Source organism: Dermochelys coriacea, chromosome 1 (genome assembly GCF_009764565.3).
Source record: "Dermochelys coriacea isolate rDerCor1 chromosome 1, rDerCor1.pri.v4, whole genome shotgun sequence".
Classification (NCBI taxonomy): Eukaryota; Metazoa; Chordata; order Testudines; family Dermochelyidae; genus Dermochelys; species Dermochelys coriacea.
In genome coordinates this window covers 150102229-150246407 of record NC_050068.2, presented here as the reverse complement: position 1 = coordinate 150246407, position 144179 = coordinate 150102229, and positions in this window count along the sequence as shown.

Here is a 144179-nt window from a genome sequence, read left to right as displayed (position 1 = left end):
ATATTGCTGTGCTGGGATTCTGTCACACATCGAAGAGCTACACAGAATGTAAATGCAATGTCAGAGATTACAGAAAACCACAGGGGAAATTAAGAACAGTTTCTTATATGGTGTTATAGGATTTAAACCATTGTGTTCTGGGTTTTAAGTCATTATTGTTTTATATTTAGGTCTTTGATAGTGATGAAAGATATATTCTGAAGGTAGGAATCACTTTTGTGCAATCCCATCAGGACACACAAGATTTTGTCCTTTTTCTAGAAACCTGCAAAACTGTGGAGTAGTAATTATGGAGCAGTTCTTGGCTTTTTAAATTTGTGTGTGACTGCATCATATTATGAAGATGAACCTTCTCCTGTTGAAGTCAAAGGCAAATTCTTCATTGAGTTCAATGGAAATAGAACTGTGCTCTGTGTGTGCTTTTGTGAGAGTACATCATCACTACAGCTGCATGTTTGTCATAGTCATGCTTTCTGTGACGGGAGACATGTCAGGAGCTTTCATGTTGGTGTTCTCTGTTAACCACTCAGGATGGAAGAGGCGAATCCAGATAACTTGGCCATCCACACTTTAACAATCTTACAGCTGAACATGGAGGGGATCGCCACCACTACGTGTGATATTCTTCAGCAGATAGCTGCTTCTATGTTCATGTACATTTTAATGCTTCAAGAAAAACATTCCATCAAGGACTTTCAATTACAAGCTACTGAGTCATCACCAGTTCTTGTTTTCCTCTCTTTGGATGCTTCATTTTCCATGTCTGAGTATACTTGAAACTTCATACATATTTTAATGGTGATAGGAGAGCTAGAGCTCAGACTGGCTGAAGTGAACACATGCAAGAGATGGAACATCCAGCATGCCAAATGAGACCACTTCAGAGAAGAAACAGAGAGACTCCTTATAGTTCTAAGAACATAAGAACGGCCATACTGGGTCAGACCAAAGGTCCATCTAGCCCAGTATCCTGTCTTCCAACAGTGGCCAATGCCAGGTGTCCCAGAGAGAATGAACAGAACAGGTAATTATCAAGTGATCCATTCCCTGTCGCCCATTCCCAGCTTCTGGCAGACGCAGGCTAGGGACACCATTCCTGCCCAGGGTGTTATGGCATGTGGCTTATAATGTGAACCTGGCTTACAAGATCTTCTGTGAGAGTTTGCTAAGTGCAGCTAGAAAGTCGATTTCATGTAATTTCACAGGGCATATATCCCCTATTGGGATGATGTATGTGACAACCTCTATCAAAAAGTCTGAAAGTCTGCTTTGCCTGAGGGGACAAAAAAGTCATTAATATGTTAATGGAACATCTTAGTGTTAGGAGACAGGAAAGGCACAAATGTGTTGAAACTCTGAACTTCATGTACTCAAGCTGTAGGATCTGTGGTCTTCTTTGTTGCCTTCAAGCAGAGGAGACCCCTGAATGTCCCAAACTTGTCTCCACAAATGCTGTGGCAGCTCACCTGATGGCCAGCAGCCAACCAGCATTTACAGAGATCATGATCAGAAGGTATTATCTGCTCTCAGAAATATTTGGTCAACCACCTCAACTGACTTCAACTTATCCCAGTTGTTCAATAGGGAGGAACTGGAATCAGCAATTTCTTTCTCAAAACCTTACAAGGCTCCTGGGCATGACAACATCCATGGGGAGTTCCTGCATCACATGAGCTAATACTGTTGTGACTTTCTGCAAAGATTCTACAATTCTTGTCTGGAATGCTGAACAGTTCCAAAGGTCTGGTGAAGGTCACATGTAGAGGCCCTCATCAAGCTTGGAAGGCAGGTGGATGACCGAAAGAACTATGATGCAAACGCTCTGATCAGCATCACTTTTAAGCTGCTCAAGAGACAGGTACATAAGCAACTGTTGCCTTTTAATCAACCCACAGTTACTTCATTATCAGGCAGGATTCTTACTGGTCCATAGTGCTGAGGATTAAGTGATTAGACTGATATCTTTTATTGAGGATACCTTTGAGGCAGGACAGAAAGTTTGCACTGTTTGAGTTGAACTTTAGTCAGATATGATACAGTTTGGCAATGTGGATTAGCCCTAAAATTATACTGCTTGGTCCCAGACAAGAAACTTGTAGATTTTATTATGCATATGATCTCTATCAGAACAGTGATCATCAGGTGTGGAGATGGTTCAAGTTGCCCACTTCATGTGAACAACGGACTTCCCCAGGGATCTGTACTCGCTCAGATGCTCTTTAATATATATATGACTGACCTACTTCCCATCACAGCAACTAAGTTTGTGTATGTTGATGACATCTGCCTCGCAATAACCAGAAGAAGCTTTGAGGAGTTGGAGTCCTGCCTGTTACCTTAACTTGGCCAAGTATTATTTTTTGAAGTGGCAACTTAAACTAAGTGCACTAAAGACAGTGTCATCTTGCTTCCATTTTGCCAGCTTGTTAGCTCTTTGACAGCTATAGGTCCTTCTGAACAATCAGCCAATTGTTTTTGAACTATACACTACTTATCTGGGGATAAAGCTCAAACGTTCACTGTCCTTTCGACAACACATTGAGAAGACATGTATCAAAATCCGGTTGAGAGTTGCACTCCTCTGAGGGCTTGCATGATGTACTAGCATTGCAATGTTATGGATGTACCAATGCCTAATTTTTGCATCTGCTGAATACTGGGGCTTCAGTCACCATTGTGTTGAGTTGGACTCAACAATCAACTCTGCCTTTTGTATCATCACTGTTGCATCCAGGACAGCTGAGGAACAAGGAGCATGCCATTTTTTATGTGACTGCCCTCTTTATCATCTTGATGGTGAATGGATGCACCTAACACCTCCAGATGCTGCTGCTGTGATAGAGTAGCTACATTCACTTACCTGATATCTATTTCATTATTTGTGCCACCTGAAGCCATGCGCCAGAATATTTCTATGACAAAAACTGACTTTGAAGGATTTTTTTCCATAAAAGTTGGGTTTGGGGATTTTTCACCCCATTCTCCCCACTATTGAGCTTGACTCTTCCATGAATTTGATATATTTGATCCCTTTTCTTGAGGCAAGGGGCTTTGCACGTTTATCTGGTTTTAAACTATTGATGAGAGCCATTTCACACCTTTCTAATGGAAAATTAACTATTAAAATATTTTGGGCTATTATCTTTTCCTCTTATTCCCCGCACCCCATTCCACCTTCCCTTTGGGGAGGGGGAGAAGTGAATGTAACTTAAGACCTCTAGGTTCTATGTTGTTAGCTCCAACTGCACATGAGACTATTAGGAGAGTGGGAAGAGATGTGGGCTTAGATGTTCCAGTCTGCTGATCTCCATCTTAATTATAGGCCTGTCAACCTGACATCTATCCAGGCAAGATAATGGAGCAGCTGATAAGGAACTTGATTAATAAAGAATTAAAGGAGGGTAATGTAATTAATGCAAATCAGCATGGGTTTACGGAAAATAAATCCTGTCAGACTAACTTGATATCTCTTTTTTTATGAGATTATGAATTTGGTTGATAAAGGTACTGGTGTTGATGGAATATACTTAGACTTCTCTAAGGCATTTGACTTGTTATCACATAATATTTTGATTCAGCAACTAGAACAATGGAAAATTAACAAGGTACACTTTAAATCAATTAAAAACTGGCTAACTGATATATCTCAAAAAAAGTAATTGTAAACGGCAATTGTCATCACGTGGGTGTATTTCCAGTAATGTCCCACAGGGGTTTGTTCTTGGCCCTATGTTATTTAATGTTTTTTATCAATGACCTGAAACAAAACATAAAATCATCACTGATAAAGTTTGCAGATGACACAAAAATTGGGGGAGTAGTAAATAATGAAGAGGGTAGGTCACTGATACAGTGTGATCCGGGTCACTTGGAATGGTGAGTGCAAAGAAACAGTAGCATTTTAATACAGCCAAATCTAGATGTATACTGTGACGGGTTGGATCACAGAAACCCCTTGGGCACTGCCAACTGATGTGCTGAGACTACCTCTGAGCCCATTTTCCCTGGCAGCTCAGGACTTCAGAACCTTGCTTTGTTTGAGCCAGACATGCTAGCCTGCTACAAACACAGACCCAGGTCTGAACCATGTCCCCTGAAAGTTGCAGGTTTAACTGAAAACAGCTTAAGAAGTCCATTTTACCTTGTATAAAGTTTATACAGGATAAATTCATAAATTGTTTGCCCTCTATAACACTGATAGAGAGATATGCACAGCTATTTGCCCCCCCCCCATATTAATACATACTCTGGGTTAATTAATAAATAAAAGTGATTTTATTAAATACAAAAAGTAGGATTTAAGTGGTTCCAAGTAATAACAGACAGAACAAAGTGAATTACCAATCAAAACAAAATAAAACACAAGAGTCTAAACCTAATACAGTAAGAAAGTGATTACAGATGAAACCTCACCCTCAGAGATGTTCCAGTAAGCATCTTTTACAGACTAGCTTCCTTCTAGTCTGGGTCTAGCAATCACTCACACCCCCTGTGGTTACTGTCCTTTGTGCCAGTTTCTTTCAGGTATCATTTAGGAGTGGAGAGGCTACCTTTTGAGCCAGCTGAAGACAAAATGGAGGGGTCTCCGAGGGGCTTAAATAGACTTTCTCTTGTGGGTAGAGACCCTCTGCTCTCTCCTATGCAGAATCCAGCTCCAAGATGGAGTTTTGGAGTCACATGGGCAAGTCATGTGCACGCATGACTGAGTTCCTCACCAGCCAGACCACATTCCTGGGAAAGCTCAGATGTGGATTGGCATCTCCAAGTTCATTGTTAGCTTAAGTGTTTCTTGATTGGGCACTTACTGAGAATAATCTTTTCTCAGGAAGCTGACCAACTGCTTCACTGAGACTACTTAAAATTAAACAAGTACATAGCCAATATTCATAACTTCAAATACAAAAAGAATACATGCATACAAATAGGATGAATATATCCAGTAGATCATTACCTTTGCAAAAATATGTTACATGGCATATCTAGCATAAAACATATTCCAGTTATGTCATATTTACTTTTATAAGCATATTTCCATAAAGCATTATGAGCACAACATCACATATACATTTATGAACATAGAATGTAGGCCATACTTACAGGATGGGGAACTCTATCCTGGGAAACAGTAACTCTGTGAATTTGAGCTTCCTGTGAAACACTGTTACCAAAAGGATTAATGCAATCCTTGGATGCATAAACAAAGGAGTCTTGAATAGGAAGATGGAGGATATAGTACCTCTGTATTTGGTACTAGTGAAGCTGCTGCTGGAAGACTGTCTCAAGGATTTAGAGTAGCAGCCATGTTAGTCTGTATTTGCAAAAAGAAAAGGAGTACTTGTGGCACCTTAGAGACTAACAAATTTATTAGAGCATAAGCTTTCGTGAGCTACAGCTCACTTCATCGGATGCATTTGGTGGAAAAAACAGAGGAGAGATTTATATACACACACACAGAGAACATGAAACAATGGGTTTATCATACACACTGTAAGGAGAGTGATCACTTAAGATAAGCCATCACCAGCAGCGGGGGGGGGGGGGAAAGGAGGAAAACCTTTCATGATGACAAGCAAGGTAGGCTAATTCCAGCAGTTAACAAGAATATCAGAGGAACAGTGGGGGGTGGGGTGGGAGGGAGAAATACCATGGGGAAATAGTTTTACTTTGTGTAATGACTCATCCATTCCCAGTCTCTATTCAAGCCTAAGTTAATTGTATCCAGTTTGCAAATTAATTCCAATTCAGCAGTCTCTCCTTGGAGTCTGTTTTTGAAGCTTTTTTGTTGAAGTATAGCCACTCTTAGGTCTATGATCTAAACCCATTGTTTCATGTTCTCTGTGTGTGTGTATATAAATCTCTCCTCTGTTTTTTCCACCAAATGCATCCGATGAAGTGAGCTGTAGCTCACGAAAGCTTATGCTCTAATAAATTTGTTAGTCTCTAAGGTGCCACAAGTACTCCTTTTCTTTTTGTCTCAAGGATGTTGATAAATTGGAGAGGGTTCAAAGAAGAGCCATGAAATTTATTAAAGGATTGGAAAACATACTTTATATGTTTATAGTATTTACAATCACAGAGCTCAATCTATCTAACTTAACAAAGAGAAGGTTACAGGGTGACTTGATCAGTCTATAAGTACCTACAGGGAGGAAATATTTGATAATGGGCTCTTCAATCTAGCAGAGAAAGGTATAACAGTATCCAATGGTTGAAAGTTGAATCTAAGCAAATTCAGACAGGAAATTAGCCATAAATTTTTGACAGTGAGGGTAACTAACCATTGGAACAATTTACCAAGTCATGGTGGATTCTCCATCACTGACAATTTTTAAATGAAGATATTATTATTTATTTTTATTTTTATTATTATTTTATTTTGGGGAAGTTCTATGGCCTGTGTTATATGGGAGGTCTGACTAGATGACACAATGATCTTGGAATCTATGAATCCTCTCCATGCAGGTGGTAGAGTATCTTCCTGACCATTACTTTTTTTACAAAACTTTGCATTTTGGAGGGGCTTGTTAGATTCCCAAATGCTTTTAAATGACCAAGGGGTATCAGTGACTAATCCAGCTATTTCTCATCAAAGTGTGGATAGAAGGTTCTTTCCTTTTTCTCAGATGTGGAGCTCTCTTCTGTGATTCACTCCTTTTGTCACCTCTATATTAGACAATTAGACAACCTTTGGAACTTGTTGCCAGTGGATATTGTGAAGGTCAAATGGGGTTCAACAAAGACCTAGCTAAGTTAATAGAAGATAGGTCCAATAATGGCTATTAGCCAACATGATCAGATGCAACCCCATGCTCTGGGTGTCCCTAGTGTTTGATTGCCAGAAGCTGGGAGCAGATGACAGTGGATAGATCACACGATGATTTCCTGTTCTATTTGTTCCTTCTGAAGTACCTGGCATTGGCCACTGTTGGAAGACAGGATACTGGGCTACCTGGACCATTGGTCTGACTCAGTATGGTTGTTCTTATGTTCTTAATGGCACACGCTATATGAGGCTACACCTTAAATCAATTCAGAAGCTGCATCTAGGACACTGCATTTGTCATGCAGCATATCTCATTGCAAGCACATGATACCAGTCTAATAACTTTAAGAGGTTATTTTTTACCTTTATAGGTGGGGGATCCAACCTAAAAGAGTGCCTCTCTCACTGTGTGCTGAAGTTGATTTCCCTGACCACATATTCTCTGTGAGGGTACCTAATTTAGGAACTTGGTCCCAAATAGCCCCAATTTGCTGACCTTCAAAGCATGCAGCAAGACACATCTGTGTGAATACTGGTCATGGTTAAAAAGTTGTTACTACCCAGGGATATCTGAGCTGCAGCAGTATTTCCCTGTACTTAGAATATGGAACAGCTGCAGTATCTTTCACATTCACTGTGTGATAACGCTTGGTTAATATTTACCTTTTTAATGGTGAGCACTTAATATACAGCACAATCCTGCTCTGACCAAGGTCATTAGGAATTTGACTAGTAACTTCATTTAGCGAAGGTTTGATTCATTGGTTCATAAAACAGTGTGCAACTCACTTTGGGATTGTTCTTGATGTTATGTGCCATGTAATTACAAATCACTTTAATTATTAGCATTAGTTGCTCATCAATCCATTAGTCACTGATCTTTGTCATTCTACATTATGATAGAATCATAGAATATTAGGGTTGGAAGAAACCTCAGGAGGTCATCTAGTTCAATCCCCTGCTCAAAGCAGGACCAACACCCACTAAATTATCCTAGCCAGGGTTTTGTCAAGCCAGGCCTTAAACACCCCTAAGAATGGAGATTCCACCACTTCCCTAGGTAAGCCATTCCAGTGCTCCTATTGAAATAGTGTTTCTTAATATCCAACCTAGACCTCCCACACTACAACTTGAGGCCATTGCTCCTTGTTCGGTCATCTGTTCCCACTGAGGACAGCTGAGCTCCATCCTCTTTGGAACCCCCCTTCAGGTAGTTGAAGGCTGCTATCAAATCTCCCCACACTCTTCTCTTCTGTAGACTAAATAAGCCCAGTTCCCTCAGCCTCTCCTCCTAAGTCATGTGCCCCAGCCCCCTAATCATTTTTGTTGCCCTCCGCTGGACTCCCTCCAATTTATCCACATCCCTTCTGTAGTGGGGGGACCAAAACTGGACACAATACTCCAGGTTGGCCTCACCAGTGCCGAGTAAAGGGGAATAATCACTTCTCTTGATCTGCAGGCAATGCTCCTATTAATACAGCACAATATGCCGTTGGCCTTCTTGGCAATAAGGGCACACTGCTGACTCATATCCAGCTTCTGGTCCACTGTAATCCCCAGGTCCTTTTCTGCAGAACTGCTGCTTAACCAGTCAGTTCCTTGTCTGTAGCAGTGCATGGAATTCTTCCTTCCTAAGTGCAGGACTCTGCACTTGTCCTTGTTGAACTTCATCAGATTGCTTTTGGCCCAATCCCGTATGGCTGAGGGGAGGGAGACATGAGTAGCCCACCCCCACAACTCTTACAAGTCTTACAATTGTGCTACAACCCTGCATAGCATATTTGCTCTAAAGTTGTGATGAAAAAATATGTCACTACTCACAGAAGTTATTTTTCTAAGGGTAGTAATGTAGCCACAGAATTTAAGTATACACAAATGTACATATTTGTTTATACTATTGATAAACAACTTACAAAAGCTAATTCAGGCAAACTCAGAAGCCATTTGCTTTCTGGTAAACTAACTAAAGACAAAAAAATAAACTAAAATTCAGTAACACCCATCACCATGAAAAAATTTGATGCACAAAATTTTAGCCCAGAACAAACTTTTGAAATATTAATGTATTACCATCTGTAAAAACATAGTGGGCTTATCACAGGAATGCTGACAAGAGGTAACTCTAGCAATATGAGAGGGAGCCGCTATAATTAAACTTTACAAAACAGCACACTGTACAGGAATCCTCTGAGAAGGACTTCAGTTTCAGTAGGCAAGATGATTCCTGCATTGGATCTTAACACAATAGGCATGTGTATAGTTCAGAGTGAATTGTTGTGCCCTTTTATTAAAGTCTATCCAGTCAATAAACACAAATGTGGCACACTTCTATGAGTCAGGCATAATATTTCTGGAGTTAGGTAGGAAAACTGACCATAGAAGTACAGCTTATTTGGATTTGATATTGTTTGCTGCAAATATGTTGTTGTAGTAGTATGGCAATTTGTTTCTTCCAGTGGGTTTGTCAATGGATGATAAGAACAGTTATGTGAAAATCATCCAGACAATGTAACAAATGGAAACAATTATTCTTCTGAACTAGATCTTCGAAATTAACATTCCCCTCAAAAGGACTGTGTGACTCAAATTAAAGTTTTTTTCTTGTTTGCTTTGTAAGTTCACAATACACACAGTTTTGCATTTGCCACAGCTGCTAAATTGTGTCTATATTTTACTTGAAGATAATTATTTGAAATACAGTATAGCTCAGAATGGTCAAAAAGTACAGAACCACTAAAATACTTTATTGGCTTTGCTTGTCCCGGTGCTGCTACCATTTCTTATCTGTTGGGCACATATGCATGTAGCTTTGCTTCTGGTAGTGGTGGCTACTTAAAAGATGGCCTCTTTTCTATGTTTGTCTGTAACTGTTGATATCAATGGTCAGACATTTGCTTATAGTGGCTAAAAGTGCCTGGAAATGGATGTCCGGGGAATATTAGCAGGGCAATTTTGACAGAACCTTTGGCTGTAGATTTTCTTGGTTGTAAGTGATCTCAGAGTGGCATTTTCTGGCCTTAGTTATATAATCCCATAGTAGTTCTCAGATAATACAACATGTGTTTAAGAGTGTCTTGCCCAGATAGTTTTTAATGCAGAATTTATATATCTAAAAGAGCTAGTTCTGAAAAATATTAAGCTGGGAGTGTTTCAAAGGAGCCTAAATTAGTCAGGTACCCAAACCCATTGAATTACGGTTGAAATTGGGCACCTGACTCCCTTAGGAACCTTTGAAAATCTCCCCCCCTCCCCCACAGATGTAAATTACTTGATTCTTTGATTCCATGTGAGATGATTACTTTAGCTTGCAGTGGTGCTGCTTGTTATTTAAAGTTAGCTTTGCAAGATTTGTTTTTCTCTTCAAAGTTGACTTCGTTGGGGCTACTCCCACGTATAATGTAAAGCATGTGCTCATGTGATTTGCTGGGACAGGGCCGACCTGCTCAGAACCTTGCATGATTGAAATCAGAATGCTAATGCAGGATTGAGAACCGGAAACAGAAGTCTTCTATCCACACAACAGTCACGGCCACAGGCAGCACCAATAAAAACATCTCCACCATCATTCCCCATTGAAGTTAGAGCATAGTATAGTCTCCCTGACCATTTAATTCTTGGCCTCTCTTCTGAGACCATCAGCAAGGGTGCATATTACTGCTTGCTGTGATGGTGCTTTTAGTAATGCTACCTGTTTCTTACACACTGATCACAAAAGTGGTTTCAGACAGTATTTCAGCAACTACTGAGATGGCTTCATTTGAACTTGAGATCTAAAGATGAAAGGACCCATTATTAATTTCCCTGTTGATTATTTTCTATTTATAAATTATTTGAAAACATGGTGGGAATGAAAATTTGCCCCCTGCTTTAAGTGTGATGCTGGTGAGTGAAAATACACTGTATTTACCCTGCTTAACAAGACCTCAAGTACATACATACCATGAAAATGTACAGTCTGGTTTCTCTGTAATACTTTTCCCAGGAGCCAGTGAAATGTGTGGATAATGAGTGTTAGTTTTATAACAAAGAAAGGTAGCGAGGCACTACTGTTATATAGTAATATCATATAACAGGTCTACTACACTGTACAGAGCAATCTTGCTTTAAGACTGGACTTCTGCATCGGTGTAAGATGAACAATGAGACTTGACCTGAATTCTATATGAGACAAAACATAAGGACTGCTATGTAGGATTATCAAAGTAAATATTTTTTTTTATCTGCACAATCTCTTACAGTCTGCATGATTCCCAGAATACAGAGTGCATAAGAATCAATACACCCACCAAACTGGAGGTTTTTCTGGACAGTAGCAGGTCCTTTAAAAATATTTATACTGTTTACATTGCAGTAGCAGCCAAAATATGTAAAGTGCTGTACAGACACATAAAGGACTTGTGGTTCCTGCCTCAAAAAGTTTAAAGTATAAATTGACAAAAAACAGATGAAAGAGATACAGTGTACAAGCAAAGTGGTCAGGGGGATGACCGATATGTGTTTTTCTAGTTCTATGGCTTGTTTGGCTTTACTTGTTTTATTTATTATACAGTTTCCTTTCTGTTGCCTGTTTTGGCCCATTTATGATAACTAGCCAGTACATTTTTGGTTACTGAGTTCATGGCCCTTTGCCCTTTGATTACTGGTTAGGTTGTGGTATTTATCCAAAGTCTTTATTTCAATTTAAAACCAAATGTAAATAGACTATTTTAAAAATGGGACAAACCATTTAGGAAAAAAACACTGAAAAAAGAAGAGTGACAGGGAGAGTGGTGATGAAAAATATTTTAACTTTTAACTATTTATAGTCCTATCTCACTTGAACATATATTTGATGGTGTTTTATTACTCTATTACCTTATTTTGGTGTATTGATTTGCATATTATTTTATTCTCATTTATTTTATTAAATATTCAGTCAGTTCTGCAGTCATTGTCTTTCTTTTCTGTCCATTCCTGCCCAGAGATGCAATCAGTAGTCATGTGCCCTTTAAGAAAAACAAAAACCAACTGGCCAATTAAAATACCTCACACAGACAGTTTATGATAGACGTGAAACGCCTGAGGTAATGAAATCCCTTTGTGTCACCTTCTTCTCCACTCTTGCTCTGCCCTGTTCCCCCACAGTCTCTGACAAAGAGAGGTTGGTTTAACTAGCACATTAGTTCCACCTGTGATTTGCTGCCTAATCTTGATCAAGGCATTTAAGCTACATTTTTCAAAAGTGGCTTCTGAGTTCGGGGACCTGAGTTTTTGAATGTTCAGCTTGTGATAGCAGGGGCCTGCTTTTCAGATGTACTGAGCTCCTGCAACTCGCATTGACTTCTTTTGTTTTAGTGGGTGCTCAGCCCTCTGGAAAATTGGGCGAAAGGTGTTTTAGATGGGCATCGAAAATCAATCGAACTTTGAAAATGTTGCCTTTCATTTTCCTGGGTCTCATCGAAGTCTGTCTCTTTAAAATTGGGATGATAATACTTATACACCTTGGTAAAACCTTCAGAGGCCTATGAATGAAAAGTATCTTATAAGTACTAAGTCTGCCAGCCATTGCAACAGTTACTTGGAGTGCTGGAGAGGTTAAGCCTGCTGTACTTTCTAGACCTTGAAAGTGAATGCATATCATATTACTGATCCAGACCCCAGTGGATCCATTTTTTCAGTAATTGCATATTTGGTTTTCTGTTGGTTGTTTCATATGGCTTGGCTTATATGTTTGCTTCACTCACTGAGTATATTGTCTTTTTCGTGGTTAGTGATTAAATTTGTGGTTCGTAAATGTTTTAGTTACATGGTTAAATCAGAATTGAATGAAAAATCAAGCAAAGGTTGCTGTGAACACAGTTTTAAAGGATGACCTCGGGCTGGAATTTGCTAAGCCTTGCTTTTTGTGTGGACACACTCTGGGTTTCGTTTATGACAAGTATTGCTTAATGGAAATTTGATATGAATCTTGACCTGCAGAGAATATGAAGAATTATGTAGAAGATGATATAGAGATGGGATAGATTGATCTGAAATTTCTTTTGGAAAAATCTTACCTATTTTCCCCCAACTCTTTATGAAAGATGCTGGATTGATAGTATGGGAGAATGACATTTTATTTATCTGTAGAAACTGTCTAGCACAAGCAGCTATAGCAGGGACTTTCTTCCATGTTGCTCACCTATGTACATCAACCCTGGAAATACCACTTCTAGAAGAGAGTGTTATTGCTCATTCAAGCCATGGCCTCTCTGCTGAGACTTCCAAAAAGGGGACCAACTGGTAGTATTTTTTTAACAGTGTGATCATTTCACTGTTGTGAAATGGACTGAAACCACCAACTCATTTCACTAAGAGCATAAAGAGCCATCAAATTCTAATAATTTCCAGTCATCTGTTTTGGATGGTTTAGACACAACAAATCCTGCATTTTGGCAAGGGCTTAGACTAGATAACCCTTACAGTCCTTTCTAACCTTATGGTTCTATGACTATTGATCTGAGCTGCATTTAAATCAGTGACTTACAGGAGAAAATCTCTGTATGTCCTTACCATTTTCTTGACTCATTCACCCAAATTAATTTTCTTCATCTTGGCAAAGTTTGTTCTGCCACTGAGTAACCAGGAATCTGAAGTACAGAGTTACATATAACAAGAGTTACTATGCAGAAAGTAGAAACTGATCAAGCAAGGGGCTGAACATCTCCTGAGAGATGTGGACATCCTCAATTCCCATATTAGGCCTTAATTTAGCAAAGCACTTAAGTACAGGCTTAACTTCAGGTATGTGCTGACGTCTGTTGCTATTCACCATAGCACTGAACAATTTATTTAAATCCCATTGAAATCAGTGTGAATGCTCATGTCCTTAAAGTTAGACGCATGCTTATGTATCTTACTAGGTTGAGGCCTTACAAAAGAATTTATCAGGCAGGATATCAGGATTTCCATGTTTGGTTTTGAAGTTTGAAAATTTACCCCCACAAGAGAGTGGAATGGGAGGAAACATAACCAAGTAAACCTTGGCTTGTGAATTTGTTTAACTGCTTGAAGGTTACGTCAAGGAATAATCACCATCTGCTTGGTGGTCTAGATGATTTGATTTCTTATTATCAGGGAGGCAGTGGAGTGTGAAATGAAAACCCACTGTGGAGGCAAAAGAGAAAAGCTTAGCTTGGGGGAAAGAGTGCCAAGCTCTTGAGTTTATTTGTAATGGTTCCCAGGGAAGAGCTGGCCAAAGCACTAACACTGGGACAGGAGCATAGGATGCTTGTTTTAGCAAGGCTATAGCTCAGACAGTGACTCCACAACCATTATCGGCACCAGCACTGATCTGCTGTTGCGTCTGGCAACATAACAGGGTGACTTGGGGGTTCTCATTAAAGTGAATATTCCACCCATTTCCAAACTTTGTAAATATTGTATCACTCTTTCCAGAAATGTGCTGAATCTGAAGTGTCCATGTGAGTGTGAGTAGAAACAAGATCTGTGGCTTCATAGTTATTTATTTCTAAAATCATATGTAATCTCTTTATTGCTGACAATATCTAAGTCGAATAGGCTGCCCCACAGGCTGCTGTAGTTGGCCAGCTGACATTACCCCTAGCAGGAAGCTCTGAACTGGTGTAAAGCTGGCATAGCCAACTGCTGTGCTAATGTGTCCTGCCCTTTCATTCCGACATAGTGGGTGTATTGAGGGCAGGGCATAGAGGGGTGTGGCAGAACACAGCTGCACTCAAATAATTCTTACCTGGCATATGATCCCTAAATTGGAGAAACACCTAGGCATAGATTGGCCCACAGGAAGCCATAGTTTCATTGGTTTCCTCATTCCTCCTCCTGTTCCTACGTCAAGTGCCCAGGACGGATTCTGCCCTGCATGCTCTGAATTGGAAAGGGAACTCTATGTTGGCTTTCTTGAACATTGTAACAACTTGAACATTGTAACAACTAACCGTATCTAAAATATAAATGTTTATAAATATTAATCTAAATCCTGCTCTCACTTGTATTGCAACTCCATTGACTTCAGATGAGGGAGTTAATCCAAATTAACCTGGCACGTAATTCTGAGCAGAATTTGCTCCTATCATTTTATGACTGAACTGACTTTTTTAAACTTTGCTTTTTTTTAAACATATAAAATGTTCTGGGTCAGATTTTATTAGATGTATACATAACTGGGAGATATCATTCAGACTGTCAGCTCTTTGGAGCAAGGACTTTCTTTTTATTCTCTGTGTGAACAGCATCTTGCACAATGGGGTCCTAGTCTGTAACTGGGGCTCCTAAAAGCTACAGTAATACAAATGCTAAATAATAATCACTTTTCAAAGGTTCATATGAATATTTACTTTAGATTCACTCTTTGTGGGCAAAAAACCCTGGAAAATGTATGGTAGGAACAACAATCCTCCTCCACTGAAATGGCAACAGACTAGATGGTGTAATAAGTATTTCTTCCCTTTTATTTTTTGCCATCCTGTTCTTATTTCTGACCACCTGAGGGAGTTGATATTGTTTGATGAATCTGTTAGAAACGCATTGATAATTACACAGAATGATTATTTAAAAATTAAATATATTGGGTACAGAGTCTCAACAAAGCACAGGGATTTATTGTATTAGATGCAAATAAACATTTGACTATATGAACAATTGTGAGTTAGGGTAAAATTTTCAAAAGCACCTCAGTGACTTAGGTTCTCCAGCCCTATTTTCAAAAGGGATTTAATTCTTTGGCCCAGTTTTTTAAGGTATTTTTTAAGGTCTAATTCTGATTGATTTCAATTGGAATTAGCTGTCTAAATACCTTTACAAATCTGGGCCTTAGACACTTGAAATTCAATAAGACATGGTCTTCTAAGTCATTTAGGTGCTTGTGAAAATGTAACCCTTAATTACTGATTTTATTAATAGAAAAAAATATTACTGGAAAAATGTCTGTTATAAATAACAGAAATCCTTTAACAATCTTAGCATATAACACAAGAGCAGCAGGCATAAGAAACTCAGGCATCATTTGTGTGATTTCATATTTTCACATTTCATCCCCCACTTCTTGCTTGATGATAAGTTAGCAACCAAAACTGTTATTTTATTGGTACCATCATGATGGGAGTCTATTTTTGGAAGACTAACTCCAGGTAGGAATTTTATTTATATAGACACTTATGATTTTTGTAGCATTGCTGATTCTCAGAGCAGTGTATATGAAGACACAGTGTGGGCCAAACAAATGTAAAAGGTAGTTGCAAATCAATGCCCTGGTCTGGCTGTTTCTAAAAAATAAAAACAGCCAAATTCTCCTCTCTTGTACACCACTGCAACCTCAGGCAGGAGAATTTGGCTCTGTGTGTCAATATGTAAATGTATAATCAGTAAAAATCTTTATTTATCATGCTGAGCAGACATGTATTTATATGACTTTTCTTTGAGTGCTAGTGACCATCTTCCCTTTAACTGTAAAGAGATGGAAATCACCACTGTTATAGCTGTTTGCTAAATAGGATGCTCTCAGGTGCATGTATGAAATAGTCTGTTCTAATCTTGTATCTGATGTAGGAATCTTTATTTATTTATTTATTATAATTATTTAGTGTTAGTGTTACAGTAGGGCCTACAGGCCCCAAATGAGAGGAGGGCCTCATTGTGCTAGGTGCCGTACATACACATAAAATAAACAGTCCCTGTCCTGAAGAATTTACTATCCAAATAATCAAGACAGTCAAAAGGTGAGAGGGAAAATAATGTGAAAGAGAGATGAAATAACTTGCCTACAGTCAAATAGCAGGTCAGCAGTAGACACAGGAAGAGAACCCAGGTTTCCTTATCCTAGACCAATGTTCTGTGCACCTGAATTTGCAGCCTCTATAATAGTGAAAGCCCAGGGCATTTGGAAGACAAAGACATTAACTAAAACCCCAATAATGTCTTATTTATTATGGATGATATTCATCTCAGTCCCTTTACCCTGAATTGAATTTTACCCTTTATGTATGATGGATAGTTCATATAAATCAGTGGGATGATTAAATACTCAGAAGCATCATTTGTTATTCCCTGTCTACTTCCTGCAGAAATTTTTGACATTTTGGGGGTGGGGGGCAATTGTTTTCAGCCAGATAGTTTTGTTTTTTTCTAAACTCATTATCTGACCAGCTCTAATCTGCCTCAAGAAGGGTGACAACGGGGTCAGTTATTTTCCATCAGAATCCAGTGCTGGTGGTTTTACAGTGCTCCTTACCCAACACAACTTCTCTGTCCCTGATGACATTAAGAAAATTCATAGTGGTGTAGCTACAGCTATGTAACACACTGAGGTAAGATGTACAGCATGTGAGCTAATTCTCCATAATTGAGAGGAAGGAGGGTGGTGGTGTTAAAGCATAGGACAGGGACTCAGGATATCTGAGGTCAATTCCCTGCTCTGCAACTAACTTCTTGTTTGACATTGGACACATCAGTCATTCTCTCTGAGCCTCAGGTCCCCATCTGTAAAAGGGAGGTAATCATACTGTCTTTGTTTTAGACTGTAATCTCTTTGGGGCAGGTAATGTTTTTTATAATATGTGTGTGCAATGCCTTGTACAGTGTGGTCATGATCTTAGATATGCCTCTGGATCCTACTCTCATCAGATATTAATAATCCCTACTTCACCATGGAGACTGGAGCTGGCCAGAACAGCTTCAGGGAGCTGTTACCTAGGAAGAGGGCATAGCCAAAGTGCCAGAGAGGTGCACTCATTTGGAAGCTCTGGTCAGACACTGCTGCCCTCTCCCCAGGCTGCATCTCCCCTTTGGAGCGTAGCTGCCACTGCTTCTGCAGGGAGAGAAAATTGCAATCACCTTTTACTGGCAAGGTGAGAATTGATCTCAAAAGTTTTTTAAGATGATCACAGAAAGATTTTGATACCCTAAAATAACTCTCTGGTTAGGGTTATGGAACAGCTTCGATATGAGAAGAGATTAATAAGACTGGGACTTTTCAGGTTGGAATAGAGACAACTAAGGGGGGAATATGATAGAGTCTATACAGTCATGACTGGTATGAAGAAAGTAAACAAGGAAGTGTTATTTGCTCCATCTCATAACACAAGAACTAGGGGTCATCAAATGAAATTAATAGGCAGCAGGTTTAAAACAAATAAAAGGAAGTATTTCTTCACACAATGCACAGTCAATCTGTAGAGCTCCTTGCCACAGGATGTTGTGAAGGCCAAAGGGTTCACAAAAGAACTAGATAAGTTAATGGAGGATAGGTCCATCAGTAGCTGTTAGGGTGTTCCTAGCTTGTATTTGCCAGAAGCTGGGAATGGGCGACGGGATGGATCACTTGATGATTACCAGTTCTGTTCATTCCCTCTGGAGCATCTGACATTGGCCACTGTTGGAAGACAGGATACTGGGCTAGATGGACCTTTGGTCTAACCCTGTATGGCAGTTTTTATGTTCATTTGTAGCTCACATGCTGACATTCTGCTATTCTTTTTATTAATCCCCAAAATGATATAAAAATAGAACTATTCGATCAGACTGGCAGCTATCAACCTACATGGTTACTAACTTGAGGGCAATTTTTCATGTTCTTTCTCTTTAAAGTCCATCTGCCTCCCCTTTGAGCCCACTTAGTTATCCCTGATGCAGGCAAAACTCCCATAAAACTCTCATTGACTTCAGTATCTTTTGCCTGCCTTAGGAGTACAGGCTATGGCTCTCAGTCTGTACATCTGTTGAGAGAGGGTTTCCATGTATCCACCCACTCTTGTAAGAATATGGCAGTACTGAAACAGGATGACACATCAAAATAGGTGAATTATTTTAGGCTGTGTAAAGCTAATTCACAGTCAGATATGGCCTTAGGGACTATCAAACCTGTATTCAAGGTTTGCTAAGTTAAGAGGAGCTCCAAAATATGATGAATGTACATTTTTGTGTTTCAGATTTTAGATATATAAAGCAATCCAGGAGGAAACAATTCTGACAAGTTTGCAGTAGAGGATGCTTACAAAACCATTTTCTCCCAAGATAAGATGTCAATATAATCAAGCTAGCAACATCATAATGCTGTGCATTCTTGGATCAAGAGTCTCATGGGGCCTTCCTCATCTAAATCTGTCTCTGTACATAATGCATTAGTAAAATGAGGTATGACAATGACTATAGAGATCATATTTGCAAAGAAGTGACTAAATTGTTCTTGCAAAACAGGTGCCCATGGGCACAACAAGTAAACGCAGGATAAAATATGCAGTTCTTCAGAAAACATTTAATTGCACATACAATCACCTGTTTGCAAACACAACTACCTGTGTGGCATGTACTATCATACATTTTGCATGTGCATCTTCTTGCTGGCACCTGTGTTGTGTATATTTTTGCTGGTGAATGTCTCTTTAAAAATATGTTCTTATATGAAGCCCACATAGTTAATCTACAATGCAACAACACCATAGCAGTAAATATCACAGTGCATAGAAAGTTTCCAGACCTCTAAATCCCACAAAACAAATTCTTTTTCTGCCAAAGTGGAATTTATATAACCAAGATTGTTATCTGATGGGATGTTCATTTCTTTAATTGGGTTTATAAGTGTTACATGGTGTTATAAATTTTCTTTCCCACTCCTATCACCTTCATCTTTACCATCTAAAATCTAATCAGCTCCCTAACTGTAATGTTTATGCTTTCTCCTATAAATGGAATTTCTCCATTAATAGAAGCCCCTTTTGTTCTTTGAGTTATAGAGCCACATGACAATTGAACCTTATCTTAAAGCCTTAATTGTTGGGTTCTTACAGGTATCTTATACTATCCTTAAATCAGGTATTCATCTGCTGTATTAACATGCAAATACCAGACTCTATTGACCTAAGGCAGAATGTGTAAGAATGAGATTTCAAGGTGACTTAAACTATAGTCCCTTCTATATTAACAAAAAAAAATCTAATCAACCAAACAAAAAAGCTGAGCATAACTCTCAAGACTTAACTCACCCAAGCAATTTGACATTGTCTTTGCCCTCAACCTCCCTTGCACCAAAATTCTTAAAATGGTTTTCATTGTGACATACCCAGGCACAATCCAGACTAGTGTGTGGCAGGAGGGGAGGCGGGGAGCTGAGTCACCCCTATCCTGCAAGCTTGGGTGCCTTACAATTCCTTGATGAAGTAGGTTCCAACTTGACCGTTCACAAGCAACCTTCCAGCATGCAAGCCACCCCCTGAGTGTCTGTGTGTAACTGCAGCCTGCTAGTTACACCCTGGCTCTCACTAGCCTTGGTTATCCTGAAAGGTGACCCCAACAGATCCCCAGTCCTGGATTTCCCCCCCAGAAGTCTATGTCCTGTTCTGCGCAGCCCTCTCCTGAACAGTACAAATTCCTCCAAGAGAACAACATGCCAATTTATTTTCTTAACTAGAGCTACCCAGACACTTAAACTTAAACACACTGAATGAGATAAAACAATAAAACAAGTTTATTAACTACAAAGAGAGAGATTATAAGTGAGTATAAATAATGAGGCATAAAAGTCAGAAATAGTTATACTGGAAAAATAAAGATAAAATGCTTACTAATATCAACCTAAGAAAAAATTTTAGTTGAAAGCAGACTTTCTCATCACGTTTCCAGCAAGGTTACTGACCAAACCTGCAGATCAGGACCCCTTCCCCAGAGTCCATTGGCTGTTTCCTTTTGTTTTCTCAGGGGCGGAGAATGAAGTGTGCAAAGGGGTGGGGTTGTCTTGGGGTGTTTGCCTCTGTTTTTAATAGTTCCAATCTCCCTTTTGAAAAACATTTCCCACTGAGAACCAAGATACAAAAAGTCTTCATGGAAGGATGTTCCCTGCTGTTTTTCTTCATCTGTTTTTCTTGTTTCCCTTCCTGCTTCATGACTCTGTTTACTGCTTAAATGCAAATTAAGGCAAGTACACATTTATTTGTTTAGGACAGACCTATTTGCCAGTTACTGTTTGGGCAGGATTGTGGGGTTTGGAACATGTGTTAATAGCGTCATAGAAGAAAATGATATCACTTCACATACAATGTTGCCGTGCATATTTTATGAGGACAATATTGACCAGCAAATTATGTGTTTTCAAATGATACCTTAAAGGGCATACCTTATACAAAGATTATTACTACAGTGAATAGGGTGTGAATACAGGGGTGTATTCTGTCACAAAGACATCCCTTGTTTTTATCCTAACATAGGCCCTGATCCCGCACAGTGAGACCCTGAGCCCTCTGTGGAGCCCCAGTGCGGACACTGATACCTATGCAGATTCATTTGGAGAACTGGGAGTTTGGACCTACTCCAGCTCCAATAGAAGTCCATGGCAGGACTCCAGTGGAGTTGAATCAGGTCCTTTGATTGAAGCAGGGACTTGTTAAATGCCATGTACATTTATGGAGCAATAGAAGTGATAAATAATTATCATGAACAAGAGCGGATCAGGAAAAAAACCCATAAAACCTTATGAAAACAAAAATTAACAACAAATTGTAAGGGGATGGCGGGCGGGGGGCAGACACAGCATCAGCATCCCAGTAAGGAATTTAATGAGATGTTGCAACAAATTAAAGGAGGACTTGTGGCATCTTAGAGACTAACAAATTTATTTGAGCATAAGCTTTCGTGAGCTAAACAGCTCGCTTCATCGGCATCAAAGTCCTCCTTTTCTTTTTGCAGATACAGACTAACATGGCTGCTATTCTGAAACCTGCAGCAAATTAGTTCATTATGATTAAGATGATAAAGTAGTAGATTTGGCCTCAGAATATGCAAGTTGTCTGTGAATATATATGCAGGCCTGAGGGATAGAGTTCATTATCTTTCTGGATTAAGCACTGTTTATGTGCATTCTGAAAGAAGCACAGTGACATCTGTGTATATTTAGTTTGTTTATTTTTAGGAACTCTGGTACAGTTATTCCTCTCACATATACATCAATGGGAATAACAAAAATATTTGTGCATATCTGCAGCCTATTGACATAATTTTTTTTAATGTGATGTCTCCATTTTAGGATGTCATGGACTGCAGTTTGTGTTGCAGAGAACTGACTTTTATAGTGTGTAAGGCATACACTTCATTAGACCAAACGGGCTATTGCCAAATTATAGTTGTCTTAATGAAACTGACAGAGCTTTGTGTCAGCCTTGCAGGCTGTTTCCTAGACAACAACAAAAGTCAGGACATTTTCACCTACTTGCCATATGTAATGTTTGCAAATAAATATGTTGGAACAATTTTTTCCTTTCTGCCATTAAGTAAGCACCACACTGCTTAGTTTCAAAAGAATCAGTACTTCATATCTGTTAAAAATAGGCGGAGAAGTTTATTCCTATCCTAACATTAAAAATTAAGACCAGGGGTTGTTAAAAGTACTATGTTACAAATAGACTACATAAAGAGTTTATGATCACGGCTGTTTTGACTCTTTGCCCCTCTTATTGCAGAAACATCTTAACTTTTTATGCTTGTTGCATGGTAAAAACAAATGGACCAAATTCTGCTGTCAGTTATGTCAGAGTAAATTCGAGTTACTAATTTAGCTTCAGTGGAATTATTGAGTGGCTTGACTGACATTAGTGAGACTAGACTTTGGCCTTATGAGTACAGAATGCATCTTTGTAATGATACAATATTAAAGTCAGCTCAAACTATCAATTTTGCTATGCTGTTTTACTATGTAAAGATAAGTATTCAGATTTATTAAGTTAAAAACAAAGATTATTTTTCCAGTAAGTTTTCCCTCTATTTCTAAGAATACATCTGCACAGTGATTAAAGGTTCATCTTCGTCAAATGTTTTCCTTTCCCGTTTACTCAGAATTATCCAATGTTCTTTATAACTGTTTTCATAGCAGAATATTTTAATGTTACGGACTATTCTGACCTTACTTTACAAAGAGTTAAGAGAAGAAATGGAAAGGATCTTAAGAAAGTATCTTCTGAACATCCCTGGTAACACGTAGGTTTAATAAATTCGGCAGGGTTAAAGTTCAGTGGCATAATGCTGCTAAGGGATATGAATTGTGACAGAGGAGCTTATATTATCCTAAGAATCCAAGGGCTGAATTAATTAATTTATGGGCATCTGCCTATGCATTGTTAATATCTCAGTGAAAACTAATGAAGGGAAACATTAAAATAAGATTTTGTTATTTATAAACACACACGGCCAGAAATGCCAACATCATTTTGTATTGAGGACCAAATTATATATTCAGTTAAGTTTCACATATAGTATAGTAAGCACCCATCTTGTATTTTGAGAACTGTCTCCTATTTGGTGCTTTATTATTTATTTAACATATTTTCATCACCTGCATTGGGCTACGTGCTTCATTATGTCAGAAATTCACTCCACCTGCGGACAGCCTGAGTATTCAGGCTTTATGTGTAAGGAAGCTGGGAAGATAGCATTCATTCCCCCACAACCCAGGGCTAGGGTGTGGATCTGCCATGCAACACCCCACTCCAAGCCCTGAGGCTGATAGTTCAGTTCATGAGCATCTGTAACAGGCATGCTATTAGTGGGGCATAGTGTATAGGAATAGGGTAGTATCCCTTCAAATAGTCTGAGAGTCCTATAGTGGCACTCATTATGTTCTGTGTTTTAGAAGCTGACAGAAACCAGTCAGAATAGCAGTGTGTACATAGCTAGGTGTTGCATGATTGTGTATATTTACTAAACATGGTTATTTAGGACTCACTTGTTTCTTCACGTTGTTATTGTTGTGTAAAGAGCAAAAGACACAATACGGTGGACAATAGATGTGTAAACTTAAAAGATACCACATGGAGGGATTTATAATAGTTCTGTTACAGCAGACTACATTTAAGCACAAAGGAAAAGAGAGAAGCTGAGAGTATACAAATCCAGAATAAAAGCTGAGGACAGTATCAACTCGGAGGCAGGGAAATGCCAAAAATGTTTGTGGGGAAAAAAAGGGGTGGGTTGATTGAAATGTTTCATTTTGATATTTTAAAAACATTTCATTTCAGTGTTGATGTTTTTTATTTTTAAAAAATACTATGAGCTAATTTAAATTTTGAAACAAAAAGTCTTTTCAAACCCAGAAACAAAACTTTTCATGCTGAAAATGACCAAACGTCTTCTTTCAAAACTTTCAGAACTTTTTTCCAACTTTTTTTTCAAAATGGCAAGTTTGTTGAAACTGACCATTTCATACAAATATTTTGATTTTGGCAAATTGATATTTTTCTATGGGAAAATGTTGTGTCAAAATGCTCCCAACCAGTTCTAGTAGGTATTTCTAAATAAAAAAAACTAACATTGGATTAAGGAGAAGCCAATAAATTTGTTTCTTGAAGAACTGAGTTTGCCTGTCCTAAGCTTGCACAACTCTACAAAGGTATTACCCTGCCTTTTCTTTTTCTTCTCCTTTCAGGCTACGAGTAATGCTGCCTTCCTGTTCTGTTGTCCCTTCCCTTTTCCAAACCTCCTTCTTCTTTGTCCATCCAGACTCACTTTGTCCTCCCACCTACCCCCTTAGTATAGTATGCTTGCTTATCTGCCTCCCTTTTGATTCTCCTCTCCCTGCTCTGTTACCTTTCCCCCCTTTTCTGTGCGCTTCTCTCTCTGTTCTCTCCTGTTTTTCCACTCCTTTGCAATGTCCAATGGAATGTACAGTAAAGAGTTCTTTGTCAGGTTTGTATTTGATTCATCCAATTATGGATATTTTATGTTTCTATAGACATATATTTGATTAGGTATATTTTATAGGTTTTTTTAAAGTCACTTGGTAGAATACAGTGCAAGCACAGTACAAAGGGACAATTGCAAAGAGAAATGTACCAAAGACTCTTCATAAGCTCCATTTAAATGTCTGCTTTCAGCCAGCCCAGCTGGATGTCTAGGCTACATCAAAACATCTGTCAGGCTACTTGTTTGACACCTCAGCACTAAAAAGAGCTTACCTTACTTTTAACATGCACAAAATGGATTATGTCATGTTTCCTATGAAATATGGTGCTGAGTAAAGGTGCTATTATAAGCCTGATAGTACACCGACTTTCAAAAGCCAGTGTTATGACTGGTGCATTAGCACTTCTTATTTCATAGATATAGGTCCATTAATGTAAAAAGAGAGTCATTCTTAACTGATTTTATACCATAGGGATGAGGCTGTAGGAAAATAGGTGTCTTTTTGGATATAATTAACTTATCCTCAATTGAGCACCAATACAAGTATTTATAGGAAGGCAACAAAACCTTTCATACCAAACCATTGCAGTTGGAGGAACACCAGTTCAGTTAAAACTTTTAAGAAAATGGTATTTTACATCCCTTTGTAATTTAAAAGGTTTTAGTGAGCATCTGGTTTCTAATTGATAGACAAAACTGGACTGTATGACTTTTGTATAAAACGTTATATAGTAAATTATGTCCTCCTTTACAGTATGTAGAAATGGCTAGCCACATCAGTGCTACTCTGTTGCACCAAGTATAGGAAACCTCCAGAGCTACCATATGTACCCAGCACATCCTTTTATGTTCTACTGGACCTACTAGAAAGAAAGCTGCTCCCTTCCACAAAGTTTTCAAGGGACCCCAGCAGCAGAGAGGCTAACAAATCTGGGATCACCCTGCAAATCCTTACTCATTTAAGCAGTCCCATTGATCAGTCTCCGGTGCAGCAATGGTGAACTTAGGTCCTACACAAGAGGACAATCGTAATGGCACCCAAGATTCTTTATGCAATTTTTTTTTTTGCCTGGCTGATGTCCTTTCTAAAGCTCACCCCTCTAGGAGGGAGAATGATAGATTGCACCAAACCAAAATGTGTGCTGCATCTTCAGAAGAGCTTTATGACTAGTGTGTGTGTAGCAGAAACTACCAGAGCTTGTTATGTCAATGATCAGTGGGCCAAAATGGAAATTATGGAACCAGAGACTGTGAAGAGGACAGAAGCAAAGCAGAGCAACACTCGAAGAGTCTGAAGGAAGAGAGAAGAACTGAAGGTGAGGAAGTATCTGGCATCAAGGCAAAAATGAGACAGACAAGGTAGGGAGCGTGACCGCTTCTTTTATATTTAAGACAGTTGTTCTCAATGTTTTTCTACATTATTTTAATTTTTAAAAGTATGGAATTTACAACGATGTTTAGCACTTCAGCCAGGAAATGGGTTATCTCAAAACTGAAGTCCTGAATGTGTCTTCTCCCAGGGTTTTTACATCTTTGTCTTGCACAGCTAGTACCCAGAACCTGTTCCCAGGCTTTTCCCTTCCACCTCTCCATGCTGCTTCCCCATCCTTACCAGGAGGAACATACACATGTACTACTGTCTGTGGACAGGAGCAGGACATAGTCAGTCATCACTGGGAGTGGCTGCGCTGAAAATGAGAAATTTCAGTCTGGAGAAGAGGAGCACATTTCATTTTCCTGCCAAGACATAGAGTGCTCAGCAAAATGAGGACCATTTAAAAGATTTGCATACCATGCTGTAGACACCTTAATAATGTACAGCATTTAGCACATCGTCTGTTGTGGCTCAGGCAGATCATAGCTTTTTTTGTACAAAATAAGTTTTGAGACACATAAGCTATTCAAAAATCTTAAAGATGACAACTTAGGCTAGATATTAGATTCAACTCAACTATGAACTAAAGGCAAAAATATCACTAGTAATTTTTCTAGTGGATGCTTAAAGTATGTAACACTTAATTAGGTAGTTCTCTTAGAAACATGTTTTCCTGTATAAATAATGCTAATTTATGATTATATTTACTTCAAGTGACAGTTATTTGATTCATCATTTCATCCTAAATAGGAGCTGCTAAATCGGCCTAATACAATGGTTTGGAAGCGCTGTGCAATTTACACAAAAATTTCTGATGGAAAGCTTTCTGTACAGTTTTATTAACATTTAATTTGAAATGTGCAGAATGCAATCTAAAGGACTTTAAGGCATTTAAAGGAATATAAAGTTGGCTAGATTATTATCTCACTTATACAAGTTCTTATTCATATAAAACCAGGACCAAATTTTAGCTTTCTGAGGTGTGTAAAGCTCAGAATGTTGCATTTTCAAGCAGTTCAGGATGGTTCCAACAGGCAAGTCTCGTGTTCATGTGGAGTCCCCTTAATAACAATACCAGGCCCCTACCATCCTCCACAAGATCATGAAAATGGCCTCCTCTTAAACTTCTTTTTGTATAGAGTAGCTCCATAGCATTTGAGGCCATTGGCAGTTATTTTGGTAGCCCCGTTGACATGACAGTTTTGGCCATTAGCTGCTTGATTTTGATTAAAGCTTTCTTGATGTTCTACATGTAGCAGATCTTTGAACTGTGATTTGAACCCTATGAAATCACCTGCGATTGTTGGCTTTGAGCCTAATTCAGCGAAGCAGTTGAACACGTAGTTAATTTTAAGCCAGTCAGTAGTCCTATTGACTTCAACCAGAGTGACTGCTCATGTGTGTAATTGTAAGTCTGACCTTAGGTATAGAGCTGGTAAATATTTTTTTTTGGAAATTTGGTATTTTAAAAAAACAAATTTGAAAATTGCATTTAAATAATTAACAATGTTCAGGTGATTCAAAGAGTTCTATTTAAGTGCTATTCTTCATGGAGGGGAAATTTATGTCAGAGAGGTGCTCTGGCCACTGATGTTCTGATACAATACTTGGCACATTCGTGATGTCCTGTCCCTGCCTTTAGTGTGAGGACCATTCCCCCAGCTTCCTTGAGGATAGTAAAAGGAGCTCTTAGGAACAGCTCTTGTCAGTAACATGAGCTCTTCCGTTAAACCCTGGCTATTTATCTACAGTAGGATGGTCTCAGAGCATAAATGCCCCAGAGCATAAATGCACCTTTGTATAAGTGTTCTGAGGACTGGAGGTCACTGAAATTACTGTTTTTTCTTTGTCAGGCTTTGCATAAATAAGTTGGCTTTCTGGCATTCTGTGATGGGATCCCCAGGATGCAACCTAGAACTGCGGTACTGCTGTGTTCCCTTAACTCTCCAGCCTGGGCTGTCTCACACAATGCTTTACTAGTGACAAGCAGCAAACCCCTCCAGGCACTGTTATCACTTAGCACAACAACATGTGCAGCCCCCCATGCTAAATTGCATGAATGCTTCCTGAGCCACTCAAAAATCACACACAGAGAAAAGCCCCCAGCCTTGCACCACAGAATTGTACCATTTTGCCCTAGTCAGAAGCCTGACCACTATAAGATCATTACTTAGTCTGCCCCTCCCTCAATGTGGAGAGGGCACACATTAGCCTTTGTAGCATGAGCTGAGATTTCCTAAGCACTTCAACTAAAACACACTGTTTTCAATAAAATATAAAACAGCTTTATTAACTACAGAAAGAAAGATTTTAAGTGATTATAAGTGGTAGGCACAAAAGGTCAGAGATATTTTCCAAAGAAAATAAAAGCGCATAGTCTAAATCTTAAATCTTATTACACTAGGCAGTATTTGGATCAAGCAGTTTTCTCACCGCACTGGATGTTGCAGGTAGGTTAGAGTCCTTAATACACTGACTTTTCCTATAAGCCTGGGACTAGTCTCTTCATTTCAGGTCTTTGTCTTCCTAGCATTGTTGTTGCTTCCAGCGTAGGTGGGGGATGAGAAAGGCAATCACATGATGTCACTGTCCCTTGTTTTATACTCTCAGCCCATGTGCCTGGAATATGGAAAATACTAGTCCAGACATGTCCTGGTTGGCTTTGCTGAGTCACAGAGTTGAGCAATTCCCCATTGTATGATGCTTGTGCAATTCTCTTACAGAATTATAAATCCATTGTTTACAACTCTCCTGCTGATTAGTGGTCATCATGATCCTTCAGCTCCCGTCGAGGTGTTGGTCACCTCCTTTGTTGTCACTGGAGAACTGGCAGTGGACAACTCCCCAATTTACAACATAATTCAATAACAATTGTACAGCAAAATCTCATAACTTCATACACACTACTGTTACACATATTTTGACAGAACACTGGGTTTCAGCAGATCATGACCTTTTCTGGGATCTTACATGGCATGTTTTCATACATCATAACCATATATAATGATGAATATGGGGGTTACAGGGTACTACTTGAGGTACGGTGTGTCACACATTCAAATACAGATACAATCCCCTGTCAAACTTACCCTAAAAGCAAACTGATTTTTAAAAAATATGCATGAACACATCTTTTTCTGGTTGTGGAACAGAAGAATGGTGGGTGGAGGTCTGTAGGAGCTTGGAGAACATATATAATTATTATTCAATACATGGTGCAGCAAGGAATAGACACTGAGTGTCATCTACATCACCCAAGGAGACCAGATTATTGAGGTCCCAGATGATTATCTCATACCATGACTGCAGCTAAGTGGTAGAAAGGCCTTTCCATGAGGATAATGTGGACAGCCCACCACTCGTGATAACATAACAGTCAGAGAGGCTAGAAGGTACATGAAGGTCAATGGAACCAGACATATTACAGAAATAAACCCAAGTTGAGTTCCATCTAGCCATGCACAACAGTAAAACAAAAAGGAATTTGTTTGCCCCCTGCTATGGGGGCTCATAAAAAATTGTTTCTATATTAGAGACACAAGCCTGAGATGAAGTACATTATTGTGATTGGGAACATATTTGGCCATATTAATTCAAAGAGAGAGAAAGCATAAATATGTCCCAGTGGGCTTAAAGAAAATCATTGTAATTAGAGAACCATGTCAGATGCTGCTAACTGCTTCCTAGACTCCTAGAAAAGAATGATATGGCTAAATTTTCACAATGTGTACCTAAGCTGCAGGTATTAAACATTTGAATAACTTAGTGACCAATTGCATGTGAAATAATGGAGAATTGTAAACAGTATAACTTTGATGCCCATTTTTTAAAAAAACACCCTTAATCTTTACTATTTGAACACTTTATTGTTCAGAGAGTACACGTTTTTGATGCTGAAATAATACTAAAGCAACATGGGAACTATTTCAGCCGTGATCCATGGCATCATCAAAGATTTCACAGGAGACTAGCACTGCTCACATTAGGCTCAGAAGTACTAGTTTTATGATTTTAAAAAAATAAATTTCCAATACATTCCAAACTTTATGTGCATGGAAAAGTAGATTTCTAGGTGAACTTTCAGACTGTTGGGCTATTCAGAATGGATGCAGTTTTCTTCTGAGCTGCACTTATTACAATGAAAGTTAATTTTATACAGCCCCAGTCAAACTTGATAATAATAATCATGTCCATTTCAATCTAGGATTCCAAAGAAGACAAAAAATGTGATTTTAAAACAAAACAATTCAGTTTAAGTTAAAGGGACTAAATGCTGTTCACATTTTATGTGTATGTAAGTATATGCAGTTTGGAGCTAAATCTAGTCAAGACTTTGTCCTAATCTCTACTCCTTTTCTCTCCCCTCCCATCCCTGCAATGTTTTTCCCATTGTTTACTACATGAACATAAACTTTATACCCATGCCATAAACTTTGCAGCAGTTAAACTGTGAAATATGCCATACCCCCAGGAAAATCAATGCCTCCTCTCCCCTCTTGTGAGCTCACATCAGGAAGAGAGGCCAATGGAACTGGGGGAAAAGATGCACTGTTACTTGGCCCTGGGTAGGAAATGGATCTTCAAAGGAGGCTTTATTCTGGGTTGGAGGGGGCAGAACAGGAGCAGCTGGAACCTGTCAGAAAGTGAACTCCTGTATTGGGAGCAGTCCTGACCCTGTAGAAATGGGAGCACCAGGGATTGGTGGCAATCACGGGGGCAATCATGGTAGATGACAACATTCTGAGGTGAGCGAGAGTCTATGCAGGGCTATTGTGCCTGATAGCTGTTTATCTGGATAGGGTGGGGTTGTTGGTAACCTCTGAGAGCAACGTTGGGAAGTTAGACAGTACTGAGGTAAGGAAGCTGTGGGCAGGGCTTCAGCCAGTGGCTAGACTGGTGGTGTGGTATGGGACAGCAGGCTCGTGGATGAGCCTGCTCTTTAAGAGACACAGACAGAAAAAACATTCCTTTAGAAGTGCATTCCCCCAGTTTAATAAAGCAAGGCCCCAGGAGAACAGAGTAGGAAGTTAGGGCAGAAGGCACTAGTCCAGGGATCTGCAGATAAGATAGAACTCCATCTCTGATGTGGGTCCGTTGCATGTTTGCTGCAGCCGCACTCACACAAGAGGGCAGCAAGAGGCTTTTGGAAGAGGGAGATTGGGCTATTGCTCTGCATGAAAACTCAGGGCAATTATCCATCTCCTCTCTCCTGCAGCCGGAGCTGGACCAGACTCCAGAAGAGACCAGGTCCCTATGAAACAAGAACACAAAAGGGGAAGTCACTGGGCAGCTCACTTAAAGGAAGACAAGATCTGGACCAGAGACCAAGATAAGTGACAGGTTTCAGAGTAGCAGCCGTGTTAGTCTGTATTCTCAAAAAGAAAAGGAGTACCTGTGGCACTTTAGAGACTAACAAATTTATTTGAGCATAAGCTTTCGTGAGCTACAGCTCACTTCATCGGATGCATTCGGTGGAAAATACAGTGGGGAGATTGATATACACACACAGAGAACATGAAACAATGGATTTTATCATACACACTGTAAGGAGAGTGATCACTTAAGATGAGCCATCACCAGCAGGAGTGGGGGGAAGGAGGAAAACCTTTCATGGTGACAAGCAAGGTGGGCCATTTCCAGCAGTTAACAAGAATGTCTGAGGAACAGTGGGCGGTGGGGTGGGGGGGAGAAATAACATGGGGAAATAGTTTTACTTTGTGTAATGACCCATCCACTCCCAGTCTCTATTCAAGCCTAAGTTAATTGTATCCAGTTTGCAAATTAATTCCAATTCAGCAGTCTCTCACTGGAGTCTGTTTTTGAAGTTTTTTTGTTGAAGGATAGCCACTCTCAGGTCTGTAATCGAGTGACCGGAGAGATGGAAGTGTTCTCCGACTGGTTTTTGAATGTTATAATTCTTGATGTCTGATTTGTGTCCATTTATTCTTTTACGTAGAGACTGTCCAGTTTGACCAATGTACATGGCAGAGGGGCATTGCTGGCACATGATGGCATATATCACATTGGTAGATGCACAGGTGAACGAGCCTTTGATAGTGTGGCTGATGTGATTAGGCCCTATGATGGTGTACCCTGAGTAGATATGTGGACAACGGGCTTTGTTGCAAGGATAGGTTCCTGGGTTAGTGGTTCTGTTGTGTGGTGTCACAAGTACTCCTTTTCTTTTTGCAAGATAAGTGAGTCAGACAACTGGGGAAGACAAGGAGGGTCTAATGTTTGGAAGGTCTGAACAAAGGCTTGAGTCAGTCTTGTCTTCTGAAACTTAACGAATGGGCTTTACAGTATTTGTAACATCACCTTTTAGTGATCAGCTACATGGGGGAAAGAATGGTGTAGTAAGGATATATGTATATTATCTCACGAGGGGCCTGGTCCTGAAGTCCTTGCTCATTTTCTACTCTGGCAAAATTCCCAATGAAAACAATAGCATGTGACTCAGAGTTATTAAATAACTGCGTGGTTCTTTCCAGTTTCTAAATCAGAATGCATTTTACATGGTAATTATTTTTTGAACCTTTGTCAGTGTAATTGCTAATTATTAATAATCTTTAGTCTATTGTATCTGCAAAAGACAAGGTAAATGCTCTGTGGGTTTTTAACTATTTACTCCAGCTTGCTCTAGTTCTGTCAAAGAGCCTTAGCTACAGTGCATTCTTCTGTTATACTTCACGCTGAGCAGTGGATGGCCTATAGAACTAGGAACCAGCAAATTCTGAGTGTGCTAATCCCAGCTCTGACTCTGTTTTGCTGTGTGATTTTGGGCAAATTATTCAATCCCTCTATTTGTTTGTTTTTCCCATCTGTGCAATGAAAACAACAGTACTTACTGCCTGGTCTCACAAAGGTGTTATGAGGTACAAGTGGCTAACTCTTTTAGCACATTGAAGGTGATAAACACAACAGGGCTGATTGTGCCACTCTGACACCCATTGAGTCACTTCTTACTAAGCAAGTAGTCCCATTAGAATGAAAGGGACTGCTTGCATGGTAAGGTGCTGCTCCATGTGAATAATGGTAGCAGCATGTGACCCTTTATAAGTGCTATGTGTTGTCAATAAATATCATTACCTTTCTTCATCTTGCTGAAAGAAAGGAAGCTGTAGCTGTGATGGCTTGAGTCACATAATGTCTTGATAATTGTGAACTAGGCATCTAACTGAATCAGAAGCTTTTCTCAGTAAAAATAGTCTTAGAAATACCCAGAACATGGAGGTACCCCAAATAATCAGTGTGAGTACTCTAGACCAGGGAGTTCAACCAAGTCATTGCCACAATTCATTCCTCCATAAGTGGTACTTCTGGGAATGGCATAGAGCACTAGCAAATCAGCATCTTCCAAAGCTCTAATTGCATCTCCAGAAGTATTGCCTCTTGAGCAGAGATTGTAGGAGAATCACCCAGCACATCCAGAGACCACCTGGGTAACCAAAATAGTACCTTTTGCATTATACATTGTCTTGCTTGGCAATCTCTCCAATCATTCATTCTATAGTTTCTCTTTACCAGTGGATGAAAATACATGAACTACACTTTCTGAATCTATCCTGGCCTGAAATTTGTGCATTGTAACATCTTTTTGCGACAATGCAGCTGTTGTTTGATCTAAGGTGCTCTGTCAGCAGCCAGCATATGATATGTGTATTCTATGATTCAGCTAGTCAAATAGAAACTTTGATCGCCTTCCCAGCTGTTGTATAAATTGGCTGCTCCTTGAATACAATGGGACTGGTTTATGTTTCATAGCATTTAATATACTGGAATTACTAGAAATAACTTATCATAATATACTTGAAACTAATGACAGTCATTCTTCTCATTGTGAAAAAGGACCACTGATCACTTGTATATAATTTCTGTTTCATTCCTTGGGCTTAGCAATAGTCCTGGAATACAACAGCTGCAGACTACCTTTAGTTCCTAGCTAATCTCAGGTGGAAATTCAGGCTTTGGATAGATATTTGTTCTAATTCTTGGATTTTTCATTAAATAAGTGCAATTTTTGGTGCTGTAAACTCCTCTTTCACAATGGGGAAACCATGATACTGGTACATTCTTACATACTCCATAGAACCTGGTGGTGCATTATACAATATTTTTGCAACTGCTTTTTTCCAACCCTCAGATTACAGAGCACCACAGATAGCATTTTACAAGTTTGGCTTCCAGACTGACAGGTAGCCTGTTTAACAATATACTGTACAAGATTTGGGTATGAGCTAGTCAAATTATTCACTGTAAATAAGTTCTTAGACAAATTTAGCTCTTTCTTACCTGCGAGCAAATTGTTCACACTCAGAGTGAATTTCACAAATGTATTTGCCATTTATAATTATTCAAACAGATTACACATACACATTTCAGCCTATGTTTCATGTATTGTGTGCTGGTTAATAAAATGAAAGGGCTCTATTCATATTAAACTAAACTGGCTCTTTATTAATGTGACTGTTTACAGAGCTGCTCCAACTGCAGGTTATCATTCTAGCCATGCGCACACAGACTGACTGTGGCTCTCCAAACTTTCCTCTCCTACAACTTGTGCTCCTCCCTCCAAGTTCCATGCAGGTTGCTACATCATAAGGGCAAACTATTGATGTTTTGTAAAGGGACTACTCAGTTCACAAGTAACACACTCTGCTTACAGTCATGCAGACTGGAAATGTGCTGCTTTATTCAGCTGCATAACAGAGTGTGGGAAAACACCCACTAACTAAAGAGAAAGAAAGGGAGGGGTGGAGCATGACTCCAACCCATAATACTTTCAATAATCAAGTTAACCCTTGGTGACCACTTTACTGTAACTTGAATATTTGCTGTTTGTATGATTGGTTGCTTAAGACACGTGACTGGATTTTTCTCTCTCATATTGGATATTAATCTCTCTGTTAATAGAAGAATGAAAATTAATGAATCCTGAACACTCATATTTGTCAGTATTTTTGTATGAATATCCATATTTGCATATGGAATAGTCAATTCCCAAAACATTTATGGAAACAGAACTTATTTGGGTGAACATTTGCAAATAGTGATTAAACAAGGGCACAAACATGGGTGGACCAAATGGACACTGCAAATTGAAGTGAATGGTTGCTTGTCAATATACTAGTGGATAAAGAAGAGCTAATTTGATATAATTTATTTAGACTTTCAAAAGTTCTTTGACAAGGTCCCACACAAGAGGCTACTAAAGAAATGAAGTAGTAATTGAATGAGAAGCAAAGAATGATAATGGGTCAAAAACTGTCTAGGAAACCGAAAATACAGAGTCTGATTAAATGGTCAATTTATATCATGGCACAAATTAATAGCTGAGAGCCTCAATATTCCACATTAGACCCAGTGTTTAATGTATGTATTAATGATCTCGAAGAGGATGAGACAATGAGCAAAATTTGCTGATGGCACAAAGTTATTGATGTTGGTAAGAGACAGCTGACTGCACATAACTATTTTATTAAACTTATAAATAAGTTGTTTCAGGTCTTCTGTTAATACTGCCCAGTCAACCTGACACCTCTTAATGTGAATTGTTATTATTCTAGTCTTCTGTTTCTTTCATCAAGAAAAGGTATAATCTGAGCCTGTCTTCAGTTAGGGATCTGAGCAGAGAGAGATCCACAAACTCATGACACTTGGTCTTTCATAACTATCTTGACTCAGTCATTTAAACTGAGCTGAGTTCTGTTTCCAACTATGAATTAAAATTGTTAAATCAGGCTATCACTTCAAAGTTTCAAGGAGAGCAAATGTTACACTCAATTGTCATTGAGATACAATTTCTTTTTTGAAAAGATTTTTTTTAAAAGGAAACTGACCTTATTTTTTGTATTGGAAATAAAATATTCTCAGTACATAGATGTACACATATTGCTTTACTAGCATAATGCTGTTGCATTTAGTTCTTGGATACAATGGTCTAGATCTTGAGCTGTTGCAGATTGGCATAGCTCCACTGAAATAGATTTATAACTTTCTGTCCCAATAATTTGATTCTGGTCAGCTTTGCACTGTAAAAGTCTTTCTAAACAAAGGAAAATTAAGCCAGCCTCCTATTTACTTAGGGGCTTTTTTGTCATGCGTGTCATATGAATACAAAATTATCCATGGTGTCTCCCCTCCCCCTGACTTTCCCATTTTACCTCTGTATTAGCATAGGTTTTCACCAATGTTCTACAAGTAGCAGAAACAAGATGGAAAGTGCCATTGCAGTAACAGAAATCATGCTTCAGAATGACCAATCATATACCTATTTCATCATCTTTCTGTGATGCAGTCTTGTAGCCCGCTCTCAGATGAGTAATTGATGGTCTTTCTTTTAAACTTTGGTTCATATATTTTGTTCTGAGATTCTGAAATCATAGTGATGTTAGTTCACTATAGATAAACAGCTTCATTATAAAAGGTGCGTATTTTAGGGAGAATGTGAACAATTGTTAGCGTGATATCCTAGCACTATCACAACCTACCAGCCAAATTCTTCTCTCAGGGTGAAATTGAGCTGTAAGCTGAGGGACTACATAATGCCTCTGCGCCACTGAAATCCCAGTTAAACCCAGGACACAAGATATAATGGTATGGCTATAAGTCTTGTCCTGGACCACTGTACAAAGCCAAATTTCACTGTGTTACCTGAATTCACTGCCACCCCCAATTGAAAGGCAGCAGTTCTGACTCTAAGGGAGTGTCTGCACTGCCACTGGGAATGAGCCTTTCAGCCCAAGTAGACAGACTCATGCTAGCTACACTTAAAATAGCAGTCTGAATGTTGTGGCAGGGGTAGTAGTTCAAGCCAGCTACCCGAGTGCAAGCCTGGCCCGACCTCCTGGCTCCAATCTTGGGTTGCTAGCTCAAGCTGCTACACCAGCCACAACGTCCACTCTAGCTCAAGCAAAATTAGTGCAAGTGTGTCTCCCTGGGCCGGCAGGCATGTTCCCAGTTGCAATGTAGACATACCCTGGGAGATTAGGACAAATACTGGGGGAGGCGGGGGGAACTCTGCAGGGCTGGGACTGCCTCTTATTATGTGTTTGTACAGCAGCTAGAATCAGAATCATAGACGATTAGGATTGGAAGAGACCTCAGTAGGTCATCTAGTCCAATTCCTTGCTCAAAGCAGGCCCAACCCCAGCTAAATCATCCCAGCCAGGGCTTTGTTAAGTTGGGCCTTAAAAACTTCCAAAGATGGAGATTCCACCACCTCCTTAGGTAACCCATTCCAGTGCTTCACCACCCTCCTAGTGAAATAGTGTTTCCTAATATCCAAGTTAGACCTCCCACACTGCAACTTGAGACCATTGCTCCTTGTTCTATCATCTGTCACCACTGAGAACAGCCAAGCTCTTTGGAGCCCCCCTCCAGGTAGTTGAAAGCTGCTGTCAAATCCCCCCTCATTCTTCTCTTCTGAAGAATAAATAAGCCCAGTTCCCTCAGCCTCTCCTCGTAAATCACGTGACCCAGCCCCCTAATAATTTTCGTTGCCCTCCGCTGGACTCTCTCCAATTTGTCCCCATCCTTTCTCTAGCGGGGCGCCCAAAACTGGATGCAATGTGGCCTCACCAGTGCTGAATAGAGGGGAATAATCTCTTCCCTCCATCCGCTGGCAATGCTCCTACTAATGCAGCCCAATATGCCTTTTGCCTTCTGGGCAACAAGGGCACATTGTTGACTCATATCCAGTTTCTCGTCCACTGTAATCCCCAGATCCTTTTCTGCAGAACTCTCACTTAGCCAGTCAATCCTCAGCCTGTGGCAGTGCATGGGATTCTTCCATCCTAAGTGCAGGACACTGCACTTGTCCTTGTTGAACCCCATCAGATTTCTTTTGGCCCAATCCTCCAATTTGTCTAGGACACTCTGGACCCTATCCTTACCCTCCAGCATATCTACCTCTCCCCCCAGCTTAGTGTCATCTGTGAACTTGCTGCAATCTATCCCATCATCCAGATCATTAATGAAGATGTTGAACAAAACCAGCCCCAAGACCGACCCCTGGGGCACTCCGCTTGATACCGGCTGCCAACTAGACATTGAGCCGTTGATCACTACCCACTGAGCCTGATGATCTAGCTAGCTTTTTATCCATCTTAGAGGCCATTCATCCAATCCATACTTTTTTAACTTGCTGGCAAGAATACTGTGGGAGATGGTATCAAAAACTTTGCTAAAGTCAAGGTATATCATGTTCATTGCTTTCCCCATATCCACAGAGCCAGTTATCTCATCATAGAAGGCAATCAGGTTGGTCAGACATGAATTGCCCTTGGTGAATCTATGCTGACTGTTCCTGATCCCCTTCAACTCCTCCAAGTGCTTCAAAATGGATTCCTTGAGGACCTGCTCCATGATTTTTCCAGGGACTGAGGCGAGGCTGACCGGTCTGGAGTTCCCTGGATTCTCCTTCTTCTCTTTTTTAAAGATGGGCATTATATTTGCCTTTTTCCAATTGCCCGGGACTTCCCCCAATCACCACCAGTGGGGCCCGATCCATGATTGGCTGTGCCTACAATATAGATGATAAACAGGAAGAAGAAAAGTATGGGAGAGTTTTCTTTCTAATGTTCTCTACTAATCATTATTGGGGTGTGAATACTATTATATTTGCTATCTTTAATAATGTAGCTTCTTTAATTTCTTAGTGTAGTTTTTCTTCTCTTTTTGTGCTTCCTAGTCTGTCCCATTTCTGTATGTCAGTTTGAAGAATACCTTGAGCTATGAATGAAGCTCATTCTGTGCCTTCAGGGCCTGTTCACACTCTTAATGAAATAAAAGGGCTGATGTTGGGACCTGTGAAATGGATTGGGAGAATGTAATCTCCCTGATATATTTTGTTTGTTAACAGTTTAAATTCCCCCTAAAAGGCAGTCGAGATGTTTATCAATAGGACTTGCACTGGAAAGAGCACATCCCCAGGAAGGCTGCCAGTAACAACATTTTGGCAAGCACGTATTACACAAAAGTTATGTTTTTACTGAATGACTTTTCTGTTATTAAATCTGCTGCAAAGGGGTAATAAAACATAGCTCCTTAGGCAGTATCTTTTACCTTGGCACTCCATTTCCTTGGTCTCTGGATTCTTAGGTCCTCCTCCACTGGGGCTCGTCACCTTGTAAATGTAGTAGAGATAATAAAAGGCAAGGCTTTTTCCCCCTTGAAATGTTCAGAGCAGAGAGCAGCTATTGCTCCTCCTTGGATCTTTATATAACATTGTGCCCTATGGTTTCAGAGTAGCAGCCGTGTTGGTCTGTATTCGCAAAAAGAAAAGGAATACTTGTGACACCTTAGAGACTAACAAATTTATTTGAGCATAAGCTTTCGTGAGCTACAGCTCACTTCATCGGATGCATTTGGTGGAAAATACAGAGGGGAGATTTATATACACACACAGAGAACATGAAACAATGGGTTTTATCATACACACTGTAAGGAGAGTGATCACTTAAGATGAGCCATCACCAGCAGCGGGGGGGGGGAAGGAGGAAAACCTTTCATGGTGACAAGCAAGGTAGGCTATTTCCAGCAGTTAACAAGAATATCTGAGGAACAGTGTGTGGGGGGGGGGAGAAATAACATGGGGAAATAGTTTTACTTTGTGTAATGACTCATCCATTCCCAGTCTCTATTCATGCCTAAGTTAATTGTATCCAGTTTGCAAATTAATTCCAATTCAGCAGTCTCTCATTGGAGTCTGTTTTTGAAGTTTTTTTTGTTGAAGGATACCCACCCTCAGGTCTGTAATCGAGTGATCGGAGAGATTGAAGTGTTCTCCAACTGGTTTTTGAATGTTATAATTCTTGATGTCTGAATTGTGTCCATTTATTCTTTTACGTAGACTGTCCAGTTTGACCAATGTATATGGCAGAGGGGCATTGCTGGCACATGATGGCATATATCACATTGGTAGATGCGCAGGTGAATGAGCCTCTGATAGTGTGGCTGATGTGATTAGGCCCTGAATAGATATGTGGACAGAGTTGGCAACGGGCTTTGTTGCAAGGATAGGTTCCTGGGTTAGTGGTTCTGCTGTGTGGTGTGTGGTTGCTGGTGAGTATTTGCTTCAGATTGGGGGGCTGTCTGTAAGCAAGGACTGGCCTGTCTCCCAAGATCTGTGAGAGTGATGGGTCGTCCTTCAGGATAGGTTGTAGATCCTTGATGATGCGTTGGAGAGGTTTTAGTTGGGGGCTGAAAGTGATGGCTAGTGGCATTCTGTTATTTTCTTTGTTGGGCCTGTCCTGTAGTAGGTGACTTCTGGGTACTCTTCTTGCTCTGTCAATCTGTTTCTTCACTTCAGCAGGTGGGTATTGTAGTTGAAAAAATGCATGATAGAGATCTTGTAGGTGTTTGTCTCTGTCTGAGGGGTTGGAGCAAATGCGGTTATATTGTAGAGCTTAGCTGTAGACAGTGGATCATGTGGTATGATCTGGATGAAAGCTAGAGGCATGTAGGTAGGAATAGCGGTCAGTAGGTTTCCGATATAGGGTGGTGTTTATGTGACCATCGCTTATTAGCACCGTAGTGTCCAGGAAGTGGATGTCTTGTGTGGACTGGTCCAGGCCGAGATTGATGGTGGGATGGAAATTGTTGAAATCATGGTGGAATTCCTCAAGGGCTTCTTTTCCATGGGTCCGGATGATGAAGATGTCATCAACGTAGCACAAGTAGAGTAGAGTGCCCTATCTGTCTCGCATGTCTTTTGGCACAGCAGGTGAGTGGAGGACAGGCCCGCCAACGGGGGGGGAGGGCAAAGGGGGCGATTGCCCAGGGTCCCGAGTGATTTTAAAGGGCTCTGGGGTCCCTGGCTGCTGCCACTGCCATGATAGCAGCGGCCGGGAGCCCCTGGCCCTTTTAAATCGCCCAGGCGGGCCTCAGGGCTCCTTGGCGCACGCTCCCGAGGCCCAGCGCCTGCCGGGGGCTGCTGAGCAGCTCCACCGGGCCGGCCCGCAAGGCTCTGCGCGCCCCGCCGGATAGCGCTGGGGCAGGAGGGGCCCTGGGCAGCTGGCGGGTGAGTCGGGGCAGCAGCAGCAGCCCCCCCAGCTCTTCCGGGGGAGGAGGAGCCAGCCTGGCTTCGGCGACAATTGCTGCAACTTTGTGTCCAGGAGGGCATCTTTCTACGTCCATGTGGAGGAGCCGGGCTGGGACGGGAAAAGGGACGGGGGGGGCACAGAGGTAGGCAGGGACGGCTGGGGGGAGAGCTGGGCACAGGACGGCTGGGGGGCAGACTTGAGAGCTGACACGGGATCCAGCAACGTCTGCAGCAAAGGCACGGGTAGCTCCCTGCTGAGCACCGCTGGACTTTGTCTGGGGTCTGCCGCGGAGGAGAAAGGCATGGTGGGTCTGTGAAGGGGGAGGGTGTTTCGGTGGCAGCGCTGGGGCGGGGGGAGGTGTTTCAGGCTATTTTGATTTGGGGCTGGTGGCTGTTCTTTGGGGGTCATGTGGCTGACTTCATTAGGCTGACTTCATCATCTCTGGTATTTGGAGATTATTTGGGGGTGATGGGATGATTGGGGTGTGGATGTGTTGCTGTTGGGACTGTTGTAAAGGGAACAATGATGGTGTCTCACCAGAAGATTTATTTATGTTCACTGATGATAATCCTGGTGCATGCTCCATCACTGACCATTTTTAAATCAAGATCTAAAAGATCTGCTGTGGGAATTATTTTGGGGTAGTTCTGTGGCCTGTGTTATGCAGGAGGTCAGACTCACTAGATGCTATGAATAAGAATGTATGGCTCCAAAAAGAGCTTCAACTAATACATAAGTAACATGTCAAAGAGGGACATACAAGCCCTGGGGGATTATTGTGAGAATTTTTATACAGCCCCATGAGTGCACAGTAAATGCATCCGATGAAGTGAGCTGTAGCTCACGAAAGCTTATGTATGCTCAAATAAATTTGTTAGTCTCTAAGGTGCCACAAGTCCTCCTTTTCTTTTTGCGAATAGAGACTAATACGGCTGCTACTCTGAAACTAGTAAATAAATGTAATCATTATTTAGGTCACTGGTTAATGTTGGGACCCTCCCTCTCCCATATGTTAGTACTCTCTTTCAGCCAGACTTTTAGTTGAGATTTTCCTTCATGTTCTGGGTGGGAAATTGGCAGAGGGATGGGAATTAGTTGGAACACAATGAATTTGGCTCAGGGAGATTAAATGACTTGCCAAAGGAAACTCAAGGAATCAGTGGCACAGACAGAGATAGAACCCAGTGTGCTGCTCTAGCCTTTAGGAAACATATTAAGTGTTCCCTAAATTTAGACATAAAGCGCCATAATTTTAAAGGAACCTCAGTTTGGCCTCCTTTTCAGATTGCTGCATATGCAAATGATTATGTGTGCAGAATTGTGTGCCACAAATGTAGAGTGTTGCAGTTCTTTTAGCTGTAGGTTTTAGGAATGGGTTAAACAGCCTGACTGCCTTTCAGTGTATTTATTGTCATGTCTTGGAAGTCCATACTTATTTCCGGAAAGAGTTTTTGCACAGAGATGAAAGATGGTCCTGGGGTACTGCAGTAGGAGCTCCGTGTTCAATTCTGTGCCCTAGGCTACCTGCCTCCCACGGCTGGAGTGTGCAGTAGGGGCAGTGTAGGGCTATCTGTAATGGCAGAATACAGTACCCATGGCAGGAAATTCTCTGGCTGCTTGTGGGCTGGTACTGGGGGACGGGACAGAATGCCACCTTGGGTAAATCACTTAATCTCTCTGGGCCTCAATTTCCTATCTGTAAAATGGTGATAGAAATTGTTCCTTTGTTTGTCTCGTCTGTTTATATTGTAGTCTCTGTAGGGCAGGGAACTCCATGAGTGTGTACAGCATCCTGCACAAAAGGGCCCTGATCTCAGTTGGGACCCAGAGGTGCTGCTGTAATACAAATGCATAAATAATAACAGCTGTAATAGTTCCCCACTGGGACCTGAGTTATGATGTTTGCATGCTCAAGTACCTTTGGATACATTCCTAGTTTTTTGACAGGTTGTCTGGAAATACCTTTTTTTTTTTAAAAAAAAAAGCAGATCTCAGCTGGTTACTAGGGCATCAGGTTACCCCTGGCCTGGGGGAGGAAGGGGAGAGGGAGTTCTTCAGTGTTCAGACATTGCACTGCAGGTTCCAGACACAGAGCCTTCAGGTAATGACACAGTTAGAGAAACTACCGTTTATTCTGCCTCATTCTCCCAAAGGCCAATGAGAAGAAACTCCTTTGGTGATATAATGGGGAAGGGGCTGGGTGGTATCTGAAAAACAAATATGTTCTGAAGCAGCTCTGGAGCTTGCACCAGTCCCAGATGGCTGGGAAAGGCAGCTGGATGGAGACCCGTGGGGAAGAGCTGAAAGTTAGGATCTCCTATAGTTGGTAAATGTGTATTAGAGTAAATGATCCACAGAAACACAGACAGTAGGAAACTGGAAAGAAGTGAAGGTTCCCCTGGGCCCAACTGTAAGAGATGCCATGCCCATTCTTTTGAGGGGGTCCATTGACTGTTCTGCCCTAGGGCCCAGAATTGCTGTTGACAGGCCTGGCTGAGGGACCCTGGAATGGGCATTAATAAGCATTTAATTGATCAGTGACATAATTAGGCCATTTAATTCTAACAAGAGTCTGCAAGAGCAAACAGCAAAACCTTAATAATGAGGTTCACAAAATGATCTCATGTGTATTGTAAACTCTTTCAATACAAATAAATGCTCTGATCATCCTGACATGGAAACACAAGTGAATGTTCCAGTGTGTTCTAAGAAAGGGGTTACAACTTTTTCTTTCTTTTGACAAGGTCTTTTGAGACATAAAATGTGGCATATGAAAAATGACATTCATATGTGTGAGATCATGGTAGTACCTGTCAATTAAAATCTTTTTGTCAAGCATGTCTAAAGGAGGCTGCCATTTTGGTTAAGGCGTTGAACTGAGACTCAAGCAATCTGGCTTCAGTTCCCAGATCAGCCAAAGACTTGCTGTGTAACCTGGGAGAAGTCGTTTAACCTCTCTGTGCCTTAATTCTCCATCTATCAAATGGGGATAATGTTTCCTTTCTCCTACCATTTATCTATCATGTCCTTTTTTAGATTATAATCTCTTTGTGGCTAAAACTGACTCTTACTAAGTGTATGTATGCACTTAAAACAATGGAGCCCTGATCTTGAGTGGTGGCTCTGTGCTACTATAATACAAATAATAAATACTTAACATTACAGAAAAGCAAATAAATGGTTGTTCTAAAATACAGAACGGATTAGGAAGAAGTGTGGGAATGTTTTTGTAATGAGATGTACTGGCCCTTTCCGATGAAGAAGGGCAGTTTTGGGGGCTATACTATCCCAATTCCAGGGGCTTATTACCTGCACATAGCTGCTGACAGATAGGAATCAGTTATTCAGCAGCTGTTTGAAATTTGAATAGAACCCATGTTACTAACGCTGTCTTGAGCCTGGAACCAAAGCAATGCAGGGGAGGCAGAGCAAATGTCCTTGTCTCTGTCAGCCAGAAGGATTCCTGGGAAGGAGAGTCCCAGGCCTTCCCAGTTGTGGCATTCTGGGAAGAAGAGGCAAGATATAAACAGTCTCTCCTCAGAAGAGGAGAGATTGGAGGGAGTGAGAGTTGTTGGGTGCCAGTCCCAAAGATAAGGAAAATCAGTTCAGTGGTTTGACCCCTGCGGAGGGGCTGTTTTCTGTATTTTGGACTTTAATATAATGGTTTTCAGTTACCTAGATTTCAGGAAAGTGTCTAAGTTCCCAACAGGGACACTAGAGAGGAAGAAAACCCAGGCCTTCAGTCGTCTGTTTATTTTGAACTTGGGTCAAAGACTTTTTCAGTTTGCTCTCTGGGGGCACAGATACACTAGGGAGTTTACAGCTCTCCTGTCAGCTTAACTACTCCAGCCCCTGTGAATGGCAGTATCCATGTCAGTGGGAGAAGCTCTCCTGCCAATGTAGTACTGTTCACACTGGTGCTTATGTCAGTGTAACTTATGTTAGTCGGGAAGGGTGGTTTATTCACACCCCTGAACAAAATCAGTTATGGCAATGTAAGCTGTAGTGTAGACGCAGCCTGGGACTTTCCTATCCGATATCTGGAGAAGTGACTGGGAGAGAGAACTCCCTCCCTCTCCCACTCCATGCAAACACACCCTCATGAGGGGAGAGACTTTATTAGTGTGTGTGTTTGTTTTATTTTATTTTTTTAGGAACTTCATTGGTGAGGCGTGCTCTGAGCAGCAGCCTGCTACAGATTTGTTCAGGTTAGCAGTGTCAAACAGTGACAGGACTATACAATAAAGCAATAACAGAATGTACACTTGCCCCTGCTTCTGGCACCAGCAGCCAATTTTGAGACCACTGTTGCTCCTCTGCCAAATGGTAGCACACGTCCAGGGTCTTGCAGGTCAGCTTCCCAGTGGAGGAGAAATCATTGTGGAAACTGGGTATATTCTAAATGTAACTTGCTTTATTTATATGCATATGAGGCCTGAAATGAGATGGTCAAGCAGCACATGCAGGGCAACCCTTTCTTCCAGGAATCTCAGCTCAACCCCTGTGCTCAGATCCCAGGGAGCATTTCTGACTTGATTGCAATCGGAGACCAAGGCCAAGAGCAAATTCTCCTGTAGCTTGCACAGTTGTCTCTACATAAAGTAGCAACAACATAGCAAATCTTCCCAAGAGTCAAAACTTGCTCATTTGCTGAATGAAAGAACTTTAACAAGAAGTTTAACAGCATCACCTGGTAATTTCTGCTGTAACAGTACCATGCACAGCTCATCTTTCAGGTCCAGTTCAAAATTCCCAGTTCCAGCTGCCCGATTACCTGAAAAATCGGAAATTGTACTGCATGGACACTTTTGTCTCTAGATGTTGCTGACACAGTTTGGAATTCCCACAGTGAGACTCTTTTTAAATGAAAAGGAGTACTTGTGGCACCTTAGAGACTAACAAATTTATTAGAGCATAAGCTTTCGTGAGCTACAGCTCACTTCATCGGATGCATTTGGTGGAAAAAACAGAGTAGAGATTTATATACACACACACAGAGAACATGAAACAATGGGTTTATCATACACACTGTAAGGAGAGTGATCACTTAAGATAAGCCATCACCAACAGCAGGGGGGGGAAGGAGGAAAACCTTTCATGGTGACAAGCAGGTAGGCTAATTCCAGCAGTTAACAAGAATATCAGAGGAACAGTGGGGGGTGGGGTGGGAGGGAGAAATACCATGGGGAAATAGTTTTACTTTGTGTAATGACTCATCCATTCCCAGTCTCTATTCAAGCCTAAGTTAATTGTATCCAGTTTGCAAATTAATTCCAATTCAGCAGTCTCTCGTTGGAGTCTGTTTTTGAAGCTTTTTTGTTGAAGTATAGCCACTCTTAGGTCTGTGATCGAGTGACCAGAGAGATTGAAGTGTTCTCCAACTGGTTTTTGAATGTTATAATTCTTGACGTCTGATTTGTGTCCATTCATTCTTTTACGTAGAGACTGTCCAGTTTGGCCAATGTACATGGCAGAGGGGCATTGCTGGCACATGATGGCATATATCACATTGGTAGATGCGCAGGTGAAGGAGCCTCTGATAGTGTGGCTGATGTGATTAGGCCCTATGATGGTATCCCCTGAATAGATATGTGGACAGAGTTGGCAACGGGCTTTGTTGCAAGGATAGGTTCCTGGGTTAGTGGTTCTGTTGTGTGGTGTGTGGTTGCTGGTGAGTATTTGCTTCAGATTGGGGGGCTGTCTGTAAGCAAGGACTGGTCTATCTCCCAAGATCTGAGAGAGCGATGGCTCGTCCTTCAGGATAGGTTGTAGATCCTTGATGATGCGTTGGAGGGGTTTTAGTTGGGGGCTGAAGGTGATGGCTAGTGGCGTTCTGTTGTTTTCTTTGTTGGGCCTGTCCTGTAGTAGGTGACTTCTGGGTACTCTTCTGGCTCTGTCAATCTGTTTCTTCACTTCAGCAGGTGGGTACTGTAGTTGTAGGAATGCATGATAGAGATCTTGTAGGTGTTTGTCTCTGTCTGAGGGGTTGGAGCAAATGCGGTTATATCGTAGCGCTTGGCTGTAGACAATGGATCGAGTGGTATGATCTGGATGAAAGCTAGAGGCATGTAGGTAGGAATAGCGGTCAGTAGGTTTCCGATATAGGGTGGTGTTTATGTGACCATCGCTTATTAGCACCGTAGTGTCCAGGAAGTGGATCTCTTGTGTGGACTGGTCCAGGCTGAGGTTGATGGTGGGATGGAAATTGTCCAGCGGAAGAATCTGTCCTATCTCGGGGCCTCTCCTTTTGCCCCTCCACCCCCACGAACATGATACAGTTCTGTGGTGACCTAGAATCCTATTTTCGACGTCTCAGACTCAAGGAATATTTCCAACACACCTCTGACCAACATATTAACCCACAGAGACCTTCCTGCCAACACTACAAAAAGAAGGATTCTAGGTGGACTCCTCCTGAAGGTCGAAACAGCAGCCTGGATTTCTACATAGACTGCTTCCGCCGACGTGCACGAGCTGAAATTGTGGAAAAGCAGCATCGCTTACCCCATAACCTCAGCCATGCAGAACACAGTGCCATCCACAGCCTCAGAAACAACTCTGACATCATAATCAAAAAGGCTGACAAAGGAGGTGCTGTCGTCATCATGAATAGGTCAGAGTATGAACAAGAGGCTACTAGGCAGCTCTCCAACACCACTTTCTACAAGCCATTACCCTCTGATCCCAGTGAGAGTTACCAAAAGAAACTACAGCATTTGCTCAAAAAACTCCCTGAAAAAGCACAAGAACAAATCCGCACAGACACACCCCTGGAGCCAGGACCTGGGGTATTCTATCTGCTACCCAAGATCCATAAACCTGGAAATCCTGGACGCCCCATCATCTCAGGCATTGGCACCCTGACAGCAGGATTGTCTGGCTATGTAGACTCCCTCCTCAGGCCCTTCGTTACCAGCACTCCCAGCTATCTTCGAGACACCACCGATTTCCTGAGGAAACTACAGTCCATTGGTGATCTTCCTAAAAACACCATCCTAGCCACTATGGATGTAGAAGCCCTCTACACCAATATTCCACACAAAGATGGACTACAAGCCGTCAGGAACAGTATCCCCGATACTGTCACGGCTAACCTGGTGGCAGAACTTTGTGACTTTGTCCTGACCCATAACTATTTCACATTTGGTGACAATGTATACCTTCAAATCAGCGGCACTGCGATGGGTACCCGCATGGCCCCACAGTATGCCAACATTTTTATGGCTGACTTAGAACAACGCTTCCTCAGCTCTCGTTCCCTAATGCCCCTACTCTACTTGCGCTACATTGATGACATCTTCATCATCTGGACCCATGGAAAAGAAGCTCTTGAGGAATTCCACCATGATTTCAACAATTTCCATCCCACCATCAACCTCAGCCTGGACCAGTCCACACAAGAGATCCACTTCCTGGACACTACGGTGCTAATAAGCGATGGTCACATAAACACCACCCTATATCGGAAACCTACTGACCGCTATTCCTACCTACATGCCTCTAGCTTTCATCCAGATCATACCACTCGATCCATTGTCTACAGCCAAGCGCTACGATATAACCGCATTTGCTCCAACCCCTCAGACAGAGACAAACACCTACAAGATCTCTATCATGCATTCCTACAACTACAGTACCCACCTGCTGAAGTGAAGAAACAGATTGACAGAGCCAGAAGAGTACCCAGAAGTCACCTACTACAGGACAGGCCCAACAAAGAAAACAACAGAACGCCACTAGCCATCACCTTCAGCCCCCAACTAAAACCCCTCCAACGCATCATCAAGGATCTACAACCTATCCTGAAGGACGAGCCATCGCTCTCTCAGATCTTGGGAGATAGACCAGTCCTTGCTTACAGACAGCCCCCCAATCTGAAGCAAATACTCACCAGCAACCACACACCACACAACAGAACCACTAACCCAGGAACCTATCCTTGCAACAAAGCCCGTTGCCAACTCTGTCCACATATCTATTCAGGGGATACCATCATAGGGCCTAATCACATCAGCCACACTATCAGAGGCTCCTTCACCTGCGCATCTACCAATGTGATATATGCCATCATGTGCCAGCAATGCCCCTCTGCCATGTACATTGGCCAAACTGGACAGTCCTCTACGTAAAAGAATGAATGGACACAAATCAGACGTCAAGAATTATAACATTCAAAAACCAGTTGGAGAACACTTCAATCTCTCTGGTCACTCGATCACAGACCTAAGAGTGGCTATACTTCAACAAAAAAGCTTCAAAAACAGACTCCAACGAGAGACTGCTGAATTGGAATTAATTTGCAAACTGGATACAATTAACTTAGGCTTGAATAGAGACTGGGAATGGATGAGTCATTACACAAAGTAAAACTATTTCCCCATGGTATTTCTCCCTCCCACCCCACCCCCCACTGTTCCTCTGATATTCTTGTTAACTGCTGGAATTAGCCTACCTGCTTGTCACCATGAAAGGTTTTCCTCCTTCCCCCCCCTGCTGTTGGTGATGGCTTATCTTAAGTGATCACTCTCCTTACAGTGTGTATGATAAACCCATTGTTTCATGTTCTCTGTGTGTGTGTATATAAATCTCTACTCTGTTTTTTCCACCAAATGCATCCGATGAAGTGAGCTGTAGCTCACGAAAGCTTATGCTCTAATAAATTTGTTAGTCTCTAAGGTGCCACAAGTACTCCTTTTCTTTTTGAGAATACAGACTAACACGGCTGCTACTCTGAAACCTATCTTTTTAAATGCTAATCTAGTCTTTTAAAAAGCACACACTGAAGCAAAGGCAAAGGCACTTAGTACACAAACAAGGACAATATCAGATAATAATCACTTTTAATGATCTAAGAGGGCCAGATAATGGTTTTGACTATTAGGTGCTAAGACATCAAATGCTTGCTTACCTGCTTTGCTTCTAGCCTTTGGAGTTTTAAAAACCAAGGAGAAGAACAAAGGATAAAAGGTGGATCAAGCTGCTGGAAATATGAAAAAAAGTAACTTGGCGCATTACCAAGTGTAAACATATACAGCAATGCAAGCCGATGGGAATGCCTACATGTGGAATAGCTCTGCCAATTATACATTACAATGCGGTATTTTATAATCACAAGAAGATTCATCTTCTTGTATTTACCTAAAATTCAGATTGTGAAGGACAGTTTCTGTACAAAGTATTACATCTCCATAGTTAATAACAGGAGGAAGAAGAAGCGGGACACCCTACCTCCTATTATGTAAACTTAGTTAATATGTAGCAGAAGAAAGAATGTTAAAGGGACACAGCAAACTTGAAATCTAGTCAATTTCAAAACACAAGTTAATCGTAGTTTCAGCTACTATACTGTTTCCTGAGTCCACCTGCCAATTTTTATGGTTTTACAATCACATTCTCAGATGTTTTTAAAAATGTTTTCTCTCTCCAGTTACTACCTGAAATACTCTTCCAAACAGGAGAGACTTCTGATTGACTACACATTGAGGCTATGGCTACAATTAACAGATGTAGCCTTTTGTAGAAAGGCTGGAATGAACTGTTTGAAAACTAGACTGCCTTAGGTAATAAAACAACTCAATAGGTTAGATAACTTCTTATCTGGCAGCATATAATTTTCTTCTGGGATTTAGGAATCACAGGAAGAAGTGACCTAGACCTGTATTGTATCAAGTTTGATTTCCTTCCAGTTTGATACAAAGGTGTGTCCAGTTCAGTTCATCAGTCTCGAGAGAGGTTAAATAAAGTGGAAATAACTTTGGCAATAGATCTGGCAGCTAAACCAAGGAGTTTAGGTTTTAGATTGAGAGCTCCTGCACGTTTAATAAGATTAATATGCAGGAGCATCACACAAGTCATTTCCCAAGAGACAGGGGGAGGAGGGGGAGTAAAATCATTTGGGCCATCATGAACAAAAGACAAGTGGTCTAAGTATTTGTAAGGATGGACTCATTAAAATATTCAACCCAGTGAAATGACTATCACATTCATTAGCAATGTCTGAAAGTTCATTGAGAGGTTGCCAAAAAAGAAATTCATTTGTGTGCTACTTAACAAATGTGTTTTAAATTCCTGACCAAATCTTCCAAACTAAGGTTTAGCTCCTTAAAGAGAATTAGCCATCTAGCTCCCATTTTAATGGGACTTATGAGATTAAAGACCTTTTGAGGAGCTGGACCTAAGTGTTTATGTACTCTCCTTCTCCCCCTAATTAAGAGGTAGATTTGTAACTTAGTACTTCTTGCAGCTCACTTGGTTTGATTTCAAAGCAATCTATAGTAATGGGCCACTCTCAGGGAAAAACAAGCAAACAACAATAAAAAGCTCCTTTTATATACCTGTCCCAGACAGTGTCTCACAAAGTGGAAACTCAGCAAGTTGTTGCAATTATTATGAATTGATTAAGCACTCTTTGTGTATGTCAGGATGCTTGCACTGGGTCAACATCAAACAGGACAAACAACATGAAATAAAAAACAATAGACAAAAATATCTTTTAAGTTGCATTCTAAAAACACTAAGAAAAGCAGTGGTACAAATATTAAATAGAAGGGAATCCCACTAGTTCTGAGGCAAATGCCATTAATTCAACACCAAATGGCCCTGTTCCTGAAAGTTATACTGGTGGGGTAAAAAGCAAAGACTCAGACTCAGAATGTGAGGGATGAGTAGATGCATAAAGTTTCATGATGTTACACTGGTAAGAGAGTCAAAACCATTTGTAATTCAAGGTTAAGACAAACCCTTATCCTGCAGTGTTTTAGGTGTAGCAGTCAGAAGGACTAAATTCATATGTGATCTACATGGTGGTGTAAATTGCATTTTAAATGTGAGATTGTAAGTGCTAAAAAGTAGCCTAAATTTAATCAATTTGGAATTCAATGTTTGTGGCAAAAAGAGTTCTATTCCACTTAATTGCCATAGGGTAAGGTGTACAATTGAAAAGAAGCTGTGCTCAGTCTGAGAGGGGACATCCTGGGAATACATTGGAGAAATTCCCACAAAGGCAACTGAATGATGGTGGACGCATCTGAAAAGTGACTGTAGGAGATCAACAGCATCCATTTTTAAAAAATCTATTTGCAAGAGTGATAAAGTTTAACCAAGGGTAAGGGCAACAAATCCACAGCTTTATACAAACAATAGACACTACCTTAAATAAACTACACATACGTTGCAATGAGACTCAAACTCAGGACCTTAAATTTGAAAAACATGGCCAACAATCAGGAGAAAATACTTGAGGAGCTCTGCATTCTGTCATAAAGAGGGCAGTACTAAATATATCCACTTAGTCAATACATTGCACAAGCATGCATCCAGGTTAGATTTTAATGTGATATCCTTCTGAGATGACCGTGATATCAGGCTGGTAAGAATATATGTGAAGGGAAATGGCTGCTGTAACTTTGGAAAAAGGCCAAGCTTGTTAATATATTCTAATATATATATTCTAATATAATATAAATTCAGCCTCCATGTAAGCAACAGACTAGTGCTGACTTACATCAGGATTGAACTTGGCCCTTTTTCTTGAATAGCTTATTTTGCTTATACAGTAACAACTTCCAGCTATCAACATTTTTGTGCACCTGTACTATTGTACTATTTAACCAAGCTAGGAGGTTAGCTGAATTAGCTGATGTGCAACACCAGATGCACCGATGTCAATGATGGTTGTAGTAGATCAGAAATTAGATAAAACATCGAGCACTTTGCTGGACACTAAGGGTATGTCTACACTACGAAATTAGGTTGAATTTATAGAAGTCGGTTTTGTAGAAAGCATTTTTATACAGTCAAGTGTGTGTGTCCCCACACATATGTTCTAAGTGCATGTAGTCGGCGGACTGTGTCCACAGTACCGAGGCAACCGTTGACTTCTGGAGCTTTGCTCTGTGGGTAGCTATCCCACAATTCCCACAGTCTCTACTGCCCATTTGAATTCTGAGTAGAAATCCCAGTGCCTGATGGGGCTAAAACATTGTCGCAGGTGGTTCTGGGTACATATCGTCAGGCCCCCTTCCCTCCCTCCCTCCCTCCCTCCGTAAAAGCAAGGGCAGACAATCGTTTTGCGCCTTTTTTCTTGTTACCTGTGCAGACACCATATCACAGCAAGCATGGAGCCCGCTCAGCTAACCGTCACTGTATGTCTCCTGGGTGCTGGCAGACGTAGTACTGCATTGCTATACAGCAGCAGTTTATTGCCTTTTGGCAGCAGACAGTGCAGTATGACTGGTAGCTGTCATCGACATAGTCCTGGGTGCTCTTTTAACCGGGCACCTGGGCAAACATGGGAGTGACTCAGCCAGGTCATTTCCCTTGTTTTGTCTCATGGCGATTGAGTCCTACCGGTAGTGCAGTGTCTTTTAATTTGCAGCCAGCAGAAGATGATGGCCAGTAGTCATACTGCACCGTCTTCTGCCGAGCACCCAGGAGGTGAAGATGGCTAGCGGTTGTACTGCACAGTCTGCTGCCAGCATGATGTATAAAGGTAGATGAAGTGGCTCAAAACCAGAAATAGACAAGATTTGTTTTGTATTCATTTTCTCCTCCCACCCTCTGTGAAATCGACGGCCTGCTAAACCCAGTTTTGAGTTCTATCCTTGAGGTTTATAGTTCTATCCTTGAGGCGGCCATTCAGTTTCTCGCAAAGCCACTCCCTTTGTTGATTTTAATTCCCTGTAAGCCAACCCTGTAAGCCATGTTGTCAGTCACCCTTCCCTCGGTCAGGGCAACAGCAGACAATCTTTCCACGCCTTTTTTCTGTGCAGATGCCATACTACGGCAAGCATGGAGCCCGCTCAGATCACTTTGGCAATTAGGAGCACATTAAACACCACACGCATTATCCAGCAGTATATGCAGCACCAGAACCTGACAAAGCGAAACCGGGTGAGTAGGCGACATCAGCGTGGTGACGAGAGTGATGAGTACACGGACACAGACTTCTCTCAAAGCACGGGCCCTGCCAATGTGGGCATCATGGTGCTAATGGGGCAGGTTCATGCGGTGGAATGCCGATTCTGGGCTCGGGAAACAAGCACAGACTGGTGGGACCGCATAGTGTTGCAGGTCTGGGATGATTCCCAGTGGCTGCGAAACTTTCGCATGCGTAAGGGCACTTTCATGGAACTCTGTGACTTGCTTTCCCCTGCCCTGAAGCGCAAGAATACCAAGATGAGAGCAGCCCTCGCAGTTGAGAAGTGAGTGGCAATAGCCCCATGGAAGCTTGCAACGCCAGACAGCTACCGGTCAATCGGGAATCAGTTTGGAGTGGGCAAATCTACTATGGGGGCTGCTGTGATGCAAGTAGCCAACGCAATCAAAGATCTGCTGATATCAAGGGTAGTGACCCTGGGAAATGTGCAGGTCATAGTAGATGGCTTTGCTGCAATGGGCTTCCCTAACTGTGGTGGGCCATAGACGGAACGCATATCCCTATCTTGGCACCGGAGCACCAAGCCAGTGAGTACATAAACCGCAAGGGGTACTTTTCAGTAGTGCTGCGAGCACTGGTGGATCACAAGGGACGTTTCACCAACATCAATGTGGGATGGCCGGAAAAGGTACATGACGCTCGCATCTTCAGGAACTCTGGTCTGTTTCAAAAGCTGCAGGAAGGGACTTTCTTTCCAGACGAGAAGATAACCGTTGGGGATATTGAAATGCCTATAGTTATCCTTGGGGACCCAGCCTACCCCTTAATGCCATGGCTCATGAAGCCATACATAGGCAGCCTGGAGAGTAGTCAGGAGCTGTTCAACTACAGGCTGAGCAAGTGCAGAATGGTGGTAGAATGTGCATTTGGAAGTTTAAAAGCACGCTGGCGCAATTTACTGACTCGGTTAGACCTCAGCGAAACCAATATTCCCACTGTTATTACAGCTTGCTGTGCGCTCCACAATATCTGTGAGAGTAAGGGGGAGATGTTTATGGTGGGATGGGAGGTTGAGGCAAATCACCTGGCTGCTGGTTACGCACAGCCAGACACCAGGGCGGTTAGAAGAGCACAGGAGGGTGCGGTGCGCATCAGAGAAGCTTTGAAAACCAGTTTCATGACTGGCCAGGCTACGGTGTGAAAGTTCTGTTTGTTTTTCCTTGATGAACCCCCCCACCCCTTGGTTCACTCTACTTCCCTGTAAGCTAACCACCCTCATCTCCCTTCGATCACCGCTTGCAGAGGCAATAAAGTCATTGTTGCTTCACGTTCATGCATTCTTTATTAATTCATCACACAAATAGGGGGATAATTACCAAGGTAGCCCAGGAGGGGTGGTGGAGGAGGGAAGGACAAGGCCATACAGCACTTTAAAAGTTTAAAACTTATTGAATGCCAGCCTTCTGTTACTTGGGCAATCCTCTGGGGTGGAATGTCTGGGTGGCCGGAGGCCCCCCCAACGCGTTCTTGGGCATCTGGGTGAGGAGGCTATGGAACTTGGGGAGGAGGACGGTTGGTTACACAGGGGCTGTAGCGGCGGTCTGTGCTCCTGCTGCCTTTCCTGCAGCTCAACCATACGCTGGAGCATATTGGTTTGATCCTCCAGCAGCTTCAGCATTGAATCCTGCCTCCTCTCATCATGCTGCCGCCACCTTTCAGCTTCAGCCCTCTCTTCAGCCCGCCACCTCTCCTCCCAGTCATTTTGTGCTTTCCTGCACTCTGACATTGTCTGCCTCCATGCATTCATCTGTGTTCTGTCCGTGTGGGAGGACAGCATGAGCTCAGAGAACATTTCATTGTGAGTTTGTTTTTTTCGCCTTCTAATCTTCGCTAGCCTCTGAGAAGGAGAAGATCCTGTGATCCTTGAAACACATGCAGCTGGTGGAGAAAAAAAAAGGGACAGTGGTATTTGAAAAGACACATTTTATAGAACAATGGGTACATTCTTTCATGGTAAACCTTGCTGTTAACATTACATACATAGCACATGTGCTTTTGTTATAAGGTTGCATTTTGCCTCACCCCCTCCCACCGCGTGGCTAACAGCGGGGAACATTTCTGTTCAGCCATAGGCAAATAACCCAGCAGAAACGGGGACCTCTGAATGTCCCCTTAAGAAAAGCATCCTATTTCAACCAGGTGACCATGAATGATATCACTCTCCTGAGGATAACACAGAGACATAAAGAATGGATGTTGTTTGAATGCCAGCAAACAAACACTGCAATGCTTTGTTCTACAATGATTCCTGAGTACGTGCTACTGGCCTGGAGTGGTAAAGTGTCCTACCATGGTGGATGGAATAAGGCTGCCCTCCCCAGAAACCTTTTGCAAAGGCTTTGGGAGTATAGCCAGGAGAGCCATGAATGCCAGGGCAAATAAATCATTAAACATGCTGGCTTTTAAACCTTCTATAGTATTTTAAAAGGTACACTCACCAGAGGTCCCTTCTCTGCCTGGTGGGTCCGGGAGGCAGCCTTGGATGGGTTTGGGGGGTACTGGCTCCAGGTCCAGGGTGAGAAACAGTTCCTGGCTGTCGGGAAGACTGGTTTCTCCGCTTGTTTGCTGTGAGCTATCTACAGCCTCCTCATCATAGTCTTCCTCGTCCCCAAAACCTGCTTCCGTGTTGCCTTCATCTCCATTGAAGGAGTCAAACAACACAGCTGGGGTAGTGGTGGCTGAACCCCCTAAAATGGCATGCAGCTCATCATAGAAGCGGCATGTTTGGGGCTCTGACCTGGAGCGGCTGTTCGCCTCGCTGGTTTTCTGGTAGGCTTGCCTCAGCTCCTTAAGTTTCACGTGGCACTGCTTCGGGTCCCTGTTATGGCCTCTGTCCTTCATGCCCTGGGAGATTTTCATAAAATTTTTGGCATTTCGAAAACTGGAACGTAGTTCTGATAGCACATATTCCTCTCCCCATACAGCGATCAGATCCCGTACCTCCTGTTCGGTCCATGCTGGAGCTCTTTTGCAATTCTGGGACTCCATCATGGCCACCTCTGCTGATGAGCTCTGCATGGTCACCTGCAGCTTGCCACACTGGCCAAACAGGAAATTGAAATTCAAAAGTTCGCGGGCCTTTTCCTGACTACCTGGTCAGTGCATCTGAGTTGAGAGTGCTGTCCAGAGCGGTCACAATGGAGCACTCTGGGATAGCTCCCGGAGGCCAATACCATCTAATTGCGTCCACAGTACCCCAAATTCGACCCAGCAAAACCGATTTCAGCACTAATCCCCTTGTCGGGGGTGGAGTAAGGAAATCGATTTTAAGAGCCCTTTAAGTCGAAAAAAAGGGCGTCGTCATGTGGATGGGTGCAGGGTTACATCGATTTAACGCTGCTAAATTCGATCTCAATGCCTAGTGTAGACCAGGGCTAAGGCTTTGACTAGAATTGTGTTCCAGAGTCTAACCGTGAGATCAGGCTGTTGCCCATCTCAAACTTTATTGCAGATCTTAATGTAAACAGATGAATTGGAGGTGGGCAACGGCAGAGGACTGAGTCTGAATGAACTGGGAAGTGGAGCAGATTAGTATATCATTTACAAAACCCTGCAGCACTGACACACATTATAGCCCCAATCCTGTAAACAGTTACAAAGAGCTGGTATTTATTTTATTGCAGCAAGGTCAGCTTACCAGAAAATCAAATTGCAGGAACACATGCATTTCTCACCCTAAAGCAATATGGTAGCTATATCTGTAAATTAATAAACTTTAGCTTTAGCAGTATCAGTACAAGAATCACTGCCTTTCAGTGCTGGAAATCACTGGCCATGTTTTTAATATTAAGTAGGCAAAACGGTCTTCTTTAATCTCTTTTCTTCTTGTTTAACCCTTAATAACCACCAATCATTCTTTTCAAATCAAGCGGATGCCAAATTAAGGTAAAAGATTTATAGTCTGGTTAGCAGGAAAGTCTGAGCAAAGTCCCATCTGTTTTATGTTTTAGAGATTAATTTCCCATAACTATTGCTGATCCAGTTATGTAACTCCCACACACAGCCAGGAATGACACTGCTTTACAGCAAAGGATCTGATTCATCACTGTATTGCTTCCCCTATATCCCAGTGTTACTTCAGCTGGTTGATATCAGTGGATATGCACCAATGTAAAACTGGAATAACAGAACAGGGAGTGAATTAGACTAAAACAGGCACAGATGTTTTAGGCAGAAACATAAAATGAACAAATCTAATCGTTAGAAACTGTGACAAAGGCATAGCCACAAATAGAAAAGGAGTACTTGTGGCACCTTAGAGACTAACAAATTTATTAGAGCATAAGCTTTCGTGAGCTACAGCTCACTTCATCGGATGCATTTGGTGGAAAAAACAGAGGAGAGATTTATATACACACACACAGAGAACATGAAACAATGGGTTTATCATACACACTGTAAGGAGAGTGATCACTTAAGATAAGCCATCACCAACAGCAGGGGGGGGAAGGAGGAAAACCTTTCATGGTGACAAGCAGGTAGGCTAATTCCAGCAGTTAACAAGAATATCAGAGGAACAGTGGGGGGTGGGGTGGGAGGGAGAAATACCATGGGGAAATAGTTTTACTTTGTGTAATGACTCATCCATTCCCAGTCTCTATTCAAGCCTAAGTTAATTGTATCCAGTTTGCAAATTAATTCCAATTCAGCAGTCTCTCGTTGGAGTCTGTTTTTGAAGCTTTTTTGTTGAAGTATAGCCACTCTTAGGTCTGTGATCGAGTGACCAGAGAGATTGAAGTGTTCTCCAACTGGTTTTTGAATGTTATAATTCTTGACGTCTGATTTGTGTCCATTCATTCTTTTACGTAGAGACTGTCCAGTTTGGCCAATGTACATGGCAGAGGGGCATTGCTGGCACATGATGGCATATATCACATTGGTAGATGCGCAGGTGAACGAGCCTCTGATAGTGTGGCTGATGTGATTAGGCCCTATGATGGTATCCCCTGAATAGATATGTGGACAGAGTTGACAACGGGCTTTGTTGCAAGGATAGGTTCCTGGGTTAGTGGTTCTGTTGTGTGGTGTGTGGTTGCTGGTGAGTATTTGCTTCAGATTGGGGGGCTGTCTGTAAGCAAGGACTGGTCTGTCTCCCAAGATCTGAGAGAGCGATGGCTCGTCCTTCAGGATAGGTTGTAGATCCTTGATGATGCGTTGGAGGGGTTTTAGTTGGGGGCTGAAGGTGATGGCTAATGGCGTTCTGTTGTTTTCTTTGTTGGGCCTGTCCTGTAGTAGGTGACTTCTGGGTACTCTTCTGGCTCTGTCAATCTGTTTCTTCACTTCAGCAGGTGGGTACTGTAGTTGTAGGAATGCATGATAGAGATCTTGTAGGTGTTTGTCTCTGTCTGAGGGGTTGGAGCAAATGCGGTTATATCGTAGCGCTTGGCTGTAGACAATGGATCGAGTGGTATGATCTGGATGAAAGCTAGAGGCATGTAGGTAGGAATAGCGGTCAGTAGGTTTCCGATATAGGGTGGTGTTTATGTGACCATCGCTTATTAGCACCGTAGTGTCCAGGAAGTGGATCTCTTGTGTGGACTGGTCCAGGCTGAGGTTGATGGTGGGATGGAAATTGTTGAAATCATGGTGGAATTCCTCAAGAGCTTCTTTTCCATGGGTCCAGATGATGAAGATGTCATCAATGTAGCGCAAGTAGAGTAGGGGCATTAGGGGACGAGAGCTGAGGAAGCGTTGTTCTAAGTCAGCCATAAAAATGTTGGCATACTGTGGGGCCATGCGGGTACCCATCGCAGTGCCGCTGATTTGAAGGTATACATTGTCACCAAATGTGAAATAGTTATGGGTCAGGACAAAGTCACAAAGTTCTGCCACCAGGTTAGCCGTGACAGTATCGGGGATACTGTTCCTGACGGCTTGTAGTCCATCTTTGTGTGGAATGTTGGTGTAGAGGGCTTCTACATCCATAGTGGCTAGGATGGTGTTTTTAGGAAGATCACCAATGGACTGTAGTTTCCTCAGGAAATCGGTGGTGTCTCGAAGATAGCTGGGAGTGCTGGTAACGAAGGGCCTGAGGAGGGAGTCTACATAGCCAGACAATCCTGCTGTCAGGGTGCCAATGCCTGAGATGATGGGGCGTCCAGGATTTCCAGGTTTATGGATCTTGGGTAGCAGATAGAATACCCCAGGTCCTGGCTCCAGGGGTGTGTCCTGGACACTACGGTGCTAATAAGCGATGGTCACATAAACACCACCCTATATCGGAAACCTACTGACCGCTATTCCTACCTACATGCCTCTAGCTTTCATCCAGATCATACCACTCGATCCATTGTCTACAGCCAAGCGCTACGATATAACCGCATTTGCTCCAACCCCTCAGACAGAGACAAACACCTACAAGATCTCTATCATGCATTCCTACAACTACAGTACCCACCTGCTGAAGTGAAGAAACAGATTGACAGAGCCAGAAGAGTACCCAGAAGTCACCTACTACAGGACAGGCCCAACAAAGAAAACAACAGAACGCCATTAGCCATCACCTTCAGCCCCCAACTAAAACCCCTCCAACGCATCATCAAGGATCTACAACCTATCCTGAAGGACGAGCCATCGCTCTCTCAGATCTTGGGAGACAGACCAGTCCTTGCTTACAGACAGCCCCCCAATCTGAAGCAAATACTCACCAGCAACCACACACCACACAACAGAACCACTAACCCAGGAACCTATCCTTGCAACAAAGCCCGTTGTCAACTCTGTCCACATATCTATTCAGGGGATACCATCATAGGGCCTAATCACATCAGCCACACTATCAGAGGCTCGTTCACCTGCGCATCTACCAATGTGATATATGCCATCATGTGCCAGCAATGCCCCTCTGCCATGTACATTGGCCAAACTGGACAGTCTCTACGTAAAAGAATGAATGGACACAAATCAGACGTCAAGAATTATAACATTCAAAAACCAGTTGGAGAACACTTCAATCTCTCTGGTCACTCGATCACAGACCTAAGAGTGGCTATACTTCAACAAAAAAGCTTCAAAAACAGACTCCAACGAGAGACTGCTGAATTGGAATTAATTTGCAAACTGGATACAATTAACTTAGGCTTGAATAGAGACTGGGAATGGATGAGTCATTACACAAAGTAAAACTATTTCCCCATGGTATTTCTCCCTCCCACCCCACCCCCCACTGTTCCTCTGATATTCTTGTTAACTGCTGGAATTAGCCTACCTGCTTGTCACCATGAAAGGTTTTCCTCCTTCCCCCCCCTGCTGTTGGTGATGGCTTATCTTAAGTGATCACTCTCCTTACAGTGTGTATGATAAACCCATTGTTTCATGTTCTCTGTGTGTGTGTATATAAATCTCTCCTCTGTTTTTTCCACCAAATGCATCCGATGAAGTGAGCTGTAGCTCACGAAAGCTTATGCTCTAATAAATTTGTTAGTCTCTAAGGTGCCACAAGTACTCCTTTTCTTTTTGCGAATACAGACTAACACGGCTGCTACTCTGAAACCTATAGCCACAAATGTTATCTCAAGATGAGTGAAAAGAGCCATGTTTGAAATATTCAGGTACTGATATCTCTCAGCATCAGAAGTTACAGCAGCAACTCTGGGAATGGGTTACAGGGGATGGATCACTTGATAATTACCTGTTGTGTTCATTCCCTCTGAAGCACCTGGCATTGACCGCTGTTGGAAGACAGGCTACTGGGCTAGATGGACCATTTGTCTAACCCAGTATGGCTGTTCTTATTTTCTAACTCCTAGCACAGGAGACTGTCTCAGCTAGAACCTCCCAGATAAATTTCTCTCGGCACCAAACTGTTGCTATTAAGTGCTTTTTCTGTATGTGGGGACAGATCCTCAATGTAAATGGCATAGTTCCATTGATGTCAGTGGAGCTATGCCAACTTACATCAACTGAGGATCTGGTCCTCAATATTAGTGCCCAGAGACTCTAATCAGGATCAAGGCCCCATTGTGGTAGGTGCTGTACAAATGTATATGAAGACATACACAGAGGTTACAGTCTAAGAATGTCTCACATACGAAAGGTGAAAGGGTAGGAATATATAAATACATACCTTTGCAATGGATTAAAAAAAACTTAATTTAAAATTAAGTGTCAGCTCCTCCTCATCTACCCCTCAAGATAGTTTTCAGTAATTGTCTGGGCTTTTCAGAGGCATTGCAAAAGAAAAGCCTCAAGCAGCGTTGTTAGTCAACATCTTTGTTCACCAACTTGTTTATCAGCATTTTTCCAGATGTATTTTAAAAGCTGGGAAGTTGGGATTGGTCAGTTGTTGGGGTGAGGGTTGCATGTGGGTCCCTCCAGTAGGAGATGGAGGGTTGAAACATAGTACTTGGGATTGGGGCGAAAATAGCAGGAGGATTCTGCAACGGAGGGCAGTGTAGTAGCACCAGTCAGGAATGTTGGGGCTTTTACCTAGAGGGTTCAACAGCTTCAGGAGATAGGACTATGTAGCTTCTCCTACCACATGGGGGAAGAAGATATCCAAACTTGCTCCCTGCTCAGCTACCCTAAAAGACTGGCATTGTATATTCCAGAAAATAACTGTGGAATCTTTGCCATTTTTCACTTCTCATAAGAATTGTTGTGACTGATAGGCTGTAGGCTTCTAGGTCCTGATCCTTCAGATTTCTCAGTCCCTGGGCATTGTGCAGGCATATGGGTCCATCCACCCAGAGCTTGTTGCAAGATCAGGACCTTAGAGTTTACTTTTACTAATTTTGTATGGTAGCACATTGAAGTCCCAGTTGGTGATCAGAACCCCATGGTGTACTGTATACACATTATGAGAAGATGTTCCCTGCACTAAAGAACTTGCAATCTAAATAGGAAGGAATTCAGAGGACTAACTGTGGATTCCACTCTGGTGAGGCTCAGATAACTTCTTAAATGAGTTTAGATCTCCTAACATTCCCTCTGCTTTGCCAGACTCTGCTGTAGAGAACTGGATGTGGGACACACACATAATTATGCTAGCATGAGCAGACTTTGCACTTTTTGCAAGTTGATAGGATTGCAATCACCAGCAGAGGCAGGAATCATATTTGTCTCAACCAGAAGACAGCTATTATGATCATGTATGTGTTTCCTTGATGGTTATATTGCAAGATTTTGCAGCTGAAGGTTTGTCTCCTTCTCTATTCAAAGGAATAGGATTCCACTACCATTGTACCAACTTTTCTATTTCTGGCACAAAGGATTAATAGCTGTTTTTCCAGTCTGGGTCAAAGAGATCTATTTAAAGTATTTTCCACTTAAGGAGAAATCCAGTTTGCTGCTATGTGCCTTAAAGAAATGTATAATGCAGACATGAGAGTCAGCATTTTGTTCTGTCTCCTTGATTGTCCTCCTTTTCAACGAAGCAGGGGAGAATCTTGTGTTCCAAGACTTGCTGATTACTTTCAGCTGGTGAACTTGGAGATGGTGAGAACTTTTGTTGCCTTTTCTCCATTTATGAGATGCAAGGGGTGATGATCAGCAGCTAATGACACAAGTCTTCTGTGCAAAAAGAACAACCATTATTTATCCAAGGGCAAGTTGCCTGAACAAAGAGGAATTCACAGGAAAGCAACACTGTGGCATGATGGCTATTAAATAAAATAATTTTACTTGTGAAAATATTTATCATCTTTTGATTTGATCATAGTCTATAGGTTGTTTTTCCTCCTCTGGTTTGCTCCTCCCTTCCTTCCATTCATGATTTGTTTTAACCTAGCCTAGTTCAGTGTGAAAGAAGTGAAATCAAAGGTTTCCTTTAGTAGTGAATAATGCTTGTATAAATCTTATCCCAGCCACTCCCCATTTGGTTACTTCACCCTCTTGTTAAACCTTGTCTTCAGTGAAGGCCCCGATACTGCAAACTGCTCCACTTGCTTCTATTCTATAGCAATAATATTTTAGGAAGTGGCTGATGGCTACTCTTGACTCTCCAGCAGGCTGCATGTGGGTGCAGGGTGCCGTCTGCCGAAAGCAGCTTATAAAATCAAGTCCTAAGACTGTGTCAGGCCCCATGGGTCTCAAATGCAGGTCTGGGGGAGTTCCTCGGAGTTGTCACATTGCAATCCTCCACCTGGCAGCTCATAGGCAGCGACTGGGACTAGGATCCATGAAGCCCAACTGGGGCACAAACCCTGCCCCTACACTCTGATTGGGAGAGTTCCAAGGCTGCTGATTGGGCTGCAGTCCCTATTTAAGCCAGAGGAGGAAACAAGGAATTGTCTGTGCAGCTAGGCTTTATCCTGCCATGGACTGACGCTGTGGCGTTTACCTGTTCCTATGTCCTTCTCCTGGTATCATGACTTTTGGTAATGGCCCTTGATCCCTCTCATCTGGTTTGTGTCTTTACTCTGATCTCCTGGTGTTCCAACCTGGACTGATTTCTGGGGGGGCTCCTGGACCCTTGGCCTCTGCCTGATGCTAATCCCAATCCTTAGGCCAGGCTGCCCATGCGCTGGCCCTGACAGCCTGTAAGCCTCCCTGTCCCAGATCCACAGTGATACTTAAGCACTTAACGCTCATTGATTTCAATGGGAATTAGGTGCCTTAATATCTTTGAGGATTTTGGGCCTTGGACTGGAGTTTGTCTGTACAGCTCATAGTGTAACTGGGCCCCAACCTATTTGGGACCTCTAGGGGGTATGGCTACAACATAGGAGCCTCCCCGTCTGGGTAGGCAGGCTAGGAAGCTAGCAGGCTAAAAATAACAGTGTGGATGTTGCAGCTCTAGAGGGGACTTGAACCAGCTAGCTGAGTTCGGAGCCAGGAGTTCAGGTGGACTTGAGAATCCCAAACTGCAGCAGTGAGACTATTATTTTTAGCACACTATCTTGAGTCAAGCTACCACGAGTCTGTCTAGCTGGCCTGGGAGGCTCACTCCTAGCTCCTTGTCAAGGTTTCTTCCCCACTCTGAACTCTAGGGTACAGATGTGGGGACCTGCATGAAAACCCCCTAGGCTTATTTTTACCAGTTTAAGTTAAAACTTCCCCAAGGTACAAACTATTTTATCTTTTGCCCTTGGACTTTATTGCTGCCACCACCAAGCATCTAACAAATATATGACAGGGAAAGAGCCCGCTTGGAAACGTCTTTCCCCCCCAAATCCTCCCCAAACCGTACACCCCCTTTCCTGGGGAAGGCTTGATAAATATCCTCACCAATTTGCATGGTGAACACAGACCCAAACCCTTGGATCTTAAGAACAATGAAAAAAGCAATCCGGTTCTTAAAAGAAGAATTTTAATAGAAGTAAAATAATCCCCTCTGTAAATTCAGGATAGTAAATACCTTACAGGTAATCAGTTTCAAAACATAGAGAATCCCTCTAGGCAAAACCTTAAGTTACAAAAAGACACAAAACCAGGAATATACATTCCATTCAGCACAGCTATTTTATCAGCCATTTAAAAAAACAGAATCTAACTCATATCTAGCTAGATTGCTTATTAAGTTCTAAGACTCCATTCCTTTTCTTTTCCTGGCAAAAGCATCACACAGATAGAGAGAGCCTTTGTTTCTTCCCCCACTCCACCCTCCAGCTTTTTAAGTATCTTGTCTCCTCATTGGTTATTTTGGTCAGGTGCCAGCGAGGTTATCCGAGCTTCTTAACCCTTTACAGGTGAAAGGGTTTTTCCTCTAGCAGGAGTAATTTTAAAGGTGTTTACCCTTCCCTTTATATTTATGACACTCCTGTATAACCATACCTCAGGTGTTAGTACAGCACAAATAACAGATAATGAGAATAGTCTCAATGGCATTTTTTGGCTGAAAGGCTGCAGGGCTGTCTTCTAAAATGACCGTGCCCCTCTCCCTCTTATGGAGCACTAATTTCTAGGAAGTGGCTTTGAAATGTGAGGCAAAGGAAGAAAATTTACTTAACCCTTATGTTGTCTCTCCATGTCTGTCACACAACATATTTGCAAGTTCTGTTGCCATAAATAATCTATGTAACTGTATGTAGAAATTCCTCTGGAAACAAAGAAATTCATTGTTGTGTAGCATTTCTTCAGATGCTTAAATCTTCCCCAATTGTCCATACCTTACCTGTGTCACAGGATTTCTCATACTTCAAGTTTGGTCTCCCCACAGAAGTTCCAATCTCATCCATGGAGATTCAATCTAACACCGGGGAAATGAAAGAGAAAAATAATCTTTTGTTGCACAGTCATTTCTAGTGAGGCAAAGTGGCACCTTCTGTTGCACACTGAATATTGAATAGTCAGCTCTGGGTTTTTTTTGTTTTTTTTGTGTGTGTGGAATCACAAGTGGAACTAAATCCAAAGGAAAATTAAAAGTATCAGGATGCCTCTGTCCACCTGTTTAAAATAATGGGCACTATTAAAATGTGCCATGTTTTCAAAGGAAGATTCCCCTTCACATCTGCTTTTAAAAATAAGTTTGGGGGAAAGGGGGAAGAGGAGAGTGAGATGACAAAAACCTAAACCCTGTGATCCTATGTAATATGTTCGTAGCAGAGTGTCATTGTACAAAACCTCACTTTTATGGTGATTCATAAAATGAATTAATTTTGATAAGAAATTAAAAAAATTCTCACTTTAAATTTAGGCCCTCCTATATCTTCTTTAATCTCCTTGCTTCATGCACTAAAACTGTTGGAGGTTTACTGTTAACTCATGTTCCTTTTAGAGAAAGAGAAGTATTCTAGTGCTGGTGCATTCTGCTGCTTGTTAAACCCAATTCAATAAGCTAGGATCAGGGGATTGAGGATGAGCTTCAAGGAATCCACTGGCTATGCTATTGAGCTGGTCACCGTTCCTTGTGTGATTAAAAAGCTGCACTAAGGAAAACGGGTATAATTTAAAGATGACTTACAACTTTCATAGAAAAAGGGCTAACGCCCTGGTTCAGCAAAGCTATCTAGGCACATAAATAGTTTCCATTTAAGTCAATCAAACTACTCAAGCACATGCTTAACTTTAAGTACCTAAGTGCTATGTTGAATCAGGACTTAAACATAACCAAGACTAAACTCAAACATGTAGGGTTTTTTACAGCAGTCTTTACAACAGCTCTGATTTGAGTAGCATAATCATCTCACTTTTCCCTTGTGCTTGCTCTGTCCACTATATTTGTTGTCTATTTATTATACTTAGACTAAGCTCTTCAGGGCAGGGACTGTTTGTGTTTGTATGGTGCCTATCACAGTGGGACTGGGATCTCCAGGTACTACCCCTATATAAAGACCGATACTTCTGAAAACTCTAGACTGAGAAATCTTGGCTAAACAAGGAATACAGGAACAGGCCGTGGTTTGTCAGAATCAGATTCCTAGGCGAGTTATTGTACTCTCAGCTTCTGCAAGCAGATGCTACTGAAATCAAATTGATCCCAGCCCTGTGAGTGCAGAAGTCAGAATGGGGAATGCAGCGCCATTCTCTTCCTTCCCACAGCTTCCTGGAATTGTGCTGTGGGAGTTACATGACAACTAGAATCTGCAAACTTCACATGTTCTCCAGCTGGAAGAAACAAGAGTTCAGCCTCCCAAACCCGCAGATTGAATAACCTCTACAGAAGAAACTAACTAGAGGGCTAACTCTATGCAGTCTCTGTACCTCTTCTTGGGCTCCTGGTCCTTCTGTACTCCCTCTAGGCCACCTGTCAACACAGCTCCTACAGGAATCCATCAGCCACTCCACTCAGTGAATCCCAAAGGGGGACCATAATGTAGAGGGGAAATGTGAACAAGGGGGCTATATCCAAACAAATCAATGGCAAAGCTCCCAGTGACTACAATGGGGAAGATCAGTCAGCAGTGGCCAGTTTGTCTCGTTATGGCATAATGCAGCCATGGCTGGTCCCACCTCATTCCTCCTAGATCTAGACAGAGCATTTGGACCAAACAGTTACCTCCTTCTGAGCCCAATAAAAATATCCTGGTCACAGTTATTCCTTTATTGGTGCTTCAGCTACAGCAATGACCGTGGGGCTGCCTTACTAAAAGAAATAAAGAGTAAGGTGAGAACTGTGAGCCAACGTGCAGTATATGCCATTCACCGATCCCTGCAGCTGATCTTGTTACAGGGTGAGCTATGAGAGAGAGAATGCCACAGTGCTTCCCAGCTGAACCTCTTCATCATGCATGATGGACCCAGGTGCCTAGGGACAGAGTCATTTTCATTATTTATTTTATACATGTAGTGCCAAGTGGTCCCAATTGGGAATTGGGACTCCATGGTGTTGGGCACTCTGCACACATTTGACAAAAAGATGGCCCCTGCTCCAAAGAGTATTGGGACACCTTCCTGAGCCAACTATGCTGACTTCCCAAATTCGTTCTCCTGTCTATATTTACAGGGGGTAAACTTCAAATGCTATAAAAGGCATTTTACTGAATGTGAATTGTGAACGTAACCAGAGAGGGCTCTAGCAATGGAGGGTGGCAGTCCTACTGCCTCCTGTCCTGTGCATCAGGGAAAAGTCCTTTTCCTGCCTGGTTACAGACGCTCAAGGAAAGTCACTAGCAAAGGGAAGGCATTACAAGAGACTTACTCCTGCTGTATGTAGAAACAGTACACTGATAGTCTCTAAGGTGACACAAGTACTCCTTTTCTTTTTGTGAATACAGACTAACACGGCTGCTACTCTGAAACCTGAAACTATTTTAACTCCTAAACATGCCTAGGAAGGCTAAAAGGAGTAGGTTGGGAATGGGTCATCAGCCAAATTGTGCAATCACCCATAGTAATAGCCTTGACTGAAAGCAATGCTATTAATGTAAGTTCATTCTGTTACAGAATATAAATAGATACGTGCATATGCTAACACAGCTAAAGCATTTAGCAACTTGGTGGAGAGGAAAATAGGGATGAGGAACATGAAATTTCTTCATTCTTTATGTTCTTAGAATTCTCAAACCAATGGTTAGAAGTTTTAGTTGCAGTTACTTGGTTTTCCTAAACACTAGTATTAGAAATTATTTAAAAAGCCATTCATTTTAAACAAGAAGACACCCACTGCAGCTGTGACACAAAGGAAAATATGCCTCTGAAAAGCTTATTGTGTAAATACTAGCAGTTCTGTCCAATGATTGCAATAAGAACATACTGTATTGCCCATAATTACATCCATATTAGGCGAAAAAAATTAGCTATGCTTTTCTGTTTCTTGCCAAAAATGACTTCCTGAGGAATATTTATTTTGACTAATGCTAGGGTAAAAAATGTAACAAATCTGGCCTCATTTGAAGCTTCTGATTTTTCTTTTATGTTTGCTGGAAAGTAACAAAGCAAAACCAAAGAATGGTATAAAGCCATCGCCAGGTTTTAGGAGTGTTTTGAGTTCCTCCCCCTTGGCATAGACCAAGAATTCATAAATGCAGAAGGAGGTCAGCTTACAGTTTTAAGAGGCTTCCCCCGCCCCCTTCTACTGCAGCAGTGTTCTGCGGTTTGACACAATGCCAGCATCCTATTCCTTATTTACCAACTGCTGTTTAGTTCTGGGTTTTTGGAAATATGTTCTTGTTGCTACAGCGATCTCAATATAAAAATCAGTTTTCTTATCCTCTCTCCATTTCTTTTTTTCTCTCTTTTTAATGCAGCCTAAAATAAAACAAAACAAAACAAATTACTTTTACCTGAAAAGGAAACAAGTCATAACTAGACATCCTTATGACAGAGGCACATGTCTACTAACAAACTGTGATGGTTGATTGTATCCCATATTGCTGCAATATCTTAAAATCTTTGTCATCAAGTTTCACTATGCATTAGCGTGAGAGGCTTACACGGAGCTATGAGTAGGAGTACTTGTGGCACCTTACTGCTGCTCTGAAACCTGAGCTATGAGTGTTGGTAAGAATCACCATATTGGCAGATTATGGTTTAGGCTTAGTTCTAGCAGTCACCTTCACTGGATGCTTAACTCTGCCTGACACTTTCTTTCCTGAAATATGATCTTGAAAAAAAACAACCCACAAACCCTTATTCTGTCAAATGTGAAATCAGGGATTTAAATGTTTTTAATTGTTTTTTACCAGTCCTATTGCAATTATGCAGACATATGGTTTGTAATCTGGCCTGTAACTGCAGAGTAGTAGAATAGTTTGGGAATGCAGTTTGGTAAAACGATGAGAGAGAATTAATTAAAATTTGGGAGATGAGTTTGTACAAAAAACAGGCCCATTACATCACAGTACAGAAAGCAGGTGTTCAAATGCCCACACTTAGATGACTTATTTTCTATTTTCTGATAATGAAGTCCACTCTCACTACAACATACCTCATTATATGTATCACTTCCTTCATCTAAATGCAGTAGTGTCATGATTCTCTCCCTCTCTTTATCCCCCCTCTGGCAAAGAATTTGAACAGCTTGTGGTTAGGGTGACATTCAGAAAAAGATGTAGGTTAGAGAAAAGTATTCAAACTGCTTTTTTTTTAATATTGTGATTTAACTGTTTCTTTGGGGAAATGAAACTGCCTTTCACTCAGGTCAGAGCATTCAAAGTAAGGAAGGGCCAGCTTGTTGGGTTAAAATACAAACCACCTCCTTCTGCAATATTTGTCCCAATACTTATCAAGTATTTCAGAAGTCTTGAAAATGTGTTTATGGGTGCCCCTCCTCACTCCCAGAAAGAAGACATTGAGCCATCTGATACTTTGTAGAATTATAGGACTGGGAGGGACCTTGACAGGTCATCCAATCCAGCCTCCTGTGCTGAGGCAGGGCCAAGTAAACCTAGATCATCCCTGACGGGTGTTTGTCCTACCTGTTCTGAAAAACCTCCAGTGCTGGGAATTCCACAGCCTCTCTTAGAAGCCTGTTCCAGAGCTTAACTACCGCTTCAATCACAATGTTTTCCCCTCTAATATCTAACCTAAATCGCCCTTAGACTCATAGACTTTAAGGTCAGAAGGGACCATTGTGATCATCTAATCTGACCTCCTGCACATTGCAGGCCACAGAATCTCACCCACTCACTGCTGTAGTACTCCTTTAACCTCTGGCTGAGTTATTGAAGTCCTCAAAGTCTTGATTTAAAGGATTTAAGTTATAGAGAATCCACCATTTACACTAGTTTAAATGTGCAAGTGACTCATGCCCCATGCTGCAGAGGATGGCGAACCCCCTCCCCCCCTCTGCAGGGTCTCTGCCAATCTGACCCAGGGGAAATTCCTTCCCAGCCCCACACAGGGCAACCAGTTACGCTCTGAGCATGTTGGCAAGACCCACCAGCCAGCCACCTGGAAAATAATTCTCTGTAGCAACTCAGAGCCCTCCCCATCTAGTGTCCCATCATCAGCCATTGGGGATATTTGCTGCTAGCAGTTGCAGATTGGCCAAATGCATCATGCCATGCCATCCCCTCCATAAAATTATCAAGCTCAGTCTTGAAGCTGATTAGATTTTTTTTTTTTGCCCCCTACTGCTGCAGTTTAAGACCATTACTTCTTGTTCTACCTTCAGTGGACATGGAGAGCAACTGACCACTGTCCTTTCATAACAGCCCGTAAAATATTTGGATACTGTCATCAGATCCCCTCCCAGTCTTCTTTTCTCAACACTAAATATGTCCAATTTTTAACCTTTTATCATTTTTGTTGCCCCCCTCTGGACTCTCTCCAAGTTCTCTACATCTTTCCTAAAGTGTGGTGCCCAGAATTGGACATAGGACTCCAGCTGAGGCCTCAGCATTGTGGAGTAGAGCAGGTGAATTATCTTACATAACACACACCTGTTAATACATCCCCAAATGATATTAACCTTTTTTGCAACTGTATTAGATTGGTGACTCATATTCAGTTGGTTACCCCCTCTAGCTCCCAGATCCTTTTCAGCAATACTACCACCTACTCAGCTTTTCCCCATTTTGTAGCTGAGAATTTGATTTTTTTCTTCAAGTATAGTACTTTGCACCTGTCTTTACTGAATTCCATTTTGTTGATTTCAGAGCAATTATCCAATTTGTCAAGGTCCTTTAGAATTCTAATCCTGTCCTCCAAAGTGCTTGCAACACCTACCATTTTAGTTTCAGAGTAGCAGTCGTGTTAGTCTGTATTCGCAAAAAGAAAAGGAGTACTTGTGGCACCTTAGAGACTAACAAATTTATTAGAGCATAAATGCATCCGATGAAGTGAGCTGTAGCTCACGAAAGCTTATGCTCTAATAAATTTGTTAGTCTCTAAGGTGCCACAAGTACTCCTTTTCTTTTTACCATTTTAGTGTGATTCACAGATTTTATAAACCTAATCTCCACTCCATTGTTCAAGTCATTTAATGAAAATATGGAACAGTAGCAGACCCAGGACTAACCTCTATGGGACCCTACCAGATATGTCTTTCCAGTTTGACAGTGAACCACTGATAACTATTCTTTGAGTATGGTCTTTCAATGAGTTGTACACCCATCTTATAGTAGAATCATTTAGACTGTATTTCTCTAATTTGCTTGTGAGAATGTCATGTGGGACTATGTCAAAATCAAGCTATACACATGGACTGCTCTGGGGAATAAATTCTTGAGTGCCTTTTAATTCTACAGTGGCAGAGGAACTGAACGCAGCATGGGATTATTAGATTCTGCTGTGCGTGCTCCCCTGGCCCAGTACAGAAGAAAAGACTAGTTGGCCTGCTGAAGATGCAGATTTCTCAGTGATCCCTGTGGAGGTCAAATATTGTCATTCCAAGAGGTAAGAGGCTGCCCACATCCTCAGAAGAAAACAGAATGAACAGAGTGAACATCATTCTGCTGTGGAAGTGGAGGCTTTGTGGGGGTCAAAGAGGGTTTCACGGCCTGATGGCAGAGTGTGGTGAGAGGAGAGGAGCTCTCGGTGTTCTGGATAATTTGGATAAGATTCAGGTAGGTATGGAAACCTTGCCTGAATAGAACCCATACTTATCTCCCTGACATTGGCCCATCACTAATTGTTGGGGCTTAGACCTCCCTGGGGAGAGGAGCTTTGTGTTCTATTAGGGGTTGAGTTCTGCTGGCTGTCAAGATGTAATCTTCTATATTTAATTTTATTTTTGCGTTTGTAATTTGCAGCAGAGGCACATACATCCAAATAAAGAAAGACATACATGTCAGAATGCACAAACTCTGATCTGAAGGATCTGTTATATTATTGTCTGCAGCCATTCTCAGCCTGGGCAAAAGCCTCTAACATGGATTGACTGCTTTCTTTCTCGTGCTGCATGGGTGTGGCCAGAATCTTACCACTCTTGGCCAATGTTCCTTGCTTGGCAAGGCTGAGACACTATTTTCCAAGTTTATACCACTCTATTGGCTTTCCCACCTGTGAAGGAACCTGGTCTGCTTGGAATGAAAATATTATCTCTAAATTACACCAATTTTCAGAGAAAATGATTTGCTTTTGGGACATGCAAACATAATCGCTCCCCCACCACCATAACAAATAAACATAAGTTCAACAATACAGGATGACCCATAGCCTGACCAGTTTTGATACTAACCTTATAGCAGCAACACTTGAAATCTCCAGAAGAATTAACTCTCCAAAGGATTGATTTTTTTATTAAAGCAGTGGACTGGAACTCAGGAGATCTGAGGTCAGTTTCTAGTTCTTCCATAGCCTTCCTGCATGACCATGAGCAAGTTGCTTATGTGTCCTAATTCTCCATCTGTAAAATGGGTATAATACTTCCCTACCTCACTGGGGTGTTGGAAGGATAAACGTATCAATATTGCAGTGTTTAGACACTACAGTGATGGGGAATGTATGAGTAATAGACCGACCCTTCTTGCAACACCTTTTACTCCCATAACTCAAATTAATACAGGATTTTCAATTCTCTGTCAAGCTACTCCTCCCAAGATGAAACCAAACAATGTGTTAATTAACTCATTGGATTGTTTTTTGCTCTTGCTTCACCTTTCTTGCCTGTATGAGTTCCCTCTCCCATCTCAATTTTTTTCTTCAATATCTGTCTGCCACTACCACTTATTTCTCTCTACTTCCTTATTGTCTCTTTCTGCTTCTTATTCCCCTCCTGTCTTTTCTCCTTCCTAAATATAAATGCTAGGTGGGTGACACTTTCTTTCTAAACCAACTTAGCATGAAGGAACCAGAGATCTTTCTAATTGTCTGGTGTCAGTTGGTTCCACATGCAATAAACAGAAATTATGTTGACCTGCTTGGGTTCACTGTATTACAATAATAGCCAGTCTACCAAGGCAATGGCAGTGATGTCATTCAGCATGGCTGTACATATATACTCTGAATATTCCAAATACCAGACCTAAACTTGGGCCACATTGGCGGCAGCTTCTTTGGAAGTTCTATATCTAAGAGTCAGAAAAGATGTTTGGCCTTGAACACCACCAAACTAAAATGCATTGGTAAAGCTCAATTAGAGGATTATAAAAGGTAGCTAGTATATTGCTCTCTTCTGGGTTGATCCCTTTGGTAGGTGTAACCCAATAGGGGACTTTCGGCCATCTGTCACATTTTATTTAATTTATTTACATATCTATTTATTATAAATATCTTCATTTGATTGCCCAAGATTTCTTAAGCAAGGATAAAAATTACCTCAAGCTACTTCAGCTGTTCTTTTCCTGCTTATCACATCTTACAAGAGGCGCCAATATAGAAAAGCCTGCCCAGATGGAATTCCACCCTCTCAATAACTGTTCAAAGCCACTGCTGACTCCACAGCACTGCTCCAAGGATGATAGTACGTGTGGAAAGTGGAGGATGGGGAGAAACCATCTATGTTCCAAGACTGAGTGGAATTTTGTAGAGAGCATGTAAACAATCATTTCATCATTAATGAGCTGCCATGATGTTTGCCTCAACAGCTTTATTCATCCCAGTTGCTTGCCAAATAAATAAATGCCAAATAAAATGCATGCAAGGATATTTTAAGTAGCATTTGATGGACTTTCAGGGTTGAAAATAACCCCCCTCCAATACACTTGAAGATCACAGAAAACATCAATGCTACCTTCTGAAATCCCAAATTCCAAGGCAGCACGGTTCACTTTGTAGGGAATAAGGTGAGAGTCACTTAGAACACAGACAGAATCTGTTAGATTAGGTTGCCAATTGTATGTCAGAAAAGATTAATGGGAAAAATATCCCCATCTACTCCTATTAAAGAGCATCAGAGGAGAGTGTGCTGCTTAATCATTATCTTCATCTCAATTTTCCTTTTTTACAAATTCTATTTCAAAGAATTCCGCCGCAGACATCATGTTCTTCTGCACCCTCTGCAACTGCAGCTTCGCACTGATCCCCAGATTTTTGTCTGATAAAAATTGGAGTGACTGAGGAAGGGCAATTCCTACATCTTGATGGCAAAGTGATACCCTTCCTGCTTATATGTGTGACCTGATGGCTGGTATTCAACACACCTAATATGAATTATTTTAGTTTCCCATTTTCCAGTATTAATTTTGAGTGTTTTGGGTAGAGACTGGTCCAATCTTCCCCACCCCAATCCAAACATCTTCACATTTTAATAATTCAAACCCAAAATTTAAAAAGAAACACTGTCTTTTGATAGTAGCTTGAATAAAATTCCTGGATACAAACATCTGTACACGTCAGGGTGTTCAAAATCTGGATCCATCTCCATGTTCAAACTTTGACTTGGCCCATCTCTCATTTTTAGTGCTGCCAAGTACAGCTGTGTAAGCTGTTTGACTCATGCTATAAATTTACTCCAAATGAACTTGTGTCCTTAAATTAGCAGTGGTTCCTTAAGCATTCTCTCTGTCTGCAGTGTCCACAGATGCTTTGTTTGACCTTTTATTTCCCTGTCTCTGTATCTGTGAATTTTATCAGCCTTCTGTTTATCATTTGGAAACCTGGTACACTGGAAAATGTCATAGGGGGCAACTCATATAGTATGTCTCCTGTGCTCCTGGTTGGCAAGACCAATACCATATAATCAGGAGCAACAACAGCAAGAACAGTTTTCACTTGGTTTCTCAGACACACAGTGATTTAGTTGAACTTTCTGATCCAGTTGGAAAGAGTTAAACATACAAACCCATATTTCTCCTACCCCCTGCATTAGGCTTTGGCAGGTAGTGGCCTAGAGTCTTCTCTAATTCTCAAAGATGGCCTTTGGGGCTTACCAAGCCAATACTCAGGGAGCCCCAGATTTGTGCAGTGTCCATTAATTAGCAGAATAATCAGAGGTATTTTTGTTGTGGAGGCAGTGTGGTCCAATGGTAGGGTACTGGACTGGGAATTAGGAGAGCTGAATTCTTTTTTCTGGCTCTGACTCTAACCTGCTGTGTGACCTTGGACAAATCACTTAGCATCTCTGTGCCTTTGTTTCTGATGCTATCTTTGGTCTGACTTGGCTACTTAGATTACAAATCCTTTCGGACTGAGAGTATTTCCTACTACGTGTCTGTAAAGTGCCTAGCACAATGGGGCCCTGATGGTGGAGGCGGCATCTACGTACTCCTGTAATACGACTAATAAAACAGAGATTGCTTTACATTTTGAAGAGTAGGTTTGCAAGTTTATTGAAGTGATATATTTACATAAACAAAGAAACCAGCGATTGTTCAGTCCTCACTTTTGCTGCTCAGGTCTCGCTGTTGAGGCCTGTGATATCTGTGGCCATAGGTCACCTCATTTTGCTGCCCATCCTCTCTCCAGAAACATTTCTGACTGTCTAGGGAGATAACATGGCTGGAAAATAAAGCTGTGCTGTAGTGCTTTTGGCTACTAATTTGACTCCTCTTGGATTGAGATATCAGCATGGTTTATATCCACTAGTGGTGCCCTCCGAGTAAAGGCCTAGCTCATTTGTAGAAAGTTGGGTTGACCTTTATCCCTCACAACATCAGTAGTAGTGGAGGCAGCTGCTCTGAGGGTTGATGGAAATAGAATGCATCATGGGAATGGGGAGGAACCCCAATTCTCAACAGCTGCAACCCCTTGGAGTGAGGTGAGGGAGAACAGGAGCCGCTAGTCTCACTCAAAAGCGGCAGCTCCATTCAGAAATGAGAAGGAAGTTAGGCTCTTTGGAAAGAGAAGGGAAGCTACAGTACAAAGAGAAAGGAGGCACTTTGAGGGGAATTGAAAGAGGTATATGGAAGTAAAAGAGGAAAACCAAGAGTTTCAGGCAAAAAGAAATGGCATCTTCAGGAAGGAGAGAAGCGAAGACTCCAAAGGGATGTGGAACACAGAGAAAGAGATGAAGGGAGGACTGAGCAGAGAAATTACTAAATGCAGGGAAGCACAAAGAGAGCATAATGATGACTGAGAATACCAGGAGCAAAGAGAAGGGAGAAATAAATAACAGTTATGGGAGTGGTTGAAGGGTGTGATGTTCCCCTCTGGTGTTATCTGGACCAGTGATCTGCTAGGTCACTTCAATCCTTGACTCTGGGAGCCAGCCTTACCCTTCTCTGCTGTGAGAACCCCCACTCCTGGGCTGTTCACACACAGCCTTTGGCATGTAAGCTTCTCCTTGGATTGTGCAACTGAATGTCTCTGGTCCCAGACACAACCCTAGGAACCTTCATCTTGCAGTGTCCAGTTATGCCCACTGGATGCTGCAAGCTTATATGAGTTCATCAATTTAACAAAGAAATTTAATATGCACCAGGCTTGTTATCCCAAGGGGATCCCTAACATGCTTCAAACCAACTGCACTACTTCAGGTAGAATAAACAAACAGATTTTTTAACTATAAAGATAGATTTTAAGTGATTATAAGTCAAAACATAACAAGTCAGATTTGGTCAAATGAAATAAAAGCAAAATGCATTCTAAGATGATCTTAACACTTTCAATGTCCTTACAAACTTAGATGCGTCTCACCACAGGCTGGCTGGTTGCTCTTCAGCCAGGCTTTCCCCTTTGATCAGCACTTCAGTCGCTTGGTGTAGTGTCTGTAGATGTGGGTGGAAGAGAGAGGAAGAGCATGGCAAATGTCTCTCCCTTTTATCATGTCCTTTCTTCCCTCTTGGCTTTGTCCCTCCTTCAGAGTAAGGTGAGCATTACCTCATCACAGTCCCAAACTGACCAAAGGAAGTGGGGGGGGGGGGTGACTCGCTTGAGAGTCTAACAGATTCTTTTGTTGCTGCCTAGGCCAGGATCCTTTGTTCCTGTGAGGCTGGGCTGGTTTGTCCCATACCTGCCCTGATGAGGTGTGAACTGCCTCTCTGTTCTTGGAGAGTTTTTGCTTGGGCTTGCTTTAAGCCATGAGGATACATTTTCAGCTTCATAAATATATATATATATATGAAATTATAACCTGTAACATTACTGTAACAATTCCTATAACAACCATGCTCAGTGCATCATGAGCCTTCCGAAGATAGCCGACATGACAAATTTTGCACTGGATACCACACAATCATTTTACAAGGATGAACATGGGGGTGCAGGGTGTTCCCCCGGGGTACAGTGTGTCATAAAGGGGACTTAGCATCAGACAGAGCAAATGGGATGGAACATCATAGTTATGTGGGAATGAGTTGTGTGTGTTACTGAGCGCACCTGTTGTGTGCATTTACCTGATTGTGAATTTTTAATAACTTGCTTTTATAAAGTACCAGCTGCCAATACTTAGTATTATTTATTTTGGAGTTGTATATGCAGTAAATAGAGAATAACCCTTTCCTGCTCTTTGCCTGATTTATTTATGATTTATTTGGTACCATTTAAAAATGCTTGGCATGAATGTGAGAGCACAGGTGTCCATGCCAGTGCAGCAAGCTGAAGAGCAATAGGCAGTGTTTTCTTAGCTCTACTTGTAAGTACAAAGCTCATTTCCAAAGTAGCTGTGTACATGAGAACCACCAGAGCGTTTACAAATGATGCAAACACAAAGAAAGGCTAGATCATGAATATTAGAAAGTAGACAGACCACTTAAAAAAATGCGGGCACACTGTTCAAAAGCTATGAAGGTAGGGCTAATATTGTACCATCTGAGTAGCCATGACCTAGCTATAGTAACCAAGAAACACTATATTAAATTTTCCACAAACGTAAAATGCCTATGCCATTTGACTCAGTTGATTCATCCGGTCAATGTATGTAGAATTCCATGCTAACATTTCCCACTCCCACTCCCGGAAGCAATTCTTCCTAGAATAGCATGTGAGCGTGTTAACATCCCTATGATTCCTTTGGGCACTGCTTGACAGCAGGTATTTTCCAATTCAGTTCTAAAAATGCCAAATGCTCCTATACTATTTCTAACAATGTGTAGGTTTCAGAGTAGCAGCCGTGTTAGTCTGTATTCGCAAAAAGAAAAGGAGTACTTGTGGCACCTTAGAGACTAACAAATTTATTTGAGCATAAGCTTTCGTGAGCTACAGCTCACTTCATCGGATGAATTCGGTGGAAAATACAGTGGGGAGATTTATATACACACACAGAGAACATGAAACAATGGGTTTTATCATACACACTGTAAGGAGAGTGATCACGTAAGATGAGCCATCACTGGCAGGAGTGGGGGGAAGGAGGAAAACCTTTCATGGTGACAAGCAAGGTGGGCCATTTCCAGCAGTTAACAAGAACATCTGAGGAACAGTGGGGGGTGGGATGGGGGGGAGAAATAACATGGGGAAATAGTTTTACTTTGGAAAACCTTTCATGGTGACAAGCAAGGTGGGCCATTGCATAGTGTAGTGTATTGTGTCAAAATATAGTGAATACAGAGACTTACAACATGTCCATTCTGCTGGTAACCATTTATAGTGGCACATCATTACTAAATTACAATGGAATTTCTTTAGAAGTACATAGGACGTTCACATTAATATCAAATGAATTCATTATAATCAATATTGTTATGAATACTAAATGATTTCATAAGACTAAGATACCCTTCTTAATGATATGTTTAATTAATGCTGTTATAATGGAAGTCTCATGAGATTGTATATGACAGCCACATGGGTATCAAATAAATTAATAATGATTAGTGCAATGGCAGTGAATACAAAATAATTCATCATAATCAAGCACCTAAAGAGTTATCAGCAATAAATTGCAAGTCATTATTACTTTGTTGGGTTTTTTAATGCAGAATTAATAGGAATTCTACTTGGCACAATTTAATGTTTCTTTAGGAAACTGTTGCTGACTTGCCCACGTGATCACCCCTTGGTAAGAAAATAAGACAGACATATACCAGTGGAAGTGATCAAAAGAAATCCCTCCCATCTCTACCACTGTTCTGATCAAGTGAACTGGAACATCATCAGAGAACAACACTGTGCTGTCCAATTGGAATCAGCAGCCCCCCAATCCTGCAAAGCATTTAAGTATATTTTACTTTAAGCATCTGCTTAAGATCCATTGATTTCAATGGGACTGAAGTTCATGCTGGACCCTGAGTACTTTCTAGACCCAGTGATGTCAATTGGAGTAATGGGTGGGGTCAGCAGCCTGCAGGACAGGAGCCAAGAATAGCAGCACTTCATTGGGACAGCACTGATGAACTTCTTCTGTGGGAAGTAGTCCCATGTAGCCAGGATCAACTGGTCAGTCCATTACGGACAATCATTCAGACTGGTGTAAGCCAGAGGACAAGTCTCTGGTTATCCGGCAGTCTGATATCCCTTTCTAAGGGAGGTTGGATCAGTGACAGTGTATTCAAAACAAATCTGGTGAAGGCATAAGAGAGGTGGGATAAGCTTCCTTTAATATGATCTCTAGCCATGAAATCTCAAGGTTAGTTGCTTCTTTCTAGACCCCTTTACATAGGAGCCTGTCAAGTCAATGAAGCAGTTGTACACTGACTACATGATTTATTTGCCTTTCGGTTTCCTCTCCTATGTTTGCCATTGTAATGTTCAATAAAATCTGTGTGTAATATATTCACCACATCTCAAGTGCATATGCAGGGCTTTAGGGCAAACAGCATTAGACTTTCACTCTAAAGTTGATTGAAGTCATTCAGGTAGTTCTAGCCAAAAAAAAATCACTCATGATGATCTTTAATGGATACTGGAAGAAACGTGATAAAAGATCTTAATTGAAATGCCAGGAATAATTGAGCATAGGTGTTCTTCAAATCCAGTGACCTGCCAGCTAAACAATAATAAATTGTGTTTATAACAAAAATATTATTCTAGTGACATAAACATAACATGTAAAATTAAAGTTGAAAGCATCACTTTAAAGGATTTACATGATTTATTGTAGTGAATGTTTACTATAGTGATGATTAATACAGCTTCATAGATATGCATTGTGCTTTAGACAAATAGTATTAAAGACTAGAAATTCGATTCTGAGCTCTGTTATGTAATATAAATTTGGAATAACTCATCTGACTTGCTGTGCACCAGTGTAACTGACTCCATGGTTTCTGGATATATAGCCAAGTTAAGGTTGTAATACTCCTAACTTGCACTCTTCAACTAAGCACAGATTTAATAGCGGAGTGGTGTAGGTAGGACTAAGATTACATTACTTTTACAGTATATACTACTGTACACTTGCTAGTATAAAGTATGCATTCATTAAAATAAATTGCACTTGTCAAAAAACCCTGAAGTATTATAGAGTACCGTGGGCTCACTAAAAGGCTCTTTTCATGCCTTTTAAATATTAGCATTTAGAACAGCTTATTAATGGATTGCAGATTCTGTGACAGACAGTGAGGAATCTCAACAGTATAACAAATCATAAGATTTTGTACAGATTTTGCCATTATTCTGATTGTGCAAAAATTACTTTTATTGATTACAATTGTACCAGTTGGGGCAGTGGTTTGCCCATTGCGGGGTACATATCTCACACTGGGCCCAAAGAGAGCCTTTAGGCTCTGTCTCACCCTACTACACCTGGAGGAGGTATCAGTCCTAGAGGGAGAATTTAAAAGGGCTGAACCCAGCTCAGGGGGGGGTGACCAGGGAGGAAAGCAGATCTCTAGCACTCTCTCAACAAGAGAAGCCTGGCTGGAGTCAGGGAGCTGAGCTGGACTGCTGGCAGACAGAGCCTCCCTGAAGGAAGGTAAGTCTGTGAGAGGCAGCCCAAAGCAGTTGGGAATGAGCCCATCCAAAATTCTGCTCACTGGTGGAGGGGCCTGCCCTGCTGAGACAGAGACTGGCCTGTGAGGGGAGGGTAAAGAGAGCTCGCTTCCAGCAGAACCAGCTGGATAGTAGAAAGTGCTCAGACACTCTGCAGGGAGCCTGTGGAAGAGGGTTAAGGGGAGTGGTGTTTGTATATTGGGAGCCCAGGAAGAGGCTGAGGCAAAAGCCCAAGACAGGGCGAGATCGCTAGGGGTCTGTGTAGTCAGGTCTTGACTGCCTAGTCAGGGGTCCCTGGATCAGAACCGAGTGGAGAGGGAAGGCGTGGGTTCCCCTACCAACCCACAGAGGAAAGTGGTATGGAACCCCTTGTCAAGGGGTCAGGACTAGTGAGCCTGGAGTCAGACTGAAGGTCCAATGTTAAATTGATGGACTATAACATGTTGATCTCTTGGTACCCTGGAAAGGGGGAGGACCCTGACCTAGTCAGAGGGCTGAGTTGCAAGAAGCAGCAGACCCTTGCAGAATGCCTATTGCCAGGGAGAGCTAAAGGAAGAGAGCCTGTCTGCCATGCCTAGCTACCAGGGAATGTGCTAGCTGGTGAGTTGCATGCTTAAGTTTTGCTTGTTGAATATTTATGAAGCATGGCTGTACAACACAGAATTTTTTTCTGTGATACAGTAAAAAACCAACCATAATCATGTGTATTCACTAATTCACAAAACTCAGTAAAGTCCATTAGATATTTGTCATCATGCAAAATAGCAAGATCATACTGTAAGTAGTATTGCAGTAGTATAATAAATGATCAGTTGCATTCAGGGCCCGTTCCTTTACCATTTAAGTCAAAGACAGGTTTTTTCACTGGCTTCAGTGGCAGTAGGATTTGGAGCAGAATAAATTTATTATTATTGTTGTTCTGCATGCTAGAACAGCAGTCCATGAAAGACAAGCTTATAAAGAAGCATGTAGTAAAAATACTTTAACAATCTCCTATAAATTAAACATAAGACCTTACTGTAATAGTGAATGTGTGTTAGCTGCAAACGTAGGCCTATATATGACAAGTTGGCTTAGTAATTAACTCACCCTTCTGAATAGCACATAAGGAAGATTGCCAGTGATTATCTACGTCTAGTTAACCTCTGTGGGCAGACTCCTTGCCTTTGTATAGTTTTTTTTCCCAAATCATGTCTGCTTATTTTAAGTAACATAAATTAATTCTTATAATTCCTCATTCCAGTTAAGGCTGCAGTCCTGATAAAGCCATGAATTCTCTACCTGTATTAAGAAAAGGAGTACTTGTGGCACCTTAGAGACTAACAAATTTATTTGAGCATAAGCTTTCGTGAGCTACAGCTCACTTCATTGGATGCATGCAGTGGAAAATATTTGTATTGTCTTCTGGCTCGTGCAGCAATATGAACTAACTTCCAATGGCAGAATTTCTATTACTGATGTCAAAGCCTGAAGAACACAGTGTGTCTTTCAAATTCCAGGTTTAGTTTGCAGGATAATTATTGAGGGGTGTGTGTGTGTGTGTGTGTGTGTAGGGGGAATCCTTGTACTTGGAAGTTTTAAAAGGTGATCTGGAATCACTAACGCAATAATTCTGGAACCCCACAATATCCTTTAAAGAATCACTCTTCAGAGTATAAAGAAAAGGAGTACTTGTGGCACCTTACCAGCAGGTGGGTATTGTAGTTGTAGGAATGCATGATAGAGATCTTGTAGGTGTTTGTCTCTGTTTGAGAGGTTGGAGGAAATACAGTTATATCGTAGAGCTTCAAAAACAGACTCCAATGAGAGATTGCTGAATTGGAATTATTTTGCAAACTGGATACAATTAACTTAGGCTTGAATAGAAACTGGGAATGGATGAGTCATTACACAAAGTAAAACTATTTCCCCATGTTATTTCTCCCCCCCCCCCACCCCCCACTGTTCCTCAGATATTCTTGTTAACTGCTGGAAATAGCCTACCTTGCTTGTCACCATGAAAGGTTTTCCTCCTTTCCCCCCACTGCTGCTGGTGATGGCTTATCTTAAGTGATCACTCTCCTTACAGTGTGTATGATAAACCCATTGTTTCATGTTCTCTGTGTGTGTATATCAATCTCCCCTCTGTTTTTTCCACCAAATGCATCCGATGAAGTGAGCTGTAGCTCACGAAAGCTTATGCTCTAATAAATTTGTTAGTCTCTAAGGTGCCACAAGTACTCCTTTTCTTTTTGCGAATACAGACTAACATGGCTGCTACTCTGAAAACTCTTCAGAGTATGCAATGGTTGTCCTAGCACCTAGATAATGCCTATGCTAAGTCTAAGGACTATAAATTGCATGCTGAGGTTATTTAGTTATCAAGCATAAAACAAGAAATTTCCAGGGTGAGTTCTGAAACTGTTCTTTAAGGCACTTTCATATAGATCTGGTGGGCATTATCGGACCTGTCTGGGCAGCAAATGAAAACCTGAATGAGACCATTTTTCATAAAGTATATAAATTCCACCACGACTTGTATATGAATAATACATAGCGTGAATACTAGCACATTTTTCAAATGCTAAAAAGATTCCACATGAACAGTTAAATGGATTTCTTTGAGTTCAGTCATATTGATGGCCCCACATTTTCTGTCCAGTGCCGAAGATATTCTTTTCCGCCCTAACATTCAAATGTCTACAGGATATGTATATATAAAGATGATATAACACATTTGTATCCATTGCAGAAAACTGGAATTAGTTCCTCACTTGGGTTCCTATCTTGTAAACTTTGCTGCTGACTTCACTGGGGGGAGAGTGTGGAGACCTGGCAGAATTGGGCCCTTACAAAGCAAGAGAATCCTTATTCTAACCAAGAATATGTTGAAGAAGCATGTGACAATAAGCTGTGTCAATTTAGGGATCTCTTCTCCATATCCTTTCTTATCCTTGTATCTCCCCACTTTTTTCCAGTCAGATATTAATGTATTAAGTAGATTTACGTATAACAAAGAAAATGTTTATTGTAAACTTTGTTATATTTACAGACTTGTTTTTTAAAAAAATATACAATTCACTAGTTTTAGATGCTAAGGGTTTGGATTAGAAGACATCTTCATGTTGGGGGGTGGGATGGGGTGTATAAACTCCACATGGGGACAGTTCGTGGCCCTGCCCTACTGCACCTGCAGAGTCTGCTCTACCTGGTGGAGGAAGGGTTTAAAAGGGAGCCAGACAGCTCAGAAGGTGGGCAGACAGGTCTGTCTTGCCATTCTTTCCTGAAAACTCCAGAGTAAAGGTACAGCAGGAGACCTGGCTGCAGGGGTGAAGTATGCAAGTTGTAGCAAGCCCAGGCCTGAGATAGGGTGACTAGGTGTCTGGTTTTGGACTGGAACACCCGATCCAAAAGACACTGCTGACCAGGCCATTGAATGTCCAGTTCACGTGGCGCTGCAGTGGGGCTGGCAGGTTTCCTGGCAGCTGCTGTGCCATGGCAGCTCCTGGGTCGAGAAGCAGCTGGCATATCCAGCTCCTAGCCTTAGGGGCTGCCGGGGGTGCCGTCTGAGTGCTGCCCCGCCCTCCGGCGCAGCTCCCATTGGCTGGGTCAGGGTAGTGGAGGAACTAGCGCCTCAGGCAGCTGTTGAGGGGTCACGTGGTGCACGCCTCTCCTGCCGTTGCCTGGCCCTATTCTCCTCACATAGCGGGGCTTGAGCTGTGGTGCATGGCCTGCAGCAAACTGTGGTCTGTTGCCCCATTGCCAGCACCCAGGAGTTGAAGGTATGTGTATCCCCATCGCCGAGTGCTGGGAATGGGGCTGCACCCCCATCATTGCATCCCTCCCCATCCCAGCGCCCCCTCCCCACACCTCCATCCTCCACGCTGCATCGCTCTCCCACCCAACCTCTCTGCCTCCCAGAACCGCCGCCACTACCCCCATGTCCCTCACCCCCACAGCCCTGCATTCTATTCACCTCCATACACTGCTGCATTCCCATTATGTCCCTATACACCCTTGTGCCCTCCACATCCTCATGCACCTGTAGCCTTCTGCCTCCCCCCTGCATTCCCATCCACCCCACATACCCCCCACCTCCTCATCTCTCCTTCACTGACCCCTCTCATCCCCACCCTGCTCTCATCCTTGGCCTTTTTCCCTCCCCATCCTCTCTCCTCCACCCCCACCCCCATCTTTTCCCCCTCCATCCCAAACCTCCTCCCTTCCCGGCTGCGTGATTTAGGCAGCCCCGGAAAAGTATATGAAAAAGTGTCTCTGTAAGTGTTTGCATGCATGCATTGTATGTGTGTAAGATGGTGTGTGTCTTTGTGTAGGGAGGTGCATGTATTGCCGCATGCGTGTGTACCTGTGTGAATAAAATTTGCAGCCTAACTCTTTCTCTTTTATTCCTTTTGCTGTCTTGTGCACAAAAAAATTGGTGACATAAAATGTGTATATTCATTTAATAAGTTTTTAAAAGAGAAGGGAACTCTAAAAGAAATGTATTTTTTCTTAAAAAGTGAATGTTGTTGATTAGTAATTGCAGAAGAAACATTGTATCCCCACCTTTGTCTAGCTACACAATAAACTCTTTGTTGCAAACTCTCTCTTTTTATGTGTATGTCCAGCACCTACCACCCTGGAGCCCTGAACTTAGCTGGGGTCTCTAGGCATTAAACAACAATTGTAATAATGAATAATGTGGAATTATATGTGTTATTGCATGTTAGGTGTGTACACATGAATACACGTGTGTATCTGCATGTAGGTATGGGAGTCAGTTTCTACAGATTTAATTATATAGGTATCTGGACAGGTGTGCATTTCTGTGGATTTGTATTTGGGCTTCAGGAGTGGGCCTTTAATCGACCCATTGCAGCTGTGATAACGTGTGGTCCTAATTCCACACATAAAATTACAATAACTTAAGTGAACAAAAAATATGGAGCTGGTTACGAAAAATGGGAGGCGAGGAGGGAAAGAATCATGAAAACCTTTGTGAAATTTCATTAAAAAAAAAATTACCTATTTTGACTATTTTGCTGCCAACTCTTGCGTCCTGTATCAAATAAAACCTGAACTTAGCATAATACATCTGTCAAAACAATATATATGCCTGTTTGGGCCTTTCAGTGAAAATGAGCATGTGAGCAAGAGTGCGGGAGAGCAAGTGATGGAGGGAGCGTGGATGGAGTAAGCAGGGGCGGGGTCTTGGGAAGGGGTGGGCCAGTGGACAGGGCAAGGGTGTTTGGTTTTCTGGAATTAAAAAGTTGGCAACCCTAGCCTTGGAGGAGGCACTAGCTTTCACTAGGCCGGAGGAACCCTATACTCAATATTCTGCAGGATCGTTTGAGATTTTGACCATTCCCTGGACTGGGAGGGTAAGTGGTAGGAAATGGGCCAGGGAGGCAGTTCTGAAGCACTCCTGGGTGCTTCATATTGCTGCCTCTTGCAGAGCCTTTGGTTGGAGCCAAGTGGAGAGGGAGGGCACCCAAGCGCTGTGAAAAGGGCACAACCTTTCCCCGTGGAATAAGAGGGACAGAGATATGGTAAACCCTGAGGCAAGAGTGCAGAGGTGGGCTGAAAATTTTCTTTTGTGAGGGCTTAATATATTTTTGGACTGTTATCCCAGAAGTGGTTGGACTCAATTGGTGACCTGGATGGAGGGCCCAGGTTCTGTCTGCTAGGAGAGGGACTGCTGCACTGCTGAAGTGAATGCTGTAGATGGGGAGGGCTAGAGTCCAGTGACCTATCCACTAGGCATCACTAATGGTAAGTGGTGCCTTGTCACAGGAGAAGAAGGTAGAAGGAACCAAATGTGACAGATGCTAGTCATGTTGCTTGATGCTCACTGGAAGACACTCAAATGCCACAGTGAGGGGCACAATATAAGAATTTGAATAGAGTAGAAGGAAGTATGAGAATCATAAATTAGAGGTGACAGAAACCTCTGAGATCATCCTGTCAGTTTTCCTATATTTCCTGCAGCATATATTTTTATCTAGTTATTTTACACAACTAGGTTTCCAAAACTTTGCTAAGAAGACTATTTCATAGTCCAGTAGACCTGGCTGTTGGAAGGATTTTCTTGATTTTTTTTAACTTCAAATTTTCCCTTTTAAAATTTTCTTGCATTGTTTATAGTGCCACATGCTACGCCTCTATTCCTGGGGTCAGATTATCACCTCCCATAGTAAAATCTGCAAGAGGAGTACTGGGGAGAGGAAATGTCCCCAAAGATTCCCCCACCTCATTTTGTCAGGGGGAGTGGTTGCCCTGGGTGGTTACCCAGACTCCTGTATATCCACCGTGGCTGTTTCCTACTTCAGCAAGAAGTAGATCCAAAATGACTTCTGCTCGATTAGAGTCTACTTGTTGGATCATAAAAGCCATCTTCTGTGTAACACGAACCTCTGTAATGATGCCTAAATTTAGTTGTATCTGTAAACAGGTCCAGGAAACTTTGATTTTCATTCTCCTTCTATCCTAATGGTCTGTTGCACATGCCTTGAGTTTTTGTTTTGCCTTCGTTTTCATTCCTTGTATTCTTATTCAAAAGAAGTTTTCCATCATACTCTATTGTAGAAATCCCATTGTAGAAGCTTTCATTACAAACATTAGGGGCAAATTGACATTAAAAACAAAGTACCTATTTCTATGTTGACATAACCCAGGAACAATAAAAAAAAAAGCCCTTTTATAGGAAGAGCTGAAAATCAAACGTGCTGGAGCATGCTCTACATGTAATGGTAGAAATATGAATTTGAGCCATTTTAGGGGAAAAATTAACTTACTGAAGATTATATTAATGCAGAGCTGCTATTTTAAGGAAATAAGTTAAAATTTCTCTTGCTGCTGTTCAACTGCAAGTGTAACTCATGCATGGTTTTTAAAAAACATGATTGGTTGCTTGCAGTGTTGTAGCTGTGTTAGTCCCAGGATATTCGAGAGACAAGGTGGGTGAGGTAATATCTTTTTTACTGGACCAACTTCTGTGGGTGAGCAAGACAAGCTTTCAAGCTACACAAAGCTCTTCCTCAGGTCCAGGAAAGGTACTCAGTGTAACAACTAAATACAAAGTCGAACAGATAGATGGAATATGTGCTATTTGACCTTGTATTTAGCTGTGAGCACCTTTCCTGGACCTGAGGAAGAACTCTCTGTAGCTTGAAAGCTTGTCTTGTTCATCCACAGAAGTTGGTCCAATAAAAGATATGACCTCACCCACCGTGTCTCTAGGATGATAATCTATCAGTTCTAGGATCTATACATGGGGTCTGCATAGGTGTCTGGCTCTAATTCAGCACTTTAAAATGATATCAATGCACGAATCAGATACCCAAGGTGCACACTCACTAGTATGGTGGCCACTCATATTTAAGTGGGGAATAAAAACCTAGACATAGATCTCTTGAAATGAAGATGTGACTGACATCTGTTTCAAAATAGCTATCTTTTAAAGTAACTTTGAAAGCAAACAAGCTATAGACAGGTTTCCTTAAACAATGCACAGAAGTACCACAGCATATAATAATCATCTTTATTACTGTATATTCATGCATGTTGATTGCACTATATTTACGATTTATATTGCAAAATCAATGAAATGAACACATGCTACAAAAGAAGAATTTTTGTGTGCTTTCATAGGATTTAAAATGTTGTTCATGTAAGAAAATCATACAAACAACATTACAGACATGAAAAGAGCTAACCTTTTAAATGGCCAAGTTAAATAAGCTACACTTTTATGGCTAATATACCTTACCTGTTAACACTCACATGGAATATGTTTCTTTTAAATACACTAATTTACCAATGTTACATATCACTATCTGCACCTGTAACTTTATGGCAAATTCTATATTATCTGTTGTTGTAAAGCTGTTTTTACAGATACAGTTTTGAAAAGCTATCCTGCAGTTAAAAGGTCCTCAAAAGGTTTAGCTATATTCAATTTGGTGAGATCATGTGTGCTGCAAAAAGTATGCTTTTAAATGTGCATTTTCTATGCGGGAAATGGAATTTGAGAGGCAGGTAGAAAGCTCCATTACTACAAAAGTAGGCTAAAATCTTGCCATATAAATGTTTGGTGCATGTGATTTTTCAGAAGCAATTTAAATCCACAAAGGGAAAAGTCTAAAACTGGTTTGTTGGATTGATTTCACTTCAACAAGATTACCTTTAAATGCAATGCATTTTTTTGGTAGAGTAAGAATGTACGTGTGTATTTTTACTTTGAAAAAGAAAATTTAGGGAATGCTTCTAAATTTCCATTTAGGATTTGTTGGTTTACACTAAAAAACCTGATTGTGAAGAGGTAGCTTTTGGAATGCATTGGAAGAGCTTAAATAGAGGGGTGGTGTTTTGTTTTGTTTTGTTTACAAACTTATTTTACAAACTAAAAGTTTCTGTAAATAAAAGATTTTAAAGATGCACTTTATCACCTTCTTGTACCAGCTCTGCATATTCTAAAGTCAGGCTCTAAACCAAAGTCAGTAATGTAACTTCTCTAAATATATTTAGGCTTTGAAGAAAAACACCTTCTGGGCCAAACTCTCTAATAGCATACCTCCATTGACTTCAGCAGTGAATACTTTAGGCTGTTGGTTGTGACCAGTGATGACCAGGCCAGAAATCTGACTTGTATAGTAATGCAGAGCACTAACGACTAGGCCAGAGGTAGGCAACCTATGGCACGCATGCCAAAGGCAGCACGCAAGCTGATTTTTCAGTGGCACTCACACTGCCCGGGTCCTGGCCACTGGGCTGCGGGGCTCTGCATTTTAATTTAATTTTAAATGAATCTTCTTAAACATTTTAAAAACCTTATTTACTTTACATACAACAATAGTTTAGTTATATATTATAGACTTATAGAAAGAGACCTTCTAAAAATGTTAAAATGTATTACTGGCACGCGAAACCTTAAACTAGAGTGAATAAATTAAGAGTCAGCACACCACTTCAGAAAGGTTGCCGACCCCTGAACTAGGCTATTTGGTGAGCCTCTGATACACCAAAAACTTAAGCCCTGATATTTAGAATCTAGTTCAGGTTTCCAACATTGTAACAAAGCATCAATTGCCAGACTTAAAAACTAACCTTTTACATTTAACATTAGGTAGACTAAGTTCTTTGGGGCAGGGATTAGTCTTTATGTTATGTGAGCACAGTGCCTAGAAAAATGAGATCCTAACTGGGGCCTCTGTGCTATCTCAGGACAAATAGTAAACATAAAGAACAATTAGGCTCTGGCACAGTAACAAAACCCAAAGCCTTCATATTGAAGGTTTCAGAGTAGCAGCCGTGTTAGTCTGAATCCGCAAAAAGAACAGGAGTACTTGTGGCACTTTAGAGACTAACAAATTTATTTGAGCATAAGCTTTTGTGGGCTACAGCCCACTTCATCGGATGCAGAGAATGGATAATGTCACGGCAAACCTGGTGGCTGACCTTTGTGACTTTGTCCTCACTGACAACTATTTCACATTTGGGGACAATATATACTTTCAAATCAGCAGCACTGCTATGGGTACCCGCATGGCCCATAGTAAGCCAACATTTTTATGGCTGACTTAGAACAACGCTTCCTTAGCTCTCATCCCCTAACTCCCCTACTCTACTTGCGCTACATTGATGACATCTTCATCATCTGGACCCATGGAAAAGAAGCCCTTGAGGAATTCCACCACGATTTCAACAATTTCCATCTCACCATCAACCTCAGCCTAAACCAATCCACACAAGCAGTCCATTTCCTGGACACTACGGTGCTAATAAGCGATGGTCACATAAACACCACCCAATACTGGAAACCTACTGATCGTTATACTTACCTACATGCCTCTAGCTTCCATTCAGGACACACCACACGATCCATTGTCTATAGCCAAGCTCTAAGACACAACCGCATTTGCTCCAATCCCTCAGACAGAGACACACACCTACAAGATCTCTATCAAGCATTCTTACAACTACAATACCAACCTGCTGAAGTGAAAAAACAGATTGACCGAGCCAGAAGAGTACCCAGAAGTCACCTACTACAGGTCAGGCCCAATTAAGAAAATAACAGAATGCCACTAGCTGTCACCTTCAGCCCCCAACTAAAACCTCTCCAGCGCATCATCAAGGATCTACAACCTATCCTGAAGGATAACCCATCACTCTCTCAGAACTTGGAAGACGGATCAGTCCTCGCTTACAGACAGACCCCCAACCTGAAGCAAATACGCTCCAGCAACTGCACACTACAAAACAAAACACTAACCCAGGAACCTATCGTTGCAACAAAGCCAGATGCCAACTCTGTCCACATATTTATTCAAGTGATACCATCATAGGATCTAATGACATTAGCCATGCCATCAGGGGCTCATTCACCTGCACATCTACCATTGCGATATATGCCATCATGTGCCAGCAATGCCCCTCTGCCATGTACATTGGCCAAACCGGACAGTCTCTACACAAAAGTATAGATGGACACAAATCTGGCATCAGGAATCATAACATTCAAAAACAGGTAGGAGAACACTTCAGCCTCTCTGGCCACTCAGTAACAGATTTAAAGGTGGCAATTTTGCAACAGAAAAGCTTCAAAAACAGACTCCTGAGCTTGAATTAATATGCAAACTAGATATAATTAATTTGGGTTTAAATAGAGACTGGGAGTGGCTGGGTCATTACACATATTGAATCTATTTCCCCATTTTAAGTATCCTCACACCTTCTTGTCAACTGTCTAAATGGGCCCTCTTGATCATCACTACAAAAGTTCTTTTCTCCTGCTGATAATAGCTCATCTTAATTAATTAGCCTCTTACTCCACCTTTTCATATTCTCTGTATGTGTATGTATATATATCTTCTTACTATATGTTCCATTCTATGTGATGAAGTGGGCTGTAGCTCACGAAAGCCTATGCTCAAATAAATTTGTTAGTCTCTAAGGTGCCACAAGTACTCCTGTTCATACTGAAGGTTGACACTCCACCTTTTATGCATTCTATATTTGAATTGTGGCTGCACGTGGAAACCCCATTGGTTTCAATTAAGTCTTCAAAGAAGCTGCAGATTTAGAGAGATTGTGCCCTGTGCATTTTGGCTACACTGGGGACTGAGACCAGCTTCTATACGCCTGTGCAGCCACGCTAGATGGGCCTCCATAATGGTTCTGGGTACAGGGACGTAGGTTAGGAGCAGGGCTGTGCTACAGACATCTTGCTTTTCCAAGCCCCAGCAACTAGAAAAAATGCCACTGTTGCCTTTTATCGTGTCTGTGGTTACAGCTCTGACATGAGATGAGGGAGACCCAGGTTCAAGTCCTTACTCTGTCTGATAGAGAGCAGGGATTTGAACTTCGGTTTCCCATAGAGCTGTGAAAATATCTACTTGAATCTTCCAGACCTCCCATGCACCTTGGAATGGATTCCTAGGGTTATAGATTTCTCCAGGTAGTAGCTTGGAGTAACCTCTATAGAACGCTCCACTGCCACACCAGAGTCTGGCAAACAGGTGCCTTCTGCATCCAATGAGGTTCCCTGGTGTCCAGACCAATTATACCTTTCAGCTTCACCAGATGGTGCTGTAGAACAACTTTCATTTTGACATGGTGGAAATGTAACCTCAGGTAATAGTTTAAGGTTGTACTATTTTTCATATTTGTCTATTTGTTAATCTAAAACTGTATCTGTGCTTGTTTAAAAATGAAAAAATTAGGTAAAAAGCATTTTACATGGTAAAGGTGGAACAATACAGCAGGCACCCAGGAAGAGGATTAGAGGGAGAGTTTGATCAGCCAATGAGAATAATTTGATGAGTACCTCTTCATTTACATTCCAAAAGCACAAATATCCATGACTTGGGGCTGAGGGAGAACAAAAACAGCAAATGAAACACACTCTTTAGAACCTGGAAGTTGAAACAACATGGTTTGTGCTGTGTTTTGATTTAGCTTCAAAGTGTTGAGTGAGTCATTTGCTAAAATTTGGAGACTAGAATTAGAAATATGTGCATGTCACAAGCCTGTCCTAAAGCACAGATGGCATATTCCAAGATAAAGGATTATTTTGACATTAGACATTTTTACCATGATTAAAGTTCAAGGATGAAAATCTGCCTCTGGTTAAGTTAAGGCAAAACTTCTCATTGACTTCAATGGGGCCAAGATTTTACCCCAGTTTTGTAGTGTGGATGACAAGAAGTTAAATTCTAAAGCAAACAGTAGAAATAGGTGGCAGGGCCTTCTTCAGAAAGGATCTTGCAAGTCTTTACAGCCTTGGCATGGATCTCCTGGACATTTCCTCATGGACAGAAGTCAGTCACCTCAGTGGCGCTGTTCCTCTTCGTGGACTTGCTTTCATTGAGGCTAGGGACTTTCAGAGGGCATGACCTAAGGGACAAGATGAGGAGGGATATGCACTGCTCCATGGCCTGTGCATAGAAAAACTGAACCCTAAACTGCCCATTCCTATTAGCTGACTAACTGCCAGTGGGGGAGGCCCAGACAGTAAGGCTCCAAAGGGGAAAAGGAGAGGGAGTCTGATGCAGATGATTACAGGAAGAGCAGGGATAACCACACCAAATTTTCATCAGCTGATATCCAGAATATTCAGTACATTTTTAAAATATGATTTTGTCAACCTATGATAGCCTCTAGCTGCAGTGACTGTTTAATTCCTTTAATTTTGTTTTAATTACACCATTTTGTGGCCAGATGAATTTAAAAAACAAACAAACTTTTTTTGGAATGGAAACTGGCTTTTTGGGGGGCTCTAAAAGTGTAAAGAATTCCTAGGTATGTAAGTCTCAAATGCCAAATTGTTGCTTTTTTTTAGGTCAGTGTAAACGTTAGTTTCCAAGCTGAGGCCTTGTATACCAAGTTGCAATCTGAAGAAAAACTTCACAACTGAGATAGAAACCCTTGAATATAAACAAGATCTATAATTAAAATGACCCTCTTAACTCTAGCATTATGATTGCATGGTTCTTAAACACAAACCCTCTGTTTTCCTATTACATAGTCTATTATTGGTTCCCGTTGTATGCCCTAATTAACACCCTACCTTGAGCAGGCCCTTGTCATGCTTTCCAAAATATCTGGGTAACTTACGAGTTCCCATGGGAGGGGCCTGTGAAACAGTAATGGGCAGTCAAATGCTAGTTTTCAACATGCTAAAGAGCTGCGAAGGAGTGTTTAAGGAGTTGTATTTCATGCTGCAGTTTGGTAATGTACACATCTTTCCAATGTGGGAAATAGTTCATATTCATATACTCTTAACCAGAGGTGAAAGTAAGCCGGTACACCTTGGTACGGTGTACCGGCAAGAGCCGGTGCACCATACTGGGGCAGCCTGGCTTCCCCAGAGGGCAATTTAAAGGGCCTGGGGCTCCCAGCAGTGGCTGCTGCTGGAGTCCTAGAGTAATGGCTGCGGGGCTTCGGTGGCTATTTCAAGGGCCCAGGGCTCCCCTGCTTCTACTGCCCTGGCCCTTTAAATAGCTGCCAGAGCCCCGCCACCACTACTCCAGGGCTCCGGGGGCTATTTAAAGGACCGGGGCGGTAGAAGCAGGGGAGCTGCAGGCCCTTTAAATAGTCCCCAGAGCCCTGGGGTAGCGGGGGCTCCAGGCCAGCTGCCTCTGCCGCCCCGGTCCTTTAAATAGCCACTGAAGCCCCGCCTCTTCCCCAGGGCTCCGGTGGCTAGTTAAAGGACCAAGGCAGTAGAAGCAGGGGAGCTCCGGGCCCTTTAAATAGCCCCCAGAGCCCCGGGCTGCGGCTGCTACTGCTACCCTGGTGGGGGAGGAGGGGCACTTACCTTACAGGGTGGACTGGGGCTGACTCTGATCCCCTCAGCCCCGCCCCTCCCACCTTAGACCCTGCCCCTTCTGGGGGCCAGAGCTGGCCCCAGCGTACCGGTAAGTCACTCGACTTTCACCCCTGCTCTTCACAGATTCCTGTAAAGATTTGTCAATCTAGCAAAACTATCCTTTAAACTCAATTATAGGAAGACCTGAAACTTGAGAGGCAGCAGTGTGGATGGCTACTGGAGGAGCCTACAGTGTACTATGAGGCCAAATCCATCCCTGGTGTAACTCCACAGAAATGGATGGCATTCAGAGCTGAATTTAGGCTGTATTTGAATTCCACTAAATTCATCTCTGTAAAAAAAATTGGAGAATATTTTTTTAACTTTAATTATGCAAAAGACCCTGGCTAGTCCTATGGAAGATATGAACTAGAATCGCACAAATTGCTGCATTTACTGACCACTTGACATGTCATGACTTAGGAGTTCACCGGCACATGTGAACTGAGCTAGGATGCCATGGGCACTGGGGAGGGAGTGGCTGAAAAAGAGGGGGCTGCAGAGGTTCAGAAAAATGGGAACAGGTAGGAAGGTAACTGGGGAGCTGGAATTAGTGAAAGACAGTGGGTCTGAGGTAAACCAAATCCCTAGATCATGACAGATACCACCAGGTCAATGATTTAATGACACATAGTTGGAAACTAGCTTTCAGCCCCTGGAAATGGTCTCTTCAGGATCTCGGGGCAGTGCAATGGTAAAATACTCCATTACCACTGCCTATCCTGTACTATCCTCTGACTCAAGAATGGACCAATTGCATCCAATTCAATATATTTCATAAGCACTAATATTTACTTATGTTTTTTGGTAGAGGGAGAAAAACTCCACCCATCTTCATATAATGATAGGATTTACGATAACTCGTCTACAAAGTTCATCAGTTTCTAGGTATTTATAACATGTTAAGCACATGCTATTCAAGTATCCTACCACTGTCCATAAATCTAGAATCCTTTTCAGTTGCTTATCATAAGCATTCATGGGAGAGAATTATTTTTTGTTTAGTGTTTGCAAGACTGTGGAACGAGGAAGTGATGCAGACACCTGTGTGTATATGGATTCCAACAAATATTTGCACCAGAAATCTCTCAGATGCTCATGAGAATGCATTGGAGTCACAAATGACTTACTCCACCCCTCCTCCCACTTATTAAAGCTTTGGTTATCCAGTCAGGCAGCAGAAACTGTATCATGTGACTTAGGAGACTAATGGAAACAGAAAATTATGCATGGTGAATACTCCAGCAATGGTGCAGTGACAGGTTTGAGAGCAACCCACAGTCTGAAATATGTTTGCATAAAACATTTGCTGAATAGGGTGACCAGATGTCCCGATTTTATAGGGACAGTCCCAATTTTTTGGTTTTTTTCTTATATAGGCCCCTATTTCCTCCAATCCCCTGTCCTGGTTTTTCACACTTGCTGTCTGGTCACCCTATGGCTGAATCACTTTGGTAACAAATGAGTTAATAATACAGACCTGTTCACAGATAACAAGCTAACAGAAAAAGTACTGAAATGATAATAAATTATTTGTTGTAAATAGTTTGCCATGTTTTAATGATGACTCTCCACCCTCTAAAAATCTGGGGAGTTTAAAAGTGAGATTGTTATGAATAACCCGTTGATAGACTTGTTTGTCACCAACAGTTCAGAGCAAGGAAAAGGGTCACATTCCAGTAAGAAGTTTTGGTGAAAAGTTTCAGATTTCCCAGATCCGCGTTTCTGGCTCTGTGCTGAAAGAGCTTAAAATCAGTTTCATGCTTGTCCAGTGATGTCTCAGGAAAGGCTAATATGAAAATTTAGGCTGGCTTGAGTAGTGGTTTTACTTGCACACACCCTTTGGAAAATCTTACACATTTAGCCTCTGTCTCTATGCCTTAAGGGATATCAAGAGATCACTAAACAATTAGTCAGTTATTGTGGCCTGAAGGTGATTCAGTCAATGATTTTATGCTACTTTTTGTGTGTGGTCTCTATCCTTTCCAGTGTTAGACATAGGAACTTATTTAGTTCAAAATAGTATTTGTACAAAATGTGACATTGAATTCTAACTTATGCTCCTTCCAGCAAACCCAGGGGACTGCTGGGTTCCCATTTGATTTTTGTTCATTATTATTTTGACATAGCATTGCTAATGGGTTGTGAAATTTCTTGTGCTGAGTATTCAGCTTCTTTACCACATTCCTGCATTTGGCAATTGGGGGAGAGGGTTACTACAGAACTGTGTGATGGCATCTGGATGGTTTCCTTTTCATAGCCCCTGCAGGGATGGTAAATCTTATTTGTCATTTTCAAAGGTTTAACAAAGGAATTAAGGGGTCCCTTAGCATTGGAAAAAGAAGGCAGTTCAGTCACTGGGCTTACATACTTAGGACTTTGAGAGGATTTTGTCCCCATGGAGTTGGGACAGCCGAAATCAAAACTAAAGAAGACTAAAATGAAATAGGCTGTGCAGACAGAGAAAATTACCTTAAGGAGTACACAGGCATTATTAAAAATTGGAATACACTCCATGATACTTGCATATAAATGATCTGGAGGGGGGCAGAGAGGAGAGTCTTGGGGAAAACCAATTTAATATATTGGTCACTGTTATTACCAAGATGTTAATGACACATCCCATAGCTCTGTTCTACAATCATATTTTGGAATGAATTATGTCTTTGCAATGGAGATTTACTGAAATCTCGGTTGTATGTTGTAGACTTTTCCCTAATCACAAATTCTAGACTAAATAACCATGCCAACTTAAAATGATTACACACCAAAAACTATGTTAAAAGGACATTATTAAGCTTGTAAAGTTAAGCAGTCAAAAACTAGGAAATACCAGAATTAAGGTGGTCTGTGCAACCTTGATTCAGTCCCCATGTGTAAATGCATTAGGATATAGAAGATCACATGATCACACACTTTTTTTTTTCCTGGTAGACCCCTGCCTCCTTCAGTGCACAGAATGGATGGTGCTTGCTTAATGAGCAACTATTCAATATTTTGTTTTCTAATAATTGTTCAGAGTGTAGCTCCATGACTTATACACACTCTGCCCTGAAGACAGAATTATTACTATACTTATGGGCTTTTCTATGATTCCTCTCACTACAGTATCTGAGTGCTTCAGAAATATTAATTTATCTTCACAATACCCATGTGAGAAGAATATGTATTAACTTCATTATACAGGTAGGGAGCTGAGGCACAAAAGATTTCACTAATTTTGGGTGCCAATTCTGAGACACCTTGGGCCTGATTTTTCAGAGTACTTAGCATTACACTAGCACTTTATGTATTGAGGTACAGCTCCCATTAACTTCACTTGCAGCTGTGAGTGCTCAGCACTTGTAGAAGTCAAACAACAAGGTCTCATGTTGGGCACCTGGAAAATGAGGAACACACAATTAGTGACTGCCTATGAAATGTCTGGTTTAAGTAATTTGTCTAGCACTACACAGGAACTCTGTGGCAGAAGCAAGGATGGAATCTAATACTCCAGGGCATCATTCAACTGTCTTAGGTATGAAACTATCCTTTCCTCCCCTGCTCATTCACTACATGCCTTCCAATGGAGCGTAATGGCATGCACTTCCTCTACTGCCTCCGAGGACCCTGATACAACCAGCCACTCTTTTATCTCCTCCTGAGAGATCTACCCCGAGACCTCTCTGAGCTGCTGATCTTTTACCAGGACTTCCTCAGGACCTGGAAGCTGATCTCTGCAACCAGGACTGCAGCAGCCACTGAGGAGAAGGACCTCCTTGCAGAAACCGTACTACACAAACCTCACCTATGTGTGCAGGTGGTGGAATCTCCCTTGGTGTGCTGGAGGCTGGGCCTGGCTGAAACCACCAGAGTTGGAGACCACCTAGACTACAGCCAGAGGGATTGGGTAGATCCCATGGTGCTAAGACAGTGTGGGGGATTGTCCACCCATGTGTCCCCCATCATGTACTCCAGGAGGTGAGGGCAGCCTTGCCTTCTGTTTCTCTCATTTTCCTTGAGCAGGTCCTGTGGAAGGGTGCTCTCTGCCCACCACTCACCCCTGGTGCTCTGGAACTTGACAGTGGGCCCATGTCCCGCAAGCCTGAGCAGCCCCCAATATGCAGCCTAAGTCGGCTGAATAACATCCAGTCGGTCTGTCCCCAAACTATGCCCAGAAAACATCTGTATGCACTTGTGCTTCATGCCGTCTACTTCCTTACCCTCCTGTCCTGCCCCAGCACAAAGGCTGGGAACTCCTGCCACCTGAGGAGGGCAAGGAACCCCCTGAGACAGTCTGTACTCTGCTCTGGTCCTTGCACACTCTAACCGTGGCCCCATAAAGTTGCAGGACCTCCACATCAACCTCCTCCTGGCATTGGCCAAGACAACCATCCACCATACCTGGAGGAGGGAGCTGGATGTAGGGTCCCTATATCAGGTCCCTTATCCGATCATACCAGAGTTCCTCTGGGCAATGTCGGCTGACTTCTTAGATGACCTTGAGGAGCAGTGGGCGCTTGGGGATTCTCTGCTCAATATCCCCCTCTGGATCCCTGATTCTTTATCCCTGATCTCAATCCTGCTTCTGTTTCCCCCCCCCCCTTCATTGTCTCAAGAAGTCAGTTGAAGCCTGGACTTAGTGGCTTCAGTGTTGGGCAGACCTAGACCCCTCACTAGTACTACTAATAGTACACATGTTCCAATATCTGCAACGAATGAAGCAGGCATCTTACATACAAGTTTCCTTCACTACAATAACCCCAATTAATCACAATAGCAGAACTATCCCATGCAATAAAGGATGCACAGATCCTGTGGAAAAAACAGTATGCAATCATGAAATTAGAAATTGTATCATAATGCATATGCATCAGAGTGTGAGGGGGAATTAAGGTTGCACAAGTCATCTTAATTCTGGCATTTCCTAACTTTTGGATGCTTGACTTTACAACCTTAATGTTATTTTAACATAGGAAACTACACACAAAAACTAAGTCTTTTAAAAGATCAAAATGAAAAAAAAATAATTGCATCATGTCACATTGTACTGATAATCACATGAGCCATCACCAGGGTTGGAACTTCTAGATCCCCTGCACTGACCTGTGCCAGGTGAGCTAATGGAGTAACTGATAGCAGTAGTAGGTTGTCATCCTCTCTGTGGACCGTCAGTGGAGGGGATGAGATACATTTTGCCAGTTTCACATGTATTTGCTAACTGCAGAGGGATGGTGAGATTCAGAACTTGGGTTCTATTCCAGGCTCTGGAGGGGAGTATGCTCTGGGGAGTATAGACTCTTGTGCTGATTTTCCCCTCAAGCTTGACCACATTTGCCCTGTTCCCTCCTAGCTGTCTGTCCCAGTCCTCTCTTTCCCATCTCAGGTTCCTTGTCCTAGTGCTATTTTATTTTCCTCATCTAGCCCATTCTAGTCTTTGCTCCTTAGGCTTCTAGTCCCAGTTCTTTGCTCAGCCAGTCCTAGTCTCATCCCTCCGGACTCCCTAGCAGATCATCCCCCCTGACTTCTTGTCACCAGTCTCCCTACCTGCCCAGTCCAAATCTTCCTCTCTGAATTCCCAATTCCTCTTCCCTCTCCCTCTGCTAACCTTCAGTCTCTGTCTTCCCATCCCCACTCTCTGCTCCTTGTCCTTATCTACTCCCACTGAGCCAGAGCTGTTATTGCAGGAAAAGTCTGGCTCCACCCCATGCTGGAGCATGCCCAATATGGAGGGAATCATCAAGTCATTCCCAGTTTCTTTCACTGTCTCCACCCACTCCACTCGCACTAGACTCCTTGTCCCAATCTATTCCTTTCCCTCCCCTCCTGCTCTGGCTCTTGTCCCCTTTGCATTAAAGTTAAACAGTTTCCTCTTCCAAGCTGTCTGGGTGGTAGTGGGGAGAGCAGAGTGTCATTGAGAGCATAGCAGAGACAGTTTCCCTTCTGTTATGGTGCCTGGCTCCACCACAGTCAAGAGCAGCCATTACTCGGGGGGAGTCTGACTTGGCTCCTTTAATGCAGGGCTGGAGCATGCTCAGTTGCTCCCTGGGGATGACTCCATGCATTGTCTGGTCAGCAATAGGAGCCGTGAAAGGCTGGAGCATACTTAGGGCTTTTATTCACATACAGCAATACAGTGGTGCAGCTGCACTGCTGTACCGCTTTAGAGAAGTCACTACTACGCTGATGAGATACCTTCTCCCATTGGCATAGTTAATCCACTTCACTGAGAGGTGATAGCTATATCAGCAGGAGAAGCTCTCCCATATCGCTCTCTATGTGGGGAGGTTGGGTCGGTATAAGTATGTCACTCCGGAGTGTGGATTTTTCACACCCATGAGCGAGATAGTTATACCAATATAGGTCTGTAATGTAGACCTGGCTCAGTGAGGATAGAATCTTTGAGGATTTTAACTGCTAAACTCTAGGAAATCTCTGAGCATGGACAAACTGATTTTTTTCCCCCAGAGGCTTCGAACTTGGTCAAATTTGTGTGGCTTTTCATGAGAGGAGGGCAAAAAGGCACCCTACTTCCCCTATCAATTTTGAAGTCCCTTCTCCACAGCATGGAATTGCTAGAGCTTCTCAATGGAAAAAGTCACTAGAATTTTTTAACGTTGGCAAAACAATGCATTTTCCTCCTAAGCTTGTCTTTAGTAATGGCTGAACTATTTGTGCTGAAATTTTCCAAAATATAACTCAATCTGAAATAGACATCCACCATGGAAAATTTCATCCCAAATGTTTAAATCTGAGGTAAGTTGTAAGCAATTAACAGCAGGGTCTTAGAATGGAAAGTCTTGGGCAAATTTAATATTAGTTGGGGCTACCAGCCCTGCCTGTAGAGGGACTAGAGCCTGTTGTGCTAGGCTCCATACAATCTTATCAGAAGAGACACAGATCCTACCCTGAATCTAAAAAGTTTACTTTCAAATTTGCAATATTTTATCCCCCAAAGCCCCTTGAACTGTGACTTTTTTTGTCTTTCATTTCTGTATGCCTGCTTGTTATCATGAGGCATATACAGAGCCAAACATTTTCCTTTGTAGCCAGCCAGCTGCTCTTCTCTGTTTTCAGTAATGTCACAATTTGGAACAGAAGTGAGTCTCGTGTCACACATGCACTGGATCATGGCATCAACTAGATCAGTGGTTTGAGCATTCGCCTGCTAAACCCAGGGTTGTGAGTTCAATCCTTGAGGGGGCCATTTAGGGATCTGGAGTAAACTTGGGGATTGGTCCTGCTTTGAGCAGGGGGTTGGACTAGATGACTTCCTGAGGTCCCTTCCAATCCTAATATTGTATGATTCTATATGAAACTTGAATCTGGCAGGAGAAGAGTGAAGGAGAAAAGTTCTGTTTCTACATGGATACCATGTTAAGCAGTTATGAAGGACAAAGACATATAGACAAACACATGACAGGTAAATATTCTTTAAAATTTGCCAGATAATTGGTTATTTCAAGTAATTAAACACTGCACTTTCCTTGCTTGAGTTCAGCACTTCTACTGAATTTCTTGCATCTAGAGCCTGCTTCTGCTCCCAGTGGAGCCATTGACTTCAGTAGATTGATGTTGAGGCCCCATAGTAACAGATCCTTTAATAATGGTTGCTTCTCCATCTCATTCTTCGGAAACAAACTTCTTACAGCCATCTAGTGATTTTTTTTTCAAAGGCTTTGGTGGATCACATTCTTAGGCACCTATCTTTCTCCATTCATTGGTTAGGGAGCCTAGGTGGCTAACTCAGGTTTTGTGGATCACAGTGTTGTTTCTGTGATTTCTGGAGCTGCCTCAAAGTTAGGCATTGGAATGCTCAGCGACACAATGCTTAAGTCCCTTTGTGGAGCCAAGCCTCAGAGACTACAGGGATGAACACCATATAAAGTACCTTGATGGAAGAAGAGGAGTTCCTCCATGATACTGTTGTGAGGTTAAGAAAAGCAAAAACAAATCCTTGATCATGGTTTCTGTATTATATAGATTTTTCAATAATTATCACATCCCCTTTTCTAAATTCGCTGCTGCTACTTCAATGTTCAAATCCTGAGCTCATTAAAATCAGTTATTTCAAATGGACTGGAATTTGGCCCTAACAGAATAGACAGCCATGCATCCCTTCTCCAGTGGCTTAGCTCAAAAGTAAAAGAAAGCCTTTCCACAAAAAATTGGTAGTGGGGAAACTACCCCAATAAATCCAGCAGATGTAAGGAGGAATGTTAGATAAAAATAAACAAAAAGGATCAGCTAAATTTTGTATAATATTTATGAGAACCATAAAATTCCTTTCCTGAGCACAGGGGGGCCTGGAGGGTCATTATTCTCCTAGGTTAATCCCTGTCCAAAGCTTTCTGACCCTTTCCAGGATCACCATGGCAATGAGTGCCTCTCCCAGAAGGCAGTAACTCAACACTCAGTAGGTCAGAGCACAGAACTGATAAACATAAATTTTGCAGCAGCTTGTCAGAGAAATAACAACTTCAGCAGATATATAATTAATAGTCTATCCTACAAGTGCCCAAGCTGCCCAAGCTGTACTTCAAGTTCAAATACACCGCAGTGATTTTCAGTGGATGAAAAATACACATGGACAATAAAGCCGTATTGAAATCAGATCAGACCCCCAAAAGCCATCAAGAAGCTCAAAATATTGTAGTTCCTTCAGTTCAGTCAGGTCAAATACTAGGAAGCCAACATTCAGAAAATTCTGATGAAACGCCTCTGGGAGTCATTTGCAAGTGCAAAAATAAGGAAAGACTAGAAAAGGAAAACTCAGACAAACACTCACAATTTACTTTTTAGTTCCACAGCAAAATTGTGTAAAACTCTGTGCTCCTGAGGATTATTTTTCAGTCATAAAGCAGTCAGAACTTTATTTTTTTTTACACCTAGTTCAGAGCTTTTCAAATTTATGTTTTAAATTTTAACACATAGGGTTAATAAATCAGGATTCTGTGGTAACAAATTATCAGACATAGTTATACATCAAAAAGATAAATCAGAACTTAATGATCAGGAAAGAAGATATTTTCTGATCAGACAACTAGATAACTAATTAACATTAGCATTGGTAAACCAACCAATGAGGTACAGCTTTGTTCTTAGTGAGGAACCATAAATCTGACTGCAGAGTTAAGATTAATCAATTTGAACTTCTTGTTTAATGTTTATAAATCAGTACATTAAATTAGATTTGAGGGGATCTATAAATTAACACACTAAATTAAAAGTGTGTGGTCTAAACAAACACTTACAAGTTTTGTATATAACCAAATAGGCAACAGATTTGCATTTCTGAATCAGATGAAGATTTATAATAAATCACGATTGTAAATAATGTTGAAATAAACATGTTGGCGTGTTTGAAAAAGTCCATTTCAATGGGACAGAGAAAACCTGTGGATTTGAAATCAGTCTCATCTTCAGCATGCAAGAGGAATATATCAAAGACTGGAGAAGCATCAGCAGATTCTCCCCACTTAAAAAATCAAAATATTAGTTATTGACACAATTGTTACCTTTTAGTCTTGTCTACTTTCTTGAAATGCATGTGCTGGGTATACATAACTAAGGGCTTGGGGTGAAGCTTTAGTGCCCCCCCCAAGTGTTTCTTTTATTTATTAATGCAGACCTTAATTTTGGAACTAAAGCTCATTTATCTTATTGTATTAAAAGTAAAAAAAATATAGTCAAGATACAAACCTACTCAACAGCCATTTTATTTTTAACTCTAGTGTTGACTTCTTTCTCACTCCTTCCCCCTTCCCACCGCAAAAATTTGTCTATTTCCATGAGTTTGCAGCAGGTAATATTATGGTATCTGACTTAAAATAACTCTATAAGAACATCATAACGGCCCTGCTAGGTCAGACCAAAGGTCCATCTAGCCCAGTATCCTGTCTTCCGACAGCAGCCAATGCCAGATGCTTCAGAGGGAATGAACAGAGCAGGTAATCATCAAGTGATCCATCCCCTCTCACCCATTCCCAGCTTCTGGCAAACAGAGGCTAGGGACACCATTCCTGCCCATCCTGGCTAATAGCCATTGATGGACCTATCCTCCATGAACTTACTGATTTCTTTTTTAAATCCTGTTATAGTCTTGGCCTTCACAATGTTCTCTGCAAAGAGTTCCATAGGTTGACTGTGTGTTGTGTGAAGAACTAGTTCCTTTTGTTTGTTTTAAACCTGCTGCCTATTAATTTCATTTGGTGACCCCCTAGTTCTTGTGTTATGAGAAGGAATAAATAATATTTTACTTTTCCCACACCGGTTATGACTTTATAGACCTCTATCATATCCCCCCTTTAGTCATCTCTTTTCCAAGCGGAAAAGTCCCAGTCTTATTAATCTCTCCTCATATGACAGCTGTTCCAAACCCCTAATAATTTTGTTGCCCTTTCCTGAACCTTTTCCAATTCCAATGTATCTTTTTTGAGATGGGGCAACCACATCTGCACACAGTATTCAAGATGTGTGCGTACCATGGATTTATATAGAGGCAACATAATATTTTCTGTCCTATTATCTATCCCTTTCTTAATCATTCCCAGCATTCTGTTTGCTTTTTTGACTGCCACTGCATCCGATGAAGTGAGCTGTAGCCCACGAAAGCTTATGCTCAAATAAATTTGTTAGTCTCTAAGGTGCCACAAGTCCTCCTTTTCTTTTTGTGGATATAGACTAACACGGCTGCTACTCTGAAAACTGCACATTGAGTAGATGATTTCAGAGAACTATCCACAATGACTCCAAGATCTCTTTCTTTGCAGTCTGCCTGGGTCTTAACTATCTTTAGTAATTTTGTATAATCTGCAAATTTTGCCACCTTTGCCACTGTTTACCCCTTTTTCCAGATCATTTATGAATATGTTGAATAGGACTGGTCCCAGAACAGACCTCTGGGGGACACTTCTATTTACCTCTCTCCATTCTGAAAACTGTCCATTTATACCTACCTTTTGTTTCCTATCTTTTAACCAGTTACCAATCCATGAGAGCACCTTCCCTCTTATCCCGTGGCAGCTTACTTTGCGTAAGAGTCTTTGGTGAGGACCTTATGCAGTTCATAATATAGGTTGCATCTGAAAAATCAGACTCTTCCCCCTCCCGCCCCCAGAGTAGGATGACCAGATAGCAAGTGTGAAAAATCAGGACACTTTTTTTTCGGGGAGGGGGAGGGGGAGGGGGAGGGGGGGTAATAATTGCCTGTATAAGACAAAACCACAAATACTGAGACATCTAGTCACCTGACCCCAGAGCGAACACTGTCTGATTTTCTTCTGCCTTCTCAGGTACCCTCCTGTTATTCTTACCCTTCCTCCCCCTGGCCACCTATACAAACAAATAAAAGATGAACACATCTCATGCCAGGAGGCAGCAGGTTACGTGACCTATTTATATAAGAAACCTGCTGTACAGCATATGGGCTTTGAGAACCCTCCTCACCTCCTGGCAGTGTGTGAATTTAATGTTTTTTTTTTTACTGTGAAATGACCTACAGAGGCTCATAGAGAACCTCATCACAAAAGTACCATAGAATTAAATTTAAGGCAAAAGAAAAGGGCAAAGCAATTCCAACAGCTGAGCAACACACAGACAACACTAAACTTCAAAGAGCTTTACCAGCACTAAACAACCAGCAATGCCTTAAGTATTATCTTCATTTAACAGAGGGAGGAAGCTAAGGCACAGAGAGGCTAAGGCCAAAACTTTCAAAGGGAGCCAATTTCTCAAATTGGGCAACAAAATATTGAGGCACCCAAAATCAGTGGTCCCTTTTGAAATTAGGCTGTGATTTGACCAAGGTTGGAGAGTGTATCGGGACTAAAACTCAGTAGTTCCTGCCTTGTGGTCCAGTGCTCAAACCCCACTTCCGCATTAAGGCCTCAGTCCTGCAAATACCTGTGCATGGGTTGAACTTCAAGCACTTGAATAGTCCCATTCAAGTGAGGTGCTGTCCCAGAGAAAATACTACCAGTAGTATAAAAGTCACATAGGTGTTAGATCTATTTGGATATAGAAACAGGTACTGTTGGTGGACATGGAAATCTAGAGACAGAACATCATCTTGTCATACAAGGAATCCAAGTTCCGCAGCTGAATTCCTGAGCTGGAAGCAGTGAGGTATATAATGCTCAGGCCCTATGGGCAGAACAAACCTTGGTTAGGCAAGTAGCAACCTGAGACTTCCAGTTTCTGCTAAACTCTGATTTTGTTACCTCATCCTCTCCATCCATTTATCTCTGCCCCCATTGGTCTGTTTTGTCCACCTGTCCTGTCCAACACCCAGACTGTAAAAGTTCTCTGGGGGCAGGGACTGTCATCTGTTTCTGTATAGCATTTAGCATAATGAAGCCTGGTCCTTAATTGACGTTCCTAGATGCTACAGTACTAACACTAACTTTAAAAATAATGTTACTCTCTAATTACTTCCTGTGATGAATGAAGGTGTCGGTATTGACACAATTAACAGAGGACAAATTGGTGTACTACACAGAGATTTTGAGGAAAGGGAATACTGGAAAAACTACAGTATATTTTTTAAAGTATATTTAATACAAGCCACTCTTACTGGTTTTTAAAAAGTTAATTTTGGAAACAAACAAAAGTTTATGGGCTATATAGGGTTTTTTCTAAAATAAATAAATACAATTTTAATAAGTTAAAACAGAAAATAAATATCTAGAGGAGGTATAAGATACTTAGCTTTTTTCTTGATAGTTAATTCACACTGTGGTAAAATAACACAGTTGTACCATAGATGGGATTTTTTTTCCTCTCACTTTCCAAGGGGTTAACCTGTTCCCATTGACATAAATGATCATTCTCATGGGAGCTGGATTGGGCCCTTAATTTGGAGGTCTCTGAGCACCCATGTGTGCGGGAATATATTTACATTTATATAACCAGCACACATGGATAACCACGCTCTCCATATTAAGGTGGCAGGAGACATCCCATCTACAACTCTATTAACCTCGCTTCACCGAGAAAGCCATGCATTCCTAATTTGGCAAGATGATGGAAACATTACTAATCTATATTTCTTGCTGGGTGAGGTGACAATGCATACAGTGGTGAGAGATTGTCTGAGTATTTTATTGGTGCTGTTAAATCTGCAATGGTGTCAGCATTTGAGCATTTATGAAGCTTCTCTAATCCAGGCAATCCAAGTGAAAATTCAGCTTTGAGAAAAATACTCTGTCTCCTTTTTGGCTCATGCATGGTGGGGCTGATGGGTCTGTACTGGAGAGGGGGAATTAGGAAATTAAACATCCACAGCTGTCACTTCATTATTTAACATTTCAAACAAAAAATGAGTACAGAGATTCCTGCTTCTAGCAATCTGCTAACTGGTTGCAAGATCTGCATTTGGGTATTTACTACCTGAAGTGACAGCTGTCATAAAAGACACTGTTTGATGTACTGGTGATGGACTTGTAACTCTTTCTTTTCCAGTGAGGGCTGGAAAAATATACTGATACCAATTAGAAATAACTAATCAATAATGGAGTAATCAACACACTTCAACTCCTTTAGGGCCAGACTCTGCCCCTTACAAATATTGGGCGGTACTTACTCAACAAGTAGTCCCATTTCAATCAATGAAATGAAGGTATTATTTACTGTGAATAATGCTGGAAAAATCCAGCATTTACTACCTTGCTGTACTAGGCTACAGTGAAGATGTATTAGTAAGCTACTCTGATATCACGTGGAATATGTTTAATTATGAATGTAAAGTGATTTTTTCTCTCTCTCCCTCTCTCTCTTTTTAAAGTGTCTGAAAAAAAGATGGAGATATGGCCACAGAGGGTAAAATATTCATCTCCACCTAAGGCAGAGATCCATATCATGCCATTCATTTTAAAGCCGATTTCCCATTTATGTCAGTGTCCTGCTTAAAAATCAATGGCACAGTACAGCCTGGTATTGTCAGTGTATAGGCCAAATCACCAGTGGGTGTGGTTCTGTGTCCCTTTGATTTTTTTTTCTCAGTTTGTAATGCTGTGCACAGCACTGGGATACACAGTGTCACAGCACATTAAATCACTTCACATCTGACATGATGCAACTTGACATAACATGTATGGAGGGTTGGAAGAATGCTATCTTTATGACTGTGGGCTTTCAACACCCAAACTACGAAGCCTAGGCAGCCAGATGGAGATTCAGGGAGTCAGTGAATAGAGGTTTGTTTGTTTTTGTTTTTTTAAGGCAGATTACATTCTGGCATATTTTATATAGAGGAAAAAATCCCTCTTTTCAAAGGCCAATTTTCACAAATAAGTTTTCATGTATTTAATATTTTAAGTAATACTGGGACTCTTAAAATTCAAATTTTAAGCCCTTAAATATATTTTACATCATATGCAAGTGAACAATCCTGTGAAAAGCCTGAAGAAAGCCCTTAGACCCTAACTCCAGAACCCCACTGTAGTTCTAGAACCAAACTTATTTTGATATTAAGCTGAAGGAAAAATCTGAATCTGAAATCTGAGGGTTTAAAATGCAGATCTGGATCCAAACTCTCCCAAATTTTGGAGTTCATGGGTTTGATGTTCAGATATGACCTATTAAAGAGAGATTCATGCTGCAAATCTAGATCCAAACCTAGATCTGGGGCTGTGGTTTGGATAGATGGCTTTGGTTTGGCTTCTCCGTTTCTCTCTCCATTGTTCGTGGATTTCTCTAGGGTTTAGGGGGGAGATAGGTATCCAGACACCTAGAGAGAGGCAGCAGTGCACATGCCAAGAAACACAAACATAGGCACCTAGGGAACTTTTACTGCAACATTTTAGGCTCTGAGTGAATTTAGACACCTACAGGCTAGGTGGCTGCCGAGTGGGTTTTCCGGATCATAGTGGTGCCTAAAAATGGGATTTGGGCACCTAAATCTGGGATTAGATGCCTAAATTCCTTTGTAACTCTGGGCCTATCTGCCTGTCACATGACTCAGCATGGTATTTAAGGGAAGGATGTATCCTATTTTAGGGGGCTGAAAGAGGCAAGGGAAATGCTGAAGGTAAAGAAATTTGGAGTAGATATAAGGTGTACATTTTTAACAGTGAGAACAGTTAACCATTGGATTCTCCTTCACTGACAATTTTTAAATCAAGATTGACTGTTTTTCTGAAAGATCTACTGAAAGAATTATTTGGGGGAAGTTCTATGGCCTGTGTTGTACAGGAGGTCCGATTAGATAATCACAATGGTCCCTTTTGGCCTTGGAATCTATGAAGTCTCTGTGGACTGCTTTTAGTGTTGCTCAGGGCAACTGTTTTGATCTTCCTCATGAGTTTTGTGTTTTGAACAAGAAGTCGTGCCCTGAGGTAAGGTCTTGAAATAGAATTGGGCAGGATGCTCATTCTTTCCTAATCTGAGGAGAGAGTCAAAAGCACTTTATAGGTAAAGATTTAATTTAGAACCCAGTTCTACATACACACAGTTCTGATTATTCCTATCAATGGAATACCTTGCGTGTGAAAACTATTATTATTACCTGCTGTTGTGGTATCCATTTGCCTAAGTCTTGATAATAGTCCTCTCTGAAGTTCTTTATAGTCTTCTTGAGTCTTGACAATCCTGAATAATTCGGTGTTATTTGCAAACAACTCATTATTCAAACTCTCCCCCTCCCGCATCCTATCTCACAAATGACTGTATTACATAACTCCGGCCCTGGCGCCTTAGCTTGGAGTGCCCCATTGTTAACTCTATGCCATGGTGAAAATTGGCCACTTATTCCTACATAGCCTCCATTAACATCATGACAGGTTTCAGAGTAGCAGCCGTGTTAGTCTGTATTCGCAAAAAGAAAAGGAGTACTTGTGGCACCTTAGAGACTAACAAATTTATTTGAGCATAAGCTTTCGTGAGCTACAGCTCACTTCATCGGATGCCTTTCATTAACATCATGCTGAGAACTACATCAGAGCAAAAAGTAGTACACACTCAATCCCAAACACTACTTCCTGGAGAACCTGGGTTTGTCTTGGAATATTCCACTCAGTGTATGGACCCAGCCTACTCTATTTAGTTTGTGAGATCAGAAGAGATCAATCAGCAGATGTTGAGTCTGAGTCTTCCCCCACCTATACCAGACATTCCAAAACCATTTAAGAAAATGCAGAAATTGGGTTTGTTTTTGGCTTAATTAGCTTGTGAGTTGCTTGTTGGCTAGTTTTTGGCTTGTAGCTTGTTGCTTGTTTGGTTTATAGTTTGTTGCTGCTTCTTTTTTTTGTTTGTTTGTTTGTTCATTTTTTGTTTTTTGATTGGCTCCCGGCAAAGGGGGGGGGACAAGGGGCAAGGAGGAAGAGAGTCAGAGGTGCACAGCGGGCCCACCACAGTCCCAGACTACACGGCGGGGGGATCTAGTGACATAGAGTGTTGGGGTTCTTAGGGATTGGCTTGGTTTAGTCTTCTTTTGAAATGGGATTAGGTTGATTTTTGGCTTATTGTGAAAGTTGGGGTGCTTATTTACCACATGAAAGTTGGCAACTGTGATCTATACCAGTTTGATATCACTATGCCTCCATTGACTGCTATGGAATCATGTCTAAATTATACCATTGTAAGTGAGAAGAGAATAAGGTCACATGTTTCGAATAGGATGTTGCAGTCCAGAATTTCCACTGGGGAGTTCTCACATTTGCAAAATACTTACATTTGTGTGGCCTTAAAGGCTCAAATGTCTCTTTCTCTCTAGTGAGCAGCACAAATAACAAAAGCTGCATTGAATGAAGCACAATTTACCAGGTAAAGAGATGAGAAGTTCACTTACATGAAGAAATTATTCACTGCAACAATACTTGTGAATACATTTTAAAGAAGAGATAATTGGGGTTCAGTGTGAATTAGTTATATGTTGGTGCAGTTTTTTTCATGATGAAAATCAAAACTCTCACAGTAAAAATGTTAGGATACTATTGTATCAAGTCATAACAATCCACATGTACAGTACTCCTAGTTCCTTTTATCATGCAAACTAGTCCAATTTGAAAGTTGATATAGATTGGTTCAGTACGAGATATAGGCATAGAATATTTTTGTTCTTTTTATAGCTAGTCATATTTATGATATAAAGACATTTATAATGATATATATTTAATTTATATATATAAATTATATATATAATATATAATTTAATATATATATATATATAATATATATATATATATTATATATATATATAATATGGATATAATTTAAATGATTAGGGGTCTAGAGCACATGACTTATGAGGAGAGGCTGAGGGAGCTGGGATTGTTTAGTCTGCAGAAGAGAAGAATGAGGGGGGATTTGATAGCTGCTTTCAACTACCTGAAAGGGGGTTTCAAAGAGGATGGCTCTAGACTGTTCTCAATGGTAGCAGATGACAGAACGAGGAGTAATGGTCTCAAGTTGCAATGGGGGAGGTTTAGATTGGATATTAGGAAAAACTTTTTCACTAAGAGGGTGGTGAAACACTGGAATGCGTTACCTAGGGAGGTGGTAGAATCTCCTTCCTTAGAGGTTTTTAAGGTCAGGCTTGACAAAGCCCTGGCTAGGATGATTTAACTGGGACTTGGTCCTGCTTTGAGCAGGGGGTTGGACTAGATGACCTTCTGGGGTCCCTTCCAACCCTGATATTCTATGATTCTATGATTCTATGATTCTATGCATTCATGAGCTCATTAATTTACCAGTGATTAATCGGAAGAGGAAGATGTTTCTCATTTCATATCCACATGAATACCTCCTGGTTACTCCTCTACTGAGAAGAATGGAATTGTATCATATTCTACAAAAGCTTGAGTAACTTAATATATTTTGACACAATACAGCTAGTACTGTCTTGCTGGAACTGTTACTACCACATATTCTGCAAATCTGCATTTCTGTAAGTGGCAACTCTGAGACATCTTTTATACATAGCAACAGTAAGGCCACAGTAAGGACACCACTTTTAACATATTAGTCCCATTCCTGTCCCCATTGGTGGAGATCTCCCACTTACAGGAAATAGCAGTGGAAACAACCCTATCTTTTATTTTTTTATCTAAGACCTGATTTTTCAGAGCTACTGAGCTTCCACAATTTCCATTAAAACTAACAGGAGGTACTGAACATCTCTGAGAGTTAGGCACTTGATGGCTACAAGTGATTTTTTTTGGGGGGGTAGGGATGGGGGGATTGTTAAAAAGGCAGAGAGAAGAAATGAAGACAGGCTCCAATATACCAAGACCTCTGTTTTTCAGTTTCCTGCCATCTATCTCTAGATGAGAAGGCACACTGATAGCAGGTGAAATATAGTTCTTATAAAATTTTTAACAGGGAAGACAAGAGATGCAATAGCTTTTAGACTACACATTAACCTAACTTGGAAGCAAAATGAACAGCACATTACTGAAGCAGTACAAGGAAATAAAATGCAAATCCGTAACCCCCTGGATAATTAGTATGTCACCCAGCTCTGCACTCTTTGTAAATGTTGCATTAAATAGGTACATGGAATTCTGTTTAACCTTTAGATGACTGCCAACATTTCTCTCCATTTGTATTTGCTTTGGACAGATTTCTGCCTTTCTGCTAATATCATTCTCTGCTGTTGTAGTTTTCTGCAATTACTTTAAATTTGAGTGACTCTAACCTGGTGTTGGCACCTGAGAGATTTGATTTCAAACTCTGTTTAATGGTACCTTGATATTAAAAAATAAAACAAAGAAACAGAAGCAATCAACTGATAATTGTAAAAGTAGCAGAGCATGTCCCACCTTGTGAATTGGGAAAAATCAGTCATTAATTGTAAGCAAACAACCAATTAACCAAGGGAGCCGATCCAGATACACTAAACATTTTTGAAATATGTTATTGATTTTTTTAAACTGTTGAGTATGGTTTATAATCTCAATAACCTATGTGGAAACCAATCATTACATCAGTTAACAACTAGTTTATTAGAACATTAACTTTTGCCTCAAGCAGTTAATTGAAAAACTACAATGTAGTTTTTGCCTTTTAAAAAAAATGACTTTGGTGGTTGATAATGAGCAATTATGAGGTGATGATTACTTGAGCATTTTTCAGAAGGTTTTGGAAGGGAGGGTAGCTATAAGCTATGGGCTTTATTGCTCCTCCTCTTTTCTGTAATGTTTTAATCAGTCAACTGCTTTGAAGATGAAACTGGGGCTGTTTTAGGCCCGAATTCAGGAAAGTATTTAACTGTGAATTTAAATCCTATTCAAGTTGCGGGAGCCTAAAGTCAAGCTTTTACTTAAGTAATATGCTGGTGTGACGGGGCAAGGCCAGATGGCTATAGAAAAGTAGTCTTATTGGGATCCGGGAAGTGGGCGGGCGAAGCCCATCCACTGCTAAAGGATCCCCCCCAGCCTAAAAGGGGGATCCACAGGACCTAGATACCCAAAAAATTCCGGGGGACAACTAATGAAATAACAGGGACAGGAGTGTGGTCAAAGGGTCAAACGAAGGGAACCGGACGGGGACACTGAGCAGAGAACCCCATACAGCGCCCACTGCTCCTCAAAGGCGTCAAGGGAGTCAGAGGACGCCGCCCAGAGGAACTCTGCCTGGATACGTGAATGGACCGAGGATCGGAAAGAGGCCCTACAGTCACAGGAGACTCCATCGGCCAACCTCCTCACTCTTGTTTTGTAGATGGCCATTTTAGCTAGGGCCAGGAGGAGGTTGACCAGGAGATCCCGTGACTTTGTGGGGCCACGGATAGGGAGTGCATAAATGACAAGGTGAGGGGAGAAGTGCAGCCAAAAACGTAATTAGATATTGGTGAGGAGCTGGAATAGGGGCTGCAGCCTGGCACACTCCAGGTAGACATGTGCCAGGGTATACCTCACGCTGCAAAAGGGGCAGGTGTCTGGGATTGAAGTGAACCGCACCAAGTACACGCCCGTGCTCATGGCTCCGTGAAGGAGCCGCCAACTGACATCCCCGGCGGGCCTTGGGACTAAGGTGGAGTATAGGCTGGCCCACCGGGGCTCCTCACCCTCCAAAGGTGGCAGGAGGTCCCGCCATTTTGTATCGGGGCGGGACACGAGGGTGCGGGCGTGAAGGGTGTGGAGCACGAGCGTGTAGAGATGTTTTCTTGGCGCGGTTTGAAAGCAGACCGGATGCATCTTGTGCAGCCGGCTTCTAGTGAAGGGGTGAAGGGGTCGGTTGGGTCCACGGGGCAGGGGTCCAATTAAAAGGTCCGGTGGGTCTGGGGTAGCGGGTGGGCGGGGCGTGCCCTCGTGCAGGACCCGGTCGAGATAAACCCGAGCAGCGGGCGGCAAAGCGGCCTTCACCTCCTGAAGTATGCTCCGGGGAGTACAAGGTCTGGAAAGCCCCATGCGCTGAGCGAAGGTTAGGGGATCCAGCCAGTCTCCCCGGTCATAGTCCAGGAGGTCTCCGACTCTTGTGACCTCTGCCAGGACCAAACTCTGGCGCACCGAGCGGGACTCCGCCACCTGCAAACGGAGCTGGGGGTTGTGTAGCAGGGGCTCCGAGAGGAGATCTGCCCCCTCGGTGGCCGCCACGGACCTGGTCGTTGTAAAAAGTTTCCAGATCTGGAGGAGGTCCTGGTAGAAGACCGGCAGCCCGGAGAGGTCTCGCGGAAGACCTCTCGGATGGAGATAAAGGAGCTGCCGGTCGTATCGGAGCCCTCGGAAGCGGCGCAGGAAGGCGTGCGCCAGTATGCTCCACGCCGGACTACCTGCACCATAAAGGAGCCTCTGCAGGGTCTGGAGGCGGAAGACATGGACCTGAGTAAGCAGACATTTTAGGCCCTGCCCTCCCTCCTCCACAGGTAGATAGAGAACCCCTGCAGGGACCCAGTGCACTCCTGACCAAAAGAACTCAAGAATCGATGTCCAGAGGTTGGCCATAAAAGCCGGGGCCGGGACGAGGGTGTTGAGCCGGTACCAGAGCATGGACAGGACTAGTTGATTAAGCACTAACGCTCTCCCTCGAAGGGAGAGGCACCAGAGTAGTCCTGTCCATTTCCGGAGCCGCTCTATCACCCCGCCCTCTAAATTCTGCCAGTTCTCCGGCGGAGAGGGATGCGTGGCAGAAAGGTAAACGCCCAGATAGAGCAGCGGACCCGTGCTCCACCGGATGGCCTGAAGCGCGGGTGGGAGGGAGCTCGCCTGCTGCCAGTCCCCTACCACCAAGCCAGAGCTCTTGACCCAGTTGACCCGCGCAGAGGAGGCTGCCGAATAGATGGCCTGGCAAGCCTCCACCCACACCAAGTCGCCCGGGTCCTGGACCACGAGGAGCACGTTATCAGCGTACGCCGACAGGACCAGCCGCAGCTCCGGCTCCCACAGCACCAACCCTGTCAACCTTCTTCGGAGGAGACAGAGGAAGGGCTCGATCGCCAGAGCGTACAGCTGGCCTGAGAGGGGGCACCCCTGCCGTACTCCTCGCCCGAAGCTGACCGGTTCCGTCAGGGTCCAGTTGAGCCTTACCAGACACTCTGCGGAAGCGTACAGCACCCGGAGAAAGTTCACAAACCTGGGTCCGAAGCCAAACGCCTGCAGAGTGCTCAGGAGATACCCGTGATCCATCCTGTCGAACGCCTTCTCCTGATCTAAGGACAGGAGAGCGAACGACAGACCATCCCTACACCCAAGTTCCAATAGGTCCCGGACCAGATATAGGTTGTGGAAGATGCTGCAGCCTGGGACGGTGTAGGTCTGGTCTGGGTGGACCATGTCCGCCAGCACGGACCCTAGCCTCAGGGAGATGGCTTTTGAGACGATCTTGTAGTCGTGCTGAGGAGCGAGACGGGACGCCAATTTCGTAAATCGCGGAGGTCCCCCTTCTTCGGCAATAAGGCGAGCACGGCTCGCCTGCACGAAAGAGGGAGGACCCCGCTCTGCAAAGACTCGGCCCAGATGGTGACTAGGTCTGGGCCCAGGATGTCCCAGAACACGCGGTAGAACTCCACGGTCAGCCCGTCCATGCCCGGAGTTTTATTGGTGGGCATGCGACGGAGGGCTTCCGAGAACTCGGCCAGAGTGAGAGGCAGCTCTAGCCGGTCTCGGTCGCCCACACTGACCGTCGGGAGCTCCTCCCACAGCACTCTGCAAGTGTTAGGATCGGTCGGCTCTGGGAGAATAGGCTTGCGTAGAAGGCTCTTGCCCTCTCGCACATCTCCACCGGATCCATGAGGGGGGTGCCATCTTCTGCCAGTAGGCAGATGATATGTTTCTTAGCCCCCCTCTTTTTTTCCAGGGCGTAGAAGAAGCGGGAGCCGCAATCCATCTCCAGAAGGAGACGGATGCGGGATCGAACAAAGGCACCCCGGGCCCGATGGTCCTCGAGGTCCCCGCTTCTCCCGGCACACTCTGCAGAGGGGTGGAACCTCGGGGCTGGCGGCCAGACGCCTCTCCAGCTCTAAGACCTCCCGTTCCAACTGCTCTATCGCCGCATCCCTCCGTCGGCTGGCACCCCAGGTGTAGTCACGGCAGAAGAGCCGGGCGCGCACCTTCCCTACGTCCCACCACCGCCGTGCCGAGGGAAAGGCACGCTGCTGTCCTCGCCAGGCCAGCCAGAACTCCCAGAAGGACGCCACAAAGCCCGCATCCTCCAGCAAGCTCTTGTTAAAATGCCAATAGGCCGGCCCCGGCCTCTCCGCGCAGAGGGAGGCTGTCACGGTGGCTATGTGATGGTCATAAATGGGGCCAGCCGGATGCTGGAGGAGTGGGCTCATGAAAGATGAAAGCGTGATAAATAAATGCGGTCCAACCGGGAGTGGCGCGACCGATGGGCCTCCACCCGGACAAAGGTGAACGTGGAAGTGTCATCCGGGTGGTGATTGCGCCAGACGTCCACCAGGGTGTGGTGTTCGACTATCTCCTGGAGGACGGCGACGGCGGCCGGGCTCTGCTTGGTCCCCGAGCGGTCCCGCTCCTCAAGGGTGATGTTAAAGTCCCCTCCCAGGACCAGGCACTCCTGAGGATCCAAGGTGCCGAGGAAGGCGGATGCCTGCTGATAGAATTGCAGCCGCTCCGGGCTCGCTGCTGGGGCATAGATGTTGAAAAAGTTGACTACGAGCCCCTCCATGCGGACCCGGAGGTACAGCAGGCGACCCGGCACAGCCTCGGCGACCCCCAGAACCTCGGGCCGTAGGTCGGGGGAGAACAGGGTCGCCACTCCACCCGTATGAACTGTGAGGTGGCTAAAGTAGACCCTGTCCCCCCAATCCAGCCGCCAGCTGTCTTCGGCGGTCGGATCCGTATGGGTCTCCTACAGGAAAACCACAGAGTACCTCCCCTCTCGAAGGAAGGAGAGCACCTGGGCCCTGCGGAGACCCATCCTACAGCCACGGGTGTTCAATGTTGCGATGGTAAAGGGTGCCATGAGGAGGGCTGGGGGGGATCCTCGCCGGCAGGGATGCTGGTGGCTCCCGGCGGGCCGCGCAGCAGTCCGTGACCCACCCCGTAGGTGAGTAAGGAGTCACGGAAGTGGCGGACCCGCTGGTAGGCCGCGGCACCCTGTCTCCCGGTCCTTTTCCCCTCCCCCATGAGGGCCCTTGCAGCCCGGAGGATTTGATTAAAGTCCCCCCATCGCTGGAGGGCAAGCTGGACTTTGTTGCGGGAGCCACGGACGTCTTCTAGGAACTCCCGCAACTCCTCTCACAGCGCATGGAGGGCTGGGGTTATGGTCTGGTTGCTCCCCGATGGGGCCCTTGGTACAGCCCCCTGGCCCAGTGAGATGGGCAAACAGGGTGCGGACCCCCGACGGGGCTCCTGATGGGTTGACCTGAATGCTGGGACGATAGGGGGCGGCGGAGGGAGGATAGCAGCCCCTGGTGGGTCGGGACGGGCAAACACAAAGGCCATTCCCTGGGAGTCATCTGTTGGAAAGGGGAAGGAGACAGTCCCAGGGGTGGCAATAATATCTCGGGAGGTGGGCGGGATAAGGGCAGGGGCAGGGGTAGAGGTGAGAGTCTGGGTTGGGAGAGGGCTCTCACTGATGCCGGGCGCAAGCTCCCTGGTGGATTTGGCAGCCACGGCATCAGGAGGTGGACTTTCTTCTGTAGGGTCCTCTCCCGGAAAGGAGGTCGAAAGCTCCTCACCAGCGAGGGATGCCCCTAGTGGCTCAAGTTCCAGCCGCGTGGCACTGGCCGTCGCCTCAACTGGCTCGGCGGCTCTCAGCGGGGTGCCCTCTGCAGCCGGGTTGATGGAGGAGTCCAGGGCCTCCTTGGAGGTGGGAGCAGAAGCAACGGTTAGGGGGAGGGAGTATGGGGAAAGGGGGGCTGGAATGAAGTCGCCCAGATCGAGGCCCGCTGGCATAGGATCGTCCTCTCCCTGGGTGACCGGGGTCAGACCCAGGGCCTCGATCTCCTCATATATAGAGGGGAAATTGTTTTCCGCTACCCCGGGATTCTCCCCGCCGTCACCTGACGCGACGGTTACTTCGGGGCACACTGGGGTTTCAGATGGTGCCTCGGGGGTCTTGGAGGGGAGGGACTCCCGTGGAGGGGAGATACTGCCTCCCAGTGCTGCCACGTCTTCCCCAGCCAGCACCGGTGGATGGAGCACACCTGTGGGTAGAGCGGAAGGCTCGGCATCGGTGCCCCCCTTCCTGGTCTTCCGGGGGGCCTCTGCGTCAGATGGGAGGAGCGGAGCTCGAGCCTTCCGCTTGCCCCGCTTCCCCTGAACTAGGGCCCAGCCCTCCATGGCATCATCCGGGGGCTGGCTAGCAGGGGTTGTGTCAGGGGGCAGAGGCGATGGCTCAGGGACTCGAGGGGGTAACGGTGGGGCAGCACAAGGGAGGGAAGATTCCCCTTGGGGCGGGCCCTCTCCCATGCTTGGCGGTGTCCCTGCCACACCCTTCTCCACAGGCCTCGCCAGATTGCAAACAGTGGGGGCGGGGTTCTCCCGCTCGTCTGGGCATAGTGGGGGAGGTGCCCCTTGGGCCTGAGCGGGAGCAATGGTGGACTGGGAAGTAGGAGGGGTGGTTTCGGGCGCCGGGCAGCCAGGGGCGTCGGCGATGACGGGGCCGGTGCCCTGCCGGGGCTTCGGGGTCCTGGATTCCCCTCCTTCCCGGGCCAGGGGGCAGTCCCTCCGGACGTGCTCCATCGCCCGGCAGAGGTAGCACCGCGCCTCCCCCGTGGAATAATGCACCCTGTAATGGGTCCCCTGGTAGGGGACTAGGAAGGACCCCTCGAGTGCCTCTCCATCGCGCGCCGCCGGCGGCAGTTGAAGCTGCACTTGCCGGCGGAAGGAGAGGACGTGACGGAGGGCGGGGTCTTTGCAGCCCAACGGGAGAGGGCTGATGACAGAGATGGGCTTCCCCAAGGTAGAAAGGGCGGGTAACAGGGCGGCATTGGGGAGAAAGGGAGGGACGGAGGTCAGGACCAGGCGGACGCCCAGGTCCTCTAGCGGCTCTAAAGGGACGAACACGCCCCCCACCGCCAGGCCCTTCTCCACCGCCTCCTGGGCGGTGGCCTCCGATGCTAAGAAGAAGACGACCTTGCCATACATTTTGGAGGCCGCCACAATGGCCGTGGGCCCCACTACCCTCGCCAATGCCCGCACATAGGTTTCCACGTGGGGTGAGGTGGGCACCAGGAGGCAACGGACGCCGTGCTTCCTGGTCATGGTGGGAAAGGGGCCCCGGCCGCTATAGATGGTAGCGGAGGCGGTAGGCTGGAGAAATGAAGTAGCGGCAGGCGGGGGGGGGGGCTGCCGCCACCTGGGCGTATGCTCTGGGGGCCGGGGGAGGGAGAGCTGCAGAGCTGGTGGAGGGAACAGCGGGGAGGGGCGCCCCAGCTGGAGATGGGGCCGGGGCATCGGGGGCAGCCCCTGCCATGGAGGGCCTGGTCTTTTTAGCGGGGCCCTTCCCCTTCTTCTTCCCCTGGCCCTTCCCGCCGGCTGGGAGGACTCCCTCCAAATCTGAGGGGGTGATAGAGGTGGCAGCAGTGGAGGTCACCCCGGTGCCCGTCGCTGCTGGTGCCCCAGCGAGGGCGGTGACAGATGGTTTGGCAGCGGAGGTAGAAGCTTGGGGGGGTGACGGAGGGGTAGGCGGGGAAGGGGGAGCTCAAGCTGCTGGAGGGGTCTCACCCGTCTCATCCCGCACCATCATGAGCAAGGAAGAAAGGGAGGACATCAAAAGGAGGAGGGGAGAGGGGAAGCAGGTCGACCACTCCTCCCCGCTAGGCTGCAGGCAGGGGAGGAGGGCGCCAAAAGGAGTGGGCTGGATGGGGGGCAATCAGGGGTTAGGGGTCAGTCACCGACACAAGATAGGATTCTGGCTCCTCTTGGTGCACTAGGGGACGGTGGGATACAACAACATTGAGGGTGCAGTGAAGAGAGTTGCAACTAAAATGGGGAATTGCACAAGCGCATGGGAGGGGGCATGGGCACACGGAGCGAGGGGCTAAGCGGTCTGGGGGTAGGACAAGGAAATCAAGGGGCTAGCTTCAGAGGCTGGGGCGGGGCAAACAAACAAAGGCTGCAGAAGGAAATGGGCGGGGCAGGCAAACAAACTGAAGCTAGTAAGGGGGGCTGGAGCAAAAGAGGAGGTAAAGCAAGTGGCAAATGGGGCAGGTAGTAAAGGGCAAAGCTGGGGGGTCCGGGGGGGCACATGTGCCCATGTGCACTTGCACAAGTCTTTTTTAGCTGGCTGCTGCTTCTGGCCCAAAAGGTGGAAATAGGGCGTGGCGTGGCAAGCCAAGCAAGCAGCTGAGTCCAGAGGCAGGAGCTGAGGCAGATGGTATACAGCCAGTGGGGGTGGTGGAGGGGGCAGTGGTGGTGGTAGTAGTGGTGGGGGTTGGGGGGACACACAGATGGATGGGGGGGCAGCTCCACGCCACACCCCGTGTCCCTGTAACCACAGTCAAAACCCCCACCACAAGAGCACAGTTTGAAAATTACTCAGTCTTAGGGCCCCCTCCATGGTGGTCTGCAAAGTCTCTAGGTGCTGCCCCACTGGCAGATGATCCTCTTCTCCTCCTCGGGCTTCAGCAGCTCCAGGTAGCGGCCTCTGCAGCAGCAGCAGCTCCAGGAGCTCCAGGTGGTGGTCCAGGCAGGCAGAATGGACCCCTCTCAGGTGGTGGTGCTGGTGGTGGTATCCACAACAGCAGTGGCTGGGGTCCCTCACTCCTCCTCTCTGGGGAGTGGGCTAGCAGCCCCCCCCCGGGGCTGCAGTTGCAGCAGTAGCAGCACCCAAGTGTGGGGGGGTCCAGCAACCAGGTAGCAGAGAAGGGGGGGGGGTGTCTGGCCCAGCCAGGGGAGCAGCTGGAGCAGCAGGGAGAGCTTAGGGCCTAGCAGCAGGAGTAGCAGTTTCCCACCTCCCTCCAAGCTAGAAGGCTATGGTAGAGCAGTCTTATTGGGATCCGGGAAGTGGGCGGGCGAAGCCCGTCCACTGCTAAAGGATCCCCCCCAGCCTAAAAGGGGGATCCACAGGACCTAGATACCCAAGAAATTCCGGGGGACAACTAATAAAATAACAGGGACAGGAGTGCGGTCAGAGGGTCAAAAGAAGGGAACCAGACGGGGACACCGAGCAGAGAACCCCGGACAGCGCCCACTGCTCCTCAAAGGCGTCAAGGGAGTCAGAGGACGCCGCCCAGAGGAACTCTGCCCGGATACGTGAACGGACCGAGGATCGGAAATAGGCCCTACAGTCACAGGAGACTCCATCGGCCAACCTCCTCACTCTGGTTTTGTAGATGGCCATTTTAGCTAGGGCCAGGAGGAAGTTGACCAGGAGATCCCGTGACTTTGTGGGGCCACGGATAGGGAGTGCATAAATGAGAAGGTGAGGGGAGAAGGGCAACCAAAAACGTAATAAGATATTGGTGAGGAGCCGGAATAGGGGCTGCAGCCTGGCACACTCCAGGTAGACATGTGCCAGGGTATCCCTCACGCCGCAAAAGGGGCAGGTGTTTGGGATTGTGGTGAACCTCGCCAAGTACACGCCCGTGCTCACGGCTCCGTGAAGGAGCCGCCAACTGACATCCCCGGCGGGCTTTGGGACTAAGATGGAATATAGGCTGGCCCACCGGGGCTCTTCACCCTCCAAAGGTGTCAGGAGGTCCCGCCATTTTGTATCGGGGCGGGACACGAGGGTGCGGGCGTGAAGGGTGTGGAACACGAGCATGTAGAGATGTTTTCTTGGCGCGGTTTGAAAACAGACCGGCTGCATCTCGTGCAGCCGGCTTCTAGTGAAGGGGTGAAGGGATCGGTTGGGTCCACGGGGGAGGGGTCCAATTAAAAGGTCCGGCGGGCCTGGGGTAGTGGGTGGGCGGGGCGTGCCCTCGTGCAGGACCCGGTCGAGATAAACCCGAGCAGCGGGCGGCAAAGCGGCCTTCACCTCCTGAAGTATGCTCCGGGGAGTACAAGGTCTGGAAAGCCCCATGCGCTGAGCGAAGGTTAGGGGATCCAGCCAGTCTCCCCGGTCATAGTCCAGGAGGTCTCCGACTCTTGTGACCTCTGCCAGGACCAACCTCTGGCACACCGAGCGGGACTCCGCCACCTGCAAACGGAGCTGGGGGTTGTGTAGCAGGGGTCCGCGAGGAGATCTGCCCCCTCGGTGGCCGCCATGGACCTGCTCGTTGTAAAGAGTTTCCAGGTCCGGAGGAGGTCCTGGTAGAAGACCGGCAGCCCGGAGAGGTCTCGCGGAAGACCTCTCGGATGGAGATAAAGGAGCTGCCGGTCGTATCGGAGCCCTCGGAAGCGGCGCAGGAAGGCGTGCGCCAGTATGCTCCACGCCGGACTACCTGCACCATAAAGGAGCCTCTGCAGGGTCTGGAGGCGGAAGACATGGACCTGAGTAAGCAGACATTTGAGGCCCTGCCCTCCCTCCTCCACAGGTAGATGGAGAACCCCTGCAGGGACCCAGTGCAGTCCTGACCAAAAGAACTCCAGAATCGATGTCCGCAGGTTGGTCAGGAAAGCCGGGGCTGGGACCAGGGTGTTGAGCCGGTACCAAAGCATGGACAGGATTAGTTGATTAAGCACTAACGCTCTCCCTCGAAGGGAGAGGCACCGGAGTAGTCCTGTCCATTTCCGGAGCCGCTCTATCACCCCGCCCTCTAAATTCTGCCAGTTCTCCGGCGGAGAGGGATGCGTGGCAGAAAGGTAAACGCCCAGATAGAGCAGCGGACCCGTGCTCCAAAGGATGGCTTGAAGCGCGGGTGGGCGGGGGCTTGCCTGCCGCCAGTCCCCTACCACCAAGCCAGAGCTCTTGCCCCAGTTGACCCGCGCAGAGGAGGCTGCTGAATAGATGGCCTGGCAAGCCTCCACTCGCACCAAGTCGCCCGGGTCCTGGACCATGAGGAGCACGTCATCAGCGTACGCCGACAGGACCAGCCGCAGCTCCGGCTCCCTCAGCACCAACCCTGTCAACCTTCTTCGGAGGAGACAGAGGAAGGGCTCGATTGCCAGAGCGTACAGCTGGCCTGAGAGGGGGCACCCCTGCCGTACTCCTCGCCCGAAGTTGACCGGTTCGGTCAGGGTCCAGTTGAGCCTTACCAGACACTCTGCGGAAGCGTACGGCACCCAGAGAAAGTTCACAAAACTGGGTCTGAATCCAAACGCCTGCAGAGTGCTCAGGAGATACCCGTGATCCATCCTGTCGAACGCCTTCTCCTGATCTAAGGACAGGAGGGCGAACAACAGACCATCCCTACACCCAAGTTCCAATAGGTCCCGGACCAGATATAGGTTGTCGAAGATGCTGCGGCCCGGGACGGTGTAGGTCTGGTCTGGGTGGACCACGTCCGCCAGCACGGACCCTAGCCTCAGGGAGATGGCTTTTGCCACGATTTTGTAGTCCGTGCTGAGGAGCGAGACGGGACGCCAATTTCGTAAATCGCGGAGGTCCCCCTTCTTCGGCAATAAGGCGAGCACGGCTCGCCTGCACGAAAGAGGGAGGACCCCGCTCTGCAAAGACTCGGCCCAGACGATGACTAGGTCTGGGCCCAGGATGTCCCAGAACACGCGGTAGAACTCCACGGTCAGCCCGTCCATGCCCGGAGATTTATTGGTGGGCATGCGACGGAGGGCTTCCGAGAACTCGGCCAGAATGAGAGGCAGCTCTAGCCGGTCTCGGTCGCCCACGCTGACCGTCGGGAGCTCCTCCCACAGCACTCTGCAAGCGTTAGGATCGGTCAGATCCGGGGAGAATAGGCTTGCGTAGAAGGCTCTCGCCCTCTCACACATCTCCACCGGATCCGTGAGGGGGGTGCCATCTTCTGCCAGTAGGCAGATGATATGTTTCTTAGCCCCCCTCTTTTTTTCCAGGGCGTAGAAGAAGCGGGAGCCGCAATCCATCTCCAGAAGGAGACGGATGCGGGATCGAACAAAGGCACCCCGGGCCCGATGGTCCTCGAGGGTCCGGAGCTCCTCCCGCTTCTCCCGGCACGCTCCGCAAAGGGGTGGATCCTCAGAGCTGGCGGCCAGACGCCTCTCCAGCTCTAAGACCTCCCGTTCCAACTGCTCTATCGCTGCATCCCTCCGTCGGCTGGTGCCCTGGGTGTAGTCATGGCAGAAGAGCCGGGCGCGCACCTTCCCTACATCCCACCACCGCCGTGCCGAGGGAAAGGCACGCCGCTGCCCTCGCCAGGCCAGCCAGAACTCCCGGAAGGACGCCACAAAGCCCGCATCCTCGAGCAAGCTGTTGTTAAAGTGCCAATAGGCCGGCCCCGGCCTCTCCGCGCAAAGGGAGGCTGTCACGGTGGCTATGTGATGGTCAGAAAATGGGGCCGGCCGGATGCTGGAGGAGTGGGCTCGTGAAAGATGAAAGCGTGATAAATAAATGCGGTCCAACCGGGAGTGGCGCGACCGATGGGCCTCCACCCGGACAAAGGTGAACGTGGAAGTGTCATCCGGGTGGTGGTCGCGCCAGACGTCCACCAGGGAGTGGTGTTCGACTATGTCCTGGAGGACGGCGACGGCGGCCGGGCTCTTCTCAGTCCCCGAGCGGTCCCGTTCCTCAAGGGTGATGTTAAAGTCCCCTCCCAGGACCAGGCACTCCTGAGGATCCAAGGTGCCGAGGAAGGCGGATGCCTGCTGATAGAATTGCAGCCGCTCCGGGCTCGCTGCTGAGGCATAGATGTTGACGAGGTTGACTACGAGCCCCTCCATGCGGACCCGGAGGTGCAGCAGGCGACCCGGCAGAGCCTCGGCGACCCCCAGCACCTCGGGCCGTAGGTCGGGGGAGAACAGGGTCGCCACTCCACCCGTATGAACTGTGAGGTGGCTAAAGTAGACCCTGTCCCCCCAATCCAGCCGCCAGCTGTCTTCGGCGGTCGGATCCGTATGGGTCTCCTGCAGGAAAACCACAGAGTACCTCCCCTCTCGAAGGAAGGAGAGCACCTGGGCCCTGCGGAGACCCATCCTACAGCCACGGGTGTTCAATGTTGCGATGGTAAAGGGTGCCATGAGGAGGGCTGGGGGGGATCCTCGCCGGCAGGGATGCTGGTGGCTCCCGGCGGGCCGCGCAGCAGTCCGTGACCCACCCCGTAGGTGAGTAAGGAGTCACGGAAGTGGCGGACCCGCTGGTAGGCCGCGGCGCCCTGTCTCCCGGTCCTTTTCCCCTCCCCCATGAGGGCCCTTGCGGCCCGGAGGATTTGATTAAAGTCCCCCCATCGCTGGAGGGCAAGCTGGACTTTGTTGCGGGAGCCACGGACGTCTTCTAGGAACTCCCGCAACTCCTCTCGCAGCGCATGGGGGGATGGGGTTATGGTCTGATTGCTCCCCGATGGGGCCCTTGGTACAGCCCCTTGGCCCAGCGAGATGGGCAGACAGGGTGCGGACCCCCGACGGGGCTCCTGATGGGTTGACCTGAATGCTGGGGCGATAGGTGGCGGCCGAGGGAGGATTGCAGCCCCTGGTGGGTCGGGACGGGCAAACACAAAGGCCGTTCCCTGGGAGTCATCTGTTGGAAAGGGGAAGGAGACAGTCCCAGGGGTGGCAATAATATCTCGGGAGGTGGGCGGGATAAGGGCAGGGGCAGGGGTAGAAGTGAGAGTCTGGGTCGGGAGAGGGCTCTCACTGATGCCGGGCGCAAGCTCTCTGGTGGATTTGGCAGCCACGGCATCAGGAGGTGGACTTTCTTCTGTAGGGTCCTTTCCCGGAAAGGAGGTCGAATGCTCCTCACCAGCGAGGGATGCCCCTGGGGGCTCAGGTTCCAGCCGCGTGGCACTGGCCGTCGCCTCAACTGGCTCGGCGGCTCTCAGCGGGGTGCCCTCTGCAGCCGGGTTGATGGAGGAGTCCAGGGGCTCCTCGGAGGTGGGAGCAGAAGCAACGGTTAGGGGGAGGGATCATGGGGAAAAGGGGGCTGGAGTGAAGTCGCCGAGATCGAGGCCCGCTGGCATAGGATCGTCCTCCCCCTGGGTCACCGGGGTCAGACCCAGGGCCTCGATCTCCTCATATATAGAGGGGAAATTGTTTTCCGCTACCCCGTGATTCTCCCCGCCGACACCTGACACGATGGTTACTTCGGGGCACACTGGGGTTTCAGATGGTGCCTCGGGGGTCTTGGAGGGGAGGGACTCCCGTGGAGGGGAGATACCGCCTTCCAGTGCTGCCACGTCTTCCCCAGCCGGCTCTGGTGGATGGAACACACCCGTGGGTAGAGCGGAAGGCTCGGCATCGGTGCCCCCCTTCCTGGTCTTCCGGGGGGCCTCCGCATCAGATGGGAGGAGCGGAGCTCGAGCCTTCCGCTTTCCCCGCTTCCCCTGAACTAGGGCCCAGCCCTCCATGGCATCATCCGGGGGCTGGCTAGCAGGGGTTGTGTCAGGGGGCAGAGGCGATGGCTCAGGGTCTCGAGGGGGTAACGGTGGGGCAACACAAGGGAGGGAAGATTCCCCTTGGGGCGGGCCCTCTCCCATGCTTGGCGGTGTCCCTGCCGCACCCTCCTCCACAGGCCTCACCAGATTGGAAATAGCAGGGGCGGGATTCTCCCGCTCGTTTGGGCATAGTGGGGGAGGTGCCCCTTGGGCCCGAGCGGGAGCAATGGTGGACTGGGAAGGAGGAGGGGCGGTTTCGGGCGCCGGGCAGCCAGGGCGTTGGCGATGACGGGGCCGGTGACCTGCCGGGGCTCGGGCGTCCTGGATGCCCCTTCTTCCCGGGCCAGGGGGTAGTCCCTCCGGACGTGCCCCATCGCCCGGCAGAGGTAGCACCGGGCCTCCCCCGTGGAATAATGCACCCTGTAATGGGTCCCCTGGTAGGGGACTAGGAAGGACCCCTCGAGTGCCTCTCCATCACGCGCCGCCGGCGGCAGTTGAAGCTGCACTTGCCGGCGGAACGAGAGGACGTGACGGAGGGCGGGGTCTTTGCAGCCCAACGGGAGAGGGCTGATGACAGAGATGGGCTTTCCCAAGGTAGAAAGGGCAGGTAACAGGGCGGCATTGGGGAGAAAGGGAGGGACGGAGGTCAGGACCAAGCGGACGCCCAGGTCCTCTAGCGGCTCTAAGGGGACGAACACCCCCCCCACCGCCAGGCCCTTCTCCACCGCCTCCTGGGCGGCGGCCTCCGATGCTAGGAAGAAGACGACCTTGCCATACATTTTGGAGGCCGCCACAATGGCCGTGGGCCCCACCACCCTCGCCAATGCCCGCACATAGGTCTCCACGTGGGGTGAGGCGGGCACCAGGAGGCAATGGACGCCGTGCTTCCTGGTCATGGTGGGAAAGGGGCCCCGGCCGCTATAGATGGTAGCAGAGGTGGTGGGCTGGAGAAAAGATGTAGCGGCAGGCGGGGGGGCTGCCGCCACCTGGGCGTATGCTCTGGGGGCCAGGGGAGGGTCACCTGCAGAGCTGGTGGAGGGAACAGCGGGGAGGGGCGCCCCAGCTGGAGATGGGGCCAGGACATTGGGGGCAGCCCCTGCCATGGAGGGCCTGGTCTTTTTAGCGGGGCCCTTCCCCTTCTTCTTCCCCTGGCCCTTCCTGCCGGCTGGGGGGCTCCCCCCAAATCTGAGGGGGTGAGAGACGTGGCAGCAATGGAGATCACCCCGGTGCCCGTCGCTGCTGGTGCCCCAGCGGGGGCAGTGGTAGATGGTTCGGCAGTGGAGGTAGAAGCTTGGAGGGCTGACAGAGGGGCAGGCGGGGGGGGGGGAGCTCGGGCTACTGGAGGGATCTCACACATTTCATCCCCCGCCATCATGAGCAAGAAGGAAAGGGGGGACACCAAAAGGAGGAGGGGAGAGGGGAAGCAGGTCGACCACTCCTCCCCGCTAGCCTGCAGGCAGGGGAGGAGGGCGCCAAAAGGGGTGGGCTGGACAGGGGGCAATCAGGGGTTAGGGGTCAGTCACCGACACAAGGTGGAATTCCGGCTCCTCTTGGTGCACTCCGGGGGGGGGGGATTCAACAACATTGAGGGTGCAGTGAAGAGGGTTGCAACTAAAATGGGGAATTGCACAAGCGCATGCGAGGGGGCATGGGCACACGGAGCGAGGGGCTAAGCGGTCTGGGGGTAGAACAGGGAAACCAAGGGGCTAGCTTCAGAGGCTGGGGCGGGGCAAACAAACAAAGGCTGCAGAAGGAAATGGGCGGGGCAGGCAAACAAACTGAAGCTAGTAAGGGGGGCTGGAGCAAAAGAGGAGGTAAAACAAGTGGCAAATGGGGCAGGTAGTAAAGGGCAAAGCTGGGGGGTAGGAAGTCCGGGGGGGCACATGTGCCCATGTGCACTTGCACAAGTCTTTTTTAGCTGGCTGCTGCTTCTGGCCCAAAAGGTGGAAATAGGGCGTGGCGTGGCAAGCCAAGCAAGCAGCTGAGTCCAGAGGCAGGAGCTGAGGCAGATGGTATACAGCCAGTGGGGGTGGTGGAGGGGGCAGTGGTGGTGGTAGTAGTGGTGGGGGTTGGGGGGACACACAGATGGATGGGGGGGCAGCTCCACGCCACATCCCGTGTCCCTGTAAACACAGTCAAAACCCCCACCACAAGAGCACAGTTTGAAAATTACTCAGTCTTAGGGCCCCCTCCATGGTGGTCTGCAAAGTCTCTAGGTGCTGCCCCACTGGCAGATGATCCTCTTCTTCTCCTCCTCGGGCTTCAGCAGCTCCAGGTAGCGGCCTCTGCATCAGCAGCAGCTCCAGGAGCTCCAGGTGGTGGTCCAGGCAGGCAGAATGGACCCCTCTCAGGTGGTGGTGCTGGTGGTGGTATCCACAACAGCAGTGGCTGGGGTCCCTCACTCCTCCTCTCTGGGGAGTGGGCTAGCAGCCCCCCCCCCCGGAGCTGCAGTTGCAGCAGTAGCAGCACCCAAGTGTGGGGGGTCCAGCAACCAGGTAGCAGAGAAGGGGGAGGTGGGTGTCTGGCCCAGCCAGGGGAGCAGCTGGAGCAGCAGGGAGAGCTTAGGGCCTAGCAGCAGGAGTAGCAGTTTCCCACCTCCCTCCAAGCTAGAAGGCTATGGGAGAGCAGTGGGAGGGAGAGAGAGATTCACTCCAGGCTAAACAAATCCCTGATACCACAATAAGTGAAATGGTAGCTGCTCCAGGTCAATTAAGACACCTGGGGCCAATTAAGAACTTTCCAGAGGGCAGGGAGAAGGCTAGGTTGATTGGGACACCTGAAGCAATCAGGGGCTGGCTGAAACTAGTTAAAAGCCTCCCAGTCAGTCAGGTGGGTGTGCATGTCAGGAGCTGTGGGAAGAAGTTGCGCGGTTGGAGAGGCTGAGTAGTACACACCATATCAGGCACAAGGAAGGAGGCCCTGAGGTAAGGGAGAAGTGAAGCTTAAGGAAGTGAGGGCTGCTGTGGGGGAAGCAGCCCAGGGAATTGTACATGTCATGTTTCTAAAAGGTCAGCTACCATAGCTGATACTATTAGTGTCCCTGGGCTGGAGCCCGGAGTAGAGGGTGGGCCCAGGCTCCTCCCCCCACACCCCCTGATTAATCACTGGAATTCGGGAGACAACAGAGGCTGTGCAAGGAAGGATAACTTTTCCTCACTTCCCTCACTGGTTTATGATGAAAATGTCTCAGTAGACTGTGACCCTTGTCTCTAGAGAGAGAAGGGTTACGTGGAGGGTCACAGTGAGTCTCTGAGGCTAGCAAAATCCGCCAGGAAACACGGGACCCACGGAGGCAAGGACAGAGCTTTGTCACACTGGATAGAATCATAGAATATCAGGGTTGGAAGGGACCTCAGGAGGTCATCTAGTCCAACCCCCTGCTCAAAGCAGGACCAATCTCCAATTTTTGCCCCAGTTCCCTAAATGGCCCCCTCGAGGATTAGAACTCAAAACCCTGGGTTTAGCAGGCCAGTGCTCAAACCACTGAGCTATCCCTCCCCCCATGAAGGAATGGGCTGCCCTCTTCTACTGTATATAGATAGGTTCTTACACTGGACTCATTTGAGTGTCTTCCAGTAGGGCATTCAATAACATGACTATACATTTGTCACTTGTTTGTTCTTTTTTTTTTCTTCCCCGGGAGGAAGAAATGTGCACAACAGAGTGTCTTGTTTTGTTTTTTAATATACCCGTTGCTATGTGTTTGTTAGAAAAGGTAAGGTCAAAGAAATGTGCTTTTCACTTGGAGTGGAAAGTGGTGAAGTTAGTGATGGTCCTTCGTTCCTGGGCGAGTTCTTTCCACCATCTCAGACTATCCCTGGAGAAAGTTTTGAACTGAAGCTTCAGCTCTTGAGCTGACCGCTGTTGAGGATTATTTTCTTGTGTGTTGACTGGGGAAATTATACCTATATTCTTCAATTTTCCCTAAAGCACAATAGACTACTGACTAACTTATTCTGTTTTAGATGTAAGCAATTTGGTCTCCTATTCAATTCCAAGATCTAGTCAGAAGTTTTAAGGGAGTTATTGTTAGCTGAAAAAGAAGATGTAGATATTAAAAGTGACATGATACTGCACTTCTTAAAAATATTTTGAATGCACCCTCATTGGGGGCTGTTGCGCTCATTCTGTCATGTTCTGATTTCTGCGGCAGGATTTGTTGGTTCCATTTTCTTGCCTTGTTTTTCTTTTTTTAATAAGTGCCTCCCTTATCAATATCTTTAGTATGCAAGTTCAGTGAAATGGTCAAGTTAGTTATTGATGGTTGCAGCTAATGCATTATTATCCATCTTGTTATGGGAAGTAAATGTCAATATTTTTTTAATCCTGTTACCAAAGAAACCATTTGTGCTGTGTCAACTATTGAACTGAAATCTAATCCATTTCTACAGAGTTCTGAAATATGGCAGAATAACCTTATTACGTTTTTAGTTTAATTTATTTGTCTACGAGTTACTTCACTTTAGGACATATTCATTAGTCTCGACAAACTGTGACAATACAAGTTCAGCCAGGCATTATAGAATCTATAGCCAAACCTCGTGTGTGTCACTTGCAAAATGTGGATCTCAATCTGGGTTTTGATCTGACCTTTTTGACTGAACCTCTGTCATTTCATTTTTTTTAGTTTGATTTTTTTTTGCTCTCTGTTATGTGTTTTATGTAGTATGTGTACTGTCTACAATGATGGTTAGCAATTATGAAATGGAAATGTATCTTTTTTCCCCCAAAAAATCTTTGATTAGGAGACCAAGTCATCATACTGTAGCTTTTTTCTTTGACATCCCCATTTGGGCACTATCAGAAGGAACTATGAAAACAAAATGGCTTGTCTTGGAATAAGTTTAATTAACTTGTCTTCCTTCTGCTGACTTGGCAGCACCATAGGATAGAACCTTGAAGGACCTATACAAATGGTGGCTGGTTTTTATTTTGTAACCTCAGTGATATTTTGGTGGCTTTTTTAAAAAAATGTTTGTAGTCCAAGTAACAAAGTCCAAGTTTCAAGGCAGATAGAATTTTTGGCTCTAAAATAATAGAAGCCCTTCAACTTGGATGAAGGATAAATTGTTTATTAGCACATCTCAGAGTCTGCGTTTGGGTGAACTTGATGAAGCTATTAATTACTTTCTATACTTAGTGTTAATAACACTGTCACTATAAGCTTTGTTATTAAAAATGTAAATAGAATGCTTAAGCTGCATTAGTACTAAAAAGTTTAAATGCAACAAGGCTTATCACATCACAGTTTCAATGACCTCTAAAGGGCAAATGACAGTGGAAAATGACAAAAATCATAGATTTGATGCAAAAACAGTTCATTGTTGTTGTGTATTAAGGTTTCACACACAAATAACTTTTTTCCAAGTATTAATTTTGTGTTATTTTCCATGTTGGTATATTTCAGATGGGAATGTAAATATATTTAGCAAACAAATATATTTAAACAGTTTATATTAATGACTAGTCTTCTCGATCCTGTTTAAATTTAAGATGAAGGTAATGCGAATGAAAATAGGGGAGAAGGTGACACTTGGGAGCAGAGGAAGTTAGAAGGAACAGAATAGAGGAAACAAAAGTCTAATTCATATGTCTAAATCTTTAAATACAGTCTGTTGTTTGATCAAAGACATTTGGTTTCAGATGATATAGTATCATTCTTCATATTGATGTAGCAAAATTTTTAAAAATATTTAACTCTCAAGGTTTATGTAACATGTCTTTAAAAACAAACACAACAGCAACAACAATAGAGTTTGAAATTTGGCCCCAGTCCAGCAATGAGCTCTGCAGGGGTGAACTCCTACACCCTTTGACTTCGACAGGACTGTTCCTGGACTCAGAGGTCTGCCTGTGCATACCTCATTTTAGGATAACGGCTTAAAAGAGGAAGAAAAGATTTTTGGGATTTTTTTTCTTTACAAACAAACAATCCCCAGATCCACCTCTAATTCAAAAGCTCCTGTTCCATTTTCAGACAAAAATCTTGTCACCCAAGAAATGAGAGCATTTGAGTAATTTGAATACACTTAATGGACACTAATGCATTTGGGTAACTTAAAATGCTGTAACAAATCTGTGGCCTAACTCAACACTGTCATTATACTGCTCATTGTATCTCCTTGGAACTTCACTGTGAGCTAGATTAGAACAATCTATCCTAAGTGGCTGCATGTAGGCGCAGGACAAAGTCTGAATTGTGATTGAGTCACTGTCTGGTCCCCGCTTCCCCCCTTGTGTCATGGGGGGAGTAAATTTTGCAGGCCCTGTTCTTGGCACAAGTTACTTCCCCCTTTATGCAAGCACAGCTGTACCAGCCAGGATGTTCTGGGGCAGGTGATAGAGTGAAGTTTCTACTCATTCCCCACTCCCACCCACCTGCTTCCCAGTCCATCTGTAGGTGGGGGAGTAGCAGCCCTGATGAGACTGTTCTCCTACTCACAATATTATTAGCAAGTGCTGGGGCATCAAGGGTCTCTTTCTTTCCCTTAGATTCCCTTCATGAGCAAGGGTCACAATCCAGCCAAGTGGCTGCCAGAATAGACTACTGCTTCAAAAGCATGGGTCTCTACACCTTCACCTGATGGAGAATCTCTGTTATCAATATAGAGTGGTGGCATACAGTTGAGAAGCTCTTGAAGTTGCGGGCAGTGGTACCCATGCTCACAAGCTAGTAAATCCCAGTGTTCTTTAAGAAGCAGCAGATAATGCATAGCAATAACTACATTTGCATTTCACTTTATAGCAACAAGCGTCCTCTTTGCACTATGCTTCTGATTATGGATGCAGCAGTACTAAGTAATGAATCTAATGGCAGTGTTGCTAGGCCACAACTGCACACATTCTTTCTCTAAATTTGTTAATCTCTAAGGTGCCACAAGTACTCCTTTTCTATTCTTTCTCCTGTACACGATGGTAATAACAGTGGGGTTAGCAGTTCAGTACTGGATCTCTTCTTGTTTTATTTATGCTCAATAACAAAGTGATAACTACTAACATTGCACTTCTAATGGCTGTCCAAAGCTGATACAAAAACATGCCCAACCCGCTCCCTGTCAGAGCACCTGTAGCAAAAGTTTAACGCACTGGTATGTGTGTGTTTTACTGATCCACTTCTGTGCCCAATCCTCAAAGGACATTAATCTCTTACAGCCCCAGCTACGGGAGCCTTGACTTTTTAGTAGCCCTTGCACCAGATAAATCCTTATTGCTCAAGTGCTTTAGCTCACCTGATATTTTGGTACGTAGCCAACAGTTAAATCAGAAAATAAATTGAAGCCCATGGTCAAAATCATCTACCTAATAATAATGTACTGCAATGTCTGCATTAAATATCTTACTTGGAAAGCATCAGTTAGAGAAGATCTCTAGGGGTCTCTAGAGCATGAATCAAGAGAGAAAGGTCCTGAAAAATTGGATCTACAAAAGTCAGCACACTAGGTGGTGATTTATATAAATACAAAATCATTGGACTAGGGGGACTTGTCCCTTGCACTCCCATGGAGGTGCCCTAACCATCAAGCTATAGAGTTAGTCTCTTTCTCTCTCTCTGGCCCAATGACTCTTTACTTATTTATACAAAGTAGAACAGTTTCAATAGAATAGACTGAGGGAGCCTCACATCAGAATATCCCATAGCCCAGTTGTCAGGACACTCACCTAAGAGGTTGGATTCTTCAATTCCTTTCTCCCCATCAGGCGGGGGCTGGGTATGTTTTAACCGCTAGGTTAAAAGTTATAAGGTGGGCACCACCACTTGCTCCTCTAGCCAGATTTTAATGGGATCTGATGCAGTAGGTGTACTCTGGATTGGGCCCTGCAGGGAAGATAGGCATTTGCCTTCCTATCCCCCAGTTTGTGGATCAAACTGGGGCTGAGGTGGCAGATAGACATTTGTATACCTGGAGTGAGGCAGCAGTGACAGAAACTTATGCACCTAGGAAACTGTTACAGCAAAAATTTAGGTACCCTGAGAGTTCTGGTGCATACAGGGTTAGGTGAAAGCTGAACTGGGGTTTTCTGGATCATAAGCCCCCCAGTTCAGCTGCCACCTAAGGTTTGTGCATGCTCACTGGCAGAAAGTCAACTAGGTCCTGATACTACTAAACAGCTTGCCATGCCTAAACTCTGGCAAGATTCACAAACTAAGCATTCCCCTACCTATCTTGCCTAATCTGCTGGCTGTGCTCATAGCACACCTATCTGCCCAAAAGGCAATCAGTAGTTTTAGGCTGATAGCACTCATTTGGGGGTGTGGTGCAGGGACAGATAGAGGTTTGAATTTCTACTCTGCCTGATTTGGAGCAGAGACTCAAATCCAGGTTTCCTACCTCCCACCTGAGTGCCCTAACCAGTGGGCTATTAGATACCCTGGGGCAGAGCTCTCCCAATCTGTCATGTTAAAGCTGTTACACTTTGTATGAAATACTTAAGTAAACATTGGCTGTGAGAGCAATGCTATAGGCTGGCAGCTAGGGCACTTACCTGGGAGGTGGGACACCTAGGTTCTAGTGCTTGCTCCAAATCGGGCAATGTAAGGATTCAAACCTCAGTCTCCCACATCCTAGATGAGTGTTCTAGCTATTGGGTATATAGGTGCGATAGATTCCAAGACTAGCAGGGATCATTGTGATCATATAGTCTGACCTCCTGTGTAACAAAGACCATAGAACTTCCCCAAAATATTTCCTAGAGCATCTCCTTTTGGAAAACATCCAGTCTGATTTGAAATTTGCCAGTGACAAAGAATCCACCACGACCCTTGGTAAGTTGTCCTAATGGTTAATTATGGTCACGATTAAAAATTTACACCTCATTTCTGGTCTGCATTTGTCTAGCTTCAGCTTCCAGCCATTGGAACATATTATATCTTTCTCTAGTAAATTGAAGAGCCCATTATCAAATATTTGTTTCTCATGTAGGTAGTTATAGATGGTAATCAACTCACCCCTTGACTTCTCTTTGCTAAACGGATTAAGCTCTTTGAGTCTATCACTATAAACCAGGTTTTCTAATCCTTTAATCATTCTCCTGGCTCTTCTCTGAACCCTTTCCAAGTTATTAACATCATTTTTAATTATGGGCATCAGAACTGTACACAATATTCCAGCAGGCACTCTCTAAGGTCATCCCAGGTAACTATACGGGGTGCACTGATGTTGGCTTATCAGTTTTTTGTGAACAACCAGCTGACTTGGTTAGGCACCTTTCTCCAGTCCAAAGTCAGATGCCTACTTCCCTTTTGAGGGGTTGGGGCTTAGGACACATGCCTCACCATTGCCTACTAGCTCACTTAGGAAGCTCCCCAGTTAATGTGCTGGCTTTTGTGAATCTCTTTATTAGGCACTTAATTCTAAAATACATTCTATAGGGAAGCTGGGTGCCTAATTCAGGGTTGTGAATTCCACTAACCATCAGGGAGTTGCAATGCCTAAATTTACCTTGTGAATCTAGCCCCATCAAACTAAAGCTCATCATTGAAGTTATAATGTAATGTAAGATTTAGCTATATATAAAAATTCAAGGGGTTGCTTTAATGGCTCAGGCCTGGTCTACACTGGGGATGGGGGGGATCGATCTAAGCTATGCAACTTCAATTATGAGAATAGCTGAAGTCGAAATATCTTAAATCGACTTAGAATCACTTACTTCGCGTCCTCGCGGTGCGGGATCGATGGCCGCTGCTCCCCTGTCGACTTCGCTTCCACCTCTCACCGTGGTGGAGTTCCAGAGTCGATGGCAGAGCGATTGAGGATTGATTTATCATGTCTACACTGGACGTGATAAATCAATCCCCGATAGATCGATCATTACCCGCCGATCTGGCGGGTATTGTAGGCATTGCCTCAGGGATTAGCAGTCTAAACTGGAATAAGAGATCTGGGTCTTGATTCTCAATCTCCATGCATTCTTAGCACATTAATAGTACTTCAGGGTCTGCATGCTGAGCCCCTCTGAAAGAAATTGTCCTATGTTGCTCTACTGTGATTGTTCTGAGGTTTATAGGAAGTGTTACAATGCGATCCTAGTAGATCCAGCAGGATTCAGAAGTGAGGAAAATGGAAATACATCTTATTAAATATAAGATGGAAATTTAAAACAACGTTTAAAATAATATAAGGCTGTGACACAAAACAACACAAACCACTGGATATTTAGGCTGTGTCTTCACTAGAAACGCTGCAGCAGCATAGCTATAGTGCTTCAGTGTAGACACTACCTATGCTGATGGGAGAGGTTCTCCTGTCACTGTCGTTAATCCACCTCCATGGGAGGCAGTAGCAAGGTCAATGGAAGAATTCTTCTGTCAGCCTAGTGCTGTCTACATTGGGGGATAGATTGGCTTAATTTCATTGCCCAGGAGTGTGAATTTTTCACACCCCTGAGTGACGTAGCTGGGTCAAGCTAATTTTTAGTATAGACCTGGTCTTAGAGTTAAAACCTTTAGCACCTAAGCACATCTCAGCACCCCTACAGTCATGTTCTTGGTGTGTAAAGTTGTGCTTAAGTGTTGATGGTGCAGATTTAACTATGCATTTCCTTCATTCTTATTTTGTGCCATTCTTTTAATATCCTTTTTTTGCTGGGTGTATAATAAGTAAACATCAACCATCTGTTGTACATTAACAATTTTAATCTTAGTGCATGTAGTGATGTCTGGCTAAATGGCCTTTTGGACTTGGTTGCCAATATCAGGAGGATGAGTCTGATAATTAATTGACAAAGGTACATAATTGATTGTCACAAGTGGAAAAGCACCAATTATAGTGTACAGTGAGAGAAGCACCTTCAGAGGCTGAGGCTTCTGAGCTGTACAAATGTAAATTTTCTTGGCTTTAAAGGATGCAATGAGGGCCTTAAAACACTATCAAAGAGTAGCTGAAAGAGGAGAATAAAAACCAAATGAGGAAAATCAATTCGGAGCTGTAGACTGGCAATAAAGTGTTGGCGAATTAGCACTTTTCCAGCCCCAGTTCTCAGCTGCAGCTTTGACAGCATGCAATGAACAATGCAAGAGCCTCAAGTGGAGGCAGGTGCATCTAGTAATGTGTGCTGTCACCATCCAAGTGTAGTGACAGGTCTCTTGCATTAGTTGATAGTTGAGGATCAAACAGTGTAAAAGAAAGTCTTGACAGCATTGAGCATTACTCCTAAGCTTATTCCACAAGGTCAAGGTGAGGGGAAGCTGAGAAGGACTTCTCCTTCTGGTCTAACTTGAGACACTTGGAAAAGGAGTGGGTAATTCTGTCACAATTTCAATGGAAACTGTGGTTAAACTCTCTCACAGACCGCACCTTCTTGAAATAACTGCCTCGTTTTGATTAACTTAATTAAGGAAAAGAGAAGGGAAAGACCTCTCCCATGTTTTGGGAGACCAGGCTCACATGCACCTTTTGCTCCAGCCACAGCCCACTCAAGAAAGAAGTGCAAATGGCACTTGGAAAAAATGGAAAATGTGGAAAAAATGTGGAAAAAACGGATAATGTTTCTTTATCTGCAATGCCATTAATAAAGCTAGCGCAGTAGTACTCATTCCATCCAGGAAACATTCAAAAATTATTATCATTAAACCTTGCAGAACGTGTTATTTCAGACAAATTACACCATTTGAGGGAAGCTACCTGCCATTGCCTTGTGGCTACCCGAAATTTCTCCTCACATGTCACAACAGCATCCTCACAGCAGAATGCAAACACAGCAAATTGCAACAGAGGAGAGAAAAACAAAGATGCCAGAGGGCCATGCATTCTGCAATAGGATAGGAATAGGATATATACGATTGCTATCTTTTTCATGAATAATGGATCAGTGAATTGGAATAGTGAAGCAATACAAAGGTACATCTTGGGCTAAACATGCAGAAAACTGTAACCTGAATCTTAGCACATTCTGGAAACCCTGGAAACCAATAACTTTTTTTTTTTGGCATTCTTAGAGTCAGGATACATCTCACCACCTTGTTGTGATGGACCCAAATATACACTAATACTAGGAATATAATAATAATAATTAATAATTAATAGAAATATGCATATAGAGCTGTGTAAATACAGCCAAGAACTATTTGTGAACATTCTCTATTCTAAGGTTTTATATAACACTCATCAATAAAGTTTCTAAGCACTCAGGTTAATTAGATCTGTAGAATAAGGTCCTCAATGGACTTCATGAGTCTTCTGCTCTTTTTCATTCTTAGACATACAGGAGGAGTCTTTGTTTGGGGTATACATAGAAAGTTTTACTCTTCTCCATCCCCCCATTAATTTAATTATTGTGGGAAAGGGTTGTTGTTTTTTTGAAAAGGGTCCTGCAATGCACCCTGAATGCAGTCAGATTACAGATTAGCCTGATTTCCTCTGAAAATTCATTCCTCATCCAAACTCTTCAACTGAAAATAATTTCTCTTCAGCAATTGTATGTTTTCTCCTGGGCTCTTTGGGCTTTGTTGTCCCAGAGGACTATACCTGCCTTTATAAGTTATGGCTAGAGATGTGGCACCTTGGTGCTGACTCACTGATGGCCTTGAAAATGAAGACTAAGGCCCAAATCCTCAAAGATATTTAGGTGCCTAACTCAATGAGAGTTAGGTACCTAATTACCTTGGCAGATCATAGAATCATAGAATATCAGGGTTGGAAGGGACCTCAGGAGGTCATCTAGTCCAACCCCCTGCTCAAAGCAGGACCAGTCCCCAACTAAATCATCCCAGCCAGGGCTTTGTCAAGACTGACCTTAAAAACTTCAAAGGAAGGAGATTCCACCACTTCCCTAGGTAACGCATTCCAGTGCTTCACCACTCTCCTAGTGAAAAAGTTTTTCCTAATATCCAGCCTAAACATCCCCCACTGCAACTTAAGACCATTACTCCTCGTTCTGTCATCTGCTACCACTGATAACAGTCTAGATCCATCCTCTTTGGAAGCCCCTTTCAGGTAGTTGAAAGCAGCTATCAAATCCCCCCTCATTCTTCTTTTCCACAGACTAAACAATCCCTGTTTCCTCAGTCTCTCCTTATAAGACATGTGTTCCAGTCCCCTAATAATTTTTGTTGCCTTCCGCTGGACTCTTTCCAATTTTTCCACATCCTTCTTGTAGTGTGGCGCCCAAAACTGGACACATTACTCCAGCTGAGGCCTCATCAATGTCGAATAGAGGGGAACGATCACATCCCTCGATCTGCTGGCAATGCTCCTACTTATACAGCCGAAAATGCCATTGGCCTTCTTGGCAACAAGGGCACACTGTTGACTCATATCCAGCTTCTCATCCACTGTAACCCCTAGGTCCTTTTCTGCAGAATTGCTGCCTAGCCATTCAGTCCCTAGTCTGTAGCGGTGCATGGGATTCTTCTGTCCTAAGTGCAGGACTCTACACTTGTCCTTGTTGAACCTCATCAGATTTCTTTTGGCCCAATCCTCGAATTTGTCTAGGTCCCTCTGTATCCTATCCCTACCCTCCAGCATATCTACCTCTCCTCCCAGTTTAGTGTCATCTGCAAACTTGCTGAGGGTGCAATCCATGCCATCCTCCAGATCATTAATGAAGATTTTGAACAAAACCGGCCTGAGGACCGACCCTTGGGGCACTCCACTTGATACCAGCTGCCAACTAGACACGGAGCCACTGATCACTACCCATTGAGCCCGACAATCTAGCCAGCTCTCTATCCACCTTATCGTCCATTCATTCAGCCCATACTTCTTTAACTTGCTGGCAAGAATACTGTGGGAGACTGTGTCAAAAGAAAAGGAGTACTTGTGGCACCTTGGACTAACAAATTTATTTGAGCATAAGCTTTCATGAGCTACAGCTCACTTGATTGGATGCATTCTGTGCTAAAGTTAAGGAACAACATGTCTACTGCTTTCCCCTCATCCACAGAGCCAGTTATCTCATCATAGAAGGCAATTAGATTAGTCAGACATGACTTGCCCTTGGTGAATCCATGCTGACTGTTCCAGATCACTTTCCTCTCATTTAAGTGCTTCAGAATTGATTCCTTGAGGACCTGCTCCATGATTTTTCCAGGGACTGAGGTGAGGCTGACTGGCCTGTAGTTCCCAGGATCCTCCTTCTTCCCTTTTTAAAAGATGGGCACTACATTAGCCTTTTTCCAGTTGTCCGGGACTTCCCCTGATCGCCATGAGTTTTTAAAGATAATGGCCAATGGCTCTGCAATCACATCCACCAACTCCTATAGCACTCTTGGATGCAGCGCATCCAGCCCCATGGACTTGTACTCATCCAGCTTTTCTAAATAGTCTTGAACCACTTCTTTCTCCACAGAAGGCTGGTCATCTCCTCCTCATGCTGTGCTGCCCAGTGCAGTAGTCTGGGAGCTGACCTTGATCGTGAAGACAGAGGCAAAAAAGCTATTGAGTACGCTAGCTTTTCCACATCCTCTGTCACTAGGTTGCCTCCCTCATTCAGTAAGGGGCCCACACTTTCCTTGACTTTCTTCTTGTTGCTAACATACCTGAAGAAACCTTTCTTGTTACTCTTAACATCTCTTGCTAGCTGCAACTCCAGGCGTGATTTGGCCTTCCTGCTTTCACTCCTGCATGCCCAAGCAATATTTTTATACTCTTCCCTGGTCATTTGTCCAATCTTCCACTTCTTGTAAGCTGCTTTTTTATATTTAAGAGCAGCAAGGATTTCACTGTTAAACCAATCTGGTCGCCTGCCATATTTACTATTCTTTCTACACATTGGGATGGTTTGTCCCTGTAACCTCAATAAGGATTCTTTAAAATACAGCCGGCTCTCCTGGACTCCTTTCCCCCTCATGTTATTCTCCCAGGGGATCCTGCCCATCAGTTCCTTGAGGGAGTTAAAGGCTGCTTTTCTGAATTCCAGGGTCCGTATTCTGCTGCTCTCCTTTCTTCCTTGTGTCAGGATCCTGAACTCGACCATCTCATGGTCACTCCCTCCCAGGTTCCCATCCACTTTTGCTTCCCCTACTAATTCTTCCCAATTTCTGAGCAGCAGGTCAAGAAGAGGTCTGCCCCTAGTTGGTTCCTCCAGCACTTGCACAAGGAAATTGTCCCCTACATTTTCCAAAAACTTCCTGGATTGTCTGTGCACCGCTGTATTGCTCTCCCAGCAGATATCAGGGTGATTGAATTCTCCCAAGAGAACCAGGGCCTGCGATCTAGTAACTTCCGTTAGTTGCCGGAAGAAAGCCACGTCCACCTCATCCCCCTGGTCCAGTGGTCTATAGCAGACTCCCACCATGACATCACACTTGTTGCTCACACTTCTAAATTTAATTCAGAGAGTCAGGTTTTTCTGACGTTTCATACCGGAGGTCTGAGCAGTCATACTGCTCTCTTACATACAATGCAAATCCCCCACCTCTTCTGCCCTGCCTGTCCTTCCTGAACAGTTTATATCCATCCATGACAGTACTCCAGTCATGTGAGTTATCCCACCAAGTCTCTGTTATTCCAATCACATCATAATTCCTTGACTGTGCCAGGACTTCCAGTTCTCCCTGCTTGTTTCCCAGGCTTCTTCCATTTGTGTATAGGCACTTGAGATAACTCGCTGATCATCCCTCTTTCTCAGTATAAGGCAGGAGCCCTCCCCTCTCGCGCTCTCCTGCTCCTCTTTTCCTCCCGGTATCCCATGTTCCCACTTACCTCAGGGCTTTGTCTCCTTCCCCCGGTGAACCTAGTTTAAAGCCCTCCTCACTAGGTTAGTCAGCCTGCTTGCGAAGATGCTCTTCCCTCTCTACGTTAGGTGGAGCCCATCTCTGCCTAGCACTCCTTCTTCTTGGAACACCATCCCATAGTCAAAGAATCCAAAGCCTTCTCTCCGACACCACCTGCATAGCCATTAGTTGACTTCCACGATTCAACAGTCTCTACCCAGGCCTTTTCTATTC